The 121,896-nt window shown below is 33.4% G+C and overlaps 6 protein-coding genes across 6 annotated transcripts; 3 read left to right on the forward strand and 3 right to left on the reverse strand.

Moving 5' to 3' along the window:
- The first annotated feature begins 4,475 nt into the window (after positions 1-4,475).
- Positions 4,476-15,417, forward strand: LOC125067776 (AP-3 complex subunit beta-2). Its single transcript, XM_047676535.1, has 22 exons — positions 4,476-4,715; positions 4,932-5,039; positions 5,434-5,572; positions 6,238-6,398; positions 7,738-7,881; positions 7,960-8,065; positions 8,353-8,563; positions 8,728-8,837; positions 9,228-9,495; positions 9,575-9,683; positions 9,750-9,861; positions 10,041-10,287; positions 10,659-10,813; positions 11,289-11,386; positions 11,465-11,524; positions 11,943-12,060; positions 12,550-12,709; positions 13,057-13,259; positions 13,326-13,464; positions 13,587-13,696; positions 13,953-14,056; positions 14,858-15,417. Exons 1-22 carry the CDS (start codon positions 4,609-4,611, stop codon positions 15,006-15,008), a joined length of 3,120 nt encoding a protein of 1,039 aa, XP_047532491.1. The 5' UTR covers positions 4,476-4,608; the 3' UTR covers positions 15,009-15,417.
- A 286-nt stretch (positions 15,418-15,703) lies between these two features.
- On the reverse strand, positions 15,704-19,279 carry LOC125067703 (putative nuclease HARBI1). Its single transcript, XM_047676427.1, has 5 exons — positions 18,898-19,279; positions 17,946-18,142; positions 17,421-17,550; positions 17,042-17,183; positions 15,704-16,455 (listed from the first exon to the last, which is right to left on the reverse strand). Exons 1-5 carry the CDS (start codon positions 19,204-19,206, stop codon positions 15,836-15,838), a joined length of 1,398 nt encoding a protein of 465 aa, XP_047532383.1. The 5' UTR covers positions 19,207-19,279; the 3' UTR covers positions 15,704-15,835.
- An 11,390-nt stretch (positions 19,280-30,669) lies between these two features.
- LOC125067850 (monocarboxylate transporter 14-like) lies at positions 30,670-38,273 on the forward strand. Its single transcript, XM_047676682.1, has 6 exons — positions 30,670-30,831; positions 32,895-34,034; positions 34,281-34,823; positions 35,662-35,877; positions 37,358-37,643; positions 38,057-38,273. Exons 2-6 carry the CDS (start codon positions 32,949-32,951, stop codon positions 38,236-38,238), a joined length of 2,313 nt encoding a protein of 770 aa, XP_047532638.1. The 5' UTR covers positions 30,670-30,831; positions 32,895-32,948; the 3' UTR covers positions 38,239-38,273.
- Positions 38,274-52,564: 14,291 nt separating this feature from the next.
- Positions 52,565-86,688, reverse strand: LOC125067930 (ras-specific guanine nucleotide-releasing factor 1-like). The gene is made up of 34 exons (XM_047676828.1): positions 86,665-86,688; positions 85,962-86,058; positions 84,192-84,260; positions 82,865-82,978; positions 81,357-81,463; positions 65,403-65,550; positions 64,742-64,861; positions 64,155-64,252; positions 63,925-63,982; positions 63,216-63,387; positions 62,820-63,013; positions 62,289-62,414; positions 61,963-62,065; positions 61,455-61,643; positions 61,170-61,271; positions 60,640-60,891; positions 60,351-60,533; positions 60,023-60,085; positions 59,871-59,938; positions 59,718-59,790; positions 59,298-59,560; positions 58,698-58,873; positions 58,145-58,247; positions 57,736-57,806; positions 57,370-57,390; positions 56,388-56,537; positions 56,033-56,231; positions 55,575-55,672; positions 54,551-54,684; positions 53,858-54,006; positions 53,686-53,765; positions 53,223-53,340; positions 53,015-53,083; positions 52,565-52,774 (listed from the first exon to the last, which is right to left on the reverse strand). Exons 2-34 carry the CDS (start codon positions 86,049-86,051, stop codon positions 52,565-52,567), a joined length of 4,170 nt encoding a protein of 1,389 aa, XP_047532784.1. The 5' UTR covers positions 86,052-86,058; positions 86,665-86,688.
- A 7,855-nt stretch (positions 86,689-94,543) lies between these two features.
- Positions 94,544-98,914, forward strand: LOC125067749 (BTB/POZ domain-containing protein 2-like). The gene is made up of 4 exons (XM_047676491.1): positions 94,544-95,511; positions 96,466-96,919; positions 97,762-97,908; positions 98,170-98,914. Exons 1-4 carry the CDS (start codon positions 94,751-94,753, stop codon positions 98,326-98,328), a joined length of 1,521 nt encoding a protein of 506 aa, XP_047532447.1. The 5' UTR covers positions 94,544-94,750; the 3' UTR covers positions 98,329-98,914.
- A 3,772-nt stretch (positions 98,915-102,686) lies between these two features.
- On the reverse strand, positions 102,687-121,622 carry LOC125067692 (katanin p60 ATPase-containing subunit A-like 2). Its single transcript, XM_047676413.1, has 8 exons — positions 121,575-121,622; positions 120,381-120,545; positions 105,994-106,170; positions 105,442-105,653; positions 105,017-105,200; positions 104,026-104,219; positions 103,268-103,513; positions 102,687-102,819 (listed from the first exon to the last, which is right to left on the reverse strand). Exons 1-8 carry the CDS (start codon positions 121,620-121,622, stop codon positions 102,687-102,689), a joined length of 1,359 nt encoding a protein of 452 aa, XP_047532369.1.
- Positions 121,623-121,896: the final 274 nt, after the last annotated feature.

Below are 121,896 nucleotides of genomic sequence, written 5' to 3' on the forward strand. Positions count from 1 at the left end.
CGCTGAATACTGCTATTACGATTCAAAATGTGAATACTTGTGACAGGAAGATCGATAGTTGGCGTCGGCGTAGGCTTAGGGTACCCTAAAAAGGCCTTCATAATAATTACTATGTAAAGAAAAAATAGCACATTATAATATCACATAACATAAGCTTAGGTAAGAATGCTATTTTCTGACAAATTATTTGATTAGGCTAATAGTCTCATTATGATGGGAAAAGTTGCCGGAAGGAGAGCTGATGGGCGCAGAAAAAAGTTTTGGCTGTGCAACATCCGAGAATAGACGGGAATTGCGAGTACTGTCGATCTCTTTCGCCTCGCGAAAAACAAGAAGGAGTATTCAAAGCTGACTGCCAACCTGCGCTAGTCGGAGTGTCACTCGAAGAAGAAGAAGAAGAAGTCTATTAGACTTAAGTAAGTTTTTTTTCTTATTCATAATTTAAAAAATCATGAATTCGACTTACAAAAAATACAAGAATATGTGCGCGATCCTATTGGCTGGATCCGGCAATTTCGTTTTCTTCTATAAATAACCATTGAAATATAAGTATTTTATACTTGTATGAATATCAACATGGACGAATGAAAAGATATATTCCATTTTTACACAATATAAAATGTTACAGATTTTTTAATTATTTAATTAATAAACATAATTAATAAATCAAGATTCTACTGTATTTAAGTATCCATATTTTGTATTAAATTTTATGTTATCACAATTCAAATACGTTCCGGGTTTAATATGGACGAATTATCTGAGGGTTTCAAGGATATATGAACCTATGTTACTACAGGCAAAAGGGATATGTCTAGGGATTGCAATACGGTAATCCGGATCCGGATTACCGTATTGCTTAGCTATGGTCGATATTTTTTATAAAAATAATGAAGGTAGATGACCTGGCAACAACGCCAACAACATCAAATGAATCAGATACAGAAGACGAAGACACAACGAATAATGATGAACAAGGAGTTACAGTTACAATAACTGTTCCTCGTCATCCTTACCTTTCTAAGGCAGAAGTAATTCTTAGATACATTGAGTTTCTTCAATAAGTGCGAAAAGTGGTAAATCTTTTCAAAAGATTGTCTACTAAAAACGATATGTAGCTGCAAACGTGTGACAGATGAAACAGGTAAAGAATAACGCCTTACATTTTTTACCGTTAGTTGTTGAAACTATATTTTTTAAATTATAATACAAAATCATTATTGTGGTATTTGTGCCACTCATTAGGCAGATTTATAAAATTGTACTTATCTGAACCGATCCGGCCGGATCCGGTCGAATCCGGCAGGACTGAAAATTACGCCGGATTGCAATCCTAGTATGCCATCTTAGTTCCCAAGGTTGGCGACCCATTGGTGAATAATAAATAAGAAATGGTTACTTGCCATCAGCCTTTTTTGACGTCCGCCTACCCAAATATGTAAAATTTTGTATATATACCGGTGCAATTTTCGATTAAATCATTCATTCATTCGACCACTCATCAAGAGTATTATTCAAGAAGCCTGAACTCTCCTCTAAAGTGGTGACCCCGACGTGCAGAACAACCTATCCTTCAAGAAAATAAATATCCCGAACACCGACAGCGAAATATACTGCGAAATATCTACATCTCAAATTCGACCTTATATACCCGAAGAATATAGAAAGCAAGTTTTTAACAGCGTACATAATATAAGTCATCCCGGAACCCGAACAACGCGCAAGATGCTTACGAAAAAATTATTTTGGCCTTCAATGAACTCGGACATCGCTCAATGGACGAAAAGTTGTATAAACTGCCAAAAAAGCAAGATACAGCGTCACACGTCAAGCCACATCGAAGCATTCCCGCCAAGTGACCGTTTTCAACACATCCACATAGACATCGTCGGACCGCTTCCTACTACAGCACAAGGACATCGCTACTTAATCACTATGATAGACAGACAAACCCGCTGGCCCGAAGCTATACCTACCGCCGACGTATCAGCTGAGACAGTCGCAGAAGTCGTCTATAACTACTGGATAGCAAGATTCGGATGTCCCGCCACACTAACAAGCGATCAAGGCCGACAGTTCGAAAGTCACCTGTTCAATAACCTTATGAAAATTCTCGGAATAAACAAAATCCGTACTACGCCATACCATCCGCAAAGCAACGGAATCGTCGAACGCTGGCATCGTACATTGAAGACTGCATTGCGAGCGAAGCTATCGAACACGAGTTCGTGGGGCAATGAACTCGCTACAGTACTACTTGGACTGCGAGCCGCACTACGCACCGATACCGGCGTTAGCACAGCTGAGCTTACCTACGGCTATAACCTACGATTGCCCGGCGACTTTTTCGACGCAAGCACATCCATACCTACATCTACGATGGATAGTACGTACGTCGAAAAGCTACGCGCGAACATCGCTCAATATAAACCTCAGCCGTTCGAAACACATCGAAACAATAAACACATCTTCGTGCATCAAGATCTACGTACATGCAGTCATGTGTTTATTAGAGTCGACGCATTAAGAACGCCACTTCAAGCACCGTATGAAGGTCCCTATCGAGTCGTACAACGATCGAATAAGGTGTTTACGATTCAATTACCCGATCGTCAAACCAACATATCGATCGACCGATTGAAACCTGCATACGTGCTACCAGAACCAGAAGAACAAAATAACCTCACTCAACCAGATACAAACCTTGCCATTACCTTACCTTACCACAAAAAACCCGAGATACCTAACGCATCGAATAACCTGACGTCACAGCCTGTCAACATCAAAACAACAAGGTCAGGCCGCAACATCAAACTGCCGGTACGTTTCACTTGAGGGGGACTCCTGTAGCAGCACTTTGTAAGACGCCGTCGTTGAAACAAGATTAGTCCCGAAAAGGACTGTTTTGCGCACCGCGTTTATATTTCGTCGTTGAAACAAGATTAGTCCCGAAAAGGACTGTTTTTCGCACCGTGCTTATATTTCGTCGTTGAAACAAGATTAGTCCCGAAAAGGACTGTTTTTATTATTACGTCATGTTCGATTGAAACAAGAAACGGCACGCAAGATAGCTCTGATAAGAACTGTTTTTAGATTCGTTTATCTTCATATCTCTTCAAGCATCTTCATCTTTCTTCAACACTTCAAGAACTTCACTTCACAACACATGGCGAGTCGACACGGCGATCTTCGGTGCAGTCGTCCCTTCTCCGCGCGGCGCTCGAACAAAATGGCCGGCGCGACGTGCCGGAGCGTAATTTATAGCTACGGTGTCGCGGGTATGCGAACTAGCATGATGCGCGCGCAGCTCGGCGTCGTCAGCTCGTGACGTCAGCGTGCGCGAGCAGGACGGAACGACATCTCCCGCCTCTTTTGTTACTTATTGTTTTTGTATACTGTTTTTTAATTGGCTAATTGATTTTGCAATTTTTGTATATATACCGGTGCAATTTTCGATTAAATCATTCATTCATTCGACCACTCATCAAGAGTATTATTCAAGAAGCCTGAACTCTCCTCTAAACATTATTATAGTTCCCATTCGTATGTATAGCATATTCCAAGAAAAATAAGCGTCGCTTTTCGCGTAACAACGAAGCTGTTATCGAAACTTTGGAATTAAAATGGATATAACGACTTAAGTGTATTATTATAATAATGTTGTATTATGAATACAGATTTTTTTATCTATAACTTTTATTATTTAAAATATAGCAAAGATATAGGAAATCGCATGAAATACGTAAATCCAAGATTTGTTTTAGTTTTGCACCTTCTTCGATTAAAGTAAGCTATAGGAAGATATTTAGTATAGACAAACGTATCTTCTTACTTTCCTATACTTAAAAAAGTTACTTAGGTAAAATAGATTAAAAACATGAAATAAAAATCGTATCAATCGCCGTTCAACAAAATATTTTGAAAGTGACAACCCTAATCTTATTTCTTCTACAAGTAGATCGATCCGTAGGCGTTTCATGGAAAAATCTCTACATCCCTAACGTTATTTCCCTTGGAATGCTTCGATTAAACACGTACGAGACACGACTATTATAAAAAAAGCGAAAATACTCATAGTTCTGCGGTACCTTTCTTGTTAAATAAATAAATATTATTTCGTCCTACTAATAGTATTAATGAAAAAGATTATAACTTGTTTATATATGTTATATATATTATGAGCGTAAAAATGGCTAAACTTATATTTTAGGTTAGAATTAAATTGGGAGCAGAGTTAGCTCATACTCTGAATTAACGCATGAGCCCTAAACAACCTAGTATCTGTCTTCCTCGCAAGAGGGCAACACCACTAGTAAGAATATAACAGCTAGAGTTAGATTTTGTAAACAAAAACTTAAGTTGTCAATACTTTTTTTGTAATACATAAAATAATATAGGTATTTAAGTATTTCTTATCACTTATATGATTGTAATAAATGTACTGTATATCATAACGAAACGTAGTTTTGAACTTTTGACAGTGACAACCTAAACGTCATAACGTCAATAGAGACAACAATCGACTTTCGATTTCGAAGTGGCGGAGTAAAATAATGTTATTAAGTTTTGTAACAATTCATTGTAAACATTAGTTTTTGAAAATTTAAAATGACAAGCACCTCTTCTTATAACAATGACAAAGTCGTCCAAGGTGAAGTGGAATATCCCGCTAGTGATCCGGCCTCAGGAGCTTTCTTTCAACCAGATTATAAAAAGTAAGTAATTTCATCATAATAACTTGAATTAAGTAGTACAAATAGTATGAGTTATGTTATAATTCTCTTCGTCTCCTTTTCCACAATTGATTTTAGTTATTTTCAATATTCAATATTCTCTAATCAGTTTTACCTTTAATTGAAACCAAAACTTTCTTTTTTTGACTATTGAAACAATAGAAAACCTACCCTATTTTATTTTTTTAATCACTTCAGGAATGAAGACCTAAAACTAATGCTGGATGGGTCTAAAGATTCTTTAAAGCTGGAGGCTATGAAGAGAATCATTGGAATGATTGCTAAAGGGCGAGATGCATCAGATCTGTAAGTATTTCACTATTCATTAATAATTCTTTATATTTTTTAAATTTTAAATTCTGTGTCTATTTTGTTTAATTACAAAAGAGAAAAAATGAAGGTAGAAAGGTCAATAACATCACAGAACAGAGCATAATTGATAAAATCCCATAAACCAAATTCAGAGATTTAATGTTACTGAGTATATACATAACTTGTAAACCATGACAGTTAAACTACAAAATCATACTAAAAAAAATTTAATTATATATGCAAATAATTTGTGTGAATTTATTTGTATATATAAGATTTCATGGTCCATTCACTTGCTGTATTGCACAAAGTGGTTCATATTTTTTATAATGCTGCCAAATGAATAATTTCACTACCTTGAAAGTTAAATTATACAAATAAATTTCAGATTTCCTGCAGTTGTTAAGAATGTAGTTTCAAAAAATATAGAAGTTAAGAAGCTGGTGTATGTATATCTTGTGCGTTATGCTGAAGAGCAGCAGGATCTTGCTTTATTATCCATCAGTACATTCCAACGGGCACTGAAGGTATGCAGTTTTTATGTTTTTCATCTAAGATTATTATTATTAGAATTTTAACATTCTTAGGCACTAATCATTTGTATTTTTTTATTTAAACACCATTTATTTTAATATAACTGTTGATACAACTAAATTAGGTTATAGCACATGGCAATCAAAGCAAAAGCAAAAGCTCCACTAAAAAATGAAAATATAAATAAATTTAGAGACTAACTTGTTTCAAATAACTAAAATTGTACATGGAAAAAGGTTAAAAAAATATATATATATATCCCACTGAGTTTCTTTCGCCGGTTCTTCTCAGGTCTGAGGTGCTAAATTCCGAACCGGTGGTAGATTTTTGACAATCAATAAGCAAGTGTAAACACTTCTATATTGAATAAAGATTTTGACTTTGACTAAAATAATGCAAGAGTTTAAAAAAAGCCCTAAATAATATTTCATTTAGTATGAACAACTTGAAATAAGAACTCATATCTAAAAAATTCAATAAAAAAAAATTCAATTCACATAAAATTCTTTTAGTCTGCCTGTACTGGATGATTCATACCGTATAATGCTGACACTACCCATAAATGTTTAACTGTAGGAATATACATAAAAAAGATTAATTTAATTTTATAATCAATTAGATTGTATGTAGTTTTAATTTTATATTTATTCTATTTCAGGACCCAAATCAATTGATTAGAGCGAGTGCTCTCCGAGTTCTGTCGTCGATTCGTGTACCAATGATAGTTCCCATTGTAATGCTAGCAATACGAGACTCGGCCAGTGACATGAGTCCATATGTGCGGAAGACTGCTGCTCACGCCATTCCTAAGCTTTACAGGTAAATTTGATGGAAGGTGGCATAATAAGAAAAAATACTCCTAGTATAAAAATAGTACTTGTCAGGTGGACCTGGTCTTCCATGCTATAATGTGTGCACAATTCTAAGCTTAACCGTACAATTAACATAGATCACAATTGAGGCCCTTAAGTGTCCTACTGGTTAGATTATAATGTAGCTAGGCAATAAAAACATACAAACACATAAAAATAATCTAAATCTAAAAATTAAGTTAGCTTGAAAGAAGTTTAAAATTCTTTTTATCCTTTAAGTTTTATTAATTTTTAAATATCAAAGCAAGGTGTAATTACTTGCTGCGTTTAATGTGTGTTTGAATGATGCCTAAAACAAGAATATTAAAGGCCGGCAATGCACCTGCAAGTACCATGCAGATGTCCATGGGCAATGATAGTCACTTTCTATTAGGTGACCCTCCTGCTCCTTTGCCACATATCAGATAAAAAAAAAAATGTAACTCTTGGTGATTCTAATAAATACAAACTTACTATTTACAAAAGAAAAAGCCTCACTACTTACAATGATGTCCTCTCTTGTGGAGAAATTATTTCTAGATTGTTCCACCAAACTTTTAAATAGAGGTTGATTTGTTACATACTTAAAATAACGAAGAACATATTTACTTTTATAGATATATATATATCTTTATATGCCTTAAGACAATCTGTTATAGAGTGGAAAGTAATTAATTATTTGAGAATTTTAAAATAATATCAATTTAATGATGCAATTTGCCTTTGCCTTTCTCTTCACTAACTGTCAACATTGACTATTCATGGTCTGAGGCATTACAACCAAGGATCTTAGCCTAGAAGTCCTCAGATCAAGTATTTTTCTACCCATTAACTTTTCACTCTGAACTTATACCTGATCTGGTTGACTTTAGTGTATAATAGTCACGAGCTACTTGGTCTACAATAGTCATCCAGATTATATCGCTTGATGTGTTGCTCTTCTTAAAACTAGTGCAGTTCATATTAGTATCGCATTCTTCGTTGATTATTTTCCACTTGCACAGCTTTGAAAGTGAGTCTCGTCTTAATATTACAATCAGACCTGTCTTAACCTGGTGACCACCTTGTTGATAATGGTCAAGTCTGAGAAAATAACTCCAGAGGGTGCACTCCCAGAGGGTCTCTTAATTTTATTTTTTTGGGAGGCTATATCGCTACCATAGAATGGAGCTAAGTCTGGAACAAAAAGAGGGTCTCTTAAAAAAATTTTTTGGAGGAGAAAAAATCAGTAGCACCAGATAGGTCTGATTTCAGTTGTGTATTTTATTTAAAGAGATTTTTGTTAGTATATTATTCTTGTTTTCCAGTCTAGATCCAGATCAGAAAGAAGAGCTCGTCGCGATTATTGACAAACTTTTGTCTGATAAAGCACCGCTAGTGGTCGGGTCAGCAGCCATGGCCTTCACCGAAGTTTGTGGAGATCGCATGAGCCTAATTCATAGAAGTTACAGGTACTATTAGACACACGGTAATTATTTAAAAAAAAGATATTACAGTATAAGGATAAATTTTATTTTTTATCTGTGTAGGAAACTTTGCTCCTTGCTGGCCGACGTGGACGAATGGGGTCAGCTAACATTGCTTAATGTCCTGACTGTCTACGCCAAGACCTGCTTCCCGAATCCGAATAATGATGTTAGTACCCACTAGCAACTATATAATTATGTACATCATCTCGAACGAGAGATTGTTAGATGTCTCCCACGTAATCCAGGAAATACAGGATAAAAAAATTGTAAAGATAGATTAGGAATAGTAACAGCATCACCAATTTGGTTAACAGAGGAAATCATGACCTTTATTATATTTTTGGAGGTTAGTCTAAAACTGTGGGGCTAACTCGTTTTTGCCCAAGATAGTTGCTCATAGTCCTGCCGTAGACTTGGCGAGTCCGATCACACAACCCGTGGTGCTAATCGCAGAACTACTCGAGCGAGAGCGACAAGCCGTTCTACGAGTCGGACAGCGAGGGCAGCGCGGCGGGTGGGGGCGGCGGCGGTGCGGGGGGCGCGGGCGGCGCGGGCGTGGACGCCGACCTGCGGCTGCTGCTGCGCGCCGCCAAGCCGCTGCTGCAGAGCCGCAACGCCGGCGTCGTCATGGCCGTCGCGCAGCTCTTCTACCACTGCGGGCCCGGTACGGACGCAGTGTTACGTCTTCGTTGCTGCGTATTTTGGAAAATATACACGATACATTAAACGACCAATAGTGAAACAGTCCTAACACAATTCCGATTCTCATTTGCTCATTGGCTTATGCAAATGTAAAATCCGTTGTTTAATTTATTTTATTTTATATAGTTCAAGAATTGCAGCCGGTAGCGAAAGCCATGGTTCGTTTGTTGCGGGCACCCATCGAAGTACAGAGCGTGGTGCTGAACTCCATAGCCTCCCTCACGGTCACTAGGCGGGTAAGAATCTAAAATACTTTCATTTACATGATACATAAATGATTATTTATAATATACAGCCACAGATAAAGTATTGTTGTTATTTGAACATGTTTAGGAGACCATAGAGAAATCGTCATAAATAAAATATAAATATTGGACAACATCACATACATTACTCTGATCCCAATGTAAGTAGCTAAAGCACTTGTATCGTCATATTCAATGATTGTGTAAAAAGTGCATTAAAAAAAATTTACAAAATTTAACAGATAATATTGCTTATATTCTAATCGGTGAGAACTTATAGGAGTACATATTTTTCAATACTAGTCTTAACTTATTCCAAATTATTAATTGCATTAATTATTTATTTCTTAGAAACAATAATGACCTTAAGTCTTATCACAGTCAATCTTCGAACCGTTCCTGAAATCGTTCTTCGTCCGGAACTCCGACCCGACCCACATCAAGCTCCTCAAGCTGGAGATCCTCACCAACCTGTCGACGGAGGCCAGCGCGCCGGTCGTGCTCCGCGAGTATCAGACCTACGTCACCTCCAACGACAAGGCGTTCGTGGCCGCCACCATACAGGCCATAGGCAGGCTCGCCGTGGCCATCCACACCGAGACCGAGACGTGCCTCAACGGGCTGCTGCATCTGCTGTCGAGCAAAGACGGTGACGCTCTCACGAGTCTAAAAGATGCGAATCGGTCTCGCCGGCGGTCGCGAGCGTCAACGGCGGCGTTTCGTTACAGAGTGGGCCGTGTGCGAGGCCGTGGTGGTGGTGAAGCGCGTGGTGGGCGGCGGCGCCGCGTCCGCCCGCGCCGCCGTCTCGCGCGCCGCCAAGCTGCTGCGCGCCGACAGGTCCTCATCTATGCTTATGGACTGGTAACTGATGATGATTGCTTCATTTCGGATGTGCGCCTGCAGGCTGGCCGGCAACGCCCGCGCGGCGGCGGTGTGGCTCGTGGCGGAGCACGGGGCGAAGCACCCGCGGGCCGCAGCCATACTGGCGCACATGGCGTCCAACTTCGCCGATCAGGTGAGATAGTATTGATGGACGTGTAGTCATATTTTTCCGAGGAGATTTTAGTACGAATTCTCCCATTTAAATGACAATCCTCCGAACGATGAGACGTATAGACGATCGAGCCCGAACTTCCTATCGGTCGTCGCTGCGCAATCGCACGTGAACTGCATGCGTGCTTCGTCACCTCACAGGACGAGCTGGTGAAGCTCCAGCTGCTGTCGCTGGCGGTGAAGCTGTCGCTGACGCAGCCGGACACGCTGCCCATGTGCAAGTACGTGCTGGCGCTGGCGCGCTACGACGCGAGCTACGACGTGCGCGACCGGGCGCGCATGCTACGCCGCTTCGTGGAGCCGGAGCACGCCGGCCTGCTCAGCCAGTACGCCAAGCACATATTCTGTCCGGATAAACCGAAACCTACCGTGCACTGTAATTACAAAGGTGAGCTGTAGTTGCTATAGATATGGGGCTCAATTCCCAGGTCGGGCAAATAAAAAGTTATCGAGTTTTTCTTCCAAGTAGCAGCCCCAAGTTTGAACATTTTGCAGAACATTCACTCCCGGTCCTCAGAAAGTGCGTTAAGTCCAGCGCCTAAAATTCTTCCAGTCCTTCGCAGCTGATTGGTCCCACATAAGAAAGATCAGCTTGGCCGAAATCAGCGTTGACGATACCATCTTCAATGAGTAATTCAACTGGTCTTTTTCAAGCCTCTCTGGTTACCATTTTATCAAATAGCAGTGGTAAACCCGTACCACCAGATGAGCTTCGGCTACCATGCAATGAATAAAAAGTATCTTTTTCATCCCTTCTAGAACGAGACCAATACACGGTAGGATCTCTCTCCCAGTACATCGGATCGGCTGCTAACGGGTACCGGCCCCTGCCTTCAGCTCCGCGCGAGACCATTGCAGCAGAGCTTCGTGAAATTGCTATGCCAATTAGTACGCCTGTGGTTGAGGAGGGGCAGGTGAGGATTTTTCCCTATGGTTATGGGATACTGAGGCAGATAAAATGAGTGTCAATTAGCGAGTATTTCCATTACTAGCAATTGATTCCTTTAATATATTATTCTCTTTAATAACTCATTCACGCAGCAACAAATTAACTGATCGATATAGTTTTCTTTGGATAAATACTGCTTATATGCCGAAGACTGGTTGCTTTACTGCCAAAAAGTCACGGAAACTACCTTTGATCAAATATTTAAAAAGGTGTTTTATATTTTTACCTTAATGTAAGTATTAACCTGTAAATGTTCAATTCGGCTAAGGCTTTATCTTCTCATAAGAATTTTAGTCTAGCGCTCCTCCGATACAGAACTACACATGTCGAATGTAGTTAAGCCATAATCCGATAACCTCAGACTTCAACAGCGCAGTGGAACAATATTTAAAGAGAAGAGGTTCTTTGGACTTCGGTTATAAATTAATTTTAAATTTTAGAAGAACAAAAGCTTCTACTCGGAGCCGGACAGCGACGGCTCAGGATCCTCGTCATCAACCTCGGCCGATTCTAGCAGTTCGGAGGATTCTTCTGATGAGTAAGTATTACTTTTGAGCTGAGCGGTTAGACAGAGTTTCGTTGTTGCCGTCAGCTAAAGTTTTTCTTATTTCTTTAGGGAAAAATCAAACGATGCTGATAAGAAAGAGAATAAACCTAAAGAAACGAACAATTACAAGTAAGTTACTCCAATTAATAATAATAGCGTCATCGTAACATTTAAAAATACTTATAATCGACCTTTAATATTTAGGTTGATATAAATACCATTATAGAATTGATATCAAATCAAAATATACTTTATTCAAGTAGGCTTTTACAAGCACTTTTGAATCGTCATTTAACAAACTATTTAAAGTGAAGCTACTACCGGTTCGGAATGTAGATTCCACACAGAAGAACCGGCAAAAAACTCAGTAGTTACTCTAGTAGATAGTAGATACTCGGTAGATAGGAAGCCTGATCCGCTAAACGTAAATAAAATCAAAGTAATTAAAAATGTATTCTATTTATAAGACATAGGGTACTTTTTTCCGTGGCATATATCTATCATCGAATCCGTTCAGCCTCTTTGAGTTACACTTTTCGTTCGACAGATCATCCAATTCGGACTCATCAGACTCTGAGTCTGATAGCGACACGTCGTCGAACTCGGAGAGTGAGACGGAGAATTCGGAGAGCAGTGAAGACAATAACAAGAAAGAAGATCAAAAGGTATCGTAAATATAAAAACTATTACCATTGAAAAATATAAAACGAACTTCACTAATAAGTAATACAATTGAATGCTCAAAATGTCAAGCAATAATAAATTTTTTTTTGTAATTATCACACGATAAGAAAAGGAAAAGTAAGGGCGGAATACAAGTTTATACTTTTATTTATACAAGTCAAAACATTAAAAGCTGAAATTGCGATGGCTGCACTTTGAGGTATGATGGTCCCAAGCAAACATTTGTAATTTTAATATTTCTTGGTAAAATAAACATGGAATGTTCGAGGTATGTGTGGTTGCTGTGTAAGCATTAGCCTTGGCGATTTATGATATTGGAATTAAACTATTTCTATAAAAGTTTAATTCCAACAGATGGACAAAGATTTCACTAGTTGCCCTTTTACGTACCAATTATTATAAGATGTTTTAAATACCAATTAAAAATATAAATGTATCCAGAGTAAGAAATTTTTCATGTATTTCATTAGGAAACACCAAAATCAGAGGCAAAGGATAAGAAGAATGAGAAGTCGAACTTAGAATTACTTTTGGAACTGGACGAAGTTGCCAGTTCGTTGCCGACCATGACGCCCACTTGTGGGGGATTCTTATCCCCTCCAACGGTTCCACCTCCTGGAATTGAAGACGGTTAGTATTTATTAAAACAATCTGATACTTTACCGAAGAACCTAGCTTATAATTTTAGGAATCTCAAGGAGCAGTAGGTTCTTCCTAAATAGCCATTTATATTCCAAACGCTAAATATCGATATCGACAGCGCTCAGACACATACATAAATAAATCTGGATCTAGACCGGAAGGAAAAGGACTGGAACTATTAGGTCACACCTAATAGATGCCTTCCAGTCTAGATCAAACATACAGTCTGATACATAATAAACAAAAAAAAATAAAATTAGCCTAAGAATAAAAAATGTGATAAATAGTCGAGCTACGCAAAGCTCTGCTAGTATTATTCGATTCTCCAATTCCAGCGGACAGCATCTCGCCGGTCGGCCCGTCGCTGGTGCCGCCCACGCACACCGAGGTGGTCCCGCGCGTGACGTCACGCGGGCTCAGCGTGTCGCGGCGCTGGACGCGCGCGCCGCACCTCTACTCGCACAAGATGTGCGCCGTCGAGCTCACCTTCACCAACCACACGCCCGACGACATCGACAACATCCGCGTCAACCGGAAGGTGAGCTGGCCGCCCTCACCCTCTACTCGCGCAAGGTGACTTCCTAAAGTGTAACATTCTCCGCAGACGCTAACAGGAGCGCGCGCTATCCACGAGTTTGCGGTGATCCCGCGGCTGGGCGGCGGCGCCAGCGTCACGGGCACGCTCGGCGTGGACTTCGCGGACACCATACAGCCCGTCGAATTCACCGTCATAAGTTCGTTGGGTAGGTGGTCTAGGAGATGGAACCATTTGTACAACCAATTTATTGCAGGATTGGTCGCAATGAAAATTTGTGTTTATATTGAACGTATATTCAGTAATAATTATTGTGTTCCCCCCTGCTAGGTGAGGTGAATGCGTCGATCACTCCGCCGGTGGGGGAGTTGATGCGCGCCGTCAGCATGTCGCGTGCGCGCTGGGACCGAGAGCACAAGGGGCTGCGGGGCATGACCGAGGTACACACGCACACAACTGTGCGCAACGCACGCGCACGTAAACACATATTAGCCACTACTGTACACCCACATATATTCCACCAAACAACAATGCTTACTATTTTTTTGATCGGTTTGGTATGTGAGTCAGCCATTGTAACCAAGGCTGGTTGGAACGTTGGCGATGAAGAGATTGTTAATGTCGCGTACTTATAAAACTATTAAATTCGGTATCTTTATGACTTTATGAATTAAGACCGATGTTTTCCTTGGTCAGTGTAACAAGCAAGCTGCGAAACTGGAAAACGAGCAAGCCGTGTGCAAGCGAGTGTTCGAGACGGCCAACGTGGCCGCCGTGACGGCTACTGGAAACTTTCTGAGGTAAATATAAAGTTTGCGGAGGTATAATACTAAATAGCAAAACCTGGAATGACACTTTAACGCTGTAATGAAGTTGAGGTGCCACATAACGACGAGTTATAATAGCTGGCACGAGTCGTGAGCACAGATGGGCGCACACCACTGGGATAATTAGACCCTGACCCACTGGGTCAAAACTCATTGGCACGGTAGCTGCAAGCTACCGGTCAGGAAACGCACCAGCTAGGAGGAACACCTCGAGACCCATACCCGGCTTGACCAGCAGGCCAAGCAGGATTAATCCGCTCTTCTACAATGGACAGTAGTGGGGCCAAGTTGGTGCATGTACATTTTCGGTGAAATTACAGTAGCCGAATGACAAGTGAGAGTCCAATAGACGACATGTGTCGACTGAAAGGCCAATCGCGTGCAGCCTCAGCGTCCCCAGCTCCTTCATTTCTCCAAAGAGACCTAAAAATGTACTACTGCGCAGGTCAAGCGTGTGCACACGACGCGTGCCGCCTACCATACCATACTAGATACATATATTATGATATATGTTTATAGATCAGGTTTTAGGTGCACAAGTATACGCTCAAACACAGACACTATGTATTTACTGATAGTTCGATAAGACAGCTATCGTAGTCTCGACCGGAATAAAAGGCAAGACATTGACGGCCTCTCGTGCTCGTGTGTCTCGGTAACACAAGAGTGTAATTTATTAAGAATCTTTTGGAAGAAATACTAAAAAAATCATTATTGTAAAATATGAATATTATAATAAATAATATTAATATTTAAATATATTTTTAATTGCAGGTTCGCCGGTCGAATGATGTCATCGCAAGATTTAGTTTTGTTATCTGTGAAAATAGACGAAGAGTCCTGTATGGTCACTGCCAATTGTTCCAATATGGCGATCGCTTCGATGTTAGCCAATCAAATCGCACAAGCCTTTGCTAGAGATTAAATAAAATTAATGCCACATTGTATATTTTTAATTAGCCAATATATTAGGAGTATGTGTCGAAAGAATTGAATTTTATTACATATATATTAATTGGCCCCGAATAAGATCTGCATTGTTATTTTTAATGTTTTTAAAATTTACATATTGTTTTATTTTAAGTAGATATCTTAAACATGGGATGGCAACAATTTATATTTAAAATAAAAATGGCTAATAATTTAATCTACAATGTGCGATTGGCATAATTTAATAATAATATATTTACCACTACACTTATATTACATATTTTTTTTATTTTATCAATAAATATATGTGAAGTAGACGAATTTGTAAAGCACTCTATTGTTTTTAAAACGGATCACTGCGCTTAGTTATAAGCTGTACTCCTTATAGGTAAAGTTGTCATTATATAAATATATCATAAACAAAGTATTTTATTTGAACCTACATTTATCTTACTACAAATAAATCATAAAATTTTAAGATTTTTATGCAAGCATAATTTTTCCAAGATTGCTATCACCTCTTTTTGACTTTTAATGAGGTCAGTATTGACTACTTTAGTATGATAGACGAGATATGGTCCTAACAGAGCCGAGAGCTTATTACCTGTTATCAAATCAGTCACCAGACCCGATGACGTCACTGTAATAAAGAGCGTTAACACATTAATAAAATAAATAAAACAAATATAATTACAAATAAATTTATTCAAATATATTTCCTTAAATGTCATTTCAAAATATTGGTAATTCTTAAAATATACTTTTTTATTCAATAATTCTATTTACAGATCCAAATATAATACTGTTGAAGTATATTTTTGATTAATGTTGAGGATAGTGTCCCCACCCGGGAGCCACTCCTACACCTAAACCATATGGATTATTCATAACCAGCCTGGGCCTCTTAGGATCTTCATGCAAGCTCTGTGGTGGCGCCATTTGGTGGGGATGGTGATGAGGCTGATGAGATTCTAATATCCTATCCTTTTTTGACATTCTCTTCTTAGTGTTTGAGCAAGACTCCGGTGTTACTCTCCTTTCATTCCACAGACGTTCAATCAACAAAGCTCTCGCTTGTACACCACTTGGGTCTTCAACTTGTTTCCGAGATATTGGAGTGTTGGCGACCCTTTGTTTCATTGCCTCCAATCTTTCTTCTGTCTGGGTCATTTGCACGACAGGCAATCCGTGTGAATTACATATATTATGTAGAACACAGCAGGCTACAACCATCATTGCTACTGTTGGAGGATCAAACTGTTTATTACATGTTGCTTGTAGACATTTCCATCGAGATTTTAATTGTTTAATTGTTTCCGTTACAACACTATGAGCTTGGGCATGCATATTTGTATAATATTTCTCAGGCGACACAGGAGACTTTTTTGTTATTTTCGGTACTGGTACCATTATGTATGGCTTCTGGGAGTAATGAGCACCACCTGGAAATTCAATAGTTTACATTATCATCCTGTAAATTTCTTACTGCTGGGCTAAGGCCCCCTCTCCCTTAGAGGAGAAGGCTTTGAAACATATTCCACCACGCTGCTCAAATGGGGGTTGATGGATGCAATGCATGTTGGTGGACAATTCAGTTTTTTATTTCAATTCAAGAGATATTGAGGATACAATCAATTTATTAATTAAATTATAATATTATAACGTATTATAAATTATTAATATTTAAATGTTTTAAAAGTTTGGATAAATACTTCCAAAACGAAACACATTATGCTGTCAGCTGACGCATGTTTGTAGTGTTAACATAAGCTATAGGCATTTTGATTATGTTAAGTTATTAACTCTTATAACTTTGTCTGAAATAAGTACAAAAAGAATAGCCTCGCTAATTCTTCGTGCTTTATTAATTTTCACGACAATAAGCCAGAGTACAGTTTGAAAAAAAAAGGAGTAAAGTTTTCTTTTTTAGTTTAATTTAATTTAAGCCACTTATAGATGCAATTAACGTACCGAAGTACTGGTGATACGAGGAAACATTTGTTATGTCTGGAGAACGTAACGACTCACCAAGCAGCCAGACCAGCTCACGGGCGTGGTTGAGGCTCTGCAGGTCGATGCGCACGGCGTGCCGCGCCAGCGCCGCGTCGTGCGACAGCGCGCCGCCCGGGCTCGCGTCCACGCTCGTTATGTTCATGTTGCTGTCGCTGATCTGCAGACCAAGTTACGTTTAGGACACATTGTTTGCTATCATTAAACCAATTATATACTGTAAATGTCCTACTACGTGGCAAAAACCCTCTTGAGGAAAAATTACCTACATATACACTATTATAATATATACAGGTACCTTATGATAGTTTTAAGATTAGTTTTAACATTAAAGGCTTTAATGAATGGAAATAATCCTATGATATACTTAAAGACTTACTAAAATTCTATAACTTACAATTTGAACTTTCTTGGAATGATATGATTTGTTGAAATGTTTCTTCTGATCATCATCCGGTCTTGCAATCGGTACGTGCATGCAGTCCACACAACCAACCACATTGGGTATACCATATTTCATGTAAAAACTAGAAGAAAATTAATTGTATAAGAATTGTGTTGGTCCAATCTTAGAATATTATTTTAAACCAAAATGAAGCAGCTAACATATTATGGTATAAAGGCATGTGTTACTTCAATATAAAATAGTTAAACAGCTTAGAATAACTTTTGCTTCAACAGTAGCGTTAAATATTACTCAATATTTTCATTAAACAATAATTGACTAGTTGTTGTATCTGGCTTTACTTGTGTTAGGAGTTGGCCAATAGGTATTAAACATAAAAAAGTCCTTCTTTGAAGATCAAGCTTGCTTTATACCAAAAATCATTCCGGTTTAGTAGTTTGAAAAGAGCAACAGATAAACAGACAGAGTTACTTTCGAATTTTTAATATTAGTTTAGAAAATCATTAAAAAAGTTACCCATTTTTAACAACTTCTCTTTCATTCCTCAAGTGAGGAAAATGTATATATTTTTTAACAATTGTGGGATGGTTCATGGCCTCCGTTACTTGTATCACTGCAGTTGACACAAAGTACTGTGTTATGTTGGGGTCTGTTCTACCGCCTATTGACTTTTGGTATTTACCCGTTGCATAGAAAGACAGTGTCGCCATAACCTATGTAAAACAAATATTTGTTAAGAGAAATTTATCAAAAGTCTAGTAGCACCTACGAATATATAATAATGCCTGCGTATTTAATAATCAACCAAATGTCAGTCAGTAAATATAGTAAAGTTACACTTGCTTATTGATAGTTAAAAATCTACCAGCTGTTCAGAAAAAAACACCTCGGACCTGAGGAGAACTGGTGAAACATTGCAGTTTTTTTTTTAACAATCATTCTTTTCATACAATAGCCATAAATAAATTTTTGTTATTCAAAATAGCCAGGAGGTGATATACAACTACTTACAAGAACCTACTTAAATAAAATTTATTTTGATTTAATAAAAAATAAATTTTGAAAATAGAATGAGAAAGATATAAAATTGATTCTATATTTAAGCAATTCTGTGGGTTTATGTATAGTAAATCATATATTGATTTAAACTTTCTTCTTTTGAAAATCAAAATAATGTTAAAAATAATTACTTAAATATTAATTATATATAATATATATGATCATGTCAATAAAATTTACGAAATAAAGAAAGAAATCTTATCACATTTATATATTACTAATACACTACAATCAACTAATAATAATAAAGAACAAATGTAAACCATGTCTTAGCTACTTTATTTAAATTAAACTAATTATTATTTTGTATGAAAATAAATTAAATAGATCTATATTGTTTTTGTTTACTTGTTGTAGCGTAGTATAAAAAAATAAACAAAAATATTATAATTAATCAAATGCTTAGTACCTTACTCTCTACTGAGAATTCAATAGATTTTGTTGATTCCGGCATAACAGGTTTTAATTCCTCACAAAGACTTCGCGCCAGATCTTTTGAAAGTCGGTAGGAGTCTATAAAAGCGCTATCACTCAAATCAAACGGATCCGAGTCGTCTTTAGGCTTCGGCATGCTTTTCTCTGGACTTTTTGCTTTTTCTAAACTCCGAGGCTCATGTTGCTTTTGCGATTGTGACGAATCCCACTTAAGTAGCTCAAAAAATACTGGTTCTTCATCAACTACGGATATGTATCCATCTTCTGGCGGTTTATCAGCCATTTAGATTGCGTTTTTCGATTATTTTTTATTCACTAAAAAGTAATACACAATTATGGCAAACGCAGCTTGAGTTGACGAAATTGACGTTATACTACAGTGTTGCGATGTGCAAAAAAGTTAAATTGTGACTTAATACCTGAATTGAATTTTTTTTAACACGAGCTTCCGTTTAAATATGATGTAAGTATATTTTACTAAAGTGCGTCAAAATTATTGAAATAAATATAAAAAAATATTAAAACGTAAATAGTATGGTAAGTCAAAATAAATGTTGCCTGTACGAATAAAAATATGCTGAGTTTACTCTTCTCAGTACCAGTGTTGTTAGTACACGCCAGTGATTGGGTACTTTTGAGTACATTAATATTTTATTATTTTAGACAGAAGTGAACGTAGCCAATTGCGCATTTTTGAAGCTTATAGACAAATCATTGAATATAATCAAGTCAAGAAAACTAAGTTTATGTATTTTTTTACAGATTACAAGACTCAACCATGTGCTACAGTAAAAGCAGATCAACTTTTTCAACAAGAATATTTAATAGATTTTGCGACAATTTATGTACTCTTAATCAAATATTTCCCTATATTTTTTTTTAATATTAGTAGATTTAAATTTGTTCAAAATGCTAAATTACTTTAAAATAATTTATTAAAATTACTTAAAGCGATTTCCTTGTCTTGTATTCTCGATGAAACGGTAGATAAAGATAATATCTAAGTTTAGGAATAATTGTAACTTTACTAAATAAAAACTAAATTGTACCTTTTTTCAAATGGATCAAACCATATTTCAAAAAATCATAGATAAGTCAAAATGAAAACTGAATATAGTAAAATAAAATACTTTTACTAAACCAATTAATCGTAAGTTAAAAAAAAAGGTATTCTCTACACAATATTATTTTATACCTCGAAATGAATATACCTAATAAGTTTTGAATTTATGCATTAGAGGTAGGTAAATTTTACAGATTAAAATTCTCCGAAATTAGGTGCGGTTACAAAAATTTTTTCACCAATAAGTGAAACCTTCCGAGTGGGAATAGTTGTATATTTTCCTTGAAATAAAAGGAATTTAAATTAATATATTTTGGACTAACAACGACCATATGCATATGTTCTTTCGAACGTTGCCTCAACGATATGTGAGTATTACGTAAGTAGGTACATGAGAAAGCTATCCAAAAGTTATAGAGGTTCTATAGGTCTGTAGAAATGTCCCCAACGACAAAATAAATATATTTTTAAGGACTAGTCACAAATTTTAAAATAAGACTGAAGTAAATATTTAATGTTACTCTGACATAATAATATGAAAGGGTAGAATACATATTTATGTATCAAATAGATTCTTATCAGTAGGGAAAATTTATGTAGATAAAAAATGGTGCCTTTTACAAATATTTCAACTAGTTATTTAGATTTTACATTCGTGTTTATATATTTGACAAGGAATTTTATTAAATATATCTTTTGACTCTAAAACATTAATATAGATTAAGATATATCTTAAAAACTGTGTTGAAATCATTCTGAACGATACACTAGATCATATAGTCCATAGACTACATCCTGCCTCTGAGAATTTCTAAAGAGACTTGAGCTTTGACTTTAAAATTGATGTGTTTAAGGGCAATAGAATCTTCTAGTAATTAGATTGTCAATGAAAACGACATCTGATTATACAAAAGTCCCCAGCCCAAACAAAAACTATCAGTCGAATGACATATCGATGGCCTATATAATATCGAGGATGGTGAGACTACTACTCGCGAAAATATTTAAATTCTCTTAAGCCTTGTCACCTCACGAAATACCATTAGCAGATTACAGAGATACCGTGCCTTTTCAAAAATTTAACCAATCCCAAAATATGCAATGTTACCGGAAATAAATATATAAATATAAATCGTCTAATTAAATACTAATAATTTAATAATAATAATAATTATATATATAATTATATATCTATATATATATAAATCTCTATAAGTTTTATTGGTAGGGATTTGTGCAAGTCCGTCTGGGTAGGTATCACCCACTCATCAGATATTCTACCGCCAAACATCAATACTTCATAATACTTAATATTGTGTAATTACTACAGGCAAACGTGCAAAATGAGATCAATGGCAGTGGTTTTGGTCACTTTCAAATATCCATATTCACTTTTAAAATGATAGTAGAAATAAAAGACACTTCAGAGAAGATTAAACATTTCGTATTATAATCAATACGGACGATTGTTGCTGCGTAATTAATTAAAAAAAATCTATTTATATATTTTTTTCATGCTCTTACACTCTTATGTCGTGAGTGGCAAAAATGTGACCCATTTATTAATTGGAACTAATTACTCAATTGACAGCGTAAATATACTTCGCAATTGAACCATGTTGTGTGGAAATATACCAACCCACAGATGAATAAAAGTCGTTAAGATTTAAACAAGAAAAGGAAAGTTATGTAACACAAATAAAAAAATACGTTTAACATTATATGAATTTATAATTTAATAGGTTTCTTGTCACTATGAAAGTAGTTTTCAATTTTAAATCTTAATAACAACTTATGAGGGATGGAACAGTTCTGCACAACACCCTCCAGCTATAGTATGTTCAGTGCAAGATATACAATGAGTAAATACCTCCTGAGCAAACTTCGTCTACTGTAAGTTATTTTAAGAGCTAGCTAACTTCGCAAGAAATGTTTTTTAGGAATATGTCATATAATTAAACATTGGTAAACTTGTCTATATCTAAATCTCGTTGTATATGATAATGTTCAGCTGACCACACAGGAATGCGTGGTCAAGTATACCAAAGCCGGGCTAAATAAATAATAATAATTTTACCACAACGTAATTTTAGTCACCATTTCGATGTTTTTTTGTTTTATTACGAAGGTTAATTTGAATAGATTATTTAGCTTCAACAATATTCCATTTTTTTTGGAGCCACTAGCCCATTCCTTTCTGGCCCTGGTGCACTTTTTTGTACCACCATGGCTTAACCTCCGAGGATTCCGACCTGCGATTTGAACCCCTCCTGGCATCTAAAGCCCAATAAGCTAGCCACTAAGCCAACAAGACGGTCTTATGATGAATATAAGTACAATATTTACACAAAGAACGTAATACCTTACTATTACATACAAGATTTACTTTATTAAGGATTTGATTACATATATACCGACCAAATTAAAAAAGTTCTTTTCAAATGAATAGAAATTAAACTATTATTATATTATATTTGAAATATAATTATTTGTTTACCAACGAATAAAGACGTCATTATACGTAGGTATTTAATGTCTAGCGTATGTTATTTTTTTTTCAATATATATTTTAATCTGGGTATATAGGTACACAATGTACCTGAAAAGATGAAAAGAAAGGCCAGGGCTACTCAGAAGATGGATCGATGACATAGAAACTATACCTGGAAACCTTCACAGTTTATATAAATACATAGATATATATATTTATATAAGAATTAAGTTAAATAATTAGTCCGTCAAGAATACCTAATTATAAATTTAACAAAAAAATGGACTAACAAGAACATTCGCAAATCAGCTAGTTAAGGAAAACTGCCAAATGCTTTTTCTCGCCGTTACTAAACATATTGCGCTGATCCAAAATAAATGTTTTCTTTCATCGAAGAGCACGAGAATTTTTTTGTTTGATATAGGTTGACGTACGAGACAATCGGCAACCTGATGGTAAGTGTTCATCACCGCCCATAGACAATGGCATTGTAATAAATATTTGCCATTCCTTACATCGCTAATGCACCACCAACCTTGGGAACTAAAATGTTATGTCCCTTATGCTTGTAGTTATACTGGCTCACTCACCCTTCAAACCGGAACACAACAATACTGCGTATTACTGCTTGGCGGTGAAATATCTAATGAATGGTTGGTACCTACCCAGGTTAAACCCGCAAGCAATTGAAATGAACAAGAACGTCTTCTAATTACTGGATCATCACAGCTCGCCTTTTTACCCATTATTGACTTAGTTTAATTATCAATCCGTTATTATGTAATCTTAAGTTATTATGTTAATCTTAAGAGAAAAAGGAAATAATATAATAAGGGAAATGTTTTTGCGTTACCACGAAGAGATAGCAATTTTTAATCAAAGAAATGTATGTTAAATCTGACACTATCGCGTGGAATATCTATGTTTTGCAGCGACAGATAGGTACATCACCTAAATATACTTTAAAAAAAAAAAAAACATTTTTTATCTTATACAGACGTGTCTGTCACTATGATTTATAGTAATTTGAAATCATCTTTCTTGCATAAACAGCTCTAAGTAAATGCGTGCCAAAGACAACCCTCACTACAATGGACATAGACAATCTTCAATATATTTGTATATAGAAATATAAATTAAATATAGTTACTGTATAAATCTTGACCGCGTGGAATTGTGGCAAGAATGCAGGCAGAAAACGATCCAGCCCTCTTGTCACCAGTGGAGAGCACTCCAAGGGTCAAGTGTTTCGACACCAAATATATAAATATTATAACGCACACCCTTCACGTTTAATTATTATCTTCCTTGCAAGATTTTTACTTGGCTTTGTGCAAGTCCCTTTGGGTAGGTACCACATACTCATATACTACTGCCAAACAGCAACTTATTATTGTTGTATTCGGGTTTGACGTGCGAGTGTGCCAGTGTAACTACAGGAACGAGGTACGAAACATCTCAGTTGCAGACGCTAATGTGGTGGTGCAGGTGGTCCATTTGAATGTCCTCCTACCGATGCCGTAAAAATGTCTTAGAGGAAATAAAGCAAAAAATTATAAATAATATTGTTGGAATCATACATCTTAGCCAAGCGACATCTGCGTCACGTCAAATTTACACTTTAAAAAAAAAAGGCGGGAGTTTTTGGCGGCAGACAGATTGGATCGCGATTATCATATTGACTGTGTAGTGTTGATGGTTATTTGTCTTGTAGATTAAATGTTTTTTTTTTCTTTTGTTGTAGATTGATTGTTATTGTAAATTAAAGGTCATTGTTGTAGAGGTTAGCCTATTTGTTTTTTTTCTTTTAGTAATTCCTACTTCTGGTTCTAAAAATATTATATTTGTTTAGTTAATTTTGTTGGAAAATATTAATGTAAAGTGATTGGCGCGCTTTCAGAGTGAATAGACGGAGACAATACTTATAGTTGTTTGTTTACTTTCGAAATCAATGGTAACAAATATAGAGGTATTAGTGTTTAACTAAAAACCAGCCAATGTTTATAAGTAAGGCTGTGTGTGTTTATACTTTTTTTATTGTTGCCTTTGGTGTATCTTTTGTATATTTTATATTTTAGTGTAAAATAATTAAAATTGTCTATGTCTAAATTTTAATCATCTTTGATTTATATTTGACTTCCATTATATTTGGCGGTGCGCCAGAAGTCTATGTAGATGTAGAGTAAGGTCTATGCCGAATATCTCCAGTGAGTTAAGCAAATTTCAGCACTCAGTAGTGAAAAGCGCATTAAATACATTTACTTTTGATTTAAATAATTCTAGAAAATAAAAAGATTGAATTGGATAAATATATAGATAAGGAGATATTCGACAAATCGAATTGTAATTTATTTTGCTGCCAAGACAAGTTAAATTTTAAATACAAATTAAGCATAATATAACTCAATTAATCGGGTTTGAATCCTCAATCCACCATCAACGCAAACCACTGGACCATCTTGGCTTTGTTATAAGAAGATATAAGAAATATTAAAGGACATGCTGACATTGACTACAGATAGACTTTTTGTTTTTTATATATAAAATATTTTAAAAACGAAACCCAATTGAGTTTTTATCTTCAAAATGCATTTCCTGAAATTTATTAAATCAAATTTAATTTAAAAATAGCTTAGCTAAATTCATTTAACGCGTTTCGCCGAAATGTAATAATTAATTCACATTTAATATTAATACGGCTAAATATTATATCATTTCCTAGATCAACTAACATACATCTTATCTTATAACACTGAACATTTTAATATAAGCTCCTTTTTTACGCTTGCAGTAAATATATTCATCATATAAATGTTTGTTTAAGGAAATATAAATAGTATACTCAAAAATTCCCCACCACTTAACCGTTAGTATATTAATTAGACAACATGAATAATTATTATCTTTTTCAATACGTTTTATTTACGTCTTATTTACAGAACACGCTGTATATAAAACTCTCACGCGTAAATGGTCGGCCAAAGAACGATATACGTGAGACAAGATCTGAAGATGAGTCTGTTTGTTCCCCTGTCAGATAACAATCGGGCCTTTACCTGTCAGAAAAGCAAATGCATCATCTGTGTTGCCAGATAACAATAATTTAAATTCGGACTATCTATATCATGAAGGTTCCTCAAGGTTTTGTTGTCAAACAAAATATAAAACTTATATTTATTTATTTAGTTATTTATATTATATAATATGTATTAATTTTTATATAATTTTACGTACATAGGTATTTCAATAATATTTCAAATTGATATGTCCATTTTAATATACTTTCCATTCCTGATGTTGCCTGTTGCCTGTTGTTCTTATGTATATTTTTGGAGTGCACTAAGACATGTACGCGGCCAAAAGTCTTAGACCAGTCTATTGTTTACAGACAGACGACTTGGATGAACTCTGTGGAAGGGATCGTGTGCAGGATATTGGTATCGCTATGAACTTATTGTCTTGCTTAACTAATAATAACACTATATACTTCTTTTTAATTTTTATGTAATATGTAGGCGGACCGGCGAATGGGCCATCTGGTGTTAAGAGGTTACCACCGCCCATAGACGTTGCCGACCTCCGTGGTCGAGTAGTGTGTACACCGGTTTTCATGGGTACGCCACTCCGAGGTCCCGGGTGCGATTCCCGGCCGAGTCGATGTAGAAAAACTTCAATACTTTTCTATGTTGTCTTGGGTCTGGGTGTATGTGGTACCGTCGTTACTGGGCCATCTCAGCTCATTAATCTATATTGCCTACTACTAAATTGAATTTTTATTGAATAATTAAATTTTATTTTTTAACTGTCTGGAAGGTCACTGTAATATTTAATATTAAGTATACAAGATTTTTTTTATCCAAGCGATGTATCCGACAATACACCGTCCATTGTATTTTGGTCTTTATCATAGTGTTATGTCTTATGGCATATTACTTTGGGATAACGCTACAGATATTTAATCTGTTTACAAAAGAGAGCAGCCCGGTCTATTTATATTATTGTTGTTAGAGACTCCCTTCGAGATTTTTTTTTAGCAACGTAGAAATAGTTACAGTTGCGTCACACACAATGTTATGTATATTTAGTGACTTTGGCAGAATAAGTGATAATCATCGAATATATATAAAAGACGACAAGAAACTCAGTAGTTTCTTGTTGTTTCTTTTCAGTAGAATCTACATTCCGAACCAGTGTCTTTACGTTTAATACAATCCTATAAAATGTTTGCTTGTAAAATATCATAAATAAAGTTTATTTTGAATTTTGAAGAATACCTTTGTTTTTCTCATTTAAATATAATAACCACTGTCATCATTATACACAAATAACTGAGGCCGAGAAATGCAAATGAACCAAGAAGGCTGATTTTTGGATAAATTGTAGGAGGGGCCTATAAAAGTTTATCTTTAACACTACTGCGTAAACGGTATGTTTCTTTTTTTTGTTTCCCAAGACGGCCCCAACCTACGTTTGAAAAGGGATTTCGTGCAAAGTCATAGGTCGAGAAACACAGTGTAAGTAGTAACTTACTATTGGAATTAATAACTCTAACTAAACTGTATGGTTAGTGATAGCGTGAAGTCGGTCAGTCTTTAAGCTTCTACAATAAATGGACTATAAAAATAAAACAATTATAATCTAAACAGGAGTTCCAGATAAAATATTCTTTATTCAAGTAGGCTCATAAAGGCACTTTTGAATCGTCATGTTACACTGGTGAATGACATGGACATTACACCATAGAAACAGAAGTAATGTCAGCAAAACTTCATTGGACACGTGCAAATTCGGCCGATTAGCTCAGTACAAGACACTCATACTCATTGGTATAAATTGATCGATCGATCCACTTGATAGGGATTTCGATATTCAAATAAAGAGATTTCTTTAGATAGAATTTATCTTATTACTAATATTTATTTTTACATTTTAGTGATCACCGCATACATATTAGAAATAAAGGAAATATTTATTTCATACAACAATAATACATTAAGAAACAAATTACATTAAACTAAGCCCTAAAACTGGAACTCAGATAATAGTGTATTCCGGTACAATAATTGATGAGTTAGTGGGTCTTACCAACCAAGTATATTATTATACTAGCGACCCGGCTTCGCACGGGTGCAATGCTGTTACTAAATATACTACAGTATGTCATTATACACAAGGTTCACTCAAATCTTTGTTCGTTCGAAATGTCGAAGGTCGAAATGTTCGTACAAATCTGTAATATCTTCGAAAATATTCATTTAAATTACATGCAGAAAAGGGCCACATTGATCTATATTAAATGCACAATGTATTTAAGGTACTTAATTGGATAAGAATTGCTTAAAATCGCTTCGAAATATAAGCCATTATTTCTCGTATAAAATAAAGGATAAAAAATGGACAGAGTTGTAGAATAAATACTGTAGTACATTATTTTACTAATACTACTTGGTACTACTTGGTGGTAGGGCTTTGTGCAAGCCTGTCTGGGTAGGTACTACCCACTCATCAGATATTCTACCGCCAAATAACAGTTCTCTGTATTGTTGTGTTCCGGTTAGAAGGGTGTGTGAACCAGTGTAATCACAGGCACAAGGGAGATAACATCTTAGTTCCCGAGGTTGGTGGCGCATAGGTGATGTAAGGAATGGTTAATATTTTTTACAGCGCCTTTGTCTACGGGCGGTGGTGACCACTTACCATCAGGTGGTCCATATGTCCGCCCGCCAACCAATGCCATAAAAAAAATCCTTATTTAAGTAAACAATGTCTAATTTCTCGCTATTTATTATCTCGTCAGATGATGTTACCTGGATCCTGTAAAACATTCTGAAAAACAAACTCGAAAACCACGGCAAAACTCGATCGTAAATGTCCGAAAACAATATGGGAAACTTCTATAATAATTATATCATTAATACGATACGTGCCTGAAAATAGCGTATCACTGTACGTCGGTTTCGACACTTCACGAGTGAGAAATAAACAAACGAAGTGAGTTCTTACTTCGTACAGAAAGCAATAAAGTAAATAATTGAAGGTGTTGTTTTTATTTTAATAAAATTAAATCACATAACCTTAAAGATATATTTATTCACATATGTTGACGAATTTGTAGTTTACGACCTTCAAAATTACCTTTATTCTTCTTTGGATTTTGTAACTTTTTCGCTGGTCTAGTAAAGCTAAGGATTAAAATCGAGATTCAACTCATAGTTATACCTATATTTTGTGTGTTTTTTCGTTAAGGAATTCTCAGTAGCACGATTTAATCTTCTATTATATAATGAAGATTATATGTAATAAACATACGATACAAAACGCGTACACCCCGTTGGTCCTGCGCCTAAATAAACTCTCTCACAGGTGTTACTCTCCGGTCGTGGTTTTCAATCCCGTTCTATTACGAGTAAAGTTAAGAAAGTGGGCTAACCTTCACACTTACGTACTATAATAGACTTTTAACCTAATTACATGTTATTTTGTTCCTTTGCGCCTTAGCGGTGTTTTTTTTTTTTTGTAGTTATTTTTACAATCACCTATGTTGAGTACACCTATTTTCCCTGGAACGCGCCTTTCCGGTTAAATTAATTATTTTAATATAATAAAATTAATAAATATCTGTGAAAATAGATCTATAGAGAATATTATGTCTAATTAAATAGATATTATATAATCTAATTTGAATTCTTTGCTTTTAATCTTTAATCGTCACACGCACACTATGGCAGAAAGCCCCTAGTTCTTATGACTTCTGTTGTGCACTATTATTATTATGTTATATTATATATATGTTTTTACGATAGACAATATAGATCAATATTTACTTTGTAGATACTATGATATTATGTATGTATATGTTTTTTTATGTAGTTTTACGTAAGTAAGTGCATATATTGTTAATTAATTTTGAATACCGCCTTCATGGTTTTCTGTTTGACCTAAAGGTTGACTGGCAGAGAATCCCTTCGGGCATTAAGTCCGCCTTTTGTCCCATTTACTCTGTGGTCAATAAAGTATTTAAATAAAAGTAAATAAATAAGACATATAGAATGCACGTGCGTCACTCACTCATATTAATGCACGCCGATAATAAATTTTGACGTGACGGGGCGCGCCTTCGTGATGAAAAAATCTATATCAGAATTCACACTACGCTAACTTAATTTTTATAAAGTAAATACACCGATGACATTGCTAATAAAATAGAAACATTATTATTATTAATTTAATGTCTTGAGCAATCTATCGTTTCAGTTGCTTTAATGACAGACCACAGGATCCAGATATTTCATTATTCTATTCTATTATCTCTCTACGACTCTTGCATTTCCACGGTTACTGTCTTCTATTTTTAGTAAATGCGATTGTGAAGACGCCGGTGACAATACATTCGTTTTAAAATTCGGGACATTATTTTGTTTATAGTCTTAAAAATGTTACGTAAAACGAAACTTTTTTCATAAAACTTCTTTGATATTTGGCTATCATACTTACATTGAATTGAGCACGATCAGGAAAGTAAATGTGTTAAATTAATGTTATTAATAACTGATAAGCGGCAGGAAAAACGTAACTATGACCGATACATATAAAAGGCAATGTGTCCTGACTACAATGATTTTAAATTCGAAGATATCCTTCATTATTATACATAGAGACGTGTAATGAAATGATTTTACAGAATTACAAACTTAGACATGAACTATAGCGTATTCTAAGCACAAGGACAAAATGTAAATAAGCAACATTTGACATCGAATTGACGCTACAATATCGAGAGCTTGAATAATCTATGATATTTTTATGAATCGTAAAAAGATGTCGTTTTAAACATCAACGAAGCTATTATCAGAACTTTGGAAGTAAAACTAAAGTGGACAGTGGAAGTTTAGTGGAATCGAGTATTATATATTAAATAAATATATTTAAATGTTCACATTAAAAACAACAAATACTAACTCCATTGATTAATATCAATCTTGTAATTATTTACGATGATTTAACGTGTCATTTTCAGTAACGTTTTTTCTAAGATATATTTATTTAAAAAATAAATTTAAGACGAAAATAAGTCAAAATGTACGATGATTTTAAAAATATTTTCCATTATTCATGGTCACCCTATTATTATAAATGATTACTCTGAAAGATGCTATATAAACGATTTCATTCAGCATCAAACTGGGCGACGACCGCGCGTACATGCAGTGTACAAGCTTACAAGTTATGTGTCATACACAACATATAATAATTAACACATACAAGTAAATATATATTGTAAAGTCTCAAAGACTTGTGATTAACTGTGATATGAAAAAAATTACATTTCTAATTATTAGGAATTAAATTGTCTGGTAAGTGAAATTATTGTTTTGATAATATTGATCGGGAAAAGGAGCTTAAAATAATAATAAATCTCGTGTTTTCTAATAATTAATGCACTCTGATAGATATTTATTATTTTATATTTCGAACTCATTTTACTTATTAAATCAAATGAGTGCTATTGTATTAATCGTGACCGCATAGAATACCAAACAACATTTCCAATAATTCTTCTAATTTTTAATCCAAACTTTTATCGAATCGCAACTGGACAATTGTGATAGTAGAGTACGAGTCCTGTCAGTGCTGCACAAGGTTATAAGAGACGAATTTTGTGTTAATGTTAGGACTGTGTCGTTATTTAAATAAGTAATTACATATACTTCTATTGTATTTATATCCTATAGATTTGCAACAAACGCTAAGTTTGCAATGGACGTATAATTGTTATCGATCAATGATAGACATATGTACTTAACATTGTTTTTTTTTTACTGTTTTAATTCTACTTGTGCAAAGGTACTTCAATGAATTCATAGAAATATTTTCTCAGAAATAGGTTATGAGGTTTAGTTTGATTCGTGAGTGTAAAATAACTGACATTACACTCACAAAAGTGTATTCATATATGTTTAATTTAGTTTTTTTCTTTATTTATATAAAACAAGATAGAGTTTGTTGAACATGTTAAACGACTTTATGATACATAAAAAAAAAAAATAGCGTTTGATAGTAGGGTGGTGGTGGTGGAAGGGACGTTTATTTAGTAAGGTAAGGCTATTATGATCTTATATCAGGTATAAGGGCTATAACTTGAATATCAATAGCATACAAATAACGAGAAAAGACAACTAATATTGCAAGATGTGTGAATAATTTACAATCCGAACTTCATACTATAAGGATAAATTTGTTATATTTATTAGTTTTACTAGAAACTCATAACAAGCCATTACGTACCTAATATTTTAATGGTGTTATTTAATTAGCGTGGAATTTACCAAGTTATTAATTTATTAGTTATCTTTAAGGAATTGTTTAATTTATTAAGAATACAAGTGATTTATTATACGTTCTAACAAACAAAAATTTATAAAAAAAAGGTTTTGGTTTTTTTAAATGTGATATTGTTTTCTTTGTAAACCGGATTTTTTTGTCTGTGGTCACAAAGAAAAATTAAATGTTTATGAATTATTTTTATCTTTATTGATTCACCGACAATTATTTACATTTGTAGTATTTTAAAAGTATATAATAATAACAACAAAAAGACGTACAGCCTATTCCATTGGAAGTAAGAAAAAAGATAAACAAACCTCAGATTACATGCGATTTGCTAATAACTCAGCTATATTGTGCACTAAGAGTTAATAATTAATATATCTTTATTTATAATACAACACTATTACACTTAACTACTCATTTCCAGTTTAAATTTACTTCCAAATTTCCAATAACAGTTTCATCGACGTTCAAACGCCATTTTTTTTGCAAATCCATACTGAATATCATAGATTAATCAAGCTCTCGACCAATGAAATCGCCTGAATTTAACAAAAAAAAATTTATTTTAAGTACTACATAAACAGTGCACCGTATATATTTGTAAAGTTTACAAATAATTAGAGTTTGTTCCAAAATTGTTTCGAATTTCGTAAAGATCTGATAGTGAGTTTCGGAGACACAAAATGTGACCGTTCAATACATTCCGGCAAATCAATCGCGACTGCTCCTATTATTATTATATATTGTTATTGTTATATGCTATTGAAATCAGTATTTCTGCATATAATATATGTGTATTATAAATATTAAATTTTATAGATATTTAATTGCACTATGGTAAATGTATTTGGAAAAACCACTTTGGATAATAATTAATTAATCATTTACTAAATATAAATAAATTAAATCGTTTTAGAAACAACGTTATATATGCAATTTATTAATGAAGTAAGTGATATGATAGAAATATAATTTGTATTTCTATAGCATACATTTTCATTTTTTTGGGATTGTATAATTATTTCCGGATATTCGCCCTTTAATACCAAAGTTCATATTTTCTATAATAAATATATTTTTGTTACAGATCTCGAATATTTTGCCTATGAGATTATTAAGATAGACTTAAACACATCACAAAATGGTCGGCAATGAAACTTATAAGTCCAACGGTGACTCTCATACAGACATCGGTCAAGATTTGAAGGACATTAACAAAATAAACTCGATTAAGTCAGAAAATAATAAGGAGATAGTACCGCATTACACTAAGGACGACTCACCTCCCGGAGAGCGCGTTAAATTTGAAGGACTGGAAGACCTCGATAGTATATTTTCAGAAGAAGATGCCGATAAACTGCCACCTATCCCTGACGGAGGATGGGGATGGGTAGTGGTTTTCGCTGCGTTTTTAACATCGGCTTGTGCGGACGGCTTGGCATACTCCTTCGGTATTCTACACGAAGAATTCACGAACTACTTCAATGAATCACAATCAAAGACCTCCTTGATTGGAAGCTTGTTTATATCGATACCTTTAATATCTGGACCGATAATGAGCGCTCTAGTCGACAGGTACGGTTGCAGAGTCATGACAATGATTGCCGCTTTACTTTCGACTATTGGTTTCTTATTGGCTGCTTTAAGTAATTCAGTCGAAATGTTGTGTTTGACACTTGGTGTTATCAGTGGCTTAGCGATGGGAATATTTTATGTTACCTCAGTAGTTGCGGTTGCATTTTGGTTCGATAAGAGAAGAACCCTCGCAGTATCTATAGCTTCATGTGGCATTGGATTTGGGACATTAATATATTCGCCGTTAACAGATTTTTTCATACAGTTGTATGATTGGAGAAATACAATTGTGTTATTAGCTGGTACGATTTTAAATGTATGTGTGTGCGGCGCTCTTATGAGAGATCCAGATTGGATAATAATAAAAGAAAAAAGAGAAAAGAAACAAGCTAAAACGAGGTCACGAAAGTCCTCAAGTGCTGGCTCTGTCTCTTTGAAATCAATCGGGGCCGATTCTTTGTATCTAAGTGCAGATGAACTTAATGACTTACTCAAAAGTGGTAAAAGTCCAGAATATATTTTGGCAACATTAACGACAACATTAGCCGCGGCTGAACAGCTAGAGGCAACAACACAGATGAACGTTGAACAGTCTTATAAGAGGGTACATTCGGATCTACATTTGCCAACATTTATCCAAACGGGCGATCAGGTACGTTATTTTTGATACAAAATATTCCACTATTTAAAGTTACTTAGAAACCTATAAAACATACTAGCTAAACATGCGACTTTACCCGCGCGAATATATAAAACTTTACACATAAACCATCACATCACTTTTACCCCCATGCCAATTTTTTTCTCAATTTGTTCAGGGGCTTGAGCGTGTAGAGGAAACAGGCATTAACTATAAATGTAATATGATATAAATAACTTATGTTGTTATTAATTTTAGGTTCCAGTTGAAGTGATCGAAAAACTAATGACTAACAAACGTTTATACAACATAATTGTACAAAATTATCCCGATTTACTCACAAGAAGACGATCGGAAGTCAATTTAAACGTGGAACCTTCCATAGCGAATACACTAACGGAACCAACTACAATGAAATTAACGGTGATGGCAAAAAAACCTAAAGTTACAACAGAAACTGAAAATATTAAGAAGGCTGATGAAGTAAAACATGGTCATCATAATGAAATGACAAAGCACGTTCCCGTAGTTACAAATACAACGGATACCAAAGTAAAACAAGATAATCCAATGCCGGCCAAGGCTATCAACCCTATCGAAACTACTCAACAGCCGGGTTGGTTAACGAGACAAATCAACACTGACCATCATTATTTGAGGGACATGGCATTATATAAAAATACGATCATGCATCGTGGAGCGATGATGAATATACCGAGATATAAGCTACGTGCTTCATCGTTACCTGATATTTACAGGAATTCATCTTGGTCATTGTGGTCGGGTTCTGATGATAATAAGGTTGGTTATGTTATTGTAAAAATTAGCTCTATTTGTATCATACGGTGCAAATGGTTTTATGTCTAATATGATTGCATTATCTTATTTGGTGATCATTATTTGTATTTTACTTGGTGGTAGGGCTTTGTCCAAGCCCGTCTGGGTAGGTACCACCCACTCATCAGATATTCTACCGCCAAACAGCAGTACTCAGTATTGTTGTGTTTCGGTTTGAAGGATGAGTGAGCCAGTGCAACTACAGGCACAAGGGACATAACATCTTAGTTCCCGAGGTTGGTGGCGCATTGTTGATGTAAGGAATGGTTGATATTTCTTACAGCGCCATTGTCTATGGGCGGTAATGACCACTTACCATCAGGTGACCTATTTACTCGTCCGCCTACCGATATCATATATATATATATATATTTTAAACATATGAAAGAATTATGTCGAAATATATCAAATGTTTTGATAATCACCGAAAACCATCACATTTACATGAGCTATATTTTCGGATAAATTAGTAATATATTATAACAATGGCAATTAGTCTGAATTTATCATGATTCGAGTCTTTAAAAATTTTTGCAGTATACAAAATTACTTACATCCATCGGGCAAACTCTTCTGCTCCTTAAAAAAAATATTTTAAGAGACTTTTTGGGGCTCCTGATGGTCAAAGACTTGAAAATCATCGGCTTTGCCCAAGTTTTTGACACCTACTGTACCCTTCAAACTTCAAAAATATTTTCCTTCAGAGGAGAGAAGGATAGGAAACCTTTGCCCTACAAACTAAAATATTTATAGACTGTTGCTTATCAAATTATATTTTTGTAAACGTACATATATATTTCAGAGATGGTATGATAAACTAATTGACGGCCTCAAAAGCACCTTCGACTTCAAGATGTTCACCGAGTTTCACTTCCTCATTTTCAACCTGGCGTCCCTCATACTCGCGGTGTGGGCCATCATCCCTTACTTCTTCCTGAAGTCCTACATGACAACTATGAATATGGATGGGGGAGCCACGATGATCAGCATTGTTGGTATCGCGAGTGGGATTGGAATTGTGAGTATTAGTTTGTTAATAGTAATTTATTTGGTCTTTAAGCCAAATATAATAGTGACTCTTCTTACCTTGTAATCATAACTGTAGATACGGACCTATAAAAAACATGTGTAAATCTTTCCTTTAGGTCAAATGTATATTCGTTTGAAAGATTTTCCTTCTATTGATAATAGATAAGTTACAAGAGAGACTTTATTGGAACTACTGGATGCTACGTGATTTATATGATTCTTTTATTCATTTAAGTTTATATCAAGAAATTGAAAAATTAATTACGATTGCATCAATATAAAAATATTAGAAGGTAACTTGTTAGATGAAATTTCGCGACAATATCTAATGTCAATTATTTATTATTATCTACCAATGAGTAGTAAAATCTCACAAATCGGTCAGTAAAATCTCCAAAATCCTTAAGTAAAAAGAAAGGAGCAGCAGCAGCAAGCAGATTTATGGACTGTTCCTAACTTACTTTTAATTAGTATGATTCATAAATACATGAACAGATAACATTTTTATTACAAAAATGTCAAACAAGACCGAAAATATTATGAAAATATTATCTGTTTTATCTCCATGACTTGCATCTGAATCTGATAGAGATTTTTCAACCGTACCGTACCAAAGGTATATCTTATCTATTTTCAACAGTAAATATTTAATAAGTCTTTTGTTATATTTGTCTTGTATGATGGTGCTATATTAAGAGTAATATTATTTGTAGAAAATGTGTTAATTGCCAGCAAAACCTTGAACCGAAAATATATAAACACATAAGTAAATAATGATTCGATATAAGGCTGAAGGCAAGATTCTTCCGTGACGTCATGAGGTCATCTTAATCAACGGCAAGGTGCTTGAAATTCCGATACATAAATATGCCATATAATAATCTAAATATATAATGTCCCACTCGGGACAGGCTTCTTATCCTTCCGAAAAGATGATTTGGAGCTTATTTCACCGAACTGCTCTAAGTGGATAGGTGTATACACCAACCTATCCGCATTGTATACCTTGTATTACTATTGTAGACTTGTATACCTAATACCTTCCGGTTTCTTTACGGTAACTCTCATCACCGTCAAGGACGATTATTAACGCAAATGAAAAAATTTAAACCTTGCTCAAGATTTAACTGGTAATATTTGGTTAAGATTCATGTGTTTCCAATTACTGAGACCTTATTAAATATATATTATTTCGCAACATTATCGTTAATTTAAACCTAATACCAGTTTGGAAAATAGAAAACAATCCGCAAAAATATATCGTAAACACTTTAAACCACCAAACTTTTATACAAATGACAGACGATACGTTTTTTTTCTGTAATTAGAACCATGATATCCATCCACCATGAGATTAGATGCTACCACCAATTATTAAAATCAAATATCATATCTTTCAACTTAAGCTTAAATGTTAAAAACAACAGATAGCATTGGAAATAAATCGTGACATGGCTTACTCCTTGCAGGTGGTTTTGGGCTGGGCTGGTGACCAACCTTGGCTGGATGTAACAAAAGCATTTGCGGTGTGCCTTTTTATCTGTGGCATCTCTATCGGCGCGTACCCTCTCTTCATAACCAACTACTGGGCTCTCGCCGTGATATCCACAATATTCGGCCTCTCCTACGCCAGCTCGTATTCTTACACGCCAGCGATTTTAATAAAATTGGTACCTATTGACTATTTCACCCTTGGCTATGGACTCATCTTGCTAAGTCAAGGCCTTGGACATCTCATTGGTCCTCCACTTGGAGGTAAGTTTTTCTTTACACATAAATACATATTACACATGACATAGTAATGTTTAGTTTCATTACAATGCGAAGATCTCTATAGTTCTTGGCGATATCAGTTTCCACTAGGGAAAAGTTGCAGTTATTACTGGAAAATACTTTTTTTTATTACTTTATTCATTATATTATTTAAGCAAATTGTCTGCTTTCTAATTTCAAATTAATAGCAACAACAAAAAAATCAATATTTAATCTGAAATATACCCCCGTTAATATTTATTGAAAACCCAATAGCTTTTAAGGCGTTGTTGAATTTGTCAAAGTGACAGAAGCATTTCAACATAATAATCGTATTGCAAATATTTTTAATAGATACTAGGAAATGAATTTCTTCCGTTTCGTGACAATTAATTTTCTTCGTTTTAACTTTTCAGGTCTTCTTTTTGATTTAACGAACAGCTGGGATATTACTTTCTACGTCGGCGGTGTGTGGGTGATAATTGCGGGAGTGTGCGTTGGTATCATTCCCTACACGGAGAACTTGCGTCTGTGTGGTTCGGCGCCACTGCTCAATGACGCTGATGAAGCTCAAAGCAAAAAATCTGTGAATGTGTAACCAAAGTTATTATATAAAAATATTTCAAATAACAAGATGACGCTTTTCTTTCAATCCATCTTTTGTATTATAAAAACTGGCGACGATTGAAAATATTTAAAAGAAGCACCTCCTATTAGCTGTCCGTCTCGACTTAAACAAATTTCCATTTCCCTCCCTTAGATTTTATAATAATAATAAAAATATGGACCAAATTTTGGCTTTCTAGACTCTATAGGCTGTGCGTTGACAGTTCTAAAATAACATTTTATTATTCATTATAAGATTTAAAAAATAAGAAATCACAATGATCTAATTTAAATTTAAATTTTGGTACACTCATTATTTTCAATGTCCCAAATCTCGTGATAAAGATTATCTGTGAGACATTCTTTACATATGGCTGCATTGTACTATCTATCTCATATAAATTCATTTGTTATTAATTTTTCTTTTGTGTGAATAATAGATTTTTGTATTTATTTCATTCGAACATGTTGATCTAAGGACAAACCAGTGTTGTCAGAATAAAAAATATCAGGTTTCATAATGAAATCGTCAACATACGAGTACATCAGATCACTTTCACTAAAATAAGTAAGTAAATCACTTTCCATCAGGTAAGCCCCCTGCTCGTTTGCCCCCTATAACATAAAAAAAAAACTTTACACTGTTTAATTTTCTGCTTTAAATATTTTTGAAGCCGGTATCTTACACCGCAAATCGAAAACAGCCAGAAAGGTTTGAGGTGTGAGAGCAACAATATTATGTGATGTACTGCTGTATTTACAGCATTATATTATATTTATAAGCACTACTTAATTCGAAACTCAGTGTTCCCTCTAAATATGATCTACGGAAAGCTCAATACATTTTTATTCGTCCAATGTGCTTAGGTATATACTGGCCATTAGACGATGGAGGTCGCATATATTAAGATAATACTTTAAGTATAACAAAACAATGTCTGATCTAGTATCTATCTGTTCTCACTAATGAAGATTAATCACGCAATCATTCAAACAGGTGTTGTATAATTACGACATAAAACCAGATGCCTAGAAGTTATAAGCAAGTTATCATGTAAGCCATATAATCAAATGGCCATAAGACGCATAACTACGTATATATACAACATTTATGAGTTGGTATTTTCTTCTTGTTATATTTTTAAAATGATTTTAGAAAGGCACGCGATCAAATTCAAACTTGACCATAAACATTTGCACAGCAAGTATATATTTAGCATTCCTTAAACCGTCAACCTTTCGTTAATCACGAAATCAAGGGTCGGAATAGCTATAACAATTATGAATATAATTTTTTGAGCATTTTGAGATCGTAAAAGACATGGTAATTTTCCAATTTTATCCGTCATAAGTAGAAATGGACCATTTTACATGTAAGCCAGGGTTTTTTTTTTAGTTTTGGCTTTTATTTAAAGCCAGGGTTAGTAGAGCCTGCGCAGGCTAAGGCCAGGCTGCCAAACGTCACTTCGACTTTATTCCCAGTCTGTTGGGTGATGGGATCTAAAATGTAGTCTTAATATAAAATAAACACACTACCGCCGGATATGTCTTGCAACTTTATAAGGAAATGCATGACATTAGGTACGGAGATACTGGTCAAAGTCAGATTTACTAATCCAACCAATTCCTAAACGTTTATTGGTCGCCTATTACATCGCCACCTGCTATCGACCAATTACAGTAAAGATTAAAGTAATATAAGTTAAAACTTACACGAAAAACTGAAAATAACGCTATTATTATATAAATAGCTACTTATTTTAATTGTTTACGTTTATTTAAGTAACCTTATTAGATATATTATTTTATATGACTATATGACGCGCAATTAAAGGATCAAAGGATTAATTCGTATGTAATTATGACGTAAAAACACACTATGCTCGCGCAATCAAATGCCTTGGTGACAGATAGCTATTGTACTTCTAATAACTAGGGCTGCTATTTCTGTTTCGAGGTCGACTGAGATATCCTTGTTATTTGACGTGCAGTTGAAACTTGTCATTTTATCCAGGGGACTTTTTATCGATTAGAGATTTCAATTGTATCTTCTTACACAATTTTTGTTCTTTTTTTTTTTCTTTTTAATATAAATAGTATATTTGTTATTTTTGTACTTTATAACGTATGTTATACGTAATTTATTTTGGATAAAATAAGAAAATATTATGGATTCAATTAATTATCGTACTTTAAAGGTTCGTAGATAATAGGATGTTCTCCGAAACAAACCACACAATGATAACTTGTTGTCCTAAGCAATCATTAATAGCCAGTAAATCACCTTGGTAGTAGGTACATACAATTCAAAATGACGTCTTGGGTTGTTGTCAGTGAAGGAGTAATTATGAATGACGTGGTGGTAGGCTTTATAGATGCCCGTCTGGGTAGTTATTACTCACTTATAATTTATTATAAACAGCATATTAGCTTATTATTGTTGTGTTCCGGTTTGAAGGGTGAGTGACCACTTCTATTAGGTGCCTCACTTTTTCGTCCACTTACCTTTTGAATAAAAAAAAACTATCTTTACCCGAACAATAAATTAAAATATTATGTATGTTTTAATAATTATTTAAATGTAACAACGAAATATATAGTATATGGGCCACGCACACATAAGAGTCATATCATTTCCAGTCACGGCACATGAGATCGTCTTACCCTAAAGCGCACCAACACATATGTAAGTATTTCACGTGAAAGTATTAATCCTCTATAAAGTCGTCTAAAAAGTGACGTCTATCTACACAGGTCATCTATATAGTGTTGTGTACACAGGTCTACAATAACATATTAATTAATAAAATTTATATTTTTTATGAATATATATATTATCTGTGTATTGATCCATCTGTCATCTTGAGTGAGGGACCCATCGCGAAGCGCGGGAAAATGAAAAATGTAATTTGGCGCTGGTGAAGACGATGTGTATGCACAGCGAGCTGATAGAGGAGAAAATTACTTTTTATAAAGAATATAATAAGAAATATCTGACTTCATAATTACAAATTACAGTCAACAAAAACGTGAATTACTTTAAATCAAAACCCAAACCTCGCGCCAAAAAGTAAACCCATGCCTCTGTGACAGACGATCGCACGTTTTTTTTTTTTTAAGTTTTACCTACGCGACAAGGTATTGGTGCATTCGGAGGTAAAAATATTTTATCTAATTTGTAAGTCGACCTTACACCGTGCGTTAAAAAATGTGGATACAACATATACTTTACTTGAAAGAGAAAATAAATCTTTTATCGAAGACAGTAGCTAATATTACTATGAAAATTATTTGATACAGTACAATGCAGTACAATCTCAAGATAAGCTCGTGAGATTAGCTCTAATCTCCTGAAGTATCTCGTATCTATAAACATAGTTTTCCATAAATCATAATAATGTATAAAAAATAGATTCAACAAAATATCAATCTATTTGTTTGACATTAGTTTAAATAATGATATAGATAAGCAAATGTCAACAACGCTTAGTTTTTATTTTCATTCTAACAAGCAAATAGTTTTCGAACGAATGTTCTACGTTATCCGATGAATAGTAGATATAATATTAGTAATCATGATAAGTGACATTTGAAATGTTTGCAAATGATAATATATTTAGATCCATCAATATTAATCCTTATATTTTAACAGCGTAAGCTGATTTTTGTCCCAGTGATGGGACGATAGCGACACATAAAAAATTGGCTATGGTCTCATTTTGAAGAGCTCCAGCCGTAGATGTGCAGAAAATTAAAGAGGAATCTTAATTGCAATTTACTAAATTGCCACGATTTAAAAATTAATTAATTTTAGAGAGCGGCAGTACCACGGCTATATGTAAAAAAAAATTAAAAACGTAAAAAAAATTAAAGTAAATTGTTATCGAAAAACTCTATTAATTAAACCTATTCCAGATAAAATATTGTATACTATTTGACATTAAAGATTTCTGTTAAATAAGTTTTTATCGTTTTGGCGCCGAATGTACTTAGATAAAATTTCGAAATTCCTAAAAAATATTTTGAATAAACGCGTAGTTTCGCGGGAGACACACTAGTCATCATTAATCTTATATCCGATATATATCGCGGTTTTGATTTAAGTATGAAATTTGTTGCAAAGTGTATTTTTATTGGAATTTTATATTTTTCTTGTGTATGGTGATTATTAACATTTATCGCTGTTTAAAAAAAGACTAACAAGCTGCCGGGTTTATTGATAAATAAAATTATAAAATTTACTATGGCATGTAATGGCGTTTCAAAGTGCTCGTTACTAGTACTTAAATGAAATACGCATTAAATAGGAACATACAAGTTTGTGGAACGACTTTTCTTCTCGATTCTATTTTTCATTTGGAAGAGCTAATGATGAGTTTAAAAAATCATAATATGAAAAATTAAGATTCATTTACAATTTACGTACTAACTTTAAAACGCGACAGTTTGGATGTATGGATGTCACGCCGGAACGGCTGAACAGATCTAAATTAAATTAAGCACAGATGTAGATTATAGCATAGAGTAGCACAGAAGCTACTTTTCACTCTCTCTTATGTATAATATAATATATAGGAAAATTATTTTGTAAATGAAAGACAGATAAAACTTTATACAATGACAACTTTATTGAAATCCATGAAATGACAACAATTTGACTGGATCAGACTTACAACAACAGCAACAGTGTGCTCATTACCTTTCGCTTAATCGAGAATCGCGTAATCGAAAAGCTATAATATCAATTTATTCAATTGTCCAAAACAAAAATGAAGTTTTGTAATTGTTTCTCCAAATCTAACAGCCAATAGACGAATATTAATTTAAACGATTCGCAAATGGTAATAGAGCCTTGTTCACACCCAATTACTAATAAAGCTAAACATAAATTTAATCTAATTAATTAATCCGTCACATTGATATTATCTATTAAATAATTATCTGTTTTACAAATATCTTAGAAAAAATATTAAATTAAGAGGAATATAAGTTAAACGTAAGAATTAAATCTTATACAATACTTCGTTATGTAAAAAAATAAATGCAAATAATAAAACATAAAATTAATTGTTGCGAAATATTTTTCTTTTATAATCAAACATATTCTTTGTTTCATAATAAAATATTTATTTAAATGTAAATAAATTAATATGTATAAGATTTGTGTGTATTGAGTGCGATATAGAATATTCCGCGAAGGTTTTATAAGCTGTATAATTAATTATTTTACAAACTATTTAGACGATCTCATTACATTTAATTCATAACAAGTATTAATAAACGTTCAATTTATTTTAAAATTAATTATTAAAATTTAAAATTAATTAAATATTCTAATTATATATTATTAATAGTTTGAATTTAAGCGAAAAAGGTTGGAGGGAATGTTCGCGGTATAGAAATGACTATTCTACAACAGAATTTAATTCTTGATTTTGAAATAAGCGTGAATTTTAATATAAATTAAATTATTGATTACAACATGAGCTATATTTAAGTAAAATAAATATTTACAAAGGAAATGTAATTAATTTTATAAGTGTTAAATTTAATATAGGACTTGTGTGTTCTAAAAATTGCATTTTAACCGTCGAATTATATTTAAAACTCTTGTAAAAATACCGATGTGATATATAATTTAATTTTTAAACGTGCTTGTATAATAAATTTTACTTAGCTTTATGTTTTGAATGTATAAGTTAAGTGAAATCAAAAATAATATAACCAAGTTGAGCTATTTACATTTAGTGAAATTGACATTCAGCTATCTATAGAGCTACTATGTAAAAATATATTCAAACTTCACCGTTGAACACGTTTATGAAACGTTAAATAGTGATATGCGACATCCAGTATTTAAAGGATAGAGTACGCATCACCGTAAGTGGGTAACGACATTTCACGAGTGAGATGCGTTATTAATTCTTGCGGAGTAGCACTTCGTTTACTAAAACTAAGTATATAAAATAGTAGTTCGAACAGTGGCGTAGCTATCGTAGGGCCAGGTGATGCAGTGCACCAGGGCCCCTGAGCTCTGGGGGCCCTCTAACCTAAGCTATGAAAAGAGCTTTGAATAGAGATGAAGTATGGATTTAACTTACTAATGATATGTTCAACTCACTGTATCCCATTCTTATTACTATCTATAATTTTGAATGCCAATATACGTTAAAGAGGGGGCGAGGGTCCGATTCTTTTTCTATGCACCGGGGCCCTTACCCATTTAGCTACGCCACTGATTTCGAAGGAATTATTATTATTATTTCTTTTGTTTTTAACTGATTATAACTATAATACTAACATAAATTATGCATAATACTGATTGGATTTTATAAATGAGTTTCAACTAAGATGACGTTTTGCTTAGAGAAAACATCGAGTCCAAAGGTTTTGGAATATGTAATATGTATATATTTTAATTTAACTCCTACAAAATACATATTGGTATTATTACTAATGATCATCAAAGAGGTAGATTTTGAGAATACATTTATATCTTACGTATTAAATTTTCATAGCACATTCATAAGAATTTTTCATAAGGGAATTGAAGTATAATCTATATAAAATTTAATACACAACCGGTTCGTTAATAAACGTTAATATATGTGATCTCATAGGTATATAGGGTGACTTTATATTTGTTTTGAAATGTTTTTTTTTAAAACCTTTTAATGCTTTTCCACAAAAGTATCATAACTATTGAAATTAATTGTTACGATACGCGCGCAATGAGAATGAGATGCGACTTTTTGGAACTGAGACATGTGCCGATGCGCGTGAGATTGTTGCTTTTTGATTTTAGTGGTTAGTTTAATGATGATGTCGTGCTGACCGATTTCGACTGCGTCGGCCAATCTCAAGGGAGACCAGGCAACTACACAGGGCATGTTTTAGCGCATAAACACAGGTGGCCTCACGAGACTATCGGGACGGCAAATCTGACACGACCGGAAAGAGGCGGGATCAACGGTTTTACGTGCTTTCCGAGGCGAGGAGTGTAGACACTTCCATTTAAATACGACTTTGGGCTGTTATTGAGAATTTTTAGACAGGAAAACCCATAACCTTTTATCGACCCGACCTGGGTTTGAACCCAGGACCTCGGGATTTATAGCCTTATATTAAGCCACAAGACTAACGAGGTCGTCAGTCTAAGGTCTCATAGGTAAAATTTTTAATACACAATCGAACGCAAAATCTCGAATTAAACATATATACTAATAATCTTATTAAATTTGCCTTTTTCAGACTCTAATACTTTTTGATCCTGTCATTTTGATTTCACTTTGAAAAAGTTGCATCTTATTATGATAGCACGCAGATTATAGTGCCTTGTAGCATATGGTAAGAACCAGCACAGCGACGGGACGCGACGGTTCACGATATTATAGAGATCCATCATGAATATTATAGAGCTGCTCTTATCAAAATGACATAAGGATTATTTAGAAATTTGAATCGAAATTAAGCAATACGAGGGTATATCTGCTCTATAGAGTTCCATAAAACATATGAGTTATTTACCTAGTCCGCTCGCGACTATTGCTGCTCTAAGGACATCGACACTTATTAGTTTGTGATATAGTAAAAATTGCAATCGACAATCGATATTATAACTTATGTAATAGAGTACATTTTTCGCTAATATTATTTATATATTATTCTTAAAATATATAAATAGTTCTGTATTAATAGTTGATAAATCAATAGATGACACCTATTAGAAGTAAACTTTTTACTCTACAAAAAAAAACTGCTTCTTAAATCAAAAATAATTTAAAAAAAAAAATCATACAACCAGTTACTTGTCCCCTGAGCGATTATAGGCAAGATTATATTAACGTTTATTAATTCGGTTGTTGATATGAAATTTCACTAATATAGGGAATTGTATATTTAAGAAATATATAACAGTATATATAAAAGAGAAGGGAAGACGTATTATCAACAGACACAAAAATACTTAATTATATATTTACACTTAAGACTAATGTGATATTTAGAGCTTCATAAACATTCAAGACAGCCTTTTAATGTGATACTTTTTACCCGACTACGTTTAAACTGAAAGGATTACGATTTTAAAATATTTGTTAATACGTTCGTACGTTCCCGTGTAGGCTACGTCATCGTGTTAAATCCAAAATGGCGGATTCGACATGAAAAGTCCGTCGACAGAAGTAATTTTAAATCCTTAAACTAATACATATTATAAAATTGAAAATGAAATTTTGCGTACAACAATATATTGTATGTATTATATTTTGGGGTACAGAATCCAACCCAAAACATACCTAATACCTAACAAACATAAAAAAACACATAACATACGACCCCCCACCCTTCACACGGACCTTCGTAATAGTGATATTACGACTTGACATATAATTTACAGCTTCGTGCTTTTTCGTAGTCGGGTTATAGTTTTTTGCACTTATTAAATACTTATTGTAAATGTGCTCTCATAAAGGATATAATATATTTATTTATTATTTTATAACATACGAAACAACCAATGTATCTTATAATCTATTAGTTCTATAACAGTAAAAATGCATAAGATTCTTTAATGTCAAAAGCCTCTGACTAAACCAGGTATGCTTCGCAATGTGACAAGCGCAATGCCCAAGCATTCGGATTAATTGGTATAACATTATACTCATTCAATTTTCTTAGCCCTTTTTAAATATCTTTTGGTTAGATCATTACTCATTAACTCTTTCTACCACCATAGTCGTACTATGTATATAGGTATATTTATTTTAACTCACGCGACGAACTTAATCCGTAAATTTATAAACCAGACAGTGAATTGTACTCATCAAAATGGATACGGTTTCGTATTCCCAATTACATCCCGATGCAACTTCGGCTATTGCTCACAAAAATAATCGAGCTGAATCGTAGCTGGGGGTCAATTTTACTATTTTCCAATACGATCGGATATCGTATTCTAAAATTGATCCCTATTCGATACGTTCGTGATTCTATTTCGATCTTCGACCGAACCGCAACCGAATCGTTGTGTTAGTACAATATTAAGATGGCTTAATGGCAACGATTACGTTTCGATGCGATTGCGATGAAGTGACAATTTATTAATAGAATTGTCCTGCAGATTTTAACAACGCCTTCCTTTAAAGTGAAAATTATTTGACCGCATATAAATAACATAAAAATTATTCTTCTGTCACGTGTTCTGAATTGTACGCGTTGTATATGTTTTTACATTTTTTGCTGAGTGAAGTTGAATCCAACGTGATCACGAACGGTCAAAAAATTTTTTGTCGCGGTTATTAGTTATAAAATTAATCATAAGTATAAATACAAAGAGGCGAGTGGTTAGAAAGCGTCCATCTTCTTAGAACCACTGAATTTTCATTTGCTTAATTTATGTTTATAATTCACGTTTGGTGGTAAACATCGTGAGTATTTTTCCATCCATATGTGTATCCGTATGTGTATCCACCAAACAGCATTGAAGCAGCGTGGTGGGATAAGCTCCAAAAGGAAAAGCCCATCCAAAGGATAAAAGGCCGTAACACAGGAATGGGATGTTTACAGACTGTTACTACAAATAATAATATCAAACGCACGATATGTAAAGGATTGCATAGACTGACAATATTCAGCTATCTAAATTATAAAGTAATTATTGTGAATTTACGCTAAATGCTTTTGCAAGCATTTAAGTAAAAAAAAAATAACCGTCCATATTTAAACGGCGTCTGTCTGAGATTCGATTACAGGCTTATTTGTTTTTAAAAAAAAATAAAAAAGATTCATTACATATTAAATTATGTGATCATATATTGACTCTTCATAAAATAGTATTTTAATTGTTCTAATAAAAAAAGGGTACTTTTCTTCTATCTTGTATTTTTTTCTTTAAAGTGATTAAGTTTATACCTCATTGAATAAATTATAGAGAAAAATCCTTAGAAATATGTGTAAATATCAAACTTTTTGATGAAATAGTTGGCAATTTATATATATGCAATTGTTTTCCAACTTTTCAGAAAGCCGCAAACTATTTCACAACATTGTAACAATTTTTCTTGACAACTTGAGATAATGGCAACTTTTACCGCCAACGCCAAAAATATTGAAAACTGTCAATGAAACATCATCATTTTTCAATATTTCAATATGCTCGGTTTAAAATTTTGTTAAATTTTTTCAACAAAATGATCAACATCAGAATCTTAACTATGTTTCAAGTTAACGATTGCGTATAGGCTATTAACAACACTAACATTAAATGACGTAGAAAAGGTCGTAGAAAAGGCTTAAGACATATATTCTCACTTGAAATCACTTTAGGTTACATCAGATTTATTAATATTAAACCTTATTGAAGTAAAACTATTTCGTCTTTAACTTTTAAAATATATTTAAATTCGGGATAGAACTACGTAGAAATGTTAGAGTTAAATTAATTTTTTTGTTTCACGTTCTTAAGTTGCAAAGGCTTAATTGAATTCGGTTTTAAAGTTTATTTTTTTAATTTGGTATGAAACAATGAGTAAGTAGCTATATATGTATACCGAAACACTATATGTATTTTTCATGTAACAGTCAAAAATAATACCTATCTATATATGATAGACAAGTTAATTTGGTTTGTTCTATTCGGTTACTTATTTAAAGGAATATTGTATATCTGTGTTTTATGACTCTTCTACACGAAGATCATATGATGAAAATAGTTTAAGACAAAAAATATTTAGGAGAAATGATAATAAAAAGGACGTCCTATTTCAAAAGGATCTGTAAAGTAACAAGCGTCATGACATTAAGAAATTTAATTATTAAAACTCGAAACAAATGATAATATCACCAGTCAACATTCTTAATTTTTTTCGACGTGATAAGGTGGTGACATATTACTTGCAAACAATATTGGTTGGTTACAATATGGTCGATTTAATCTACCAATCACGCACCTGAAACTATGCTTACCCGAAAATATCAACCAATGGTGTGTGATAAGTTTCCACGCGCCCCACGGGACCACCAAAAATCAAGACGGTCCTACACTGTTACATTTATTCCAATTGTCAAGACGATATTGTTATTTACTTCAAAAGCTAAGAAAAATAGTTTTATTTCAACTAACAATACTTATGTAATTTTTTTATATATTATCTTAGCTTATATTCGATACATTTATTAAATATTTGGCTTGAATTATATTTATAAAGATCAGATATATAGTAAATTATCTTTACATTCATAAGTCAGAGAAAACTTACAAACGACGAAGAATTTTATATAGGTGCCGTATTGGAATCATAAAATTATTTATCTGTGTAACATTTACGTACAGATACTATTGTACACGATTTTATGCACTTTATTAACAGAACAGGCTTAACTGTCATGTCAAATTATGAAAATAGTTTTTATTTCGTGAACATGAGTCTAAGCATCAATTAATCACTAATCAAGACAGAAAGTTATTATTTTATAGTTTTAATTTTAAAACTTTATACAATTTGGCTGTGACGTCAACGCATTAAATGATACTCCTAATAATAAATAAAAATGAATACATCCATTAACTTCGCCACAGGTCTTTTTTTTTCATTTGATTAATTTACAACATCCTATAACATTATCGATATTGCTACATAAATACTAGCGGGCAAAATAGGTCGAACATTGCCGTATTTACATCTTTTGAACCAATTTTGCAAAAGATAGATTACTTTATTTTAAATTCAGTGTGAATTACTTTGTTCAAAAATTTCCCTTTTTTATTATTCGTCTATTTGTTTTACGATAATTTTATCAGCCTTATATATACGAGTAGTGATCGTCGTTTCAATTAATGTGATAACGTATATATTCACGATGTTAACATATAATGATATGAGTTGCTTATAACATTGGTATATTATTCAAAAGAAATATATATCATTATCAATATTTATCTTCATAATTAATAACCGAGTTTAAGCAATTGTTTTCTTGTTGAAAATAAATTTAATTTTAATAGACAATAGTAGCATAAAAATATATTTATTAGACATTAAAAACAAAAGTGACACAATATCCTTATGCCATTTTACTGATACTGTTTAGATCGTTGAATAATTGAACAAGGAGAAAACTACTTTGATCTCGTTCTTTCTTGTGAGTTTTGAGATTAAAAAGGGATAGCTTGATAACTTCCTACAATACTGTCAAATTTGTTGAATTGTACATTACCATAACAAGCCATTTCTAGTGACAATTATTGTCTGTAGTAACTATTAGTTTGACCGCCAGTATTTATCTGATTTTAAAATTAAAATTTACGAATCTGACAACCGTTTCTTATCTGCCTACGACCAGCGATCTCTGCTACGAGTAATAGTGTCTTTTTTACAGTGTAACTGATCATGACCATCCATCAGACGTCAGGATCGCATTTTGTGAACGGCTGAATTTTGACTATACCAACTTTGACCAGGTTTTTAGGAACTTGCTGGGCCTAATATCGTCAGTAGCGTCAAATCAATATATTTTGTAACATTAAAATTAATAAGGACATTTCCTTGATATTTTTGTTTTTAAATGCAATATTTGATTAGTGCTTTAAAGTCCATTCCACAAAACAAGCTCCCAAAGGAAATTGCCCTTGTACGCTCATTGGTTCATGCACATGACCTTCAATAATCAAATCATTGTCGTACATGCAGGATTTGTCTCGCTTATCGGTAGCCACGCGTATCGACCAATAAGGTCAGAGTATTTTGTTCCCTAGGAGTTCGACACGTGGAATGGACCATAAATATTTTCTTCATAATAATAATCTATTATATCACGACCATTTTGTTAAAATATAATAATACTTTATTTTAATACTTTCGATATAATTAATGGTATTTAAATGAATAAAAATGATATGATTTATTTAATTAGTAACAATTTAAAAATTGACAATGAGCAAAAATTAAGTTAGGATTAGGTTTGTTTAATATGTATAATAATTGAATTATTATATTTAATATATCAAAAATAATACGAATTTAAATATTTTTAAAGATATCGGGATCATTTTAAAATTAAATAGTTAATTATATTTAATAATTTATTAAGTTTCTTATTTTTATTTTCAACGCTTAAATCAATATAGTGATCGATTGACATTTGACGTTTATGAGCGTTTTTTTCTTTTTTATTTAAAGTTAGATGTTTTTAGTCTTTAGAAGAGTTTAGGTATATTATTTCTTTTAAGGAATCACAGATGATAAATACTTTTTAATTTGTAAAACAAATATAGAATTGTAATGTAGTAACTTGTTAATTATACATGCGAAGTCAATAGTGACTTTTTAGACAATTTTTTTTTTCAATATAAATTTTAAATTGTATTCGTATAATACCGTTTTGATTAGTTATTTATTATTAAAATATATTAAATTTAATATAAATAAAGTATACTTTGAGACGTTTGAGCGTGTACGTGCTTTTTTTTTTTTTGTTTTCGACAAGTATCCGAACTGTGTGTTTTAAATTTTAGTATAAGAAGTCATAATTTTTTTGAACACAGGTATTACATAAAAACTAAGATTAAGGCAGAAGGGGTCATATCTACCTTACGCTAGACTAATAGTTATCTCATAACTTTAGTACCTAATATAAAGTACATGTAGTCTAGCGTGGCTGTAGATGTTTGAGTGTTTTGTAAATTTTGAAACTACCGTAAAGCGTATTTCGTGTATGTAAGTATATCATGTGTTTACGTAATATTATGATTAGATAGGTATATAATTAATTAAAAAAATATATTTTACATAGTATGAAACAATCAAAACTATTAATATTTATTATAAATACTATTGAATTGTATCTTCAGACTATCTTTGATATAGAACTTACCTAATTTTTTTTTCTGAAAACTGTTCATGAACAAGTTATGGAATGCTTCAAAGTTTATTGTTAATGATCAAATTATTAATAGTAAAGCGTATTTGTTGGCAATTATCGTCAATTGTTTGGATAGACTTTAGACGTATTAAGTAGTAATACAAAGTGAGTCTAAGTATTGACTACTACTAGAACCGTAGTAGGTAGTAGAGTAGCCGGTCTCCCGTATCATATAGCGGCCCGATGACATGACTATAGCCAGGCAGAAGTATGAGTAGACTAACTATTCTAAAAGGAAACAAAATTGTCAACATACTAAATTTTCGTATTTTTTTTGGTTGATCTATCGAAGCCCTCAGTCGAACAAAATCCTGGCTACGCCAATATCTAGTGGTCAAGATGAGTGTGTACACGGTAGTGCAGTATGCGAGACAAGTGTGTGTGCATGATATGTGCGTCTAATGGTCGGCCTTGAGCGGCGCGAGGGGCGCGAGCGCGGCGAGCGAGGCGCGACGTCTGCGCTGCGCGGAGGGCGAGGCGGGGGAGGCGGGCGCGGGGTGCAGCCCGCCGGCCGAGCCGCGCGCCGCTCGCGGCTCCAGCTCCAGCGACAGCGTGTACTGACGCTCCTCGGGGATCTCGAGCGACCGGTCCAGCAGGAACTCGCATACCTAGTCACCGCCGTCGTCGTGAGTGTCGTTGTCACACAAAATGCAAATGCAAGTAGCCTAGTAGTTCAAGAAAGATAGCACCAAGAGTTTGACCCTTAACAAAAAAATCTTTTAGTCGATTTTTCAATAAAATGAGTCCAGAGTGCTTATATAGAGTGATAATAAAAAAAAATTGCTTTGATTTTATGATATAAGAAAAGTACATTTTTAAAACTACATGTATTATGTTATCTCACTTACCTTTGGTATATGATCAATTTTGTACGGAGTCTGCTGAAAATTCCTGATTTCACGAATTACATGTGCAATCTAAAAAAACATATTAAATCAATTAAGTATTAATAACAGCAGCTTGTAAAGATAGCGCTTAAATATTTTAAACTTTGGTTGATTTATTTTTATTACTGATATTTATTTATGTGAGATTATTTTTTTTATCGGTACTTGCCATTCTCATTTTGGAGAAATTCAAAAGTCCTTCTGGAGTATAATTTGAAGTGCCTTCTTCAATAAACGACAAGTCCGATAGATACATTCCCAAGTACGGAATGCAAGGTGGATCGCATCTGTAAGCATTAAAATATTTTAAGTTATATATGTTATAAATTGAGAAACAAAATATAAAACTCCCTGGATGTATTACTGTGTCATTTTTACGAAATGGAGAAAGCTCGTAAGAAATCTTGATCGACAATTTCAAGTTCAGCTTTTCTAAGCTTAAGCCGTGTACAGGACACAATTTCGAAGGTCATATACATTTTTGATTGTATATAATGATCGAACTTTTCGCTAAAGAACAAATAGCATAAACAGTTCTCATGTATTAACATTTAATTTAAATGAATAATGACTTAATATACCTCGTTATAGATTAAACAATAAGAGAGAACTTGGTAAACATATCAACTAACCTGTGCAAGGCATCTCTCAAAACTCTAAAACGACATTCTGAAGATGTCAACGTCTGCATCCTCTCTATTGTTTGTTTACTCTGCAAATAAATAAACAAAAACATAGTCCTGTGTATGTATGTTTCATTAGAATATACTAACTGAGTAAGTCTTGTATTGATTGAATACTCACAGTCTTGGAGACCTTGTCCCAGGTCTTTTTCAAACGGAAAATAGATGTGTTGGAAAGAGCAGCGCACACCTGCAGTACTCCATTGAAATTATGGAGACATCGAGCAATATCGGCTACAGCTGCCCACTTTTCAATGGCAGCTACTCGACCTATTATTTATTTTATTTGAATTTATTTCAAATTTACTATTTCTATTATTTTAGTATGATCTTGTACTATAAACATTAACCTAGGAATATCGCTTTGTTTTTCGCCTCTTAGCACGTACAAGTTCTTCGCAAGGATGATAAATGAAATAAAAGTTCGTCTGTTAATATAACTACGAACGACTTGAACTCAAAAACTTGACTCGTGTTCGAAATTAAATATCTTATCAATACAGACAAAAAAGCAACAATGTTTTTTTTTTAAATATTAAGTCTAAGATACAGCCAGATTGAGTTATATTTGAGTCTGGTTGTGATTCGGTTACAAGTGAGTAAAGCAGACTAAATAAGATTGGTCATCTGGTGACAAAACATCTCTCATCAACAATTATAGTACAATTTGATTTATTAAGCTAATCTTACGATTTTCGGCAATTTTTCGCGCTTTTGGGTCGTTCTTCAGATTGGCGGAACCTAAGGGAGAGCCACTGTTAATCCTTGATTCATTCTAGGTAAATAATTTAATACTAATGATTGAAATAATTACCAGTCAGGGTGTACTTCTTCAGAATCTCCGATATAACGAGGTTTGAGATATGGTTGAAATGAGCCGTCATCATCAGTATATGTGGCGCGCGCACCGCTTTGTCGCTTTTCGTCCAAGCTTGGCCCAAGAACTCCCTGTATAATGAATATCCATATAATTAAACTCGGCCAAAGATAATAATAGTCCTATTTAGGTGCAATTTATTTAGAATCTTCCACGTGCGTATCCACCCGCATTGGAGCAGCATGTAGAACTAATTTAAAGTATATTCTTCTCCTCAAAAAGGACATTTACATTAACGAGATATTATTTTTACGCGGTGACATACATAGACTTGAAATCAGACAATACCTTAGTCTGGAAGTAAATCTTTATTTTATGAGTATAACACCTGACCTTCGTAGAACAGTTGAATGGGATACAAATTAACTATATGTGACTAGTGGTAATATCCGGTATAATCAACTGATTTTTTACGTAAACTCATATTGGAGTATATAAATAAGTCTTTATACATATATAATTTATCAAACTCATCACTGATGATTATTTCTCCTGACTGATTACATTCAAGCTACGTACAAACTACGCAGGAGACATTACGCACAATAGTGTAAAGATACACAGGTGTTAATGTGTGTGTACAAAAGTTCATGGTGATACACAGGTTTCTTTAATAATCCAATTAGAAGCACAGTAGTTTGACTCAAACGTAGGAAGTGTAATTACTGGTAGTAATTACAGATAGGCTTGCACAAAGCCCCAGGCAAGGCTGTCTGGGTATACACCACCGACTCAAGATATATTCTATCACCAAACAGCAATGATTATATCTTATTGTAGTCGGGTTTGAAGGGTAAGTAAGTCAATGTACCTACAGGTACCAAGGACATCTTAAACATTTATTGGATCATTGATTAAAGTACAATGTATATGGGCTGTGCAGGCAGCCCATTCAATAATAAGGTCCAATGAAACAGATGTGTTTTTTAGTTTTTGATAGATTCAAATAAAATATGCTTACTCGCTATGAATCGAACTGAAGATTTGATAATCCAAGTACGTCATCTGTTCTGCAATCTCTAGCGCTGATAATGTTTCGACGCTCTCTTTAGTAGGAACCTAGATTAGAAAACATCCAGTATACAATTCTGTATAGCTAATCAAATTTATTCTCTCAATATTTTCTTTCTATACGCAACGAAATTACAACATACAAAAATGATACGATGCTTTAGTTTTTAAATTTATAAAGTGGGACAGTTTGGATGATGCTGACGTTTGCCAGCAGTAATATCAAATATAATAAGAAACTTAATTATGTAGAGTTAAACTCAAGATTGGAATTATTAATTAAGTATATTGTCCAGTTAAATACAGGTGTTTATAACTGCTGTTATTCATTGTTACAAGAATCATAAAATAAAATAAAACGAATGAACACAATCAGCATCAAATTAACTTTTCTTTTCTTTAACTTACTCTTGGTGGTATAAATAGAGCTTTCAAGTCAACAGCTCTATCCGGAGCACGTTCCAACAGACGCAGTAACTGTGCTGCGGATTTATGTTCAGCTGGAAGTAACCCTGGACTTGCTTCAATCTCTTTGAGGAAATCCATTGTCATTCCACGGAGACGTTCATCAGACCAGAAGTCTGAAGAATGCTTAGACACCCAATGCCTGATGAGATCAATAAAATGAATACTAAAATAATTTGGTGCGACAAAATAATGATAATTATTCATCTTAATTCATAGCTTTTAACCATTTTAAGAATTTTAATATCAAGATGTTTCTAAGTATTATTTTGTAACAATATTTTAAAGAAAATTTTACCTTAAAACATTCAGCACTCGCATGGTGGCTGCAGTTGATATAACCGAATCACGCCTTGTCTGAGGAGGAGAAGTCGGCGGCGGTGACCTTGGATTTGACGACGCTGAAGTTGCCACCGCAAACGCTGCCGCCGCAGTAGATGTACTGCTCCTAAACAGTATATGCCATTAAATAATGATGACTTATAAAGGGAGTCAATAAAAAGTATCAATTCATAATTATTTTATTATAGTAAATTTTAATAAACAAGAAAGAAAGAAAGATGCAGTTAGAGAGAAAAATGTGGATGTGATACAGAAAACGACAAAGCATGCAATCAACAAATAATGACAAGACAGTTGAAAATTGAAAAAAAAAAACAAAGATAAGTACAGAGAAAGCGAAGATAAAAGTAGAGAAATTGTTTAAAATAAATAAGTTGGTAGAAAGAAAATTGCAAAGTTTAATGATAATCATTTAAAAAAATATATTTACTTTTTTATGCTAAACTTTCGCTAGTAATCGAAAAAAGGTGTTTTTAATATCAAGAATTGCTGGTGATCAAATACTGCAAATACATATCGTCCTATTAACGCTCAAACCTTAGGAGCGACTGCGCCTAAAAGCAACTCATAGTCTACTTTTTTATACTGTCTATGTTAAGCGGTATTCAAATATATTATTATGTAAGAAAATGTTCATTACGGGTAGTGTATATCTGAAAATAGGCCGAATTCGTGCGACATATTATGTAAATATACATAAGCGTATACCAACATAACATTTGGAAGTTAACGATTAAATAAATCAGGATATTGCTCGGTATCATGTCGTGTATTTCGTATTTGTGTAACTGCAATCAAAACACGAAGTATTTGGAAAACTACGTTTAAAAATTTGGTAATAAAGGGTAAAAATTGCAGAATCTAGGTAAGCATTTTTTTTACAAGGTTCCGCTATGCATCTCTACTCTGATCTACTATTACCTCCACCTCCCACTCACCACAACAGGTCTTTTCCAAAGCTGTTAAACGAATGTTTATAAATAAAATTATATTAAACTGATCATTAATAGAATATCACAAACTATACGTGTAAACAAAATCAATTCCAAAAATTGGAAGTGAATTGAATACGCTGAAACGATTTAAAGTTACGAATTTAAGAAGACGGACAATCGTGCAAAAGCTGACGATTTAACCGACAAAGAAACTTTAGACCATAGATAAAAGTATGTATGTATCATGCTATAACACTGATAGTTAATGAAAGTCCGTTTTGTGCTTAATTTACATCATGATGATAAATAGTATTTTATAGTCAAGAAATAGAAAAGATGACTTGAAGTTTTTAAGAGCGATCGTATTACCTCCTGTGCGATTGACGGAATGATGTGATGACAACCCCAGCTTTAGATTGACTAGTCTCGCGACGGTAATTCTGAAAAAATGATGAAACATCATTCCCAGAAAAGCTAAATAAGTATAACGAAAAGGTCATTCAAATTTTATTTTTATTAAAGTAAAGCAAAAAGCAAACGAAGAGACGTTCCACATGTCAATGTAAGAAGTCTGTATAATTCTTTGAGATCGAAGATATTCAGATCATGTGGTGTTACCCTGTGAATCTGTGACACCTTATCTATACTTGAAACACTGATTTGGGCTACAATAAGACATGTAACACTATAAGATGAGTTTTTACAAAGATCTACCGTAGAATAACGTCTAAATCACTAAATCTTTCAATTATTCCATTTGTAAAAACAATCTAATTACCTGCATTTGTGACACCTGAGAGGTCACAGAAGTTCGTGGCTCGGAACCCCCCCAATAACGGCGTCGCTCACTGTTGATCGACGAATTGGTGCATCGCCTTTCACTATGATTTTATATTAAAACTCAAACCATTGAATTTCACAAAATAGTAAATCATCTGAATAATCTTGAAAGTATCGACAAATATTATTGCCTTAACTAACAGGTGTTACAAGTGACGGTATATTTCGATTTTTTATTTGTATAGTAAGGAAACACCCAAAATCAAATGTATAAAACTGGCGCGCAGCCCTGTCACGGGTTCATTGGTCGGTTGTCGGTCGACGAGGAAACATCGCTCAAGTACTTTAAGTGTTAGTGTTAAGCGGGTAGTTGTAAGTCGAATACTCAGTAAGTGATTTTTTTGTTATTTAATGTTTACTAGTGATTATTTTGTTCCATATGTTTACTTTTATATTTGTTTATTAGAATAAAAAACCTATTGTCGCATTATTAATTGTCATATTGTTTTTTTCTATAAATTTTGAACTAAATTCCTAAATGTATATACTACCTCACTGAACGTCTAGGTAGAGACCTGGCAGCTGTGTCAGAAGCGCGACGCGGTTCTGCTTTCTCTGCTCCAGCTGGTGTTTCTTTCGCTCCTTCTGAACGACGACGAGCGTCTGGCGCAACTCCTCCAGCTGATGGATGTAAGCGTCGAGGGCTCTCGGACATAGTACGAACACGCTAAACATATTACGAAACATTACAGAACACCCAATTTAAAAAGAATAGTTAGACTTAGAAATTTTGTCCTTAATTATACACTAGTAAAGGGCTGTTTTGGTGAAAATCTTAGGCATATAGCAAAATGTAATAGCAAAAGAGTGCAGTTTCTATTTCTTTTGTTACACCAACATTGTTTAGACTGCTTTAATTTATGCTTTATGCTACAAGCATTGCTTAGACTGCTTTATAAGTAAAAGACCAACGTGATATTTTTTTCAGATTCCTATCAAATCGGGTATACTGCTAATAATATATGAAGCTATTAGTTTGTACACATACAATTGACCACGATTAATTCACCACCATTTTTTCATAAAAAACTTTTTTTTGATTTCGAGCCTGTAATAAATATTAATGAAATTTGAATACTAACATTACACACCTCCGAAAACCGTTGCGATATTTTAAATTTATCATCAATTTTATACTTATTTTTCTCTGGTTCCTCTTCTTTGTATTTTACGTCTTCATCGCTCTGATCTACGAGCTCAATACTTTCATCTTTTACGATAGAAGCAGCTGCGTCATTATCTTTAACTGGCGTTGTAGTTTCCGTTTTCGACGTGGTTTCAACTGGGCTAGTTTTTTTCGGACTTCCAACGAGGGTTACGGAACTTAGAGCTCCAGGAGAAGATGGTGATGTACCTATGATAGATAATACTGGATAATATTGTATAATTTTAGGTACTACACGTTGAGTGTAATGTGTATAAAATAATAATGTATATATATATATATATATAAAATAATGCATAAAAAGTTAAAAAAGTTAGCAATTGCTCTTGTTTATAATATTCAATACCTTTAAGTGTCTCGTTACTAGAGGAAGTAGCCATAATTTTAGGTATTTGCAAATGGCTGTTGTCTTCCTCCACCTAAAAAAAAATGACATTATTAGTACAAATAAAGAAATATATCTTGGAAATCAATTAAAATGAGAGTAAACACTAAATACTTTGCTAACTGTTGATGTGCGACGCGATGGTGCCATTAAATATGGCGACAATTTATCATCTTCTTCACCTGAAACGATTTGTTATATTTGTAATCAATTCAGATTTAATACTGAAATAAGTTTGAAAAAGAGATTTTAAATGAAAATATTACTTTTCCTCGATCCTCGCCAGAATCTGGACTGCCAATCTCTGTCACTGTATTCTGACCCGTAACCTAAAATTAATATAAACCAATAACCAAATTTAATCATTATCTAATGTCTATAAATTTATTATCATAAACTCAATTTAAGCAGACTAAACTTTTAAAAGAATTTTACTATAGATCTAAAAAAATATTTGCAATACCTTAGCGATATTGATATCTAAGTAATCGAATTTAAGATATTTTTTTATTATTTGAATGTTTCTTTTCTTCTGAAATTTTACTATCTACAACTAAATATATATATATTGTATATATTTATTTTATGCCTGACCCGAAACCGAACTAGCACCGCTAGCCTTCCTAGCAGCATCAGTAGGTGGTGCCAACTCCATGTCTTGCTGCGATTGTTCGTAAAACACCTGCTGCAGCGCTTCCAGCACCGTCACGCCGTCCGTGAACACGCGGTAGGTCAACAAGAATGTGTTCAGGAAGTCCACAGAGAGAAAGCGGAGATCTAAAGGATAAAGATAATTATTTTGGTACCTGACACCACATCTATAGACTTATTCGTTTATTTTAATGAAAACTTTTATATTAAATTCTAAAGATTTTTTTCTAACCAGTTAATCTCTGTAACAATCTCTGCGGAGTTGCAGATCTTATTTGTGGAACTTTGCATGAATTAAGTGTCCTGCTAAATCTTATATCGACGTCGTCTGTGAATAAAGCCCTGTCCGAACGACAAGCAGGCAGACTGGCAGAGGCGGCACCGCAAGATCCACATGCTCGAAGAAGCTCAGTCAGTGCAGCACTTTCCATACATTGAGCTAACTCGCTGGTCCACGCTGCTTTCTCTTCAAGTGTTGCCGCGACTATTGTGAGAAATATATATAATTATTATATATATCAAGTACTCTATTTATATATTATATAGAGATATATTCTATCGCCGAACAGCAATATTTGGTATTGTTATTGTTGTATTCCGATACAAGGGACATATTATAATCTTAGTTTCCAAGGTTGGGCACATTTGGGCTTGTTTTATTAATTGGCATTTGAACCAATTCTATATTAACCAAAATCTTGTGTCTACGCGAATAAATTTTTCATAAGTTGATATTACGATTGTTAGATTTAAAAACTATACCTAAATGAGCGCATATTTGTTCGCCTTTAACTTCTACGAGTATTTTAAAATCCTTAGCTTGGTATACATCTCCGCCTGGCGATGAACACACCGACGCAGAATCTGTGTGATAAAAAAGTAAATTTTATATAATGTAATCAAACAATCGCTTAGTATGTAAGAGCGTCTGTATTGCAATAAAATTTAGAAAAATACTTTATTTGTTTCAGTACACGAAAACTAATTAAATTAAATTAAAATATTACTAATCACATTATTTTATAATTATTTAATTTTCTTATTTACCATCATCGTCATGATTAGAAGGATCTTCAATCAAAAGTGCATCATGTAATGGTAGCCTGCCAGCCGGTGGCAGGTGCAATCTTCCACCAGCAGCTCTGGTTGTTAAGAGCAAATGGTTGCTGAAGAGAAACGCCTGGCGAGCTTGCAAATTTGCACGGCGACCTTTACCGACCACTTGAGAAAGAGTACCTAAAGACGGAAAAGAAGGATAGAAAACATAATACGAAATCATTAGAAAACAATTAATATTATGATAGGGTAAGATATAGTAAATCTACCAAGATGCTAGAATGCGGATTGGTGGATATTCTAGATTGGACACATATGCTAAGTTGATATCCAATACTTGTAGGTTTCTTAACGATGTTTACCTATACCGCCAAGTACGAAATGAATTATTAACACAAATTTCAGTCGTGCTTGCCAGGGTTCGAAACAACAATTATTGTTATTCGCTTATCCAAACCACATATATCGACTCATATTAAAATTTTCAACGTCCACGTACCTTGTCTTATGAAAACTTGATTAACATCTAGAAGAATGTCACACCCTTCAATGATCATCCGCTCCACAGCCAGGTTCTTCCTGAGATTCTCCGTCTCGCTGACCTGAGAGTAAAAACTCGGTTACGTTACAAATATAGACATAAAATAAATTTAAAATTAAAATTTGTTGTGTTTTGTTATTCGCTGAAATTTAATTGCTTTTAAACATTCAAACTCTCAAGCTTGATAAAATATAAGTCTGATGATGTGTAATCCATAATACGAAAAAAAAATTTGCCAACTTTAATATCTAACAGAAATTTAAGTGGCAGAAATTGGATATTACCTCATCGTGCATTTGCCGCGAGAGCTCCTCAAGTTGTGCACGAGCATGTTGCAAGCTACGACGCTCCACATGATCATGAGGTGTATGGGCAAGCAGCTCGTGCAGAGTAATTATGTATCGGGGTATCTGTTAATTACATATTATGCTGATTATGTACCAGTTATAATGGAACTACGTCCAATATTTTACTTGAAGCAGCAATAGAAACACAAAATATCCTACCCATTTTATACAGACAAGTACTGGGCATAGACATAGGTATGACTTCTAAAATTAAATGCATGACAATAACTTTAAAGATATATCCTAAATACCAGCTGTTTTATACACAGAATATAACATTCACCACAGCCGAATGATTTAGATAACCGCAGAACATCGATTATATTCTGTGACTCTTCTTGGGCTATACACAGGTATATAATTTAAGAGTTTTCAATCGAAAGTTCTTATAAGTAAGAAATCTATGGCGTGTCTAAAATTTATATTACAAAATAATGTTTTAAATTTGGCTAATTTTGGTGAACTTACCTGGTGCATGGGATATGTCAAAAATGTTTCTAAAGATCTTCCTTGACAAGCTGGTTTGCCCTCCAAACGTGCCAATAACTGCGTAAAGGGTTGACTTTGCTTGCACTCTGTGAGAACTTGGAGAGAGTAATGGTGGTTCCTTACATACTCCTGGTAGATTGTCAACATCGGGAGCAACATGTCGAATAGATCGCCTGTGTATAAAAATAAATAAGTAACATAAATGTAATGGATACCACTAAATCCTGTATAATCAAATACCGCAATCTTTTGGATATTCTTTATTTTGTCACGCCATTTGAATATGACTTGTGACAATAAACAACTTTCGAATCTTTAAGTACTAAGATGATGTTTTGAAAAGTAAGAAAATATAAATATAAGATTATCTATTACCTAATACAAGGGTCGGCCAAGACTCCATTCTTGAAGTGAGGCCTTTGAAAAATATCTGGTGAAGGAAAAGTACTGTTTCGCTGTTGAGAAAAATAGAGTTGACATCTTCGTGTGTGCAAGGTGGCTTCTTGGAGCTTGCAGCCATTTTGAAAGGCCGTAGAAAACATGTCACCTAAAATTTTAGAAAATAGTTTTTTTATACTCATATAATTGACACAACAGGACAAATATATTTATTTTTAAAGACATTAATTTACAGAAATGATGTTGCTCTACTGAGCTGTCCATGTTCCCTATTCACTGATACTGAAGCAGCGCTCTTAAATTTTATTTAAACTCCGAAAATTTCAATCTAACCGTGATCATTGGTTAAGATCTACGCATTATACTTACTTACAATTACTTGGACAAAAAAAACAGGCACCGATTATTTTTCTGTTATCATATTAAAATCTCTTTGTCAGAACTTGAAAAAATCTCCTTCTTTTCATACGCCTATTGTTTGTATAGAATCGAATACGATTATGATGATATCCTTGCATTTAACATTCCTTATATTAACATTTTCTGAGAAATTCACTTTTACGCGTCCAAGGTGGTGAAAAAAGAGGGAGGAAAACGGATCATTCTAAGTATGAGTCACTTATGGAGTAGAAAATAGGATTGATTACTGGTAGGGTCTACTGAGCAATGGCATTTATTCGCTTACCAAAATTTCCATTTGCTCTAAATATTCTTCCTCCGCTTCAACCATTTTGAAAACAAGACTGCAATCGGACAGAAAATAATTACTATAGTGCAGGAGAATGCTTAAAATATATCTGAATACAGTTTGCTCACTCTGTTAGTTTAGTGTAACAATAAAAACAATAGCAAAATAATGTTTACAAATCACGAACTATGCGATAAAAAAGTAAGTAGAAGACACATAATATCTACCTGTTCCTTTTCCTCATACTTTCAGCGTGAGGGCTCTTGATGTATTGCTCCACAATTTGCTTCCATCGACGTCGACAAAGCCATCCACGGAAAAAGCTCTTAAATATTTAAATAAATATCATGTAATGCAGACCTTTGAATTAATTTGAATTATTTTTTGTTGCCCTTTAACTAATATATACTCCAATAAAATAAAACTCATTGAATTTGCACACCATAGTTCCATAAGTTGCACTAAATTGGTTATAAAATTAATGATATTATTAAAATATATCTAGGATAGCTACCAATAATGTTCTAAATGACCTTTCCACAAAGTAGTTCCAAGTTTCTCATAACACAAGAGCTCAACTAGCTCAAAGAAAGTATTTTAGAGATTTCACTGAGAGATCTCCTCGTGTATAATGTCATAGACAATTTACTGGAAGGTAACTGTGATTTAAAAATCTTGATAATAAATTGATACTAACTTAATTTAAATTTAGAAACTGTATTTATAATCTTTATGATATTATCTTCATATCATGTTTTAATGAGGCATATATTCTTCTGTTTCTAAAGACTACTCCTATGTGTTTTATACATACCTGAACTTTCTTAATCTTGCGTAGTTCCGTGGGATCGATTTCCTCAGAATCAGATGGCGATAAACTGGTAGTAGATGCTGTGCGAGTAGCAGGTTCGTGTTCTTTCTTGTATGCGCACAGCTAACAATATTTAAAACCAAAATGTTAAGTCGAAGAATCAAAAGAATACTTATTAAATCTTAAGAAAAAAGAGTCGCAACTAAAAATATATACTATAACATAAATTAAAATATGAATGGTTTATGTAGAAGATAATTCATAGCAAATTTTGACTGAATTATTCGCTCGATGGAAAGCTGATAAAGTACCAACTGCATGAGATTGGTTTATTTATGTTGAATTTTGTTTATTAAAACACTCTATTATACTCTGGTATAATACGCAATTAAATATCGACGTATTACGGAATATAGACAGGTTTATATGGACAGTAGGTATTTACTCTATTGTAATTTTAGGTATAGTTCTCTCATTTCTTTCTTTTCTCTCTTCCTTCATTTATAGTTTCATTACTATTATTCTACGTCGAAATCGTATACAACATGCAGTTAGTAAGTGATGTGAATTTAAGTAAGTTAGTGGAGAACCTGCATGAAATTATTGAAAGCATAGATCGTGATCATGTTGATGTGATATTTTTAAACATTTCTACCTCGAGTACCTCTGTCCTCAGTTTCTTTACTTCATTAGCGAGTTCGTCGCATTGCTGCGCATATTGCCAGCGTGATGTTCTCTCGCTTTCTACTACTTGGAGCAGATGAAGCTGTTTCTGCTCCAGCTCTTCTTTTTGAAGCAGCAGCTTGTTGAAGCTGGTGGCAAAATCAGCTACTGTTTACCTTTATTGATAGGATGTTTTTTTTAGATATTGGTACTGAATTAAATATTGATTATGCCTTAGGAATACCGTCAATGTCACCGATAATTGCTGGTTCAAATCCATGAAAGCATAACTAATAATCAATAAATTTTCATGAGCTTAATTTGTGTCTATTTAGTTTATTTAACTATATAGTTTATCTCGTGCGGAACGGTGAATCCAAACGTCGCCAGGGTTACCTATAGTGTCGAAGAATATCGAACTTGAGTCAAATCAAAGTCAAAATTTAAAAAACTTTATTCAATATAGAAGTGTTTGTGATTTGCTTATTGATAGTCAGAAACCTACCACCAGTTCGGAAATAAACACCTCTGACCTAAAAAGAACCGATGAATGAAACTCAGCGGGATTTTTAAATCTGACCTATTTTACAATTATTGTTTCCATACAATAAATATATTTTTATTTGAAACAGGATCGGAGGTTGACACCATAATAATAACATCAATTGTATTTATTAACTGACCTCAAACCAACGAACCATTGATGTTCTTTCAGTTTCTCGGTTGAAAGTGAACATGTACTTAAAAGCTAATATACATTAGTTTACATAAAGAAGCTTAGAATATCTTCCTCGTTTATGCTAAAGCTTTAATAATTCAGGATAACTACGATAACGGGCGGAACGTGCTTCGAAATGTCAGCGCGTCCTCGACCCGGTCGCCATAGTGACGATACCTCCAGTGACGTGCAGCATCCAGGAATACAGGAATTTGAATCCTTTTATATAAAACATTGTATGGTATAAATAAATATATTTATACCAGGGTTATGTCCGTTAGAAGTATTCTTTGAAACTAAGTTAAATAAAATGGTAAATGAAGTGATATTTTATAATTACTACAATAATAAAACCATAAAAAGCGATGTGAAATACAGGATGAAACACTGTTCGACTTTCATCAAATTCCTTCCTAAGATACTGTCAATAACTACAAAACTAATGAAATGACATTTATGTTTTGCTCTATATTATTAACACACACTCAATTATAATCATAAAATCTGTCCGTCTTATCAAAGGAATTATTTTGGTAAAATTGTTTTGATTCAAAAATAGAACATGGAATTCACGCTTATCGCGTTAATTGTGTAAAGAATATTATTTAAGCGGATAAAACTGCAAGGAGCAGCTAATTATAATATAACGAGCAGACCCAGCCATGCGTTGCTGTTGCTACGTCATACGTTGAATTATATTGTATGGTAATGTTTAGCAAAAACCTTCTCTAAATTACGCTGAATATAAAGATATAAATAAGATGTCAAAATATAGTGGAGTTTGTGTAAAGCGCGTTAAAAATACAGAGATTCTATTGTAGATTACCAAAAACTCTTCCAAACTCATCGCATTCTTTGGTAAATAAAATTTTTACATTAATTTACACAAATAAAAAAGACATTTGTCAAGTTTGCAAAAATGTAAATCATTTATATAATATTATACATATTATAAAGCCATAAACATATTATAGAGCCAGCTGCTGTGATTCGCCGCAGGATAATCAATATTCAATATGGCAAATGAAAGCTCACTATAGTCGCACTGAGTTTGCCCCTGGGGTTCTGCTAGAAAGAGACGACCTACCAATCCAATTTCAACATTAAAATGCAATCGAATATGAGAAATCCAATTTTTATATGTAACATTAGTAGAATTGAATTATTAAAATTGATACGAAATTGGAATACGAATGAATGAAGCGCGTGAAAACTCAATGGCGCGGCAAATCAAAATTTTTATAGGTCTTAGACTTTCCGGTGCCTTAAAACGTGTGTGTCTTTTTTTCTGATCATTTTTATTTTCAACAATGCAAAAATTTTATACATGTGCAATTACATATACTCGTATATACATATATGTAAGTGCTAACTATACGAAGAAAATATATCCAAAACAGGCAGTTTTACTCTGGAAGCGCAAGGCCGTGATTGGTGGCCTAAGTCGTCCTTGCCTACCAACTCTCTGAAAAGCCTCCTATGGGAAATTAAACACTCATATATTTTATTAAATATTGAAATATGTTTTTAAATACAATTAATTGAGGATAAATAATCAAATACGAAAGCATCTTAGAAATAAATAATGCCAAAATATAGCCCCTGTGAAATCAGCTGGTATCTCCGCAGTAGCTTGTTTAATTTGTAACAGAAAAGGTATACTAATCCAAAGGACGCCTGAAATTTCAACAGGAGTTGAAACAGCTTGCCAGACACCTGTTACATATCATATCCGCCGCGCGTTAAACACTGTACGGTCAACCTCAAGTACTTACTTACTACATCAGAATCTGTTACGATATTGACAGCGGTGTCTAATTTAACTCATCATGATCAAGCCACCATCCCAGTGGTTGCCAAGTCACAATGTCTGATATGTTTAACCTTACAGCAATAAATCCTCTTGAAGACTCTGACCTCCTAAACCATAAATAATGATTATATAATTCAACATTAATCTATAAGTTTTTCGGATTCGCGGATGAACAACTCCTCTGAGCGATTTTGAACTATCATATAATTTAAGTTGATAGTTTTATTATCTATATAGTAAGTTTATATGTTGTATATTGTTTGAGGTATAACGTTATACCAAACTAGGTAAAAAGGAAAATGACGATCGAATCAAAAGTTACCAAAACTATTATATAACAGGGTTCCAATTCGACTAACAAATTGTCAGTTTATCGCAATCGAATGGAAACGTAATCGTTGCCGTTCAGCCATGTATCTATTTCAAACACAACGATTCAGTTCGCTTTGGTCAAATTTGAATCGAAATAAAATCGGGATCGTATCGTAAACTATATAAATTAGTATAATTGGTCCTCAGTTACGATTAAGCTGAGGTTAATTTTTGTGAGGATTAATCGATTTTCGATTAGAGTCGAATCGAGAACGTATCATTCAATAGAATAGACCACAAGATACTCGACAACTTTTGAAAGACCTGTAGATCTACAAAATATTTACACAAAGTCAAATGTCAAGATTGATCGATCGTGGTATGATCACATATTGTATTTTAATAATGAAAGAGAAAAATAAATATATTTTATTTGTTCAATTTATTAATCCCATTCAAATTAAATTAAATTGGAAATATAAAACGTATCTTATCTGTTAACATTTTCAAATTCAGGCCAACATCAAGGCAAGGCCTCCCTATCTTCTAGAGGAGAAAGTTTCGAGATACGTATAACAAGACATGTAAATAAAGGCATAGCAAGAATTGTCGTAGAAAGATCGATAAGATGTATAACACAATACAGACAGATGTCGCATAGTTCCATGCTCATTATCAAAATCAAAATATTCCTTATAAAAGCACTTTTGAACAGTTCGGAAAGTAAATTCTACCGAGAAGAACCGCCAAGCAATTCAGTAGTTACTCTTTTCCGCCATTTTAATTACAGAGTATATCAATAAAGTTCAATGAAATTGGTATATATTTGTTGAGAAATCAATAAAATAATTAAGCTTCTGGACGGACGCATGATGCGTTAATACTTTTAATATTGAATATGTGAGTTTATATAATCTTTTTTATTATTATTCAAATACAATTACAGTTATATAATTATATTATTTATATATCCAAAAGAGAGAGGAGAATAAAGATAAGCAAACATTAAATTTACACGTTCCATACGAATTGTTAATAACTCCTCCACTACAAACATTTTTCGATAAGTTTGTTATATCCACTTTAAGATTATTAAAATTCCGATAAACACTTCACCGACGTTCAAAACGCCATTTTTTCACGAATCCATAATAGGTCGACTATATGGAATGATTGTCATAGATAATTTTAGATCTCCACAGTTATGCTAAGTAAAATAAATATACAATAATATGAACTTGATTTCAAATAACATAACCTTAATTTAGCCCGTGATTTCGAGACGGGTAGCTAGCATTATGTTTTTGGAAGAGAAATTGTTTTAATTGGGAAATTCCAATATGGAAGAGCGACAGGTCGACCGCTTGTGAAAATATTTAATCAATTTTAACGCAGTTTGTGAGCTATGTCTGTTACCCGTAGAACATCGATACGTATATTATAAAGGTCATTTCAATTTTGTTTATTACAAAGCTTTACAATTAATTTATAAGCCTCGCAGTACACGTGATAAAAGATAATATTATTGCGTCAGAAAGTATTACAAAAAAGTTTATTGTATTTGCAATTTTATTCGAAAAACCTTGAAATGACTCTCATTAATGACAAAGCTGTTTCACTTTGATGAATGCGTATTAAGTAATCATATAAAATGTAAAATTGCATTGATGCGCGCGTGCTTAACACAAATAACTCGTCGGATTTTAACACGCCGATGTACTACATGCTATTCTACTGGAAACATATAGACGCGATAAAATATTTTAGAGTGAAGCTTCGATAAGCTAGTAGATCGAACACATACATACAAATTCTGCACACAAATTTACTTGTCAATAATTCTATCGCTAAACATCTATATTATATTAGTGTTCCGATTGGAAGGCTAAGTGAGGTCGTGTACTTACACTTGCGATACACAAGGGATATAACTTCCTAGATTGCGTGGTGACACATTGACGTACACACACATACAGAGATTATGTCAATGGCCTGTGGTTACCAACCAACAAGAGGCCTAATATATAAAAAAGTTTTTATAAGCATATTTATACTCATAAATAATAATATGTATGTATTTACTTCTAGCGAATATAATACAGCTAGTTATGAATTAATCAAATGTAAATTTAAGGGAATTAATCTTCTTACTAAATTAACATTACGAATTCAAATACATTGCCGTGTATTCGTACAAGAATGCAATCATTTAACTAAATTATTCGGGGTGACCTCGGCGCTATGTTAACCAAACGTTTCCATTTTACGAGATATTCCCGTTCTTAAAAAATATATAGAAGATCAAAATATATTGCGTGATTAGTTAGTTTATTGCCTCACTAATTTTGTATACTGAGATAAAAACAGTCAATATACAAGAAAGTCATAACTACTAATTATAATAATCAATAAATATCTTAAAAACCAAATGTATATATATCTAATGTATTGTATTATTAAGTTCATGTCTTATTCAACTATTAATTATATACTACTTACTAATACAGAGTTCTCCGGCATAGACCCTTCTCAAACATAGCCTTCTAGCGTACTAATCAATGACAATGAGATTTAGACATAGACAATTTTATTACTTTTACAAATTATTATATTTCAAACATATATACTCTATTCCAACTGCAACATGAAAAAAGCGAAAGAAACAACATTTGACAGCAAATTGACGCAATATCATTGGTCAAGAGCTTGATTATCTAAGTATGTAAATGAGAATACGTTTATTCTATGTTGTCGAACAGAAATAAAAAACTAAATTTAATGGTTTAAATGTACAAAATATATAAAAATATACATCGCATTTCGGAGAAGGTCTTAGTAAATGTCTTACTATAAATGTAGTTGCACTTGTATTCGCAATTTCACCTGCTTTAAAAGACAACGTCATCAATTTTTATTCATAATAGCGTTAACCTTGCTTATTGGTTTGACAATCTATCTACCACCGATTCGGTAAGAAACAACTCAGAAGGACTCGCGACAGAAACTCAGAGTAATCTCGCTAAGTATTTTTTAAATTATAGCTTTAATACAATATTTTCATAAATACATTTTCGTTATATGAAATAGCCTAGACGTGATCATCTCATTTCCAAATGCACTGCAATGCAATTCACCAATCCGAGGCGTGCATTTAAATTAAGACTATTGGTATGATAAGCAGATATCATGTTATTTTAAGATAATATAATATGCACAAAATAAGCATTTGTCCTAAATAAATTGGATACAATTATTAATACATTTCAATAAAAAAAAATTTGTATGAACTCACAAATACCAAACACCAATTGAAAATAAAGTTAATCTGATTATAATTACGTAAACGTTGAAAATTGTTATCAGCCCACGATAAAGTGCTGCGTCTATTTATATTTTGAGTGTATTTAATGGTCGATGATAATTTAATGAGTAGAAACTACTAAGATTCTTGACGGTTCTTTACAGTATAAATTTCAGTGCAATTTGAATAAAAAATACATTGCTTTTCATTGTTATATTAATAAATTAATTCTGTTCATTTAACGTTTGAGGAAAATAATTTAGACGCAAAAAGCTTTTAATCTTGTCACGTTAAAATGCACGTGATTTTTTATTTTTACCATTTAATAGTCACCCTACACAAGCGGATTTTTTATGAGGCCGTTGCGGAAATTGGAGTTCTCGCAGTACGAAATATGAGATTCTTCGAAAAAAAATGCTATATGTAGAAAAAATATTAAAATTAAATATTCTCTTTTATTCATATCGTTACTTTCTGCGTAAATTAAATACGAACGAAAATAATATCAAATACCATGCATACATACATAATATTTAAAATTTATATTTCTGTTTTAAAAACATCAATTTCACTGTACATTTTTTTTTATAGATTGGCACTGTTACAAATATCGCCATTCCTTACATCGCCAATGCGCCACGAACCTTGGGAACTAAGGTATTATGTCCCTTGTGCGAGAGGTTAGACTAGATCACTCACCCTTCAAACCATAACACAACAAAACCAAGTACTGCGACTTGGCGGCAGAATACCTAATGACTGTGTGGTACCTACCCAGACCGTTTGTACAAAACCCTACCATCATAAAGAAGAATATTACTATCTTATAACGCACCAAGTCAGAACTAGAACTGATCAATTTTTGGACACATCGTCAGTCTTAGAAACACGTGTAGTTACTATTTTATACCCTTGCACTCATATACCGCTGAGACAATCCTACACGACCGAAGAGAGTTCAGGCGTTACGACTTTACATATTTTCCGAGGCACAGACGTTAAAACACTACGAATTATAATCTGCGTCATGAAAATTTGTTTCCAGAAAAACTTAATAACATTTGTCAGACAGTTTCCATATTAAAAATATAAATGTAGAGTTTAACCATGTTATAAAGAATGCTATGTTTTCAAGATTCAACTAAAATGATTTTGAACAAAATTGGTATTGACAAAGATAACAGGATTGAAAGCAAATCTGACGCAAAAACATTTCACGCTTATAAACAAGAACTTGGTTTAAAAAAAAATATTTTGATTTTATATATAAAAAGTTGAAAGTAAACAGCTAATAGTAACGTATATAGCTCTTTATATACACATTAGTATATACTAAAACTTTAATTGTGTGTACGAAGTGAGAGAGGATCGTTAGTGGTAAATTGAATTGTAAAACAATAGATCGTGTATCCAATTAAAATGATTTTTGATCCCGTTATTATCAGCCGACGTTCCACAACCTTCACTAATAAAAATGAATATTCCCGATGAAACTTCTGTACTTAATTTTAATCGAACCTCAAGGCTTGGTTTCAAATTAAAACTTAAGCAACAGGCTGTGTGGTGGTAATACTGTCTTGAGACGGAGAGGGTATCGCTGGTTTTTTAGTGGGTATTCCGGTGGTAATACTGTCTGGCTACGGGCACGGCGGTCAATCTCAAGAGACCCTAGCCAACCGCACCAGACATACAGATCGTTTCGGGGCCGGATCTACTGGCTTTTTGGGCTTCAATCCAGGGCCCCGTGGATTCAAGGGGGCCCCAGCTAAGTCAAGTCAAAGTTAAAAATAGATGATAATGCGAAAGAATCCATAACTTTATTAAATTTAACAGATCGTATGGTTTGCAGTCCTGTGAGTCCCGCAATTAATCAAACGCATTCAATTAATTTAATTCATGTCTACGTTCAGATATATCTTAGGTGCGCCCCTAATTAGTGTTAGCCCAGGGCCCCATAAATTTACGGTCCAGCCCTGGATCGTTTAGTGACCAGGAAGTGTGCACAAACACAAGTGAACTCTTTATTTCTTCTTATAATCCAATGGGACAGCAATTACCACAGGCGTGTTTCATAAGCGAAAGCGTAATAAATAAAATTAATGTAAAGAGTATTTCTTAGCGATCTGAATTCGATAACATTTACTGGGGCAATTCTACTAAAATATAACGCATTTAATACGTTCCAACTTCGACAATTCCTCGCAAAAATAAACTCAGCTTAATCGGAACTGGGCTAATTCTACTTATGTACTTCGGTTACGATGCGATCCCGAAAATATTCCGCAACTGGATCGTTGTGTTAGCAGAATAGGAAAACCGCTGAACGGCAATAATAATATTTCGATTCCTAACAGTATTTAAAACGGGATATTTACCATGTTTTTTATTTTTATTTGTTGGAGCTACTAACTACTAGTTACAACTACCACTGTCACTTTCACCAGTGTTTACGCAGCAAACGTACGTGAAAGGAGGTAGTCCGATATGGACACTTCTAATGCCGTCAACATCTACCCGCAAACGTCAGTCTCGTGAACAAGACATTCGTAGATAATGTCGAAATATCGAGCTCCAACAAATAAAAATAAAAAACATGGTAAATATCCCGTTTTAAATACTGTTAGTAATAAAAATAACCATGTTAATTTAAAATCTTATATATTTCGATTCGATTGCGATAGTGACAATCTCTCACCCGTTGTACATCACATAATAGAATTGTTTATATTTTTGTTTTTTTTTTCTTTGTCTAAGTCCGAAGATTTCTGTAAACTCCAAATGATGTACAAATTAAAAGCATTCCATTATAAGTGAAGCTCAGGCAAGTGGGCCACCTGATGGAATTAGGTCACTGTTCCTTATTTATAATACAATTTGCGGGACGAGTTGATAAGATTCGTGGGGCTATGCATAAAAACTCATGTAATTATTGCAGTTTGTTCACAACATTTTTTTTTATCAGAGAGGTAAACGTACAAATCACAGTAAATGGTCATCTTTATAAACATTGGCTCTGAATAAAATAAATCCGCCGTGAGATGCCATAAATGATACAGCCATCCTAGTCACAATCACACCCATTAAATTTTAATAATAATAATATTGATTCTGAGGCAACCTCAAGCTCAATTACAAACAAAAAATAAGATATTTCTAAAAAAAAAAAACAAAAAATTAATAATTCAGAAACTTATAAAATATAAAATATATATATTCCAAAAGGTATACCATATTAAAGTCCTGAAGATTGTGACCGAAAATTCCACGTCATGAATAAATTTATTTGCATTATTAAATAAATCAACCTTTTCGCAGCGTTAAGGCGGTTATTTAAAACCGTAGGAAATAATGATTGTATACTTTTTACCCTCGGAACGGTCTGGTACGGTGATTTTGGTGAAGCTACTCAAAATAATTATATAGCTAATTCAAACTAGCCGGACGTTTACGCACCGATTACCAGCTCTATGGACATTATTTTCGATTCATTAATTACGTGATTTTGAGCCCCAAAGGGTCGTACATGTAACAAATGACTTGGAATATTCGGTCACCGTCTCGTGGACGCAAGTAAATGCTTATTAAAAATACTCTTTTATTTTTAATAAGAATATGAAAACAAAATAATATTAACAATGTATTATGTAATTTATTAGCCTACGTTCTATTATAGATACATAAATATAATTTAAAAAAAAATCGAGATTCTTATTTAAAGAAAATCTGATGTGCAACAGGCCCAGATCACAACAGACTTTTATAACATCCTATCTTAAAATTTGTTTTAATATCTGAAGGTCAAATCCACACCGAATTGAATGGAATTAAAACAAAATAGCGAAAGACCTAATAAAGCGTCGATTTATATTTCAGTGATAGGTAATCGTTTGATAAGCGAAATAATATATTCGTGTTTATTATATTTGTGTCAAGGACGTGACCCTATTTCGTACACAGGGAGATATCATCCCTTGTTTCAATATTTTCCAACCCTAAAAACCATTTCAACAGTATTTAATAATTTATACATTTCACAATAGACAATCTGTTACATTGGCTAGTTAGTGAAAATTGGAATTTGTTTCGGGCCGAAGTGTCTATACCCAATTATAAAGGGTGATAGAGGAAAAAGGTACTGGAGCTTGGGTACGCGCGCTCTGTAGGACCTACTACCTGCAAAGCACAGACAAAGACATTTGTGCGTTCATTCATGCGTCTATGTGATAAACTCTTTGTTTATAAGCATAATTACTTAAATGATTGACTGATACCTGATTCAAATACTTTATTGTTCAAACCATTGAAATTTGCAACATTTTAGTTTGCGGTGAGGAATCAACAGTCGAAGAGGAAAGACATAAAATTGATTAACCAGATATATATTCGTGACGACCTCCGTGGTCGAGAAGTGTGTACACCGGTTTTCATGGGTACGCCACTCCGAGGTCCCGGGTTCGATTCCCGGCCGAGTCGATGTAGAAAGGGTTCATTGATTTTCTATGTTGTCTTGGGTCTGGGTGTTTGTGGTACCGCCGTTACTTCTGATTTTCCATAACACAAGTGCTTTAGCTACTTACATTGGGATCAGAGTAATGTATGTGGTTGTCGAACAACAACAATAATAATTAATATTCTGGTTTTAAATATAAATTTTATATAGAGTTGTTAATTATACTGTCTTCGAATAATGTCAAATTATTCATGTCAGAAAGCAGGCCCGTCTTAAGGGTGCAAGGGTTACAAAATACCCTGTGCTGACGATGGTTAAGTCTTAAATCCATCGGTGAGGCAACTCATATACGTGTTATATCGTGTAATATACATTACGCAGTTAGACAAATACATCATAATTTTTTAATATTACAAGATTAAATTATAGATTTAAAGCGTTCGGTTGTTTCTTTGTTTAATTTTTATCAGTGACAAAGCACTCAAATAAGATAACCTATAAAAATCATAATCCATTTGGACGAGCAAATGGGCCACCTGATGGTAAGTGGTCACCACCGCCCATAGACAAGGACGTTGTAAGAAATCTTAACCATTCCTTACATCACCATTGCGCCACCAACCTTGGGAACTAAGATGTTACTTCCCTTGTGCCTGTAGTTGCACTGGCTCACTCACCCTTCAAACCGAAAAACAGCAATACTGAGTACTGCTGTTTGGCGGTAGAATATCTGATGAGTGGGTGGTACCTACCCAAACGGGCTTGCACAAAGCCCTACCACCAAGTGATAATATCCCTACTCTTGAGGCTGAAAATCACGCGAACGGAGTCGCGGGCTCCACCTAGTATTATAATATTAGAAAATAAAAGCTTGCCAACAAATTTCTGTTTACTTTTAATTGGCAAATTTCGTTATATTAAAATATTTACGCCAATTGATTCTCGCCCATTGAACCGACTCAACAATAGGAAATAAAATATCAATATCCGGTAAAACAATTGTATCACGAAATCGGTATTCTGTATCCTGTATGGAATTGGGTCAAGGATATGACCTTATTAAACCCTAGGGAAGCAGGACTAAGATAACGATGAGGCTACACTTGATAGCTGGGCGGCTCTATGTGAGTTAATTAACTGGCTATTCTTACTTCTTACTTACAAATTTAAATATAGAACATAATACCAAAAGATTTTTTTTTCAGCCTGTTCGAACTAATAGGTTTGCAAAAAACCTCACAGATTCTTTAAATCTTTAATGTATAATTTAATATAGATTAAACATTTATATATAGATATAAATAGTAAAAAGTAGTTAGTTGGAAATTTATTATTTTGTTTAAGGTCATTACGTCTTATTTTAAGAAATAGGTAGGCGGACTGGCAAATGAGCTACCCGTTGATAACTAACTGTAATCAGGTAGCACAATCAAAATATACTTTATTTAAGTAGACTTTTACAAGCACTTTTGAATCGTCAATTAACAAACTATTTTAAGCGAAGCTACCACCGGTTCGGAATATAGATTCCACCGAATAGAAACGGCGAGAAACTTAGTAGTTACTCGTTTTCAACGTCTAAAAATACAGTCATGTTACCAAGTAAACTTTACGTGTATGTAACTTTGTCGATATCATTACTTCTACTGGCAGATAACTAATATTATAATAAATATACAAATGGTAATCACTGTACTCCAATTCTCTTTAAAACTACTTAAATTATATAAGTATTAAATTGACATGGTTATTTTTATTACTACAAGTATTTAAAACGGGATGTTTACCATGTTTTTTTATTTTTATTTGGTGGATCTCCGTATTTCGACATTATCTACGAATGTCTTGTTCACGAGACATTCGTAGATAATGTACTTACTTAAATTATAATACTCCACTAGTAAAAGTTATTGGCCTTACTTAAAAACGTTGTTTCGTAAAATTGATTTATTTATTTTGTTAATAATTGATTTGAAATTTGAAATCGAAGACAGAATTGTTTTTTAAAAAGACTGCAAATACCCAACTGCTGGACAAAGACCTCTTGTCTCTTTGGGGACGTATGGATTTAATTCCACCACGCTTCTCTAATGAGGGTTGATGCTTAAATACATGTGGGCTTCTAATGAGGCTTTATTTCACCGCTGAGCACGACATGTATTATAAACAAAATGTATGCACATTTAAATTAAGTAATGCTTAAATCAAACCCGCCGTCATCGGTTCAGATGCATGTGTTCTAACTACTGAGCCATATCAGACATATCTAATCACCCTTTAAGTAAAATTGATGGACAACGCCGCGTATTTATAAATTTAATCGATTTTATTAGACGGTGATTAAAAATAGGATAACTGACTTGTTGATCGACCTTGAAATATGTCAACCTTTGAAATATTGACATATTTTTATAACATGTATTTTGTCTGAGATAAAAATATTACTCGTCTTTTCCTTGATGGGCAATCATGCAAACCCTTCTGGGTGGATATTAACCATACATTTATTCTACATTTAAACAGCAATACTTATTATTGCTTTGTTTCGCTTTTAAGGGCAAGTAAGGCAATATAGTTTAAGGGACATAACTTCTTAGTCCTCAAGGTTAGTCGCTTATTGTAGAGTGGTCAATATTTCTTACAGCGTAAATGTTTATGGGCAGTGGAAACATATCATCAATTGGAGTATACCCCTACGCATTTACGGTGTGTAGTATTCCGTATATTTAGAAATATCAGTTATAATAATCTGTGGAGTATTAATGTTTACATTCTCGTTTACAATTGTGTGATAACTACCATCGATAGTGAGGTGTACTTGTTACAGTATAAATGATCACATTGCGTGAGTTTATCGATATAGGTATATATTGCTTTAATAAACATCATAAATATTACATATGTATATGTCGCAGGCAACTACGTCAATTAGCCATCCAATGAAACGCCTAGCCTCTTTACTAAACGGCTCTAGTTGGCCGCTGGTTGGCCTGAATGACATTCAGCCAATTCATCTTCCGTTCATAGAATAAGGTAATTTGCTTTAAATGTCCCTTTTTTTAATTGGATAAAATATCCCGACTCTAATTGAATTTAGTCTTCTCTGCCTGACCCCTAACCTAAAATACAAATATTGTAATTCTACACTTAGTTAGGCGCTTCGGCGCTAGGGAATGTGCAGCACCTTCGCTTTTCGCAGAAGGCGGTAACTGCAACCCCTTCGCGTCTTCGGTATCTTAAAAAATGTTATCCCGGATAAGACCGACAAGACCATGTTATTGAGTGAGAGTAACTAATCGAGTTTGTGATAATTTTGCGCAATCATATGTATGAATCTAAGCTTTTCCAAATCACCAAAAGAAACCACAACAAAAATATCGTTGTAATCAGGGGCCAAACCTCTACCATATACAACACTTTATTTCCCCAAAAACTAGAATTCTAAGTCCTATCCTTTTTTTGCTGCGGTAGCGTTAATTGATACCAAGTAGTTACGATTTCGAAAACTTTTAAAAAAATCTGTCTCAATATAGTGACATTATAAATATTATACATTAGGCTAATATAGGCTAGGCTAATATATAGGCCCTATTCTATGAATGGAAGATGGTCATTCTGGCCGCTGGTTGGCACGGCGCCTTTTACTAAAGTGTCAATGCGGTGAATTAAAAGACTAATTTAACCAGTTGGCTGCGACATATACATATCTTACAACCACAGGAGAGAAAAGGCAAATAAATTAATTTGAGTTTGAATTGATGCGATATTATTCTTTAAAAAAAATGAATTTTGTTAATTATGGATGAAAGTTTTGTATTATAGATAGAGACTTGACGTTGTAGTACAAAAGACATCGAAGTAATTAAGAGATCGCAAGGACTATGTAAATCTAAGGTTTGTTTATCATTATTGCTCCTTCGATTGAAATACGGTGATACACGGAAAAGGCATTTTTATGCAGAGATTTGTAAAGGTATTTGTATTCCCATGGGTCTTTTCTCTTCCCATGGGTTTTATCCTAAGCTTCAAAGATAATCTGAAAATATATTTGCGAGTATGCAAAAATAATAACAAAACAAAATCTTTCGTTAATCACAGCTTCCACTGGTCCGATTTGTCTAAATCTTTTTTTTCTTACGTTTCCTTTTTATCGAAAAATATAGAGGCAACTATATAACATCACATTACGAACCCACAGGCGTGGATCAGCAACGTTTTAGCATTAGCAGCCCGTAAATGTCCCACTGCTGGGATAAAGGCCTCCTCTCCCTTTGAGGAGAAGGTTTGGAGCATATTCCACCACGCTGCTCCAATGCGGGTTGGCGGAATACACATGTGGCAGAATTTCGTTGAAATTAGACACATGCAGGTTTCCTCACGATGTTTTCCTTCACCGCCGAGCACGAGATGAATTATAAACACAAATTAAGCACATGAAATTTCAGTGGTGCCTGCCTGGGTTTGAACCCGAAATCATCGGTTAAGATGCATGCTTTCTAACCACTGGGCCATCTCGGCTCCCCAGCAACGTTTAGGGCGAGTGAAAACGAGTGTTACAACTGGTATTACTCGTATAACAGGCAATTGATATGATAATGACACAGTTATAACTTATAATACAATTTTTTTTAACAATTTCCAATAAAACTTTTTTAATGTTTTTATTCTTATCATAAAAATACTAATGACAATTTTATTAAATTACGATACAATACTTATTTTTTTAATAATAAGTCGTGTTTATAATACAAATCCTGTTTGGTGGTACCATTTAAATATTTTAGATGAAATTTTTAGTATGCAAGAACAGTGTGACGATATACACTTCGATTCCATGAACTAACTAACAGCCATTATTCAGCATTTCAAGAGTACCTAAACAGAAACGAACCCAGTGCCGTAACGGCTCATAAATGACCTACCGCTGTAAAGAACACCTTTCCTGTTAACGAGAAGGTTAAGACCTTACTCCACCACGCTGATTGTGTTTAAATGAGTATACATCCCGTGAAAATTCAACCCCCATGTGAAAGATATCTTACGACGTGTCCTTTACCAAGAAGCATGGAGTGATTTAATCACAAAATAAGGACCTGTAATATTACGGATCCTGCTCGAATTGGTTAGACGGTTTAGATTCACGCGTTAATTCTAAGAATAATATGCCTTGTATATAAATAAATATATGTAGTTGCCAACAAAGTGTGTCTTATCTCGGCATTACATTGACAGGGGCCACCGTGAACGGAAGTTTTGTTGTCATTTTATTTATTTCAATTTATTTATTTACTATTAAATATAGTAGACGCAACTAGTACCATAATGAAATATATTAAATACGCAAAGATAACAGTTACTCACCTTGCTTCTCGAATGGCATCAACCCAGTGTACGCAGTCAACTTCAGACGCCGCGCGCAGCTCATATTGTCTTTGACTCTCTCGTCGGTACGATATGGTGAAGCAGAACTATGGAAATTAGAATCATTTTAATAAATTGGAACTTTAAATAAAATAAATATAAACTTTATTCAAGTAGGTCATAAAAGCCCTTTTGAATCTTTTTAAAATCTACTTTAGCAAACTGAGTAGGTATTATTGTCCACTAATTAAATAACATAAGTATGTGATGTTATACATATCTCACGGTGTGACCTTACTTGGACAGGCCCGTCTTAATGAAAGTTGCAGTGGTGCACCTCACCGAAGACCAACTAGTAAGACGCCTGAGAAAGTCTCTTACAAATATTGTTTTGGGAGATCACCAGAACACTGCTTGCATTCGGGCGCTTATTGTGCTTAAAACGGAGCTGTACTTGTTTGCATATTTGCATGGGTTGACACGCCAATGTGTGGACGAAGTAATTGATTATATTCCTTTCGTTTGCACGAATATTACAATATCGCCGAACAAATAATACGTGTTTCTATCCACTTGTCGGATTCAAGTTATTGACATAATCAATCGACTTTTTCCCAAAGTAGTATTCCACCGATCTTGTTGTTTTGTAAATAAGGAAATATTGGTATATTTCAGTTATATGAGGGTCCAATCCATGTGTGGATGACTATATCGAGAATTTATATCGTAACTATTATACGTACGTTATAAGTAGACATTGACAAGGTCAGATAATTTTACATAAAATTACGAATAATTTACCTAGCTGGACTGTTAGTTTACCGCAAGAAGTTTTTTTAGTACCAACATAGTATACCTATCTTATATCACTTTTTATCCTAGTAATATAAATACTGCAAGCACTGATTTATATTTAACATATAAATAAATAAATAAATATTGGATGACATCACATACAGTCTACATTAGTCTGATCCCAATGTAAGTAGCTAAAGCAGTTGTGTTATGGAAAATCAAAAGTAACCACACCACCGGTACCACAAACACCCAGACCCATTACAACATAGAAAACTAATGAACTTTTTCTACATCGACTCGATCGCGGGAGTCGAACCCGGGACCTCGGAGTGGCGTACCCATGAAAACCGGTGTACACACTGCTCAACCACGGATGTCGTCAAATATATATATGTCGTCAAATATGTATATATGTATATGAATTGTATGAACTTTTAATTTTATCTTTCAATAGAGATTGTTTGTGAATATTTTTAGTCGCTCATTATTTGTGGATGCTAAACGGGTTTGTATCCTTTATATATTGTGTTAGTATTAAATTTACTAACATAAACTAAAAAAATATATAAATTTATATACTTAACTACAACTATACATTAACACTTATTATATCTTTCTAATTGTCTACCGGTTGAATGGTTGACAATAGAAATCAGAAATAAGAGTATTATCACGGGTCGCAAGTCAAACAAATTAAATTTTATAGTTACCGAGGCATTTCGTTCCATGGGCGCTTTACTGAGTCGCTCACAGTACGACCCTTCTAGAAGAAGCACGCCAGTTGGTCGCGTGTTGTTCTCCGATTCGTAGTAGAAAAGCAGGTTCTAGACAAAGTATAGGTATTTATTTTTTATGAACTATTTCCACTGAAACACATAACACAACTTAAACTATATTAAGACAGGCAACACTGCCTTTGTGACAGAAACTAAAGTATAACAATTTAATATATAAAGGTAAGTAATTTTTTTTTTCTTCAAAGAGCTTAGTCACACAAATGACTATGGCCCTCTATACGTCTTCCTTTACCAGAAAACTAAGCTTGAGACATGATGATTTGGATCATCTTACCCTCAAACCCAGTCGTACAAGTTTACAAAGAGGCCTGGCACCCGCGGATAAAGGACATGCCACGCAATTTAAAAAGGTAAATAATTGGTTTTACTCAAATCTATTAGTATAAGAAATAACATCATCTATTACTAGACGATCACAAAGATTATATATTATATAATATATACATGATTTGAATGGGTTGTCTAACTAAATCACCGATACTGTTAAATAATATAAACTTTAATTAACTTATTTTGTTTAGGTTCCCCGGTTTGTTATTGATGAAAATCGAACGTCAGACATGAGAATATTCTAGAAATTGTAAATATATCCATTACCTATTAATACAACTATGAAGTTGAAAGAGAAATTATACACAATAAACTAAAATTACGATAACTAGTTATGATCGTACGCGGCTTCACGCGCGTTTTAGGGGTTGATCGACTGGTGTTAGGCGTGAGAAAGTAGTAGCCTATGTCCTTCCTTGGGACTTAAGCTTGCTTCATACAAAATTTCATCAGATTCAGTTTATTGGTTAGGCCGTGAAAGGTCAACAGACAGATAGACAGACAAACAAATTACTTTCACGCTTATAATATTAGTATAGATATATCTATACTATCCTATATCTACCTATCCTAGGTATGACATTAGTAGACAATATGTATTTTTTGTATAGTATAGGTAGGCGAAAGGACAAAAGGACCACATTATAGTAAGTCATCACCGCGCATAGACATTGACTCTGTAAGAAATATTAAGCACTCCTTACAACGCCAATAATATTGGCATCTAAAAGATCTTATATCCCTAGTGCCTTAATTATACTGGCTCACTCACCCTTAAACCAGAACACCAGAATACCAACTATTGCAGTTTGTCGGTAAAATATTTGATAATAGGGTGCTGCTAGCCAGACGGTCACAAAGCCCTACACCATATTATTCTACGTATTTAACACTTTTAAAAGCAACTAACCTGATAGAGGACGAACCAACGCAGCTGCCATTTTGTGTTGTCTGAGCTCCTTTTATGTAAGTATCCGGTCTGCACCAAAATATAATTACATATATAATAATACTTGAGTTATGTTATATTCAGTCATACGACGTTTGTAAACAACATTGTTGAGAATCATCTCCCGTTAATTTCATCGCTCAGCCGATGGACATAAGCCTCTCCCAAAGATCGCCACAACGATAATTTGTTACTTTATTAATTGATAGCGAATTATAAACCAGAAAACTTTTACAGCAGTATTTGTTCGGAATTGAACCCGCGATCTTTGATTAGGATCCTCATAATATTATATTCTATACACTACCAAAACATTGGGACAGATCCTACACATGTCATTTTCACTCTCTTTTAAAACATTCACTAATAAAAAAGACGGACATTATGAGTATGTTTAATACTCATATCGTAAATTTGCGTGTGTATCAAATGGTCTTAAGTGCTGGCACCTTAATTTTCATATGCTTATTTATTACGCAATACGGTTGAGTCCCTTGGCCGTGAAAAAGCATCAGACAGTCATACAGAGTTAGTATAGATTTACGCATTAACAAAAAGACGCTTCGTTTCGCACTACCGAGAATTTGATTTCGCCTTTTTCGCTTCTCTATATCGAAATAGCTCGCTATGCAATGAACTTCCATTTAGACCATAGCTCCGATTGATCTGAATTTTGCTCCACTGTATTTCGAAGCGTTGATAACGAATACGATTGTGAAAATAAATGTTTTTGCTAATTTTATTTTTAAAAATCATTTTATCTCAACTTTTTTAGCGTTTACGTTTTGCTCTATCGTTTTGTTAATCGTGTAAAGTAAAGAAATGTGAATATTTGTAAAAAATTGCATATTTTGCCAAAACTCGAGATTGGTCCTGTGATTTCGTAAAATAGTGCTCAAACTTAATATAGTATACCCATCTCGATCTCGTATTGACTACATGGTCAAGTCAAGTAGCAAGTGGCAACGCCAAAGCTGAACAATGCTTAGAGAAGTCGGTTAATAACGCCTGAACTTACCAGGTATAGAGCTCTTAACATCAAAATTACAATATTGAAATCAGAACTCCGGAAGGGTGCAACTCATCCGCTCTTGCGTATCAAAGCGTTGGAGTTAACAGGAGAGATCGTTTCAATTCCCAAAGGACGCTAATAATTTACAGGGCAGAATTATACATTAGGTAGTATAAGCAACTGCCTAGGCCCCGTATCGACAAGGGGGCGTAATCAACCCGGGAATTAAAAAATAAAATTTATTATTACATTGTTAATTTGATTAGGCTGATGATATAACTGCGTAATATATTTTAGGGAGTTAAAAAAGAGTAAAGAGGCGTCGAGAAGTTATTTGTCTAAGGGCCTCGACGTGGTTAATCTGGTCCTGATCATCTACGAACTCACTCCTTTATTTAATAACCTTCAACGATCAAAAGTCACCTATATCCCCATTAATAATATACCCACAAAAATTCACGACAGTCCGTCGCCGTGTAAAAGGACGTACAAACCATAATATTATTATTAATGTGGGAACACTTTCTCGTAGGATAATAAGTACCATTTATTACACATAGTACACAAAGTATTTTTACTAGAACATATTCCGGCCTTACATATAAACACAAATTTGTTGCTTTACATAATCATTTATGTTATATTCGAAAGAATAAAAAACTACACTACAAAATCCCCATATAAAGTAGATTATGCTTACTTGTTCGTAAGTTTCTTACCTGTGAGTGGTCATACTGCGCACGTTCAGACAGCGCTATCAGTTGACCGTCGTTGACTCGAATCGATCGCTGAATCTTCGGACTCAACATTGTGTTACTAAAACAAAAATACCTTTAATTAAATATTTAATCATTATAAAATATATTAACACATGATTTTATACTTAAAAATATATTAATGATTTATTTTTTTAACTATTTTTTCATCGTTACCAATGTTACAAGTTCAATATTAAAACTAGAATATTGTTTAGAATGACTAATTAATATGTTGTATTGTATGTTATAAGTACTGAAGATATACTATAGAGTTTGGGTAATAAATATTATGTCAGATAAGGTAACTATTTTTATTATATTACATTAATGATCTACATGTTAACAATAACAGTTTATTTATCTAATTTATGATGTTGAACACATTGTATCAAGTAAAATATTTAAAAAAATCTCACTAAATTGTATATCCAAAATGTATTTAAGCTAATAATAACGTAGTTTTTATACGTGCGTGTAAATTGCAAGAAAATAAATACATAAATATGAAATGTTCGCTTAACAATATTATTTAGTACTAAATACTATAGTTATATAGAACTGATTAAAATCTTGACAATTTGCTTATGCATTAAAGATTAAAATATTTATTTTCTTACAAATAAAACAATTATTATATCATATGATTAATTATATATCTACTTACATTTAAATTACAGCAATGCGTTTATCATAATCCACATAACAGAATATATTTGCGTCATTTTCACTCAAAAGCGTTCATAATCAATTATTTTTTATGAAACCAGAATATAATATCAACAAACTTTTATAGACAAATTATTTATTACGATTAATAGATTTTTATTAATATAAAGACATTAGAAATATTAACAACAATATAGAAACAGGACAACGTTAAAATACAATTTTCAAAGATTTCTCACAAGCTTAGAACAACACGAGCGCCTGTTGAATTTATTAACGCAACTAGTGGCACACGGGTAAAACTTTGATCAGTTAATAATAACAGGTGTTTACGATTAACGATTGAGCTAAAAGGTTTTTGTAAAGATTTTAATACGTTACTCTGTCATAATACACAGAGCTATAATATATTTAGTGTTTAACAAGGTTGCAGGTGTAAGAAGTAGCCCTGTCGAAGGCAACAGTTCGACTGCTGGGCTAGCACCTGTTAGCTGAATCGACCGTTGCGCGCGTGCGTGCCCCCAATGACGTACCAAATATGTTAAAGAGCTAAAAAAGACCAGAATTGTTTGAAGAAAACTAAATTTGTATATGTGGTTATGAGTAGAGATTCTCTGCCTTGGGGAGTCCAGCAGCGGGCCTCTTCCAGGTGAGGTAGTGTATAATTGTATATGATTAAATAATAAAAAAAAAAGTAAATGATTACAAAACATTTCTATATACTTATTATAGTGATATCGAAAAAAAAAATTGCTTTTTTGCTATAATTATTCAAGTTTTCGAGTCTTTAATGATCTCTATTACTAAAAACATTTAAAGTGATACGATGGGATCAAAATGAAAAAATATATATTTTTTTAATTAACATAGATTAAAACGTATGTTATGACTTTTGCAATTAATAGTTGAAATGATTTAACCGAATTAAATCGTACGTGGTTATTTTACAGGTAATCACTATTACAGAATTCAAAAATAATATTCAGTTCTATATTTCCATACACCTTCGACCGTCGACGTTCAGTGCAGAGCAGTTTCATTGGCTATAAAACTGCTGCTCGGCGTATCTTTGTTTTACACGCGTACTTGACTTCTAAGCATATTGCATTATATAAAGTCCCCGGTAAATGGAAGAAAATATTATATGACTGTCATAATATCTTGATGATTTCCTTTTTCATACTTTTTATTACAAGTAGGTATTATTGTTTGCTGTTTTTTTTTTTTATAGTTTACTACCTGCGCCGGGTTCGCACGGGTGGAGTGCTGATACTAAATATACTACAGAACGTCTTTATATACAACGCTCACAGTTTTTTTGTCATTAGACAATACAAACCGCTATGTCCCTGAATTTAAAATCTATAATATGTTTTTTATTGCAATGAATCTAATAAATACTTATTTTATTTCTTTTTTCTTGCTCTTGTAATAAATAATCTTGTTAATGTTTTTTTGACATGAGCCTTAATTTTTTTAATAGGCCAATTTAAACCGCTCTTATTTAACGAAAAGCTTGTGCAAGGAGTGGGGACAATACTAGGTCAAGGAGTCCATTCTAAATCCTTTATTCTACTAATACGCATTACACTTACTTATTGCGTTTCAAATTAGAAACTATGACCGATTTGGTAATGGTACCTAAACTTTAGTAGAACCTGGTTGGTACCACACACTCATCACAAATTCTATCGCCAACAAAAATTACTTTTGTATGGTTGTGTTCCGGATTGAAGATTCAGTGAGTCAGTATAACTAAGGCACAACCCACGAGGGACATAACATCTTAGTTTCCAAGGTTGGCGGCGCACTGGGGATGTCAAAAATATCAACGGGCGATGTACCATTTACTATCATCATATTGTATATAAAAAAAAACAGCTAAATGCGAGTCGGACTCGCGCACGAAGGATTCCGTGCCATTCACTAGGTAAACAACATAAGTTAGGTACATTTATTTCATATTGGGTACGAAACCCTAAAAAAATTACACGACACACTAAATAAAAGAAATTTTTAAGTAAAATATTTGATTGTTGAATAAAACTAAATATTTTGTAAATATTTCAAGTGCCTATCTGTTGCCATTTTTAATATCGAGCAAAAAAGGGCAAATTGTTGGAATATACAAAAATTCAAGCCTCTATACATAATAGATTTCTCTTTCATTATATTATTCAATCTTTCACTCATTCACATTCGCTCACCACTCATTCAATCAACGAACAGCTTTACTTGATTATTTAATATTCATTATTAAAAACATTGTCAAACAGTGCAGACGTGTCTTATTATACCTACCCCATTTCCCTTCAGGTTATGGGCCCAGGTCATGTTTAAAGTTGTTTAAATAATTAAAATTAATAGTAAAAGTGTTACTCAAAATGGATTCGCGAAGTAAAAGAAATATACAACAATTTAACGGTGATCGCTATAGTACTTGGAAGTTTCGTATAAGGTCACTACTAGAAGAAATGCAGTTATTGCCTGTTATTGACGAAGAACCACCACCAATACCAGATAATGAGTGGATTAAGAAGAATATGCTAGCAAAAGGTACGATTGTAGATTACTTGGGTGACACATTTTTAAGCTTTGCAAGAGGTTCTTCTACTGCAAAATCCATAATGGCCGAACTAGACAAAGTATATGAGCGGAGGAGCTTAGCGACTCAATTGGCTTTACGTAAACAGTTACTTAATATGAAACTACAGCCAGATGTGACACTATTCGAACATTTTAACAATTTCGATAATATCATTACTGAATTAATATCGGCTGGTGCAAAATTGGATGAGATGGATAAAATATCACATTTACTTTTAACTCTACCCACATCATACGATGGTGTTATAACGGCACTGGAAACACTTGGAGAGGAACAATTGCATCTATCTTTTGTAAAAACTCGTCTTCTAGATCACGAAGTCAAACTAAAGAATACCACGACGACAGAACTCAAAGTTTTACATACATCAACGAATAAATTCAAATCGCAGAACAAAATTGGATTCGATAAAAGGAAATCATATAATTATTATAAAAAGAAGTCATACACCGGAAATTCATCATATAAAATTTCAAAATTATATTGTGATTATTGTGGACGACGAAATCATATGAAGAAGGATTGTCGATTTTTCAAAAAGTTACAACTAAATGGAGGTAGTAGCGGCAGTAAAACAGCAGCTGCGAGCGCTTTGCAAATCAGAAACGATAACGAGGACAGTTTCGCATTTATGTTTTCAACGTGTAAGTTGTCAAATTCTTATAAATATCATATTAATAATATTGTTTTCATTTTAGATTCGGGTGCAACTGACCACGTTGTAAATAGTAAGGAATTATTTTCTTCCTACTCAGAGTTCACAATACCGATTAAAATTGGTATAGCTAAGAACAATGAAAGCATTCAAGCGTTTGGTAAAGGTACAATAAATGTCACTACTAATTTAGGTTTTCAAGGGGCGATTAATAATGTATTATATGCGCCGGACGTGCCATGTAATTTAATATCTGTATATCGTATTCAACAAGGAGGTATGGTTGTTATATTTAAAAATAACAGTGTTTATATTAACAATAGTATCAAGTGTTTAGTATCGAGTGTTATCAGTAATAATTTATTTAAATTAGTTTTTCAAGTGCATACGCGATCTCAACATAATTTAAATTTGTCTCAAACTTCTACATCTTACGAACTATGGCATAAGCGTCTAGGTCACTTAAACAAAAATAAATTTAACATTCTAAAAAACTTAATTGATGATAGTTACCTAATTAATGATATTATGCCTAATGATACATTATGTGAGTCTTGCATACTTGGTAAACAGTCGCGGTTGCCCTTTGCAAAATCAAAAGATAAATCAGTCAGAAATAGGCCACTTTTTATAGTTCATTCCGATATTTGTGGTCCTATTACACCACCTACATTTGATGATAAAAATTATTTTATTACTTTTATTGACGATTTTACTCATTATACAGTAACGTATTTGATGCATTCTAAATCTGAAGCATATAAATGTATGAAAGACTACGTAACAAAATGTGAAAATTTATTTAATTCTAAAGTTGTTAATTTATATTGCGATAATGGCCGAGAGTACCTTTCAAACGAATTCAAAGAATTTTGTGTTGACAAAGGGATAATGTATCATTTAACGGTTCCTTACACCCCACAACAAAATGGTGTATCAGAAAGAATGAATCGTACATTAACCGAAATGGCTCGAACATTGGTTACAAGTGCGAAATTAAATAAAATATTTTGGGGTGAAGCTGTTTTAACAGCTACTTATTTAATTAACATACTACCCACTAAAACTCTGATAAATAAAACACCATACGAAATGTGGCATGGTAAAAGGCCGAAAATAAATCATTTAAAAATGTTTGGATCTACTGCATACGTTCATAACAAAGCTAGAAAAACTAAATTTGATGAGAAATCTTTCAAGTCAATATTGATCGGTTACGATGCAAACGGTTATAGATTATTCAATATCGAAAATAATCAAGTTTTTATAGCTCGCGATGTTATTTTTGACGAGTTAAACTTTGAAAAATCACGCCCTACACGTAGCAGTAGTGACAACATTGAAACCCTTTCAAAATTTAGTAAGCCCGAAATTGATTCGGCAAAGCTAAAAATAGATCAACAACAAGATTCTTTTAATGACAATTCGTTGGACGGTTCATCGAATACCACTAATTTAAGACGTAGCGAAAGAATTCGAGAATTACCCCCAAAGAATTATAAGCAAATGCACGATCCTGATTTATTTTTATCTCTTTTTAATGATACGCAATCTTTACCTACATCATATAAGAATATCTTCGATAGGCACGATTCTGATAAGTGGTTGAACGCTATACAGGATGAAATTGAGTCGCTTCGAAGCAACCAAACGTGGACATTAGTTATTAGACCGAAAAATGTTAATATTATAAGTTGCAAGTGGGTATTTACAATTAAAAATAATGAATTTGGTGAACCTACACGTTATAAAGCTCGGTTGGTTGCTCGAGGTTTCACTCAAGAGTATTTACAAGACTATCACGAAACGTTCGCACCAGTGGCTCGGATAACTACTTTTAGATTTATATTAGCACTGGCAAATCAGTTTGATTTACATTTACACCACATGGACGTTAAAACCGCGTTTCTAAATGGTATATTGAAAGAAAATATTTATATGGAAGTACCGGAAGGTATTTTAGCAAGTAATAACCAGGTTTGTAAATTGAATAAAACATTATATGGCCTAAAGCAGTCGTCCAGGTGTTGGTATGCACGGTTCGATCTCATTCTCAAGGAAATGGGTTTTAAGAACTCTGAATTAGATCCTTGTCTGTACATATTAGATAAAAATTGTATAGATAAAAACGTGTATATAGTTCTGTACGTTGATGATTTAATTATTACTACTAAAAATAGTAATTTATTACAAGCGTTTAAAAACAGTTTAATGCAAAAATTTCAAATGACTGATTTGAAGGACTTAAAACTATTTCTTGGTATTAGAATTCAAAGAACAACTAATACAATTTCTTTAGATCAAACAACATATTTGCAAAATGTTCTAAATAAATTTTCTATGAAAGATTGTAATCCATCGAATTCACCTTTTCCTTCTAAAATCAATTTTGTAGCTTTAAATTCAGACACTCACTATGATGCACCTTGTAAAAATGTTATAGGATGCCTTATGTATGCAATGCTTTGCACAAGGCCAGATATTTGTGCTTGTATTAATATATTAAGTAGATATCAATCTAAAAATAACGAAGAGTTGTGGAAATATTTAAAACATCTCTTACGATACATTAAAGGTACAATTAATTTAAAATTGGTTTATAAAAAATCTGAATATAAAGAGATAATAAGTGGGTATGCAGATTCCGACTGGGGAGGTGACGAGAACGACAGAAAAAGTACAACTGGCTATTTGTTTAAGGCCTTTAATAATTGTACAATTTCGTGGACCACACGAAAACAAAATACTGTCGCCGTCTCTTCAACGGAAGCTGAATACATGGCTCTCTTTGAGGCTGTGAGAGAAGCAGTCTGGATAAGGTCATTGTTAAATAGTATTTCTATACAAATAACAGAGCCTATTGTAATATTTGAAGACAATAATAGTTGTATATGTATTGCCAATAACCCCACAAATCACAAAAAATCTAAGCACATAGATATAAAATATCATTTTATTAGGGAACAAATCGCTAATCAAATAATAAAGCTAGAACCTATTTCCACAGGAAATCAACTAGCTGACATGTTCACAAAAGCGATACCCTCCAAGAGATTTATAGAATTAAGAAAGAATTTAAATTTGTTTTGAAAAATAATTCATGTTTTGTGTTAATCAAGTAAATGAAGGAATGAGTTTATTTAATAAATAAAACTATGGTTTATGTAACTAAATAGTTAGTATTTTATTTGTAAAAATGAGTAATGAAAGAAATTATGTTATGGTATTGTTATATTATATTAACTTGTATTTTTGAGGGGGACTGTTGGAATATACAAAAATTCAAGCCTCTATACATAATAGATTTCTCTTTCATTATATTATTCAATCTTTCACTCATTCACATTCGCTCACCACTCATTCAATCAACGAACAGCTTTACTTGATTATTTAATATTCATTATTAAAAACATTGTCAAACAGTGCAGACGTGTCTTATTATACCTACCCCATTTCCCTTCACAAATAATCACGTTTGTTGTATAGGAGCCCCTCTTAGATATTTATTTTATTTTGTTTTTAGTATTATTATTTTTTGTTTTTTTTTTTTTTTATGATATCACAGCAAATAGGTCATCTGATGGTAAGTAGTCACTACCACCCATAGACAATGGCGCTGTAAGAAATATTAACCATTCCTTACATCACCAATGCGCTACCAACCTTGGAAACTAAGATGTTATGTCCCTTGTGCCTGTAGTTACACTGGCTCACTCGCCCCTCAAACCCGAACACAAAAATACTAAGTACTGCTTTTTGGCGGTAGAATATCTGATGAGTGGGTGGTACCTACCCAGACGGGCTTGCACAAAGCCCTACCACCAAGTGAAAGTAAGTATAATGTACAACAGAAATACATAATTTGTGAAAATTTCAAATGTCTAGCTATCGTGGTTCTTGAGATACAGCTTGGTGACAGACAGAGGGACAGACAGCAAAGTCTTAGTAAAAAGAACCGGCGAAAGAAACGCTTAAGCTTTATACGCTTATATTTTTCAGTATTTGTTTACAAATACTCAATATACCAAAGAAGGAGGATATCGTTTTATTCGTTCATCCGTAAACTCACTAATTAATGTATTTTAATATCATAATAATATTGTAATACCATATACTTTTAACGCTTATGTTATGAGTATCACATTCTCACAAAATTATAAATATTTTCGCCTCTTGGCACAAATAAAAGTCGAACCAAAAAATATATATATTTTTCATATATATAAATGTATGTAATGAAATTAATGTCAATAACAACCGAATGAGCCAAACTCAATGAAAATTGTAATAAAAGTTAAAAACTTCATTATTAATTTAAAATTATCATAATGTATTGTCTCGAAAACTATGTATGTGCAAAGTTTCATAAAAACGATCCATTAAAATAAGTTAGAAAAGCTTTCATAAGATTTGAAACAAAGATATATACATATTTAAAGTTTTAAGAAAACAAATAATTCAATAGTTATTTTTTATTTGATTTCAGATTTTTTTAATAATGTTAAGGTGCTCAGATTTAGCACGACATTAAAATTGGTTAATATTGAATAGTTATGTCAATTTTTAAGTCAGCTGTCGCCTGTCTCTTTCATTTGTCACTTTAGTTATCGCACTTGTCAAAAATTGAGAAAATCTTGTCGAAAAGTCGACTAAATGAATACATAAACATACCAGAGTAATTACGATTTGTTAGCATTTCCCATTTACCTCACTTCCTCATTTCATGTAGCGAATAATAAAATTGCGTCTTCGTGTTTAAGTAGACGGCGTAATCTAAATCGACCGGCGATTGTGTGATATGTCCGATACAGAACTGTAGTTATGGCTTCTGGTTCCAAGAATGATATTGTGAATAGACTTTTAAACGTAAGGCTCGAGGAAGGTGCTAGTGGCGAAGAACACCCTCCTCAAAATATGCTGCCATCTAATCAACAATCAAGACAAGGCAGTCATATTGACGAAGAAAACGGTCACGCGAACGAGCCTATGCCGTCGTCGTCCGCAATAGAGAACCTTCAGCCCACAAACAACACAGGTTGTCGTCTGCACAACTGGCAAGCGACAAAAACGACCGTTAAGGAACGATTGTCTTTCCTTTTTAATAATGAAATACTGTCAGATGTTCATTTCATTGTAGGAAAAGATGCAAATCAGCAAGTCATACCGGCGCATAAGTTTGTACTTTCCGTCGGCAGTGCAGTGTTTGACGCGATGTTCAATGGTGTTTTGGCTACAAAATCTGATGAAGTCGAACTACCTGATGTTGAGCCGGCAGCATTCTTACATTTACTAAAATTCCTCTATTCGGATGAAGTTAGAATCGGACCAGAGAGTGTTATGACAACTTTGTACACTGCAAAAAAGTATGCTGTAGCTGCTTTAGAGGAACATTGTGTTGATTTTCTAAAGAGCAATCTTGGCACAGACAATGCCTTCTTGCTCTTGACACAAGCGAGGCTGTTTGATGAGCCCCAGCTGGCTGCACTCTGCTTGGAAATGATTGACAAGAACACAACCGATGCTTTGAATGCTGAAGGGTTTACCGACATAGATCAAGACACTTTAAATGCAGTTTTAGAAAGGTATTTAAAATTTTAATTGTGACATTTCATAAAAATAAATATTTCAGTATGTTATATTTTACTTATTTGAAAATATAACAGACTGAAATATTTACCATAATAAAACTCAATAGATTTTGTTATAAACAGCTGACAAATGGCCTAGTGTGTTTTAGTAGTGCTCAGTAGTAACCAAAAACATTGTGAGGAAATCTCCAGTCTGTTTTAAAGAAGTGTGGTAAAAAAATCCCAAACCTCCTCAAGAAGATAGAGAAGTTCATTTACCTAGTTGTAGGCTTAACTCTTACATTTAATCTCAAAAATGGTTTACATAAAATAAGATGAACTTCTCTCATATTTTAGTAGCATTCATTTCTAGACGACTGTTAGTCATCATTCAGCCAATTTTTTAATATATTATTATAACTGCACATAGTACAGTACACAAAATGTGTAATGTTTTATAATATTTTAATTTGAGTGTCAAAGTTAAGATGCATTACATTGCTTTTGTCCTTATTATTAAGATAAGTGGATGGTTGAATAGACCATCTGATGGCTTATGGTCACCTCCACCCATAGACATTGCCTGATTCTCATTGATAATCTGATTATAAAATAACTGCAAATAATTTTATAAAACTAATAAATAAATAACAGTGTATCAGATAAATAATTATTTTAACAATTAAATAAAATTTTAAAATATTTTCAGTCATGTATTTACTTAACAATTTGAATACATATTTATATTATAAATATAAATTATGTAACAAAAAACAGTACATAATTGACATTTGTTAAAATAAGAAATCATACAGTCAAATTGTTTTATATAGTACATGAATATTATATATTTAATATTCCCTCTTATCACATCAAGTCTAAAGTTAAGGATAAATATAATATAATTATATACTAAAATCTTCTCAAAAATCTGTTGCATAATGTTGCAAATATTTATTGTATTTACAGAGATACTCTACGCATACGAGAGGCGAAAATATTCGCAGCGGTTCTACGCTGGTCCGAGGCTGAATGTACACGACGTCAACTACCGGTCACACCTAACAACCAAAGAATGGTTCTCGGAAGAGCTTTCCACGCCATACGTTTCCCATTAATGTCTGTAGAAGAATTTGCAATGGGTCCTGCACAGAGTGGTCTACTTGATGATAGAGAAATAGTTCAACTCTTCCTTTATTTTACCGTTAATCCAAAGCCTAATGTTGGTTTCCTAGACACACCTAGATGCTGTATGACAGGAAAAGAACTGACGGTGAATAGGTTCTCCCAGACTGAGTCTCGGTGGGGTTACAGCGGCACAACTGATAGGATAAGGTTTACTGTTGATCAGAGAATTTTCGTTGTTGGTTTTGGACTGTACGGATCTTACTTTGGACCCACTGAATATGAAGTTCATTTGCAAGTAAGTCTTAAAAATATTATTAAAAGATTCTATTTAAATGTATGAAAAGGAATAGTAAGACAAGCTAGGCATGAAAAGTTTGTCAAACAGTTCGAGGAATGTATTTTATTAAATACTAGTTTGCAAACGCGGCTTCGCCCGCTTACGAGTAGAGGTGGCAGGTGGACGCGTTGCAGAACTATCGATAGTTTGACTATCGATAGTTGACCTCGAAAAATATTCAGGATATCGATAGTATCGTTTTGATCAATACTATCGATACTATCGATAGCTCTCCGTGAGCAATACTATTGATTACGGCAATATTATCGATACTATCGATAATATCGTTAGGTCCCTGTAAGCAATACTATTGGTAGCAGCGATACTATTGATACTATCGATAGTGAACTATCGATATGCAACACTTGTAGGTGGTAGGTATTTAATGATAATCAGTTAAGTAGTTGAGACATGAGCCTAACAAAAATCTCAATCATTTATTCCTTGGGATACATTTAAGATTATTTTATTTCATTGTAGTTTGAAACTGTGTAATGGACACAGTGATTTATATTGAATGTGCAACATCTGCTGTTACTAAATCACAAAGAATATCATGCATGTGCGATGGCATCACATGACGTCATGGGATAGAATTGTTAATCTTTATAACATAGTTGTAATTAGTCATATAACTTAGCGAGCAACTATATCGGCTAACCCCCATAGTTCTACATAGAACCGTGAAGAATTTAGGCGTAGAACGAATGAATTTACAACATCTCCGAGGCACTACAGTCTTTTTATATTTGTATAATTTTATTATATATTTATTTTAATAATATTTTCTTATATTCCAGATTATTCACCTAGCCACTAAGAAAGTTTGCGGTTCCAACACGACCACTTTCTGCTGTGATGGAACTGACGACACCTTCCGCGCCATGTTCAAGGAGCCAGTGGAAATATTGCCAAACACGTCATACATTGCCAGTGCTAAGCTAAAGGTAACACTAGAAGAAGAAAAATCTATTAAACGTGTGGTCAGTTCTTAATTACGTTATTCTTTATCGTTCATGTCACGTAATAAAGAACTGATCACACTTCATTATTTTTAAAAATACGCATTATATTGAAAGTAAAATCTAACTAATAATTTGTCATGAATATTTAATATATTATATAATATTTATTAATCGTCAGCTCCTTGATAATAATAATCAAAACGCTGAAGTAGTTTAACCCTGTCATTACATTTTTATTTTCAGGGTACAGATTCGTACTACGGCACAAGAGGCCTGAGGCGTGTGACAGTCGACTGCAACAACGGCGAAAAGGTCGTATTCCAGTTCTCATACGCAGCGGGAAATAACAACGGAACGTCCGTCGAGGATGGTCAAATCCCCGCCATTATATTTTATATTTAGAACATTAATGTATTTCTAGTAAAATTATTTTGAATATGGCAACATATTTTATCATAAACTATTCTAGGCTGTTACATGATCTGGTAATAATTGGTACGCTTACTAAACGAGAATGTAATTAACTACGTCGGAGCTCAAACATTTTAAATATGTTCTATGAACGAATTGTGATAAATTATTTATGAATTTCAAAATCGTATCGTAATCGTACTACATGTATAAATATAATATTACATTTTTTGAAATTACACATGAAATCAAAGGATCAAATTGCATATTTAAAAAATATATTATTAAGGCCCAACGCACACCCGGTGGAATGCAGAGGATAGTTAACAGATAATAATCGACTATGTATATAAGTATAAACGCGCTGAGCACTTGCGGTCCGCCGGCCAGCGGCGAGTCGACTGTCGGCAAACTCGCGTCGATGCTCGACAGACGATAGGACGCATTTTGTGCGTTAGATACTAATTTATTTAAGAAATTAGATATTGTGTGATTATCAAATTCAAAATCAAAATATACTTTATTCAAGTAAGGCTTTTAGAAGCACTTTTGTATCGTCATTTAACAAACTATTTTAAGTAAAGCTACCACCGGTTCGGAGTGTAGATTCTACCGAGAAGAACCGGCAAGAAAGTCATAGTGAATGATTTATCAATGTTTGGAAAATATATAATTTTAAAAATTCATTAACGAGAATTATTTCTCGCAGTTTAATATACTATATACGTACATACAAACACCCTAAAACACCAGTCTTTGTTTGTGTTATTATCAGTTAAGAAATTCGTTGCTAACGTTTCACTACTTGAGAAATTATAATATCGATTTACTGTATAAATAATTAACTTTATCCAGAATAGATAGATTGAAAATAGTAATTATTGATTGAGATGACAAAAATAGGTTTATACAATTCAATTCCAATCAGGCATAGGCATATTTAATGAAATAAATAAATTAAGAAGGTGCAAATTACACATATGAAAACTTTAAGGAAGTTCCACTCCATTCTGAACACATAATAATAACTATATCGCAAGATAGCACGCGTCAGACCTGCGCGAACACTCCCCAGATGTGCGCCGGCCTTAATATAATAAATACAATTTTCTTTTTTTTTTTTGACGCATTATTAAATGCAACCTATCTCTTTCATAATATTCTTATTAACTATTCAAACTTATAAATATGCATCGAGATATTCGCAACATGTTTTGGAGACTACGACTCCCAGTATCACTTATAGCTCATCTTGGGCGTTTTCTCCGAGCGTTAATCGGCGAATAGTGTACGTGAAAACGGAATAGTTAATAACAATAACATATTTAATATCTGTATAATTTAGTTTTAAATAATATCGATACTTTTCTTTTGAATTTTCAGATCATTTCGATAATTGTTTTTTTTTTTTTTTTTAACTAGACTAATATCGTAATAAAATAATTAGTAAATCTAACGTCACATTAAGTTCGGATCTCAAACTGTGATAGAAAAAAATATAACGATATACGAATCCCAAATGAATTTATAATTTCATAATGATGTAGGAGTGTGTTGCGTGTACGATGTGGGTAACTAGATGAGGAAGAAAAAGCAGCTTTACTATATCCGAAACTTAAGACGAAGGTTGCGGGTTCAAAGCCCGGGCAAGTACCAGAATTTAATATGTGTGAAAACATCTTCCTGTTAGCGTCGAAATACTTTATACTGCTAAATATCTATCCACCAAACTGTGTCCGAATCACTTGTTCTCAAACATTTATAGACTGTTAATTTGTATATCTTTAATGCGCTGACAACACTAGGATCTAAGATGTCGTGTTCTTTGTCCATGTACTTATTTCTATATTAAAAAAAAAAACGATACTGTGCACAGATAAACTTTAAATAATGAATGTAAAGAATTTAGTCTAACGTGTATAAATACAGTCTTCCAATTGAAGAAGGAATAAGGAAAAATTAACCTTAGATTTATACCCACCCGATTTACTAATAGCTCAGCTATATTGTGCATTATACTAACGGTTCTTGAATAATATATCTTCATTAATAACAATATATACAATACTATTCCATTTAAGTACTAATATCCACTTTAATTTTACTTCCGTTAACAGTGTCATCGACGTTCAAAATATCATAGTAGTTAGATTATTGGAGTTCTCGACCAATGATATCGCTTCCATTTGATGTCAATTTTTTTTTATTAGGCCTTTGTCCTCTTCAGGTTAGAATATACTATTGAAATTAAAATTTGAAGAGATTCTATATTACAGAATATGTATAAAAACTTACTCGTCATAGTATTTTGTTTTTCCGCATTAATACAGTAGCCTTTAACTGTTGAGCGTTTACGAGTATTCGTAGACGACGGTTTTTCTTTAATTTACACATACATTTTAAAAGCTTTATAGTGGACGTATGTCTTTACCTAAAAACACAAAAGAGCTAAACTTACTAATATAACTGCTTCTTCTGCCTCATCTCTGAGTCATGTATGTTAAACGAATACTTATAATAATATCAAGTTTTAACCTAAAAAATATTTATTTCCAAAATTTTACATATCCTTGATAAGTTCTTCATTAATCTTCTCTACGATGATTTTATTTACACATCGAATTCATCTGAAATATCGTAACTTTTTCGAAGTGAAACCTTTTGTATAGTAATATTTCCAGGTCGAATATGAATACATTTTATGTATCTGAACACAACGGCTGGGTCGTGGGGGCCAGAGAATTCCGTAATTTGCAAGCTCACATCCACTTCTCAAGTCCGACAGTGGATGCATCCAAAACTATATTTTACGCGTAACCTTACGCCGCCTCCTGCAAGTTCGTATTGACCAATATTGCTAAAAGTATCGTAACATCGTAACCCTCTGAACTCCTGTTCAAATGCGGGACCTCGACTTGTCGTGGGTACTTACGCATTGAGCAGCCAAACCGCTAACTTGTCCGCCGCGACCTGCCCGCCGAGTGTGGAGGCTCCCTATTGGTATTTCGCAAAAGGTGTTACATCTGTTGCACGCGTATGAATTTTAAGAAGTTTCCTAAAATGTTTTTGTCACACAGTATGATTGTCCCATTTGTTCGCTCGCCCGCCTCTGATAACTCGAGTTCGTAACCGATCAATTGTGATTATAACAGCGTATGATCTATAACATTTTATTAGTAATACACAAAGATGCCTTTCACCGGTGCCAAAGTACACGTTAGTTACAAAATTAAACTGAATATGAACAAATTGAGGATACCAATTTTGTTGATTCAAATTCGTATTTTTTTTTTTCCTTATAAATAAGTTTCTAGAAATCACATGAAGCTTAGTTTGCACAGATTATGTATAGTTTTTTTTTAGGCGTATTGTATCATATATCAATTTGTTGCCTTTCACAAAGTGTTAACTTTCTTTCTAGTCAAAAAAAAAAATCGAATCCTATGTTAAAATACTTCAAATCGATTCTGGTTAAGGCTTTGTTATAAAAATCATTTTAAAAAAAATCAAAAATTGAAATTATAGAAAATAATGTTCCTTATAAATATTTAAAAGTAGTGTTATATTTTTTATTTTTCATTATTAAAAAAAAGTATTAATTAGGAATTGAGGTGTTAAGAATAGATATTTTTCAAAGTTTTGTATAGAGGACGTGTTAACATAGATATCAATAAACCTTATTAGTTTCATTCATCTTTTATTTACTTCCTTTATCCCAAAGTGATTTTAAAGTCCTTCGAAATAGGTCCTGATAATTGTATACATGACTAAAGATCGGTTTAAATAGAAAGGTAGAACAGCTTCCCAAATAAATGAAATATTGGCGAAAGCCATATGATAATAATGATGCTGAACATTATATCCGAAAAAAATCCAAAATTTTTATAAAACAGACATTTAAATTATTCATTTACTTGGTGGTAGGGCTTTGTGCAAGCCCGCCTGGGTAGGTACCACCCACTCATCAGATATTCTACAGCCAAATAACAGTACTCTATATTGTTGTGTTCCGGTTAGAAGGGTGAGTGAGCCAGTGTAATCACAGGCACAAGGGACATAACATCTTGGTTCCCAAGGTTGGTGGCGCATAGGTGATGTAAGGAATGGTTAATATTTCTTACAGCGCCTTTGTGTATGGGCGGTGGTCACCACTTACCATCAGGTGGCCCATGTGCACGTCCGCCAACCAATGCCATAAAAAAAAAAATTCAAGAACTGGAAAATTTTCTCCATTATGTTTTAATTTATGTTAAATAAAAAAGCATAGATCAGACTATCATCTCAATGTTTTTTACGAGTTACAATCGATAATTTTATACTATATTATAATTACTAACTAACAGTTACATCTAAGCCGATCCCATTTCCTTTTGCCATTCTTCGTGCTTCCTTGCAAGATTTTTGGAAATCGGTTTCGTCCTCTCTATCGCTGTAAGAATATCCGATAGAGATAGCTTATCTTTGCGATTTGATTGTCCTGTGGAGTTATTATATAATATTACAAGCCTGGCAGATGTTTTCTTGTATATGTACATATATATTTCAATTGTCCTGGCTATCGGTTGCTCGATTTAGAAATTGTTGTACCGTATAGGCCATCTTTCAGCGAGAGATACGATGATAGTTTAAGCAGTAATACTTAGTACCTTTGTGTACCAGTTTGAAGGGTGAAAGAGGCAATGTAACTACTGGCACAAAGGATCTAACATGCTAGTTTCCAAGGTTGGTGTATTGGTAATATGATGATGGTTATTGGACGAACACAAATATACGGTTGGTTTTAAAGTATTCACCAGTAATAATGGCAGTTGATGATATTTTTGTGGATATTTATTTTCAATCTCTCCCAAGAGAGTGGACTTTCGCAAAACCATTGTACCAATAAAGTAATACCAAATTATAACAGAAAGTACACACTAAATACTCACCCTTGCCTCCCATATTGGGCAACATTTTCCGAACGTTAGCCATCAAAGCCTCCTTGCAGACGAGTTTCACGTCACTTCCCGAATAACCCTCAGTTTTAGCGGACAACTCCTCAAAATCAACATTTGGTACGAGTTCTATGTTCTTGCTAGAGAGAAAGGATTGAAACAATTCTACTCTTGTCTTAAAATCAGGTAAGGGTATGTATATACGCTTTTCCAATCTTCTTAACATCGCTGAATCTATTTCCCTGGAAATATGTATATCGTACTTAACTTCCGTGTATTATTTAATAATGCAAAAATAAAGAACATTTAATTTCTTAAATGAATACTTCAACAGATATTATCCTCAACGGTTGTACGATTGAAATGTCAAGGCAGAAGAGGTTTTGGTATTATGCTACTGGTATTGCGTTTATTGCATATGTATATCTAGTGTATAATTCATATGAGCCATATGTAACCATCATGCATGCCTGCTTAGCATAAAGGTTGTCTAGAAAAAAAAAGCTTTAATGGTGTTAAATCCAAATTTTTTGGGATTATAAAGTTAAATAAAAGGTGTCCATATCATGTTAATGCGCTCTTGCTTGTTTTCTAATATAAAACAGTCGAAGTATCTACGACTTTTTCAGACATTTTTGTCAGTGAAAATTCCTTGACAGAAAATGAAAATATTTTTTTATTAATAAGTGGAAGTCGAACGTCTCGATCGAGCTGGCTGCTCCGACTTAAAAAGCTCGATGCCGATCTAACTCACCAAGGTATGTTCGAGTTGACCAGCAGGAACACGACCCCGTCCCGGCGCACGACGCCGTCGATGTCGGCGAGCAGCTGCGCCGTGAGGCGGCGCGACGCCTCGTGCGCGCCTGCGCCGCGCGCCGCCGCCAGCGACTCCGCCTCGTCTATGAATATGATGGACGGCGCGTAGTACGACGCCATGTCGAACAGCACCTGGGGACGAGAAGCGAGCCTCCTACTCACCGCCCTCTGCATTCGGAACGCCGGGCCTGGTCCGAGTGACGCGTGAGAAATCAGAACGTCAAAATAGCCTCGAATAACGCGTTGTACTTTTAGAGAAGCTATCGAAGCCGATGTTAAGTTTGCTTATATTTTGCACTTTAGGAAACAGTATACAAAATTAGTAGTAGCTTTGAATAATTATAATTTAATAGAAACGAAAACGAATAGACCACTTGTTTCTGAAACGCTGATCATAACCGGGTGAACTAGTTTTGCTTTTATCTAAACTCTCATTTGTCGCCTGTTGTGTCATCAGCTGCTACCGCCCAAAAGTCATTAAGATTCAAGTGATCCGCTGATCAAAATCAAACTTTACTTAACTTACTGCGTTTATGATTGGTGGTATACCTTTGTGCAAGCCCTTCTGCGTTGGTATCACCCACTCATCTCATGCTACCGCCAATCAGAAATACATTGCATTGTTATGTTCTCGTTACAAGGGCGAGTGAACCAGTGTGATTACTGGCTTAGGGGAAATTACATCTTAGTTCCCTAGGTTGGTGACGAAGACGGTGTAAGGGATAGCTAATATTTTTACAGTGCCTATGTAGATGGGCGATGGTGACACTTACCATAAGGTGGTTCACTTTGCAGCCTACCTTCCTATTGGATTTAAAAAATATATAAAATACAGTATTATGCATGTTAATTAGGGAAACTAATACTGAAATGCAGTCCGATTTACATAATACGTATTATTTAGTAAAAAAATCCGTTCAAGATGTTACCTTCACAATTTTCTCTGATTCTCCCCGCCATTTGTTGACGACGGTGCTGCAGGTTATGTTGAAGAACGTGCAGCCGCTCTCGCTGGCGACGGCGCGCGCCAACATCGTCTTCCCCGTCCCCGGGGGGCCGTGCAGCAGCACCGCTCGCCAGGGCTCGAGCAGGCCAGTAAATACTTCGGGAAATCTAAAATTGAACACTGTTATTATTATTCATGGTAAGACTTTTCGCCCCCTACTTGATGGTAAAATAAAAAATCGTGAGTAAGCCTTCACATATCGGATGAAAGTCCGCCACATGTTATGCACCAAACTACACTGGAGTGCCCTTTTGTGGAATAAGCTCAGGTTACTTTAATTTAATTTCGGTATCTGATTACATAACAATTAACAAAATTCGTGCCAAAGTAATATATATTATCTAATACCTCACAGGGTATACGACAGACTCCATTAAAATACTCTTGGCCGCAGTCAAGCCCTTGATATCATCCCAGGATACGCCAGACGGCCTGATAATATCTTGATATAGTAATTCTACAATTTGCTTCTTCTCTTGTGATATACCAGACAAGTAACCTGCTATTGGTTTCCTTTCCAACGCTGAAATTGGGGCTTCGGCATTCGCTAATAAATTATCCTGTAAAAAAATGAATTTTACTATTTCGAAGGTTTTTAAATGTTTTTTAATTTTTATAAGTTTAACTAACGATGATACGTCATCATCCTCCTCGTAGTCGACTAGAAATTATTTAACTGTGAAATAAATAGATGGCGTATTAATATGCCACCCGATGGTAAATGGTCACCATCGCCCTTAGAAATTGGTACTGTATGAAATATTAACCATTCCAAACACCACCAATCCACTCTGTTTCTACTCATATACAATTAAGTATTATACTACTAATCAAAGACAATAAGATTTAGATATAGTCAATTTTAGTATTTTTTACTGATTTGATATATCACACGCTAACCTTCAACAACTTAGTCACTGTAAATGTGCCCGGAAGATCAGGTTCAGGGTCCACTTTCTCCACTACGAGTTCCTGTCTAGTTCTCCTTGTCTGCGGACGCCTAACCGGTTGCTCGTCGACTTTACGACAAAACTGGGGTTGTTTGTTGAACCTGATTAGATAATAACTGCAATAGTCCTGAATGCAAAAGAATATAAGATTTATATATTGCAATAAATAATAATTTTTATTTATACAATAAATTTAAGTATCTGTCTGTGATTTCAAAATAACTGCAAAACTTTAGTTATATCACAAAATCAAATCAATTTTATAACTTTTATTTGTCTCTGACTTTTTATTCTGAAAACGGGTAAAAATTATTTACCCGTTTTCAGAATTCTCCTGGTCACATGGATTTATGGCGCAATTTTGTCTTGATTAATTTAAACAGGTCCAGTCTATCAAGAGTTATTGTTTTAATTATTTCATGTATATTAAAAGTTTAACAGGTAAAAACTCAATGCATAAAATGTTAACAAATTTAATCATATTAAATGTATTTATTACAGAATCTACATCATCAAAACTAAATGAAAATTAGTTTTACTCCTGAAATGAAATTGTAAATTTTATATGATGTAAATTGATCTCGTAAATGTGTCTTTTTTGTAGTATACATAGGTGGTGTGGTAGTAATATGTAGGTAGGTGGATGACCAAACGGGCCACATGATGGTAAGAGTTCACCACGGCCCATAGACATTAGAACCGTAAAAAATTTAACCATTCCTTACATCGCCTTTGCGTCACCAACCTTCGGAACTGAGACATAATGTCAGTTGTGCCTGTAATGCTCACCAATCAAATCAGAACACAATAATACCAGATCTTGCTGCTTGGCGGTAGAATAAATGATGAACCGGTGGTGCCTAAACAGAAGGAATTGCACATCAAGTGATAAGTCCTAATAAAAAGTTGTACGCCTCGGAATCTAAAAACATTGGTTTGGTCTCTGAATCTGCGTTGAATGAATTCTTTTAGGTCGTGTCGGATTTGCCCACACAATCAGATTATGAGAGGATAGAAAGTACAGTTGTGAGACTTGTATTTGCGCCTAGGCTCGTGAGGCCCGAGCCTAAAGTGGCAAAATTTTAGGGGGCGGTAAGCCTTGGTTAGAAACTCACATTTAAAAACTCAAAAAAACTATCTATCGCACCTCGCAAAAATAATTAACACAATTTTATTTTCCAATCCGTAGCCGAAATTAGTCGGTTCCTCTAGCCAGAAGACGTCAACTACATCATTATATATACTTTAGGATTTTATAAAAAAAACAGATCAAGAAACATTAAAAATGAGATAGTGAACCTTGCAAGTATTTGCATAAAAAAATATATTAATTCTTCTTTTCAAATTAAACGTTGGTAGCTAACGTACTTTTGGAAGCAGGGACGATAATAGCACAAGGCCAGAATCGATCGGGTCAGGATCGATCCTGCGACTTTAACATTGCCACTCGAAACGTATACCGTCCAGCTAATAAGACTAATGTTAGAATTTTTAAATGATTATTCTTTTACATTAGCAGCCTGTAAATTTCTCACTGCTGGGCTAAGGCCTCCTCTCCCTTTGAGCATATTCTACCACCATTATCCTTTTATAATATCCTTTTTAAACGAGATAACAATTACGATATAAACTTTCTACTAATTACCATTCTAATTTACTGACGTTAAACGAAATTTTAGCCAATTATGAAGACTTTATTGCATATTTTTTTAAAGAACAGATCAAAGGAAATTTATTTATATTTATCGTGTCATCTCTTACAATCCCTCACAAACAACCTTGTCGATAAAAGTTTGATAGCAGATGACATCTGTATCTGGACTGAACGAGATAAATGTCTGTATTTTACAATTTAGCGCCGGTCACTAAAAGATAAATAACACCTAATGCCTAAATAATACATTTATTATATGTAAAATATTGTGTGTGCTGTTTCGTCGTATGGGTATGTAAATAAGTTTTTGGTGTAAAGTCAAGTAAAATAAATCTGAAATAAAGTACATTTGGCTATTTGCCATTTAATAAAGCATTAAGTGCTTAAGGCAAAAGTGATACGACATTCAAATTATTTTCGTCGGCGTGGCTGGCAGGTAAGAGATATTATGAATGTCAACTGGATTTATTTGTACAAAATTATAAATAGCTATACTTAAAATATATTTCCTAATAAACATAAACAAACCATAAATCAGTCGTTTTACGTAGACTAGAATTAAACATAGGAAACGCAACGTACCGCCGGGATCATATCTAATTTTGACGTCAAAGCGTTTGCGACGCAGGTATATTACTTCCCAATAATCATTTTTATTAAAACTAGCTACCCGTCATGACTTCTCATATAAAGACTGTTTATATATTGAAGGAGAAACATACAAAAAAAAGATTATTATTTTTCTCTTTCTCATCATATGGTTCAATGGTTTAGCCACGTATGAGATACAAACATTTCGTTTTTATTTATATTGCGATTATATCATTGTTATTTAATTGTTTAATAAGGTTCAATTAAATAACAATAATATTCGTATATCCGAAAACGCGGCTGTATAGTCTATTCCAAGCTCAAAAGCTTAATAATAAGCTTGAATCTACGTATCGATTTTCGAAAAAATATCGTTATAAACATCGAGGAAGCTTTTATCTCAACTTTGCAAGTAGAATTAAAGTCGTTAAGTGTCCATAAAAATAAATTTGACCGTGACCCTGGCGCAGAAAGTTAATAAGTAACGAAAATAAAGATCACATACTATTGTCAACATCAAACGAATTTTAGCAAAAAGAATCATTTATATGAAACGTATAGCATTGTCGAATCATTCATCTGCATCTACATTCTATACAGTGTAATAGATACCCCACTTCATAAACCTGAATTCACAATGGTGGTTCGACATATTTATTACGACAATATTTGACAGCAGCCCAGGAAGGCAGGGCATAAAAAGCCGTAGTCTTTTCGAAAATTTAATATAGAATTCTAATTTATATTTATTAAATACATTATGTGACATTCATAAGAGTGCACAGTTTTGACAGTGCAGTTAAGTGCTGTACTAAACGTTTGCAACCTAGATACGAAACTGTCAAACTGTTATTCATTTTAATTATTTTAAATTTAATAGACCGGACCGTCAAATGTGAATCTTCTATTACTAATAACAATATTTAACTGATTTATTCTTAAGCTTAACAATAAATACATTCTATGTACATTGTACATGTATAAACAAAAAAAACAAAAGAGTCGAGGAGGCATACTGGATAGAACGCTAAATCTTAACGGAGAATCCCGGATTCAACTCCAGACCAAAACTACGCGAAGGTTAAGGAAAATGTCGTGAGGAAACCATTATGTCGAATGAAATACTAACGCATAAGTATCGATTAACCTTATTATAGTAGTGTTGTGCAATAAGCTTCCAATCTTTAAAGATTCATTTGCGTAACAGACCGTTTACTAACTTATTAACTGATGCTAATTCTATACTTAGTTATATACACTTAAGCGATCAAATTCCAATCGATAGTAGAGAACAGTAGCCCACTCCTTTAGCATAATTCAGTAGTTAAGGATGAAGAAAAGAGAACAAATATATAGCATTATTATTAAATTATCAGTAAACTCCTACTCTTGAAATTTCCATACATTTAAATGGATGGAAATCGAAGGATAATAATCATAAAATTGATAAACAATAAACTTTTTATACAACACATAATTATAAATAAAGAAGTAATCAAATCGTGACGCTAGCCTCGTTTTATTAAAATTATATATACTATATAATATATTAACATGGATTACAATTAATTCATAATAAATACGTCCAAATATATAATTGGTAACTATGAACACGGCCTTACCGGAACGTCAACGCTGGCGTCCGCGAGTCTCAACATCTCTCGTGGCAACGATCCAACATTTTGGACGATGCACATTGTATTTCAACTTCGATTCTAAATAAACAGCTTGTACTTTGTCCGACTTAAAGCCGTTACATAATAGAAGCTTTTATTATCATTCAAAGTTTTGAAACGAAACTTTTTTGGGATGAAAGTAAAATTTGTAAATATGTAAGTATTTTTAAGATTGCATCACATAGATTGTTTTTTGAATTTATCTCTCTGAGACTGTGTTGTGCGGATAAGATTGTTTTTTGTATTGTAACTTTGTGGTGTGACTAAAAAGTATAAGGATATTAAAAATATCGAAATTCAGGTCAACTCAAATTCAAAATTTTCAATAGTTTCTATTTCGGCAATGTAATTACAGGAAAAATGAAAGAAACATCTTAAATATTCCATGGCACCATCTTACATGTCGCAAGAAGCAGTATATACTTCTTAAGAAGACAGTTAGCACTATCTTCAATACAATGAGCGCCTGGATGCAAGCTGTGTTCTGACGACCTCGTCCTGTCTAAGACTAGATCATAAAAGACCTTAACGAGCGGGATTATTGACTCCACCCCTGCACCTTGAATAAATCAAAATTTATTTAAATAAAATTATACGCGTCTTGGGACGCCCGACGGAAGTGATAAATTAAACTGTCCGAAATACGGCAAGCATAGTGGGTTAGACGGAGAGAGGAGAAGCCTGAAGCTGTCGTGTGCGTAAGAAAAATGGAAGCCAGACAGACTTGCGCCGTAACGCGTTACGTAACGAAGCGGTTGACCCTTCCATAAGAAGTTATCACTTCAAAAACACCGTAACATCTCATCTCCTTTCACTTTTTATTATAAAATCATATCATCAATATGTTAAATAATACTATCGGCGACATCGATTGTATTATTTAACATATTGAAAAAAACTATAAACATATCATTTAATGTCACAAAAAAAAAAACACTTTGCAGCTTTTCCAAAAGACAAACGTTATATCATTCATTCGCTTCATTCATTCACTAAACAAATCCATGTCTATTACTGGATCAAAGCCTGCTGCCGTTTATAGTGAAAAGACACTAAGGCGGTGCACGGCGCTTTGTAATTTCCGCTTCGAATATGGGTCACTGTGTCTATGACATGGGATGTTTCGACAGAACTGTTTTGAAGTGATCTTCATAAACATTCTTTTTTTGGAATGTATATTTTTAATAAAAAAAAACCTTCTTTTACATTAAAATAGACGTTCCGGTCACTTTGTTTACTTAACCATATAATCTAAAAAATATAAACAGTGACAATAATTTTAAAACGAGATTAAGTTAAATATCTTTAATGAAAATAAATATAAAGAAAATATACATCTTCTGAATGTATATAAAAGTACATGATTAAGACATGTGCATGATTTAAATAAATAAAAAATGGAATATAAAATCGTTCACTTGTTTTATTATCTTGCAACAAAGTCGTGTCTCTGCAAGCGACACTTATAATTATAGTGAATGGCTATTGAGGCGCAGAACTGCGCTTTTTAATTTATGCCTTTAATATGGGTCACTGGATGATCGTTAGAATTAAAAGAAAACATGTTCTCAAAAGCTATTTCAGTATCCTTTTGGGAGTTGAATCGAAAATAAACTTTTATTTATTTAAATTCTCTTACAGAATTGGGAAAAAGTCTATTAAATATGAGATCTACGTCACAAGCATTAATATTCCCACATCTTTACTAATATTATAAATGCGAATGGCACTCTGTATGTATATCTGTCTGTCTGTCGCTCTTTCCCGGCCAAACAACTGAAACGAATTTGGTGAAATTTGGTATGAAGAAAGATTGAACTCCAAGAAAGGACAACAACACTGACGACTAAACCCTAAAACGCGAGTTAATGCGTGGGCGGGAAAGGAGTAAAAAAAAAAACTATTTTATTCAAAATAGGTTTCAAGTAGACTGACGAATGGGCTACCTAACTTGACTTGACTCTGAAAGATATATAAAGTACTTGTATAAAGTACATTTGCAATACGTCACCAATGTGCCTTGCACCTGCAATTACACTGACTCACTCATAATTCAAACCAGAATACAATAATATTATATATTATTGTTTGGCGTTAGAACGGGTGGTACTTACACAAACGGAATTACACCGAGTCCTACCACTAAGTATCAAAAATACCTTAGACACAAAACAAATTTTAAAAAGCGTGCAATTTTGTCCCAGTAGGTACACTGTTGAAACGAACATAATCTATAAGTACAAAAATGCTACTGAAAACAAGCCATTAACCCCATGGCGTCAAAAGATGTTCACTTACAAAAAAAAATTAATTACTTTACCTTGTTCTAATAATTTTAAATAGATATGTTTACAACGTGTACTTTACTTCAGTTTGTCTAGGTTTTTAACATGAGATTAAATTATTCTTGTATTTGAAAATTTGTCTTTTATGCTGTTTCCGAACATCCAACTCTGCAATGCCCGTGAGCACATAAATTATACGCGGGCAAGTCCGTTCGGTTAAATAGGCTGTTGTATCATATGATCCATTAATATTATGAGTAAAATGCGAAGTATCATTCCATTAGCGCGGTGGAATAAGCTTCAAACCCTGTCCTCGAGAGAATAGGAGACACTTGAAATTTACAGGCTTATACTTTAAATGCGAAACTCTGAGATTTTCACAAACACGCGCCATAAAATGTATTAAAAACATCCGCCAGCATCATCCCGCTAGGAAATTACATAATAATAGTACTTTACCTCACGCCCGTGAGCCCAGCCACTGTCAATTTCGCTTCTACCCCTTTTATTCCCACAATCAATGAATTTACAAACTTTAAAAAGAAGAATATTTTATAGTCTCCCTGTTAAATATAGATATTGATTATGTGGATATAGATAGATCCAAGGAATTCTTGGATTCTTATGAGCGCTTAAATTATGTTTGGATAAATCTAAAATTATTGATAGTAAACAGTTGCTTCAAAAGTCTAAATAGCAGATATCTAATTTTTCCATAAAAGTTATTATCAGAAGTCTGTGCCACACTATTTAACATATACATAAGTATATAACGAGTTTCAACCCGCAGCTCTGCTCGCGTGTTAAGGCGTAGGGTTTAGATATAAAAATCCTTTCTTTGTACATGCATACCTACAACAATTCAACAAATTCAGTTTAGTGTTTTAGCCGTAAAAGGGTAACAGACCGACAGAGTTAATACCGCACTTATAATATTAGTATACATTTTGTATTGTATGACACGGCTTATAAAAAAAATGTTTTTTAGAATACGAGGAAGACGATTTAAAATTGGCTGGCTTCCAATTAAATAATGTTATAAAAGAATTTAGGTATTGTAGCAAATACTCTGTTTTTCAAATAGTATTTTAAAAAGGGGGGATGGTAGTTTGTGTGATAGTCCAATGTTATTAAAGTTAAAGTAATTATAGCAGAAGGATTTCAAAAAGTATTTAAGCTTGGACCGCGCGGTCCGAGTCGTACATAATATTTTTATGAATAAAGATTTGTTTGTTTGCAATAGATAAAATCTGAATATGTTGAAATTATGTTATGTTATTCGCGTGTGATAGATAGTTGTATAAAATTATCAATATAATTAATTATTGTGACTTAATATTATTAAAATTATATTATTTTTCAGTGTAGTATTTATTTAAGATAAAAAGTTTTTAATAACATAATTAAAAAACGTAATATGACAACTTTGACACTTAATTTTTGTATAAATACCCCTTGTAAGTATTTTACCGGCCTCTTTTGGTGGCGATCTGAAGTGTCAACATCTACGAGATACGTAATGTATTTTTATTTTTGCTAGTGTTAGTAAATTATTATTTTAAAATATTTGTGTATAAAAATGATACTAATATTTCCCTATAGTTGTTATTGCTTGTTAAATTATGGATGAATATATGAATTGTGTCTTTTGCAATTATCAATATACAAAGTTAGTATAATTGTATTTAACTAACATGATTGTATTTTTGGACATTAAAAAAGAGTAACTACTGAGTTTCTTGCCGGTTCTTCTCGGTAGAATCTACATTCCGAACCGGTGGTAGTTTTACTTTAAAATAGTTGGTTAAATGACGATAAAAGCCTACTTGAATAAATATATTTTAATTAAGGTAATTGTTTGGTTTTATTGTAATTATTAATTATAAATTGAATAAAAAAATCTAACATCAGAAGTGGGATATGCAATTCACATAAGTACCTACTAATTTTTATTTTTTGTGTTTCAATGGTCTCGTCAACGCGATTCGAGGAGCTGTATCTGGCCGTCACCGTAATGATGACGACGCAGCACTCCGTCTACGATCGAGCAACCAGTGACAACAGTGCGGAAGGCTGGTGTCAGAAGATTAAGAAACCGTCAAAAGAATTTCGATGGAGCAGCGTGGCTGTTCCTAAGGCTGGTAAGACCCTAAGGGGTTCCGTTTAAAATGTTTCGAGTCTGGCGCCTTCTGGAGGTCGAACTTTGGAAAACATAGTTGTCGAAAATAGCCTTAGATGATAATAATTACATATAACTAATTGTTACTAGATATGACATATTTGCCTAAATTGTAATGTCATATTATTTATATTTCTATATATGATTAGGAAGGAAATTTTGAAGTATACAAAAGTTGTGATTGTTAATAAATAAAAATAAAAAAAAAAAGTGCTTGTCCGACGCACTGGCAGCGAGTGATTGGGTCAAGCATGTCGAGGTAATCAATACAAAAAAAAAATCTGTTTCCGCTGGTCGGTCTTTTGCTTGATGCAAGTCTATCCCACTAGCAGCGGGTGGAGGGACTTGACATGTCTAGGCAATAGGCAAAACAGAAAAATAAAAAAAAAAAGATTTTGTACTATTTGTCGAAAACCCGGACATACAGATAATATTTGTCGGTACGGTAATAAAAAAGATGATAATAAGGAAGTCAATTTTTTAGGGGAACCCAGCCTCAGTCAAAATTAACAGTAGTATCTATTAATAATGTTAAAATCAATTCATTAATTGATACTGGGGCAAATTGCAGTATAATAAGAGAATCTATAGCAAAGCGATTAGGTTGCCATCTAACGCCATGTTGTTTTTACGTTTTTTGGTATAGGTAAAGGTAGTATAAATATATTTTAGAAAATTACGGTACCCGTTAAATTTAAACAGTTATGTATCGAATTAGATATATATGTGGTTAAGGACAACGATTGTCGTTATGATCTTTTAATAGGTAAAAATGTTATACAGCATCCCGATATTGAGATTATAACAGATTCATTAGGTTCTCGTTTAGTACGGAAGTATCCACCTAAAATTAATCTTGATTCATTAGAAAAATTAGAATTTTCAGACGACTTTAATAAGAAATTGTAACACCTAGATGATAGTATACAGATAAGGATTAAGGATATTTTTCAAAAATATCCGTCTGTTTTGAAACCCATTGGAAATGTTAAGACTGGTAAACTAGAAATCAAATTAAAAAGAGACGAAGTTGTGTATTATAGGCCGTATAGATTAGCTCCAATTGAGAGAGAGAAGGTTAAAGAAATAGTTAATGATTTATTAGATAAACAGATAATTAAAGAAAGTAATTCAGCTTTCGCTAGTCCTATGATTTTGGTTAAAAAAAAAGTGACGGAACTGACAGAATGTGTATCGATTACACAGCTTTAAATAGAATAATAGAAAAAGATAGATACCCCCTCCCTCTCATTGAAGACCAAATTGATAGATTAGGTCAGTGCGAGTTATTCATATCTTTGGATATGAAAAATGGGTTTTACCAAATACCCATAAGTGACGATTCGACTAAGTACACTGCTTTCGTAACACCGGATGGCCATTGCGAATTTCTCAAAATACCATTTGGAATTTGTGGTGGACCTTCGGTGTTCCAGAGAGCTATTTCTAAAGCTTTACGACATTTAAAATTTGTATTAGTATATATAGATGACATTTTAATACCATTTAACAACATTGAAGAGAGGGACTTGATTATTTAGAACAAACAATTTTGGTTTTGGATTCTAATGGTTTTACAGTAAATATTAAAAAATGTAAATTTTTTGTTGACAATATTGAATACCTAGGTAGGCACATATCGTGAAGGTGTTAGGCCAAGTGAATCTAAAGGTAGTGCTTTAGTAAATTCTTGTATACCCAATACTGTCAAGCAAGTATATTTTATTAATAGTTGACGGTTTTACTAAGTTTTGTTTGTTAAGGCCACTTAAAACTTTAAATACCCTAGAGTTAATACCTATCATAAGAGAAACGATTACAATATTTGGTACGCCATCCTTAATTATAACTGATCGCGGAACAAAACTTTTTTAGAGAATTATCTATAGAACATCACATGATAGCTACTGGTACACCTAGAAGTAATGGACAGGTTGAACGTTATGTAGCCACAGTAGTTAACATGTTAAGCACTATATGTAACGATTTGTCAGACTGGCCGAATGGGTTATGGAAAGTACAACAATGTATAAATACCACAGTCCAAAAATCTACCGGATTTTCTCCTTTGCGCTTACTGATCGGTGTAGAAGCAAATATACCCGTTGTTCAAGCTCGTCTAAACGACATTCTCGACAGTAATAGCTTAAATCCTTACATTGACGTACAAGCTGATCGTGAACTTGCTAGACAACGTTTACAGCAGATTTCAAAAAAATTCAAAGATCGTTTTGATTCTGTCAGGCGAAACAATATAATCTATAATGTAGGTGATTTAGTTTACGTTAGTCAGGATCACAGACGCAATGATAAATTAAGACCGAAATTTAAGGGCCCCTATGAAATTACTTCAATTCTTTCTAATGATCGTTACGCTTTAAAAGGACTCGGTAATTTAAGAGATACTGTGATTGCAAAAGAAAAATTGCGTTTTTGGCCAGGCGAATGGGTTGACGAAAACATTGCTGTTGAAAATGCCATGTAACTAAGTCGCATAAAACATTAAATTTTAAATTATTGTTAAATATATAATATAAATAAATACAATTTCGATTAGCCCTTTCTGAAGTTATTACTTGGAATAAAAAGAAAATGTTATAAAATGATTGTTTAATTTTTATAATTAAATATAAAACATTAATGTTCGAATAGTATTAAGACGATTGTTATCGACAATACATAAAACATCTGTTAATAAATCATTTAATTTGATATTAGTATATTATTATTTTTTCTAGATTATAAGTTATAAATAAAAATTAAAGTTATATTTTTAAAATACAATTCTTACAAAATTTTATTGTTATAAAACATCTGTTATTGAATCTTTAATTTGATATTTGCACAATTTTGCTAAATTATTTTTTTCGAGTTATAAATTTAAATTGGGTAGGTTGCTGGTAGGCCATGATTTGGTGCTGATTAGTTACTCATCCTCCAGCGGGTGAATGGAATCAGTATGTCTATGTTATTGGCTGAAACCTCGCTGGTAGGCCGTGATTTGGTACTGGTTAGTTACTCACCCCCAGCAGGTGAATGGAATCAGTATGTCTATGTCACTGGCTCAACTGTTTCGCTGTTAGGCCTTATACTTGGTGCCAATTATCTCACAAGCAGCGAGTGAATGTGATTGGCATGTCTATGTATCTGGCTCAAATACAAATCTTATATAATATTTCAAAATCTAATTCTCGCAATTGTATGAGAAAGAAAAACAAATTGTGCAAATAACAAGTTAATGTTTCAATCAAATGAAACGTAAAAAAATCTTTAAATTGTTACAACTTTTTTACAGTTATTCCTTTTGGTTATTAATACTTCTTTATCATTTTTGTTCCACTATTAATTTCAATTATTCAAGATTGTCAACTATTACGATATTTTTATTCGAGTTGTCCTTCGTGGACGAAGTACTGTCAGTATGGCCGTGATAGATAGTTGTATAAAATTATCAATATAATTAATTATTGTGACTTAATATTATTAAAATTATATTATTTTTCAGTGTAGTATTTATTTAAGATAAAAAGTTTTTAATAACATAATTAAAAAACGTAATATGACAACTTTGACACTTAATTTTTGTATAAATACCCCTTGTAAGTATTTTACCGGCCTCTTTTGGTGGCGATCTGAAGTGTCAACATCTACGAGATACGTAATGTATTTTTATTTTTGCTAGTGTTAGTAAATTATTATTTTAAAATATTTGTGTATAAAAATGATACTAATATTTCCCTATAGTTGTTATTGCTTGTTAAATTATGGATGAATATATGAATTGTGTCTTTTGCAATTATCAATATACAAAGTTAGTATAATTGTATTTAACTAACATGATTGTATTTTTGGACATTGAAAAAGAGTAACTACTGAGTTTCTTGCCGGTTCTTCTCGGTAGAATCTACATTCCGAACCGGTGGTAGTTTTACTTTAAAATAGTTGGTTAAATGACGATAAAAGCCTACTTGAATAAATATATTTTAATTAAGGTAATTGTTTGGTTTTATTGTAATTATTAATTATAAATTGAATAAAAAAATCTAACACGTGCAATGCTAGTATATATGTATATAAAATCTTCAAGTTTGACTGTTATCAGCTATTGTTGTAAGCAAATGCACCTAATTGACCTTTTCCTCTATTTCCTATATAAATAAATATTTATAATATTGAATCAGCTCGTTGCTGTTGTGGTTAGAGTGTACGTAATCAATCAATCCAATAAATCACGGCCAGTTGGTAAATTTAGTGGCTAGAGGATAATTATTCAAATAAACTTAAATAAGTTTATACAAATCAAAATCACACTTAGTGATTAATGCTTGTCTACTGAACAAATCATCTTGATATGCTGGTAAAACTACTGTAATTTCAGTAGTTCGGAATGGCAAAATAATATTATGTTGTACAATGATGTTCGAATCTCTCTCTATATTTTTACAATGCCTCACAATCATCCAATTGTTTTCCTTATGACAGCTCAATCATTTTTAAAATAAGAAATAGTGCTACATGCCAGTATTGAATGTTATTCCATGTAAAATAATATTAACTATAGTTTTGTAATAATAATAATGTGATATTATTAATGATATAGGTAATTAATTATTATATCCTATGACGTAGCACCGTATTGGAGGCTATGGCTAGTCTCTAACACTACCTAACCGCGTTTCCCCTTTAATTATAAATTCTAAATACTCTCGGCCTCATCGTCTCAACTGATAATTTCACTGTCAAAAAATTGAATCAGTTGTTAATATTTTAGAAGACGTTTAAAATAAATGTCGAGAAAACTCAGGAAGGATTTATTCTGCAAGAGTGATGGCTCCTCGATAACCAGCGGAGTAAGCATTCGGAGCAGGATTATCGTGATTGATTAACTACTATGAATATTTTAGTATTTATAGCTTGTAATAAATCACTATACTTGAAATAAACAATGTTGATTTATAATATTTGTACGTTGTGCGTTACGAATTAAGTGTAAGAATTCGTAAGAAATCATTTTTTATGACACTCGTAAAAGGTTGACATCCGACATACAATGATAAATCATATATTTTTTTTAATTATAAGCAAAATCCAGCAGACGTTGTCCGGCTTTTATATACTAATTAAAAAAATGATCAGTTGACCATTATAATATCTTCTCCATGAAAATATACTTAAAGTACCAACTTTCACGATCATCATTCAAATGTTTGAAGTCTGTTCATCTCAAAGAGAAATGAAAAAAAACTACGAACTAACCTACAAAGCATACACATCGACGGCACACTAACATGATCTATAATACTATTAATATTCCCACACGCCCCTTTCCTTTTTAATATTAGTATATTATACGATAAAGCGCGCGGCAAGTATAGCCCCTAAACCTGCTCATGAACGTTCTCTAATCGTGTTGAATTGCTTTCCTATTAGATTTTCATTTATTTTTTGGTTATTAAAGTGCGCATACACTTGCTTTGTAATATATCCGGTAGCTATTTTCGTAATCTCGGCCAGCACATTATCATCCCCACAAATCATTTGTAAAAAATACATTGGTAAAGAAGGCATATTCGATACAAGATTATATAGATGATAAAAAAGCGTGGAGTTAATGCTTGTTGACTTCCAGGCAGGAGACATAACATACATATATAATTGTCATCTAAAAATACAGTCATGTTAGTTAAATTAACATGACTGTATTTTTAGATGTTGAAAACAAGTAACTACTGAATTTGTTGCCGGTTCTTCTCGGTAGAATCTACATTCCGGACCCGTGGTAGCTTTACTTTCATTAGTTTGTTAAATGACGATTCAAAAGTGCTTGTAAAGCCTACTTGAATAAAGTATATTTTGATTTTATAGTATCTTATACTAGTAACTACGTCTATAAGAGTACACATATACAGTTGCAACAACTCTGGGCCGTATATCTTTAATCGTTTACCTCACCTGTAAAATAATATCCAAGTCGATGTTATCGCACAGCGTGTATTCGTCTGTGAGAGCAGCCTCGGACGCGAAGGTATCAGCTGTGTTTAAATATCCTTCCTGCTTCAGAAAACCGAGAACTAGATATTTCAAGATTCGTTTTCTAGTACGAAATAGAGCTTCTTTCTGTTGACGAATAGATTACAAGATCGTTAATATACCGTATAGTATAAGCGGGGTGCCCAAACGGGGAACAGTTGATCGTCTGATTGTCCAAAAAAATATGGTGGTAAGTGATGCCAAAACGATAAAATATACCATTAGTTGAGAGGCGCTTACTAATTGATAGTCAAAGTCAAAAATCCAACGATCTCGGCAAAAGAAAGTCACCGATTGTTTCTTATAATTATCAATATTTAAATTCAATAACACCACGGTTATTTTATTCTCGAGATGCGTCGTGATGAGAAGTGAAGTGCATTAATGAACTCACTAATTATATAACTTTTTTAACGCAAACATTCCTTCACATTTTGGTTTAAATTTAGTAACAGAGACAGCATGGTAAAATTCTAGTCTTACAAAAGAGTTACTGTCTGTTGAAATTTTCATATATCGAATATAAATATCACGATTTTTTTTTCTGCACTAGATACATAAAAGGAAAATAAAATAAAAATTAATAAATTCGATTTTAACAAAGTTGTGTTAAATTGAAGCTTGCAAATCTATATCTGTCCGTTGCTCTTTCGCGGCCAAACTATTGAACTGAATCATATGAAATTTGGCATAAAGTAAACATGAACTCCAAGAAAGAAAATAGGTTACTTTTCGTGCCTTAAACATTACTACCAACCTATAAAACTCGAAGCCGCAGGCGACAACTAGTATAATATACATACATACAAATAAAACGTACCTAGAGGTTGTCTACGCGAAGATCTTCTCGAAAAGTTTAGTAAGAATTGGCGACACACAGTATCGAAACTATGAGAATACGACACGATATCTAATTTATGACAGTTTTAAAGATTACTTAGATACCCTCAATGCATACTAACAGTATTTAAAAACATTATCTACGAATGTCTTGTTCACGAGACTGGACAGTCTCGTGGACAATAAATACATCTTTTCATTGGTCGTCCCTAATATTCTCAGATAATCATATTTAATAAAGAAACGTATATAAATTATAATAATAAAACTACTCACAGTTTCGAGTTTCCTCATCCGACTCAAAGGACGATTCACTCCCGACATTATTTAAAAATTTCGTCCAATATTGTAATCAAATAAAAAGATCAAAAATATTTCAATATGTTTTGTCAATTGTATAGTGAGTGACGTTTTTTGTTACCAAGGGGTCGTTATAAGTTGCTAGGCGACAGTCAGTTACCAGAAGTTAGTACACACGGAATACTTTGTATAGGTCAAAGGGTACAGTCCGCTTCAAAACTATATTATGGAAATAGACGGATGAATTACTATAGATTGACTTGGTGATAGGGAAATGATAGTCTAGTACTACCCTACC

Source organism: Vanessa atalanta, chromosome 12 (genome assembly GCF_905147765.1).
Source record: "Vanessa atalanta chromosome 12, ilVanAtal1.2, whole genome shotgun sequence".
Classification (NCBI taxonomy): Eukaryota; Metazoa; Arthropoda; class Insecta; order Lepidoptera; family Nymphalidae; genus Vanessa; species Vanessa atalanta.

Bases quoted from the DNA above. Each gene is read 5' to 3' on its own strand.
- LOC125067850 (XM_047676682.1), top strand. From the start codon at position 32,949: ATGGTCGGCAATGAAACTTATAAGTCCAACGGTGACTCTCATACAGAC. The intron at 34,035-34,280 runs GTACGTTATTTT...TATTAATTTTAG, and splicing joins TTATCCAAACGGGCGATCAG to GTTCCAGTTGAAGTGATCGA. The intron at 34,824-35,661 runs GTTGGTTATGTT...TATATATTTCAG, and splicing joins CGGGTTCTGATGATAATAAG to AGATGGTATGATAAACTAAT.
- LOC125067749 (XM_047676491.1), top strand. From the start codon at position 94,751: ATGGCTTCTGGTTCCAAGAATGATATTGTGAATAGACTTTTAAACGTA. The intron at 95,512-96,465 runs GTATTTAAAATT...TTGTATTTACAG, and splicing joins TTAAATGCAGTTTTAGAAAG to AGATACTCTACGCATACGAG. The intron at 97,909-98,169 runs GTAACACTAGAA...TTTTATTTTCAG, and splicing joins TTGCCAGTGCTAAGCTAAAG to GGTACAGATTCGTACTACGG.
- LOC125067692 (XM_047676413.1), bottom strand. From the start codon at position 121,622: ATGTCGGGAGTGAATCGTCCTTTGAGTCGGATGAGGAAACTCGAAACT. The intron at 105,654-105,993 runs GTTAGCGTGTGA...ATTTTTTTACAG, and splicing joins CAGTGACTAAGTTGTTGAAG to GATAATTTATTAGCGAATGC. The intron at 105,201-105,441 runs GTATTAGATAAT...GTTCAATTTTAG, and splicing joins TCTGTCGTATACCCTGTGAG to ATTTCCCGAAGTATTTACTG.
- LOC125067776 (XM_047676535.1), top strand. From the start codon at position 4,609: ATGACAAGCACCTCTTCTTATAACAATGACAAAGTCGTCCAAGGTGAA. The intron at 4,716-4,931 runs GTAAGTAATTTC...TAATCACTTCAG, and splicing joins TTTCAACCAGATTATAAAAA to GAATGAAGACCTAAAACTAA. The intron at 14,057-14,857 runs GTAAATATAAAG...TTTTAATTGCAG, and splicing joins GCTACTGGAAACTTTCTGAG to GTTCGCCGGTCGAATGATGT.
- LOC125067703 (XM_047676427.1), bottom strand. From the start codon at position 19,206: ATGGCTGATAAACCGCCAGAAGATGGATACATATCCGTAGTTGATGAA. The intron at 18,143-18,897 runs GTACTAAGCATT...TGTTTTACATAG, and splicing joins AATTCTCAGTAGAGAGTAAG to GTTATGGCGACACTGTCTTT. The intron at 17,184-17,420 runs GTAAGTTATAGA...CTTGGTCTGCAG, and splicing joins ATTCCAAGAAAGTTCAAATT to ATCAGCGACAGCAACATGAA.
- LOC125067930 (XM_047676828.1), bottom strand. From the start codon at position 86,051: ATGTTGAGTCCGAAGATTCAGCGATCGATTCGAGTCAACGACGGTCAA. The intron at 61,272-61,454 runs GTAAATAAGAAA...TTTATCACACAG, and splicing joins TTCTAATCATGACGATGATG to ATTCTGCGTCGGTGTGTTCA. The intron at 57,391-57,735 runs GTAATACGATCG...TTCGTTTAACAG, and splicing joins TTCCGTCAATCGCACAGGAG to CTTTGGAAAAGACCTGTTGT.